At 33.2% G+C, this 103,235-nt stretch overlaps 3 protein-coding genes across 3 annotated transcripts; 1 reads left to right on the top strand and 2 right to left on the bottom strand.

Moving 5' to 3' along the window:
* Positions 1 to 52,159: 52,159 nt before the first annotated feature.
* LOC127736655 (uncharacterized) lies at positions 52,160 to 66,419 on the bottom strand. Its single transcript, XM_052247213.1, has 8 exons — positions 66,260 to 66,419; positions 65,608 to 65,711; positions 64,403 to 64,534; positions 63,038 to 63,214; positions 61,803 to 61,912; positions 60,285 to 60,402; positions 54,419 to 54,646; positions 52,160 to 52,421 (listed from the first exon to the last, which is right to left on the bottom strand). Exons 1-8 carry the CDS (start codon positions 66,343 to 66,345, stop codon positions 52,258 to 52,260), a joined length of 1,119 nt encoding a protein of 372 aa, XP_052103173.1. The 5' UTR covers positions 66,346 to 66,419; the 3' UTR covers positions 52,160 to 52,257.
* A 1,893-nt stretch (positions 66,420 to 68,312) lies between these two features.
* On the top strand, positions 68,313 to 88,022 carry LOC127736702 (alcohol dehydrogenase class-3-like). The gene is made up of 11 exons (XM_052247285.1): positions 68,313 to 68,379; positions 72,985 to 73,086; positions 74,503 to 74,641; positions 76,964 to 77,054; positions 77,671 to 77,803; positions 81,674 to 81,760; positions 82,849 to 82,978; positions 84,724 to 84,854; positions 85,518 to 85,653; positions 86,311 to 86,449; positions 87,766 to 88,022. Exons 1-11 carry the CDS (start codon positions 68,323 to 68,325, stop codon positions 87,815 to 87,817), a joined length of 1,197 nt encoding a protein of 398 aa, XP_052103245.1. The 5' UTR covers positions 68,313 to 68,322; the 3' UTR covers positions 87,818 to 88,022.
* Positions 88,023 to 90,856: 2,834 nt separating this feature from the next.
* Positions 90,857 to 100,245, bottom strand: LOC127736705 (protein THEM6-like). The gene is made up of 3 exons (XM_052247293.1): positions 100,094 to 100,245; positions 96,909 to 97,120; positions 90,857 to 91,308 (listed from the first exon to the last, which is right to left on the bottom strand). The coding sequence occupies exons 1-3, from the start codon at positions 100,137 to 100,139 to the stop codon at positions 91,078 to 91,080; spliced, it is 489 nt and encodes a 162-aa protein (XP_052103253.1). The 5' UTR covers positions 100,140 to 100,245; the 3' UTR covers positions 90,857 to 91,077.
* Between the last annotated feature and the right edge of the window lie 2,990 nt (positions 100,246 to 103,235).

Here is a 103,235-nt window from a genome sequence, read left to right as displayed (position 1 = left end):
TACAACATCACCAAGAAATAATTAAATCATGAACAAATTTTAGATATTTCGGATAACTGATATCCTTCATCAGTAAGATATAAAATGAATCTTATCTTGACATGTGGTAGTCACTGTAAACCTACAGATAAGCATCAGTACCTTTCTCCCCAAAGCTGTCACCCCAAACACTGTACAAAAAGTATCCCCTATAGTCAAGTTCTCAGAGTAAAGCGGATTTGCTCCTCTGAGGAGGCTGTCACTAAACGGTTACAGGAACTTCGCTGATTTTTTACCAAACGCAGTTATAAGAAATGGGACATAGATAAGGGATTTGCACGTGCTTACAATAACAGCCGCAATGACCTATTACAATACAAACAGAAGAGGCGCAGCAAAATAGTTCCATTTGTTTTAACATACAATCCCGCCTTTACTTACCTTTCACGTTTGATCCATACCAATTGGCAAACTATTGCCAAGCACCCTAAATTATCCAAGATCTTTACAAAACCTCCTGTCTTAGCTTTGCGGAGACCAGCAAGTCTGCAAGACTCATTTGTGAGAGCTGATGTCTCCTCCAATAAAAGCTGTTCAACTGCAGGATGGTGCAAGTCGTGTGGTAACAGACGATGTCTTACTTGCCAACAAATACTGAATACTCAACCATTTACTTACCACTCCACCGGGTCTGTGTACACTGCAATGTAACTTGCAAAACCCAGAATGTTGTATAACTTCAGTGTCGATGTGGCATGCAGTATGTTGGCGAGACAGAACAGCCATTCAACAAACGTATGAATGGTCATCAAAGTGACTACACCTGCAAGCCCGACCTCCCCATAAGTCGTCATTTGAGATCACCTGGGCACGCCCAAGCTGATCTCAAAAACCTTACCATCACTATCATAGACCACAACGAGGGTTGGTCAAGGGCCGACAGACTTGCTCGGGAATGGTTTCGGATACGAAAGCTTAGGACAGTTTCCCAAGAGGGCATAAATGAAAAAATAATAGAATGTGTCACTCAATTTCCCTATCATCACTTGTTTCCACTTCACATTAATCGTTGAACGAAGATGTCTTGTGAGAGGACCAACAAAAACTGTCCTCTCACAAGACATCTTCGTTCAACGAAACATTCTTTTGATAATGTTACTTTCCAAATCATAGAAGTCAACACCGAGTGGGACACCACGGCGAGAAGGAGAAGAGAAAATTTTTGGATCCACCAACTCCACACTTTAGAACCCGATGGTCTTAACGAAAAAGATGAGAAAAGATACAGGAAAGATAAAGAATAATTTAGTACACAGCATCGTCCTTTTTATCCTGTAATATTGGCCAATGGACGTTGCTAACTTCAACTACCATTTTTGAAAAAATCTTGAACTTCATCCAAATTATGTATTATTTTTAAGGCAGCTAAATTCAAGTGCAACATATACATTGAGCTGCAAAAGTTTCTTATCATCTACATCTGATTTCACCTGGATAGATGCACGCTTGATAAAGCTAGTTAGTCTAGCGAAATATTGCGTTTATTTTCATCATTTTGCAAATATTTTAAACATTCTTATATTTACATACTAAATAGTGTGTTAAAATTACATTGTTAGGCAATCTATATATATATATATATTTCTCTAATTCTTTGACAATTTATACCTTTCTGCACTCATTGTATAAAAAAATTTAATCAACGTGTGGTTGCCGGTGATCTCAGAAGATGATTGGATGAATTTAAGGGTCATAACCTTTATCAGCTCAAAATATGCTAACAGGTGTTAATGAAATTGACAACTTTGTGAAATGTGGAAGGCACTCGAAGGGGGTTTTGGTTTAACAAAAAATGAAAATGTATTTTTGAAACATTAGAGAAACAGATTCTTACGTACTTACTCGTGAATAATCGGATTTATCCAATCTCGATAGTTAAATTATAAATTTTAAAGTCCTCGCCAAGGCTCAGACTTTAAAATTAATAATTTAACTATCTCGATTGGATAAATCCGATAATCCACTGGTATCAATGTAAGAATCTATATAGATTCAGATTCAATATTTTATTAAAGTCTCACCACTTGTATAACATTATACATTCCAATATACATATAAAACATTGCGTATAACATAAAATATAAAAACATATATAAAACATATAGTATATTAAAACTAACAGTAAAATATCATTAGCTTAAATACTAAAACATATACAAGCGCCATTCTATTAAGAATTATGAGAGACTATTAAATGATTAATTATATACAATATTTAACATAATTTTAAAACTATATATATCTAAGATTTAAAATATATCATTAGCTATATACAAATAAGAAATTTGTTCTTCTACATAAAATATTAAAGCAGGTTTTAGCAACTACCTGACATAGTTCTTCATTTCTGAATAAAAATATAAACTTTTCGTCATTAGACACGTTATAAAATTGATCATTATGTTTTACTGCTTCACTATACAATATATTTCGAAGGTCTGCATATAAAGGACATAAAGTAAATACATGTTTTTCGTCTTCAATTTCATTTTTACACATAAAACAAGATCTTTCATTTATTGGTTTATTCTCATATCGTCCTGTTTCTATTTTAAGTGGAGCAACACCACACCTAAATTTTGCATAAGCACTTTTAAATTTAATAGACATATTTTGTTTTAAATATAACTCTGTACAATATTGTGATTTATATAGCTTATAAGTACGAAGCTTGTTACCATTACCCTGTGACAAAATTTTCGTTTGCCATTCTGCAATATATTTATTAAATAAAACGTTTTCAAGTTGTAGAACAATATTTTTATGCAGCACACTATCAATACTAGTATACAAATCAAAATTACAATCTTTAAGTTTTTTCATGACTCTATTACACCAGTTTTTCTTATTATTCACAGCATTTTTATGTGACCATTTGAAAACTTTATAATTTATTCTGTCATTGGTCATGACACTACATCTTGCCCAGTGCCTAAAGATACATGTCCATTGTTTTACACTAGGTGGTCTCCAGCCCATGTCCCCGTTAATAGCATCATTTGGCGTATACTTGCCAACACCCATAAAGAACCTGATAGCTCTGTTCTGGACAGCGTTTATACAAGAAAATGAACGAGTGCCCCAAATGGATGCACCGTAGCTTATGACTGACCAGACCAGAGTATCAAATAATGTTGTAAAGGTACTGTGCTGGAAACCACCATGTGCTTTACTTTTAACAATCAATAAACTTAGAGCTCGACTTGCCGACCTTGCTACAGCTTTAGCCATCTCATTATAATCGAGATATTCTGTCAACAGTAGACCCAGATATTGGTAACAAGATACTATTTGTACTGTATTATTATTTAACAAAAAATATTTAGATGTTTGTTGAACCGAAGGGTTCCTAAAATGGATAACTTTAGTTTTATCTAAGTTCACATTCATACAATTGGTAACACACCAACTACTTAATACATCTAATAGAGTCTGTAAATTATTTTCATTTTCAGCAATGAATACAATGTCATCAGCATATAAAAGTATACCAACTTTTTCACCATCAATGTCTACACCAATGTCTAGTGCTTTTATTACATCAATTAAACTATTAATAAAAATATTGAACATAACAGGCGATAATACACATCCTTGTTTTAAACCTGAATTAACGCTAAACCAGTCTGTCATATTACCATTAAGTTTAATACAACATTCTACATGTGAATATATAGCTTTCAATGTACATAAAAAATGTGTACTAATTCCTAAATCATCCAATTTAGTAAACAGTAATTTTCTACTAACAGTATCATACGCTTTTTTAAAATCTATGAAAGCTGTGAATGTTGATAACTTTTTCAGTTTTCTAGTTTCAATAATTGAAGTTAATGTACTTAGATGGTCAATGGTACTTCTACCTTTACGGAAGCCATTTTGCTCATCATGAATAATATCTCTTTGTTCTAACCAATACACTAATCTATCGTTTAGTACACTGCAATATAATTTATATGCACAGGGAGCTAAAGTTATGCCCCTGTATGATAAAGGATCTCGTGGATCTGAAGTTGAAGACTTAGGAATTGGTGTTATAATACTTTTACCCCATACAGAAGGAATTTTTCCATACTTGAAACATATATTAAATAACTTATGCAAAGTTAACATCAATGCATTATTTCTAAATAATTCTACTGACAACTGATCAATACCAGGTGACTTGCCATTTTTACTTTTAGCAACAGCATTTACTACTTCTTCAAACAATATTTCCCTATCTAAAAAATCATCTGGAATATTAATATTAACATTAGTGTCAATGGTCTGATTATTACAATTTAATAATTTATCAAAACAGTTTTTCCATTTATTTAACACAATGTTTGTATCTGTACTAGTTGTCCCATCGTCTAGTGTCACTTCCATCGGTATAGATTTCTGTCGTTCATTTCCAACGCCGACTTTACCAATCTTCTTCCAGAACTCTCGAGGATCCCGTTGTTGGTCATCTAGAAGTTGTTCCTGACTGTGGTACCAAAACTGTCGTTTAGCTTTCTGACTGCTTTTGTCGAATAATTTCCGTTTTTCTACAAATATATGGCGTAAATCCTTCTTATACATATAAGTCTAAATTGAAAACAACTTTCAAACCTATGATTGCGATATATATAAGTCTAAATTGAAAACAACGTTCAAACCTATGATTGCGTTGGATAAAAACCGCAATTTTTATACGTGTGCATGCAAAACAAATTTCTTGGTAGAGGGGTCTAAATACAGCACAAACAACATTTTCCAAAAGATCAAATGAGTGCAAAAGTATATTTTAACAAAACGCATTTGACTAGCAGGTCGACCAACTGATGTTCTTAAACCCTGCTGACTGCCATTGGCGATTGACAAATAAACGGATCACAAGATGTAACAAATTAGATCTTATTATTAATTTATTACCAAATAGAAAACAATAAACTTGCGGAAAAGATGGTATACCGCAAACATGAGGTGCAAAAATTTGTACACCATATCCGGATTTCGACAATTAATGTCTCCTCAGTGATGTTAGGAATCGAAACGGTATTTGGAAGGCCATATAATTTACCTCAATTTAGGATAGACTCTTAAATTTTGAAAGAGTCAAAATAGGATGAACGGATCATATAAACCCGAAGGCAAATATAATACAAGCCCAAACGAAAAAATATAAACAAGTATAAATTGAAAACAACGTTCAAACCTATGATTGCTTTGGATAAAAACCGCAATTTTTATACGTGTGCATGCAAAACAAATTTCTTGGTAGAGGGGTCTAAATACAGCACAAACAACATTTTCCAAAAGACCAAATGAGTGAAAAATGTATATTTTATATATATATATTATTTTCATTTTGTTGTTGTCTTTGTATTAGAAAAAGATTGGATACTGGATGGACGCTCACCAAACGTCTTACAGTGAAAAAAGTCATGGATTAAAATTAGAAGTGCAAAATAACCTTCTCGTATTTAAAAAAAAAACTGTATCATGTCACAATTTAAGACAAAGTAATCAGCGAATCACCAAAGCTGTTAACCACTAACTATAACATTCATTACTTTAAGTTCATCCTTTGACACTATTTGAATGTGTTTTGTCAAAACGGACCCCTTAAAAAAAAATATCATAGTGCAATACAATACAATACAATAAAATACAATACAAAAAGTTTATTTACGTCTCACCATTAATATTACAAAACATAACATTATATAAAATATTAATGCCTTTCTAAAACAATTAAGAGAGACGGGATTAAAAAAAGAATAATAATAAATATCAATGTACAGCTAAATTTTCAAAGTTCTTTAAAAATATATACAGTTAAGACAAAAAGTTTAACGATATAATACACGACGTCTTCTATCTAAAATACAATTTGTAGATTTTGGCAGTATTCATAATAAAACTATCACAGTCACTGACTGGAACAATAGACAATTTCTCCAGATTAGAAAAAAATAAAAAGTTGAATGTTCTGAGAAAATAATTCTAAAAAGTTCAGTTCGCAGGTCATCGTACAATAGACACTAACAATACATGTTCCTCAGTTTCAACAATGTTTATATACGACGGGTGCCACATATGGAGCAGGATCTGCTTACCCTTCCGGAGCACCTGGGATCACCCCTAGTTTTTTGTGGGGTTCGTGTTGCTCAGTCATTAATTTTCTATGTTGTGTATTATGTACTATTGTTTGTCTGTTTGTCTTTTCTTTTTTAGCCATGGCGTTGTCAGTTTATTTTCGACTTATGAGTTTGAATGTCCCTCTTTCGCCTCTCTTGTTTATACAAGTTTCACAAGTTCGTTGTTGCACGTGTAGTCTCTCAAATCTTCCAGTCTTTATGCGGATCGGTACTACACCACGATGAAACGTCGCGTATGCTCTTCTATTTGATGGAACTATAACTTTGTGCATGTATTCCTCGGTGTGTATTGAAGTTTTAAAAGCCCTATAGGTCCTCAACTTATTCCAATCGTTTCCATTTCATTGAGATAAAGTTTTATTTAGATTTTCTGGTCATTCGTCGTAAAATTTAGATAAAAGACTGTCATTGAGTACATTTTTAACTAAGGCTTTATCCACATTTTCGGCGTTATACAGGATTATCATGTCTGCTGATAAAAATTGTTGACGGATTCTATAGTTCCAGTTTTTACATTGACGTGCGTTCAAGCTACAAACTTCTGACCACTTGAAAATGTTATAGTTAAGTCTATCGCGGTCCATGTTATTGAGACTACACCACTGGTTATTTACCCTGTTCCATTGTTTTACGTTAGCTGGTATCCATTCTGAGTCACCGACTATACCTGTGTTTGGTGTGTATCGACCAACACCCATAAAAAGCGAATCGCTTTATTCTGAACCGCGTTAATACAGGAAATTTTTTTATTTATCTCCCCATACTGCAGCTCCATAGCTGATAGTGCTCCAAACTGTTTAATCGTATAGTTTGGAAAAAGTGCGAAACAGTAAACCTCCAAACGCTTTATGTTTCGAAATTAAAAGTCCTAAAACTCTGTTGGCGGCAGCTGCAACATGTTTAGTCATGATCTGGTACTCCAAATGTTCCGTCAATACAAGTCCAAGATAGGTATACTTATCGACTGTTTACAAAGTTATATTTCCACATTTAAAATTCTATGCAGATCTTGGTGAAGAAATCGGACGGAAATGTACGACATTTGACTTGTTTCCATTCACTATCATTTTATTTTTGACGCACCATATATTCAGTGAATCCAATAACATTTGAAGTTTGTTTTCATATTTTGCAAACAATAGAGACAAACACTTTTTTAACAGCTTCTTTTCGTCTATATCAGTTCATTAAGCCCAAATGGAAGTTAAAACAAATGACTTTTTAATTCTTTGACATTTTGAAATTATAAAAGGTAACTGTTAGAATTTCCGCCTATAAACTAAAATTTGTTTCAATGAATATGAAAAATTAACAGAACACTGAATTGGTTTCTACTTTACTGATTGATAACTTTCTTTTTCGATTTCCCTCGAAAAAAACCCAATATAAAATAAATAAAAGGTCAAATTCATTAGTCGGACTTGTGTTTCAATAGTACAAATCAATTTACAAAATCTTTCATAGTTTAATGATTCAAAATAACCTTGTGCTATCGGATCATAACAGGTTATACTAAAGGACTAAATTTTGCAACTTCTTAAAAAGGTATCATGCAATACTTGCAAATCTTTAGTTTTCTGTGATAATGCCAGACTGTTGTTTGTTTTTTTTTTCGTCGTTTTTATTTTTTGGCCATAGTGTTGTCGGTTTCGTTGACTTGTGAATTTTTATTTTTCTCTTTGGTATCTTCCACAGTTTAAAAAACACACTTTTTATTGCAATACACTTAACTGCGGCCAAGCTAAGCGAACGATCGTACGACATAATCAGTCAAGCAAACTTTGTTAGATCAACTCATTAAGGAACGATCGTTGTCATTAATTAGTCAATTCAAACCTTCGACCTCAAAAACACTTTCAAGCCCCGCCATAGCACACCTGTGAAAAAAGAACACGCGTACTATAACGATCGAAAGTTGAATGGACTGATCACCTACTGGATTCTGTACTTGATTATCTCATGGCAGTTCTAGCTTATAAACATGTGCATGTAAAATGTATTTATATTCTAATTTTGTGCAATAGTTCTAATAAGGTCCTTTGTTTTAATTTTTGATTTTTTTAACAAAGACTCTTAACGGTTATCACGGCGAAATTTGTTAAGTTACATCATTATCTGTTTGCAATGAAACCTGGGACATAAAATAATAGTATAACAAATGAAACCAAATTAGGACTCGATGCTGATGGATAGATGTAAATTAGACCGTAATTAACTACAAAAAAATCATATTACATAATACAGATATTACACGATTTTATAGTAAATAGGTTTGTGAAATAAACTGTTCACTATTCATATGTTGTCGTCAGTATATCACAGCCTCCTCCTCGACCCTTAAAAAAGGCTCACATATACTAAAACTTTTCTAAATATGAAACTACATAGAAATAGAAAAATGGAATCCCAATGACTAGTTATACATGACAACTTAAATTAACGTCACGTCATGTCATAATCCAGTAACGTTTTAAAGCAGGGAAGCTTGGGGTTTTAGGGATTCGACTTGGGATAGTGTGATTTTTTTTTCTGATTCAGTTTACTTGATTTTGAAAAAAAAATCCGAAAATTCTAAGTAAATTCAGAGCAGGTAACCATGCTTTGTTGAGAGAAAAATGGAGATGGCAAAACGTTGGCCGCAGTGAAAGTAAAACTCCGGCGATGTAGGTGATGAATGTATAATTATTTTTTTTGCTGTTCTCAGTTGAAAAACGAACATAAATTATATTGTAAATATTTACATAGAAGACCAAGTATCATGTCAATTAACTCAGTGTTTGGTAATGAAAAACAATCAGTTTAAAAAAAAAGTGTTTATCTATTAAATGTTTCAATAAAAAGGTGAGTTCCTCGTAAATGTATTTTGTCATCCTTAATTTCTTTACATTTCGTTTAACAGTTTATTTTACATGAATAATTTTGTACTTCATTTTAAATAAGCATACTACATGTATTTACCTTCAATTTTATTGCATTTTTATTAATATTGTTTGTTTCTCGGTAATCACATACTTAGTTTTTGGAGAATAAAACATCTTTCTATGTGTACTACCAGTATCCTACATCTGAATCCGCTAATGGATTTTTTTTTAAATTCTTCGTCTTAATAACATTAGGACTTAATTACGGCATATCAAAGAAATCTTATTTTACTATGTTTACTGCTTAGAAACATTAAAAGAAAATGTAGATTTTTCTTTTACTAATTCAATTTCAGTCATAATCAACTGTGTATCTATTTGCACAAAACAACACAGGTTCAAAAATGTTATGCAAAGCTTTATTCTTCCGTTAGGTTAATCTTTGTTTAAGATGGGATGTTATAGTGACGAGTGTTTTGAATTAAGGAGATCAGCTGAATATTTATCCTAATAAATAATTTTATAACGAACGAATATAATGTAATTTTATTATTTGAAGGGGCATTAGCTGTCAAATGCATGTTCACCGATTTGACTCAAATTTTCATATTAGATTTATATCAAACAAAAACGTATATCCAAATTACAAAAAAGTCTAAAATAAACAATTAAGAATGCAAGGATTCGATAATGTGTATCAATATTTCATGTGTAGTTTAGTCTAGACGATATCTAATTAATCATCGAGGTGACCTCCGACGACTGCCGACGGTCATATAACCCAATATAAACATGAATAGAGATATAAATAGAAAGCGAAAACGTGAAATTTGATTTTTTTTTAGCTCTGTTTGATTTCATATTATAGGTTAAAAACTATGTTAATCATCGTTTTTACTTGTATAAGAATGAGTTTTTGTGGATCGCATCAGTCAACCAAATGGTTTACCCTTGTTTCACTTTCAATGTTGACATTATTTTCCTTTTAATAGTTGAGCACGCCTAGTTAGTGCGTAATCGATCTCTAGCTATGGGTTTAAATTGAAGTTCACATGCATACGGATTCAATGAAGTCGAATTATTCACTTGCAAGTGAATAAGTCATCAGCGATGTTTCTTATCTTATTTTATCTAAATTGAACCAAACTGGCTGCTAAAAGCGAATTAGTATTTTACTTTTTTACTTTCATTAATGATTGAACAACAAAAAAAATCATATTTTATTTTTTTTTTATATCTCGTAGCTAATGCCCCTTTAGTTGTGCATTCATAATTAATACGGTTGATTGATCTAAATCTGACCGATGCTAATATACTAAATATTCATGTACACTGTGATGTTTATTGTTGTAATTATCAATTATGTCAATCAATTGTAACTGATTGTCAAGCCCTTTATGGGCCCTGTAATTTGGGAAATAAAAATATTCTATTCTATTCTGTGAAATCAAAAGACAAATTAACATCCAATCAAAATCAAAACAGTACTGTTATAGTGTTCCTTATAAACTACGATATTTCTCACAAATATTTATTTATTTTTTTAGTTCCACACATGCAGAAGCAAAATGTCCTCCAGTGTTACATTTCAACCCTTTTTACACAAACATGCCTTTAATTCATTGTATTTTCGTATTAACCATGATAGTACATTCCATAGAACTTCAACTGTGTTCATACACTTGCACAATACGATTATTGTTGTTTTATTTCTATATTTCGGTGAATGAATGGGACAATTTGTTTCGTTTGTGATACGTTATTTCTGAATGACCAAACGCTTAGCTACTGTATGTTCGTTTTGTAGCATAAAACAAAAGAGGAATATGCAACCCATCATGAATTATTATTATTATGAGTTCCTTATTACATTTAACTACGACATTGCCTGGACAATAACCTATGATATAATTGTATCCCGTCAGTGTGAAAGAAAATTAAAAGTGGTTCATGTATTTATCTGTATAAAAGAGGTACGTGTATTTATCCTTAAATTTTTCTTAATCCGGTACATGCTTATTGTGTTGTTGCATAAAGAACATCACTAAATAAAAACATATCACAAGAATAATATTTCGAACCCACTATTTGAAAGTCAGGCGACGATACAGCATTACATACACATTAATTTAATTATTTTTACTTTCGTAGTATCATCGTACATTCCATTGTCGGGTACCTGTGTCAATAAACGTGCACACTACGATTGTTGTTGTATTTGAATCTTTCGGCCAATGAAATGGGACGTTACAAGTTGTTTGTTTGTGATACGCCAGAAAGTTATTAATGAATTATCAAATACTAAAACTTGACTGCAGTTCAGTGAAAAACGCTCAAACTGACTAAAGTTTTAAAGTTGTTTGTATTACATTTAATAAATCACCTACAATATTACATTTGAGAAAATGACACTGCATTAAATAAAAAAAAAAACAATCAGCAGACAAAGAGGAATTGAATATGAATAGTACAGAGTTCCTCGATGGAGGATTGGTTTGGATCATTGACAGCGTAACTGCATTGTACCTTACTGTAAAGCCAGTAAGAAAAAAGAATCACGTCAGGTGACTCCGCTTTCAAGAATTGAACAGACGTAAATATTTACTTGAACAAATTGACATAGGTCTTGGGACAAAGACTGTGAACGGTACAATTTAGCCAATACATGTATTTAGAACAAATCCGGCTGACAAGTTCAATGCCCACTTTTTAACTAGCCTGGGATCCTGGCTAATCTGTCAGTATACGCGCAGCTAGATCGGGCCGGGATGCCAGGCTACTTTTTAACCTGAATTAATATAGGAGTATTTACAAAAGCAGTTTGGAATCCAACGAAGGAAAACTACTTATAAAGTTTCCTTTTCCGATACTGTAAAATACTTTGTTTTCACAAACATATCTGGAAACGACAATTATAGTGTTCATTTTTATTTAAAAGTAACGATAGTAGTTGTGAATAAGTTATGTAAGTTAACTTGGATTTCGACTTCCAGGGAAAATACTTTAATATCGGTGAAAAAATCAGTTAAAAGCGCATGAGATTAGCATAACGAGCTTCCCGATGAGAGCGGACGTGTACATTTTTGCAGAGAGAACCCGTCAACATCATTAAAATTGTTTTGTCAAATTGGTTTCATGGATAAATATTATTATCCTTACATCGTATATTTTATGTTTTGGATTATACTTGTTTCTTGAGGAGAGTTTCTGCAGATATTTTCAGGTTTGTTTGAGACATGTGGTCAGATGGGATTCATTAGTAGTTACACGTGGGAAACTATCAGACCAATCTATTTGATGTCTGATGGTTTTAGCTGTTCCCCTAATGGATCGGTTGTTTCATTCCGATATCCTTTATCGTAGAGGTTTTCGGTTTTCCTCTACCAGGAATACAGCTGGGCATTTAGCGGTATCGGTTTGGAATCCAAGTATGTCCTTACCGGTTTCCCATGGCATTTGTGCGGCATCCGGGGTGACCTTTTCTCTTATTATGTATATATATTTTGCACTTTTATTTTACACTTTTTATATTTTGAGGATGAGCGAATCAAGTGAGTGGGTGTGTTCGACTGTTTTATTGCATTGTATTTTTTCATGTTTTTGGGAAGGATAACTTTCTGGAAGTAAGTCCCATCACGGCCTGGCTGGGGAACTGGGTAGGCAAATGCTCTTATGATACAGTGTGCTAAATGTCCTCCTTTACACCAGAACTCAAGGTGGTGCTCCTAGTGAAAGGAGGCTGTACGTAGCATACATACATGCACACATTCATACAAGGTCGATGCCCCCGGTCTCGCTCCTCTTGGGGTTCATGCGATACCATCAAGTTTCAATTAATACCTTGGGTTGTCTTCTTTCACGATTTATGGGATTTTAACATCGGTAAACTACTGTTGCCTTAATTCACTTGACCAATGCTAACATGTTTTTTGTTGGTTTGAAGGGGTTAAACGCCACTTTCTGTGGCTTTATCGTGGCGTCTAGTTTTTATTTATGGGGGAAGTCGATGTACAGGGTGAGAACCATCAACCTTCGACAAGAAAACGTCAATCTTTGTCAATTAAGATAGGAATCGGACAAACTTTGCCACTAACGGGGTTCTAACTCATGGCAATGGCGATGTAAACTTATAAAGATTTCAGAAATTTAAAGTGTGACTACTCTTGTTCCAATTAGACTAGAACTGTTCTCTTGTTAAGAAATAATTTAACATGTCCTGTTACATACACAATAGGAACTCAAACGTCTTGCAAAAATGTATAAGAGCAAGTATATCGACCAAAAGGCGTTTGAAATAGTAGTGGAATTTCAATAAATATTAAACAAGTACATGTACAGTGTATCATAATGTTTATTTGATAAACATAACATCTCTTAAATTTTGAAGTATTAACTTTGATGTTTATGTTCCCTGTTATATCAGTTACATAAAAATTGTCCTTGACCCTGCCAATGAACAAAGAGAATACATTAAGCACATTTATACTAGATAGTACATTAAAACGACTCAACAAACACATAACTGTTTTGCGCTGAATTAAGAATATTACTGTCTTGTGCAGGTAAAAGTATGAAAAAATCAATATTCTGGTTAAAAATATTTTCCCAGTAACTTCAGTTACTTACTTTGTAAATTCTTTCACATCCCAATCGATGTTTGATAGTTTCCCATACATCATTTTGAATGGTTTTAGTTAGAACATACCATATGGAGATTATTTTTACAAAGTCGAATACCATCCTTACAGAGACACAGGACATTTAAGTGTCTTTCAACATTTATACCGCATTTTTCGTTTTTGATACTCTTCAAATTCGTTGTTTCGAGTTTTATGTAGACAAAATATTCATCTTGCGGACTTACTTATATGCCTTGTATGAGTTTTTACCTCCCATATGCAATGTGCAATGGCGTGGCTTATCTTAACTCTAACCTGACATCTTACTCTTTCGTCTATTAAATTATAAAATTAAACAAACGTCTTTAGAGAAGTCATTATAATAATCAATGCCACTTTCAAAGTCGAGGAGTGCACGCAACTTCGATACAATGGAGGCGTTATTCACACAAGCGGCAAGGTTTGAGGATTCAATTTGGCTTCAATGATAAAGACCGAATATGATCTTAAATGGGACTTTTTCAAAACAAAATGCTTCCTTTGTTTACTGGTCTTATTCATGGTCACATGTCTTAATCTTTGCCGCCCAAACGTCTATAACGACAACGGCCATCAAAACTGTCACAATTACTGCCACGCCAACACCAACCATACACATAGCAGAAAATCGGGAATCAGGAGCACTTGTTTTACTTCGTCTGTACGACGACAATGATTTTTTGTCTAAAATGAAGTTGGAGGGTATATTTTTTCCGTAGTAATTACTAGCACTAGTAATCTCTGTATTCTGATTAACAGTTATTCCCAGACTATTTTCATTCACGGAACAAGACAGAGAAGCAGCTCGTATATCTGTGTTATTATCTGTAAAAGTTGAATAAATAAAATTTTATTTTATATGAGACTACATTTTATTACAACTATTAATATTTAAAAAATACAAAATGTTTTACAAAGTAAAAATGAATAATAATGACAAAAAAGAATCTGCTGTTGCCTTTTATCGCTATTATTCTCTTTTTATCATCTGCGACAAATTGCAATTTTAAAGGTATCAATTGCTTCAGAATAAAAATTTATTTGCGCCAAATCACATGAATGAATACTTGCAATATATCCTGTTTTTTCATTCTAACATAATCAAGTCCTTAATTAAGATGATATCTTAAATACAATAGATTTAGGCAGATAACTGTAGTTTAGCGATGTTAAAACTTATAAATAGATTAAACAGATACAAAGCAAGACAACAAAAACAATAAACTGCGGGAATCGTTTGAAACTCCAAACAAGGAGCGAGACTGGTTGCATCGACAGGTTAAGGGGGCTCGCGGGTTCAAATTTTCGCGCCAACTGCGCAGGAAGTTGCGCATCGATATCGCAAGTCATCCTATTGTCGTAATTGTCAATAATAATTTATTTTGATTATTATAAATAATCTATTTGATTTAAATATATAACAAAAGAATGTTGTTATCGAAAACTGTAATTCTAGAATTTTACAAAAAAATTTATTGTTATTTTCATTGTTGTAAATGCACTTCCGTTTTGTGGTAATGGCATGTTCTTGCCGGCGTGAGAAGATAAACACAAGATAAATCACAATAATTGAACACGTGGGCTGCTTTTCATGAATACTGAAACAAAGATCGAAAATGTTAGAAAACGATCTTCATTTTAGTAGCTTATGAAGCAGTTTCACACTTGTTTTACACTAGAAAAGTACCCGGAAATATGCGTAAAATGTATGTAATATTTTGTAAACAAACAATGAACATAAATGTAAGTATTTTTTAAGTTTCTAGCGATGCGATCCTTCGTTTATTGAAGATATATAATTTTTACATCGTGTTCGAATGATCCCAGCACAAGAATGATTCACGACCGTGAAATCATTTGAAAGTTATTTTTTTAACGGAAATGGAAAAAAAAAGCAAAAAACAGGGACAAACATTAATGTGTTTTATAAATTATATAAAATTGAGAATGGAAACGGGGAAAATTACATGTCAGGACAGCAATCCAACCAAATAGGAGAAGATGACCTGTGGCCACTATGGGTATAATGGGTCTTCAACACAGCGAGAAAATCAGCCCCTGGAGGCAGGGTCCAGCTAGCCCCTAAACAAAAATGTATTGTCCAGGGAAAATGGACGTCACACTTAACGCCAAAACATATAAATGAACCAAAAATTAAAATACATACACGACTAAAAAAGACTAGAATTTCACGACTTGGGACAGGGACTGGTTGGAATAAGCAAAAACACAGCAATACCCACACTAAAATGAGTGATGCTCAATGTACAATGTACTTGTGGTAAATGTTATGACACATTATTTACAGACCACTTAGGGTCCAGTAGCCCTTTTCACAAAAAATCTTAAGTGTAAAATTAATCTTACGATAAAAATATCTAGTTGAATTGTTAAGAAATATTTTAGACTTACGATAAATTTTACTCTTAAGATTTTTTGTGAAAAGGGCTCCGGGAGTCGTTGCACATTACCATGGTTAATCTTACAACTAAGATCGATAGTATAATGTAATCCATGGTGTGTTGACTAAATCACCATTTATTTGCAACTTGGCAGTTGTGTTATATATAAAAAAGAAGATATGGTATGATTGCCAATGAGACAACTCTCCAAAAGACCAAAGGACCTTCAACAATGAGCAATGCCCATACCGCATATATAAAGTCAGCTATAAAAGGCCCCGGAGTGACAAATGTAAAACAATTCAAACGAGAAAACTAACGGCCTAATTTATGTACAAAAAATGAACCAATAACAAAAATGTGACACATCAACAAACGACAACCACTGAATAACAGGCTCCTGACTTGGGACAGGCACATACATACAGAATGTTGTCTACATCAGACACCATAAGTTAATTAATACTAATGACTATTTGATTTTTCGGGGAAAAAGGCAGGAGTTTCTATGGCAAACAGAATTTTCATTTACCCTGTTGTTAGTTTAGATTATTAGTCCCCTACTGACGAAGTCGAATGGGACTTTTGGTTTGCACTCTGTCAGTCTGTCTGTCTGTCCATCCATCAGTAACCCCACCACCCTCTTTTTCAAAAAATCTGGGTCCCTCCTGTAGATTATTCATGTAAAACTTGGCACATATCATACTGTGTTGATTATTTAATGATAACATGGATAAGGTGAGGTGCATACTGAACTATATATTTCAAACAATTTACTGTTGTATTAAAATTTTGTTCTCTTTTTTAAATTCTATGTCAAATGTCTTAATTAATAAAGTTATATCAGTATGTGTTTTGCTAGAACAGTACAGTTTTCATGGACAGAATTAAAAAGTTAGATAAATTCAAATCAGGCTATGCTTATAAATTAGTTGGAATTGAAAAAGGGGGGTACATGTAATAGTTCTTATAATTATTTTCACAGTGGCAAAATGTAAAAGGTTATTCAGGTTATTTCATTGATTCGTTACTTTTATAATTTCTTTATTACATACAAATGAATGTACATGTTTTGTATTTTTAACATATGGGAAGTGAACATCCATATTTTGAGTTAGAGCTGGTAGATATTCTATGATTTTAATATATATTTTTGCCTAAAAGTAGAACATTATATAAAAAAAAAGATGTGGTATGATATCCAATAAAACAAAAGAACTAATGACACAGAAATTAACAACAATAGGTCACTGCACCGCATTCGACAATGAGCAAAGTCCATACCACATAGTCAGCTTTAAAAGGCCTGTAAAAATTTAATTGAGAAAGTGCAAGTCTAGTATGTTTTTTTATATTTTCATTTACCAGGTATTGTCTGAAAGAAATGCAGGTAACAAAATGTTACAAATATGTTTCCAGGATTTTGAAAAAAGGGGCAAAAGGCTTCCCAAACTAGGCAACGGTTGAAGTGGGACATGTAAAAAGGCTATGAATTAACCATATATGTACCTCCCCTAAATCCACCTCTTTAAAATAATGAAATAATTTTATTTTCAAACTGAATAGACATTTTTTATAGACTTTGCATGACCTTAGACATGTTAGAGTAGGGAATTATAAAAGAGTTGACAAAGTAAATATACAATCTTTATTTTAAAAAGACAATACTGATATATCCATTTTAATCATGTAGCTTAGCCTGGGTAGTTTATTTTTTACATTAATTTATTTAACAATGTTAAATGCCCTAATATATTATGTAGCATGTATGTAAAGCAATTGAAGAATCATTCAGTGTATCAAGGATTCAAGATTTATTACAATTATTCAAAATTTTTAATTAATGTGTGCCTGAAAAATAAAAGATTATCAAAAGAAGGTGGCTTTACATGCATGATGCATGACATAAAAATGTTTTTTTTTTCTACCAATTTAAAATTTTTAAGGTTTTTTAATTCTTCAACATGAGTATAAAACGTGCTTGGCCATGTATAATTGAATAGAAAAAAAAATGACAGTGCAAGGGCTGTATAGCCAGTCAAAGTCGTTAAAAACTCCCATCATCATCATGATTGAAAAAAGTTATTTGGTCAATTTAGGCAATAACGCATATTTACACATAAAAATTAATACAGAAGCTATAGGAAATAGATTGTTTTTGCATATGTTAAGAAGTACAATGTATGCTAATGCAATATATTTTTCAATTTTTAGTGGAAAACTTGCTTGTAATGTTATTCCCAATTGTCATACACATGTTCATTGTATTTGGTGAACTTACTATCCTACCAAAGAAAATAAAGGTAGTATATGAAATGAAAAAGGCACACTTATCAAAATAATTTACTGTTGAGAACTTTATAAATCTCAAAAACACTGTTTTAGCATAAAAAACATGTGTGCACTTAAATTAATTGTAAGAGGGAGGAAAGGGGGGGGGGGGGGGGGGGGGGGGGGGTGACAGGTATTTGCATAACTGATTATACAGAACAGGATTTTTAAAAATTGGCACACTTTGAAAAGAAAATCATAAGGTTATATGAATAGAATAAACCTGTGAAATTGGCCTGCTACTAATCAAACCATGCAATTCAACACTTTTAAATTAGTTAATTTTTTGGGGGAATTTATTGAATCTTAATAAGTAATTTATGGGAACTGAAATTTGATCATAAATGAGTACTTTTGTCACAATAATGCATGTTGTTATTTATATTTATTTGAAAAAGTTACCAAGATTGGATTTTATTATGCCCTGCCACAAATGTGGATGGATTATATAGATTGATACTAGTATACCTTTGTCAGTTCATAAGTATGTACATCCCTTTCCAGTAAAGTTTTGCATTTATCTCTATTTCATAGAAACTAATGGTAATATATCAGTGATATTTTTTTCTCCACAGACATCTTGTATACTAGTAGTACTATACATTACTTGAGTCACTTTGACCTACATTTATTGCTTTTGTGTCTTTGGTTACCGTTAAGTCTTGTGTTTAGGTTCATTTCACAGAAACCTATTGTGATATATCATCACTACAGTATTCTTTTATGATACCACACAGGTCATCAACAATTTGATTACTGTGACCTACATTTAATGGCAAGACATCCTGTGTCTTATAGACACATTTTCTATTTAATACAAATCTAATAACACACTATTAAACCTGAAATGTTTTATGTATGTAATTTCAAAAGCATAAAACGGATAAATTGACAGATATAAAAAAGTATTATATGGCGGGTGTATCAGGTTCAACTATCTCATGTATTAATTTTTATACATAAACAAGTACTAGGAAATGAAAGAAGAATTTGTCTATGTCAAACTTAGATATGCTCCTGTAATAATTCCATTATACAACAAACATAGAAGCTGTCCTGTGTGCTATATTTGTCAGCATTGTGTTTAAAATTTCAAATATATATAAAAAGGTGGGATATACGGGGCATTATTGCCACTGAGAAAACTTGCCACCAGAGACCAAAAGAGATAGAAGTTAAGAGATACATGTATATGCCCCCCCCCCCCCTATGGCCTTTAACAATGAGCCAACTCCATACCGTTTGGCAAGCTATAAAACCAAATGACAAATGTAAGGCAATTCAAACATGTCAAAACAGCCTGATTTATGTACAGAACACCAACAAAATAAAAATACCTTGCAAAGTTTCATCAAAATTGAAATACTAATGTTAGAGGTCCCTGAGGTGGGATATTTATTGCAGATGGGGGATTGTCTTGTAAACTGAAAAATCAGTTTAAGTCAGGTGTCTGAGTGAGTCTCTAGGTTTCATAAAAAAGGCAAGTTTTATTACAATCAAGCAAGAGATACTAAAATTATAAACTGAAACCAGTGGTATTAAACAAGTGAACGGGCAGACAAACTAAGAACTATTTGCCTCAAGGATTCCACAGTCCATATAAATATGCAGGTTCTAAAAACAAACACACCCCTATTGTAATAGATACTGCCTGCTCATTTTTCAAATTGTTTGGTATTGAATTTGAACTGAAAATTAAAAAAAATCCCAAAAATTAGTGATTTTCCATTTTGACTGCTGGTTGCCATGGCAACCAATATGCAAACCAACTGTTTGGAAATGTTATATATATTATATATGGTCTTACATGTATAGAAGGTATAACAAGTTTTTATAACCAGGTCTTTCTATATCTGGTCTCAAAATTAGAAAAATGTGTAAAAGACAGAGTTATCTCCCTTTTTGAAATAATACTCATTATTTTTAATGATCTACATTTTTTGTCTTAACTAGACGGTGACTTGTTGATTTTATTTTTTATTATTTAAAAAGACTATTTAAGCAACAGAAAAAACACAAACATTAAAAAATCCTATATTAGGTTTCATGAGAAATTCTTCAAAAAAGATGGCTATGCATTCATTTCCCTATCATTTCTATAGTAATCTTGAATGAAAACCAATAAACTTGAACCCTTCAAAAAAATTTAACTAGACGGTGAACCCATTTTTTTATTTTTATTTTCCACTTAATATATGATAAATTTGATTTATAAAAAGTATTAGCCAAATCCTATATTAGATATTTATACCACCCAGCCACCTTAAGCGTCTCCTGCTAATGCCAGCATTACCCTGCATGCGAATCATACTCAGTCAAAATGTTGCAATCGAGAAAAAATACAATTACAGATCAAACGACTATTCTAGTATATAAAGATCTAAGAACGTGAAGTCATGCCGCTAGTGAGTTGAGACAAAGACACATCGTATCAACGATTTCGTCATGGTGAACGTAAACTTATGTAGTGTAGATTTCAGAAGTTTTTCCTCACAATTCTCAATTGAATATGGAATAAACAGGACTATCGTCGTTTACACGTAAAGAAGAGTGGCGGTATATATTGATTGTACCACTGCATCGAGTGTGCTACGATATTTATCCACTAAAGACAGTGAAATTTTAAAATTTAAAACGCGAGGCTCGTCGAGCATTTTAAATATTCAAAATTTAACTGCCGAAAGTGGAGAAATGTCATATTGCACGAGATTTGGTTGTAAAATCTGGTTCTCTATCGATTTTAAACGATGTGCAGACAAACTGAATCCCTCTTTTCCAATGATCTGTAAAGCGATGTGTTCTTTCTAAGCAACGTTATCAGGCATGGTCGCCTATTTTTGTGACGTCACAATAGGAAATTTGTACTGTACTTTCAGAGTGGCTATATAAAACTGAAGTCTGTGCTGGCATTCAAAGGTGGTGTTTAATAAATCAAATGCAAATACGCATACAAAATGTAAATATGCAAACACGCATAAAGAAACAATGTTATGTTCAACAATATGTCATATTAAAACTGAACACCACAATCACCAAGGCAACGCAATGCCAAGCACAGAAATCAGAAAAAAAATTGAGGACAAAAATATCATGGAAGTTTCTCAGTTGGAAAGTTTGCAAAAAAGTCCCATTTTGCTTGAGATGTAATAAAGTTTGTCAGTAGAGTGTTTGATGTAGCCCCTGTAGCAAGAGGAAGCCCAATTGCCTATTGTACAAATTTCCGAGTCTGTGCATCCAGCAGCTGATGCACAAGTTGCACCGCCTCTACGCAAGCTATGAAACGAGTATTGTGAAGTATCCATTCCGCAACGCACTAAGAGTTTGTGAATAATTTTGTCTATGTCTGACTTTGAAAAGGCACAGATCTTTCCCTTACTATCACTTAGACCAAAAGCAGGCAACATTTTTACCATTCTAGAATAAGCCAGTACCGGACATAGAACACAATCCTCAACTCTTTTAAGAGGAATCTGGTGAATACTTTTGTGTTTTTGACTAGTTTTTGACCACTGTATATCGATAATTAATCCTTCCACAGTAATTTGAATATCACCTCTGGTTAACTGCTCCTTAGGGTTAAACGTTGTCCTTGAATTGTAAGCGAATTGTGATTTTCTAAGCATAGCATAAAAGCTTATCATAATAACAGCCCACAACACAGCATCCTGTACACTTGTCATATCTAGGACTTCAAACATACGGTTCAGATGATATGGTTCAAATGGTAATTTTGTATTTGGAAAATTTGTATAAAGCTTGTCAATACCTGGCAAGGTTAGCCTGAGCGAAGGTGAATTAAATTCCTCAGGATCAAAATTTAACAGAATGGCCCAAGTTTTAACACCTGATAAGTAGTTTCTTACGGATCCACTACTCTTAAAATTATCTGACAAAAAACACACATATCCGCAGAGTGTCTCTTGATCAACAGGAAATGCTGATCTAAAAAACTTTTCACAAAACAAAAGGTATGTATTAAGCTGAGTCCTAAAATTTTTAAAAGTTCCCGGTCTGAAAGCTGCTTTTAAAACTGTTCTTGCTTTCCGACGAAGTGATAGCCATTCATCTGATCCGGTTTCTGAAATTAAATTGAAAAGTCTAACTTAAATAAGTTATCCGACACTTCAATATCTAACATATAATTGTCATCTAAAACAGTCGATAGTTTTGCATAAGGTTTTTCAAGTGATGTCCAACGCGACAATATATCTGCTGCTCGATTGTTTATTCCTTGAATATGAATCGCTTTGATCTGAATGTTATATTGAGCACAAATTAACCAAATGTTTCTTGCTATGCTAAGCAAGATTTTATCACGACATCTACCTGTATTAAGTAGAATAACTGAAGATGAATTGTCACAATGCAACACAATACGTTTATTTTGCAGTCTTTTACCCCACACTTTAAAACTGATCAGGACAGCCAGAAGTTCATATACACTAATATGGTGACATGACCAAGATGTATGATATCACAATGAAAGTACCCAGTGATGCAACTATTATAAAAAATACCACCTATTCCTGATAAAGTCGCATCAGTTTGTATTAATTGATCCGGTTTGGTCCAGATATGCTCTGGAATTGTGGTCTTTCCATTGAACCTTGTCATGAATTTTAAAAACCATTTCAAGTCTTTTTTGGCTTCGCCATTCAAATTAACGTGATGACCTTTGCGTGATACAGTTCTGAGTAAAGCAAGCAAGCGTGCAATGAATAACCTTGCAGATCTAATACAATCAGCTATGTAGGACAATTTTCCAATAATTGATTTAAGCTTTTTTCTTGTGATAGTTTTCTTAGTCAATAATTTCTCAATTACTCCTTTTATTTCACCTAATTTGTCTGTGGGAATAGAAATTGTCATGTTTACAGTGTCAAATTGTTTTCCAAGAAATATCATATTTGTGTCAGGTGCACAACACTTTTGCTCCGCGACTTTAAAACCAAGGTCATCAATTAAAGTTTTGAGAATGTGAAAACCATTCCCGGCAAATTCTGTCGTTTCGGCTGAACCTATATCGTCAATGTAATTAACACCATTGTAACCCATGTTTCTGTACATGTACATTATAGCATTTGTGGTCCATTGTGCTGCCATAGCCCCTGTACGCAAGCCGAAGGGAATTTTAGTGTCAAAGTATAACTTGTGATTCCAGATTAGTCCTAACAAATGATAATCATAAGGATCAACTGGTAACCAACGGTAACATCTCTTTATGTCCACTTTGTACAATAGACAGTTGGGACCCTTTTCGTTTATAAGCTGTACTAAGTGATCAGTGGCAGGGTAATGTAATGTGAATGGGTCACCCATGTAAGCATGTTTTGGTATCCCATCATTTACTGAAGTACCTATTGGAAAGGACAAATCCATAATAGTCCTTCTCTCTATCGTATCTTTTTTGGGAACAGAAGACAAAGGTGAGGTAACTAAAGGAACTTGAAAAGGATTGACCTTGAAAGGGCCAACTAGAGCATTATATGATAACTCTTTTTTGATATATTCATCTATGTGCTCACTAAAAAACAATGCAGACTTGTGATTTCTAACAATAGTCTCTGGACATTCATGTTTACTATAGCCAACAGGCCAACCAAATTCTAAAAATTCTACAATTTTATAGTCAAAATAACCATTTAACAATTTTCTACATATAGGAATGTTCATTGTTGAAGGAACAGGTATTTGTGATCCAAGATAATTTGGAACACCTGATTTAAAAACAATATCATGACGAACAACAGGATTTTGACACACCTGATTATTATTAATATCTTAATTAACATTATTTTCTACCTGTGTAAAGTCATTTTTAATATTTCTACATGTATGGTCTACACTATCAATAACAGTACTTTTAAAACATGTATCAACATTTGATCCGCTTTGATATTTTGAAGGTGTAATTAAAGGTTTTGGTCTTAAATCAATTTCATTATCAATTTTATCATGGCTATCAATAACATAACTATGTGTACAAGAATAGTCAGTTTGTGTTGATACATCAATAGTTTTAGCTGAAATACCACATACTTTTCCTAGTCATCTGTGTGCAGGAAAGTCATGTTGCCAATTTTGGACATAGCCGTCTGAACCTCGACCTCGACCTGAATTACCCTGGAACTGTTTTTGACTTTGACAATCTTTTGCAGCGTGATTCAATATAGTTTTTCGTTTAATCCAGCATGAACTACAGAAATGTTCCTCTGATAAACCAAGAGTATTTTTGTGTAATTCTTTTTTGCTGCATGAGCCTTTGTTGTAAGCTGAACAATAAAACCTTGGATGTGACTGATGCAAGCGACATGCTTTGCAAAAGTCAAAATTGTCATTCCATGAAGCACGACCAGTTTCTATTTCTCGAAGTACATCTTTGTGAAATGCAAGCACATCAGACCATATAAATTGTTCACTATAAAACATTAGCTGTGTCAGATGTTCAGCACGTTTGTCTCTATATTCGGCGGGTTCAATGTTATGTATAATGTAATTTTCTCCTCTGACAAGAGCAGTCATACTTAAGGACATGAATTCGATATCGTCACTCCCAGCAAACTCATGAGGCCATGCAATATGAAAAATAGCCTTATCACTAGATTTTCTAGATGAACCATATTTTGAAAGGTTTTTATTCTTTTTGAGTTTGAACTTGGGATAGTTAAGTGTTTTTAATGTTTGTGTGAAATGAATCTCACCTTCTGATTCTGTATCACTATCTGCATCGTCAGACATGAATAATTTGCTCACTAATCCTTTCTGTTTTTCTGTTATTTTCTGTTTCAAGTCTTCGTCTTTTCTCAAGGATTCTAAATCAATTTTGTTAGTTTGGTCATGTTTTTGTTTCAGGTTCAAATCCGTTTGCTTAAGTTTCTTTTTCAGAGTTTTGTTCTTTTCAACTAGTTCACGCAATTTAATTTCTTCTAAAAGTTTTTCATTCTCTTGCTCTAGAGCTGACAAAGTCTCGTCAAGGCTTTGTTTTGGGGTTTTGGCTACATTACCCGGAATGACTTCCAGCGCGCCATTTTCACTTCTAGCGGGGGTGGAAGAAAGATTTCTGAAGACATAGCATTAGCACCCTGTCCCTGATTACGTGTATCAAAAGCAAAGTCATACGAAATGTTATTTGGACATCGGATCCCCGTTGGTCCTCTATGATCAGCAACTTTGATCCCACAAAAGCTACAAATCCTTTGGGACATAAAAACGTGGTTTCTTTCAAAATTTAGATCAATATTAAGTGCTAAACTTATCTCTTTTAAGAAAGATCTAAAGTGGTGAATCTAAAACATGGAGTACGCCCCGAACAAATTAAACAAAATGACTAGCCATTTTTAACCAATTTAGAGGAAAGCAAAAAAAAATGAATTTTGACCAATGAAGAACTGAGATCAAACGAACCACACGTTGACCTAATAAAAATAATCAACGGGTCAGGAAAAGGGATAAATCAAATAAAATTAGAGAAAAAAGTATAACAAAAATATTGAACTCCAAAATAAATTCAAAAAGGGGAAGTCCAAAAAAACCGACAAAATCAAACGTTAGACTTTATAAACCAATTGAACGAATTGAAAACTACTGTCAGATTGTTGACTTGGTATATGGTGGTTCCGAAGAAAATGTGACAATAATTTGGATCCAGCAGCCGAAACTGTTTACACATTTAAGATGACTTTGTACAAAAAAAAAGATTTTACTGCAATCGCTAATAGAGACGAACAATGCATGACTAATTTTAGTGCACTTCTATTTTGTGAGACCAACATATCGCAATCGTTATTACTCGGCTATCCTTGCTGAGCCTACACTAAATATTATTATAGGCGTAGCGAGAATGGCCAAGTAGTTACGATTGCAAAATATCAATTAACTTAAATAGTCTGTAGCAAAAACGCAACATAAAGTCTATCTAGGAGATCATAAAAGATAACTTGGGGCTGCACAAAGTCTTTCAAACAATTTTCTTTTTGCCAATTACGTAATTAACCCTATTATTATAAATTTTATTGGCAAATGCAAAGCCAGCGGAAACAGCAAATTTATTCTCGCATAATGGGTGTAATCTTTCAATATTTTCAAATCTTTTGATTACATTTTTTTCTTTTTTTACCTAAAAACTTTTGATATCAATAGTTATATTTTATTTTTAATTGATTAAGAGGACTATTTTCATTTTCAACTTATTATGCTTTGCATGGGTAGCAGCCCATTTTTCCACCGGTTAAGAACCACTATTGCGTTTAAGGTGTATAGTAACAGAATCAATAATTGGCAAATTGAATACTACACAATGTCTTAAGTGAATTACCAAAACCCAATACAAAAGAGACAATCGTATGAACCAGAAAAAGTTTTACAACACCAATGTGTAATATAAAAAGCTGCACTTTATAGCTTGCCATCCAGTGTAAACAGCCGACCCTATCTTCATATGAAAAGTGAAGGTGGGGAAAAGTAAAATAACAAAAATACCGAACTCCAAGGAAAAACCAAAACGGAAAGTTCCTCATCAAATGGAAAATTAAAAGTTCAAACATGAATGGGAAACAACTGTCATATTCCTGACTTGGTACAGTCATTCCCGTATGTAGAAAATGTAGAATTAAACCTGGTTTGATAGCTAGCTAAACCTCTCACTTATATGACAGTCGAATAAAATTCCATTATATTGGAAACAAGGTTTGAGCAAAACAAATAGACAGCAACAGTAAAACTGTCAAAAATTGGGGTGCAGCAGTAAACACATGGTAAACATTGTGTTATAATCTTAATCACTATAACACAAACAACTATGTCAACAAAGAAGAACAAAATGGCATATAGACACTCAATAGACAAAGCACGTGAGCAAAACTATTTAATATGACCATAGCACAATAACACAATGGCTGGATGTATAAACACCGAGTTACGCTAAATAATATTACCAAAAAAGGACTAAACAGTAAAGGTTATAAATACACAAAGACAAATATAAAGAATACTATACCACGTAATTAAGATGATAAACAACGTCTTTACCTAGAATCTATACTTCAAGATCATCATGTATTATTTTTGAAGTTGATACGGAATATTTATCAACAGAAACTTGGTATCTTCCGATGAATTTGTTTTAGAAAAAAAAACGAAACGTTCTTTGACATAAATCCTGGTTCATCAACTTTCTGTTTAAACACTGGTGACGTTTTGAAATCTGAGTAGCAGTTGTAAGCTCTTGATTACCAAATGAGTTGGGAAATGCATATTCCATATGCAGGTGAAATTGATATATCGATGCTAAGGTATGGAAACTTGATAAAGTCATTGTTTTAATAAAAGTAAGATCATAATATATAAATATTTGCGTAGTAGTGTACTTTACTGTTGACACACGTTATAATTAGTATTTTGAAAACTAGTTGCACAACCATAGCATAAACGAGTTGTGACGCAAAAGGACGCAGTTTTGGCGCCAACAGATATCTACCCAACAATCATTCTAGTGACATAACTAATGGCTGTAATATAAAGCGAGCACCAAATTATGTCAAACGTTCAGATTATGACTTGAGTGCTTTGAAAAAATGATATTGATAATAAAAATATTAAGAAGGAGATAGACAAGAAGTGTAGAATACGCCATCACCAGTTGTTTGACCGCTATAGAGTATCTGTTTTACAGATGACGACGGATACGCTCCAATGGTCGTAACCACAATCAAATCCTCTTTTGCTCGAATATGAACAAGCGAATAATCACCGATGTTGTACTTACATGAGCAACACGACGGGTGCCACATGTGGAGGAGTATCAACCTTCTTGGGCCCCCTGGTCTTTAGTGGTGTTTGTGTTGCTCAGTCTTTAGTTGTCTTTTTTGTGGTTTGTGTACTGTTTGTCTTTTTGTCATTTTTCGTATTTTGCCATGGCGTTATCGGTTTGTTTTCGACTTATAAGTTTGAATATCCCTTTGGTATCTTCCGCCTCTATTTTGTATATATGTACACATCCACCAGAAAACAAACAAACAAACAAACATCAAAAGATCCAAATCATGATCGACGGCATTTTACAATGCATTAATATGTAAGTGATAAGGTACAAGATATTGAGATACGTAAGCATGTAAAGTTAGCAACAAACAAGAAAAATGAGAATACATGATATTTAAAAAGAATACATGATATCAACGTATTTACCTCCATAGTAGATTATCCATTCCCCCGTTGAGCCAAATCCAGTCATAATTCCTACCTCTGAAACTATGTACGAGTGAATCCATGACAATTCTTTAATTTTACCAACGCTTGTATTGAAACCTTTACCTATAGAAAATGACTCATTTGTCCAATGAATCCAAAATGGTCGGAATCCATAACAATTTAACAGCTCAGATACGGGATTGTCAATCAGCCTCGTACCATTATATGTGATAGAGACCTTTGTACCTTCGTAGCTTCCGATGACTATTACGTAAGTGCCATCTGGTGCTGATGTTTTCATTGACACAAAACTATCCGCACATGACCTAACCATAAATTTTAGTGCACTTTCCGTAACACTATTATATCCATAGTCCGATAAAAGTGTCAGATAATTCCAATAAGTCGAGAACGGTTCATTGCTACTGTCAATATTACCAGCATTTCCCGTTTCCACAAAAACAACATGAAGTCCTATTGCCAATTTCGTGTAAGAAAAAAACATCACACAACAAAGTGTAATAAAATGACACAAATGCATTTTGACCTTTTTCTGGTAAAAATTCGTTCTTCTTTACCTTAGAAAAACCAACATTTGTGGACGATGCTGGAAGACTACTAATATTAGTTCAACATCCGAACACTTGAAAGCATGCCTGTATCTAAACATCAATATTCACAAATGACACTCCATTGTTATGTACATAGATAGAAAAACAGCTAAAGAATCTAGAAACATATGTTTTTGTATCCAATGCAGAACGAATGATCCTCATTTACATATTTGAAATAAAAGGCATCTAGTTTTCTCTGAAACTTGTTAATCCAGAATGAGAATGTTACAAATTGCACTCACCAGACACGCAGGTAAGGTTACACAAGAATTGTATACATGCACTCTTTAGGATAGGTTATTCAAGAATGATCTAATACAATGTATTATGAAATAATATTGACAAAGACGTTTAATTGACTCCAGTTTTTAATCATGAAATTTACAATTGATCTGTACAAAAAAAAAGAAAAACAAAATTTTTAAATTGCCTTAAAATTGATTGGGTAGAATCTTCAAATTGCCCGAAAGTTGCTTGCGCAGAATTTTCAAATTATTTGAAAGTTGGTTTTACTTATTCTATGGATTTGTTTGATATGATGCCCTTCAAACACTTTGATCCTATACCCGTGGTGAATCAAAGCTATCGAAATTACAAATAGAAAGATTGAAAGAGTAGATTTAATAATTGAAAATTATATTATGCACCATATGGTGTGGACGAAAACTTGATATATCACTATTGCAGACAGTTGCATTTACTGTAACTCTTTAGAAAGATTAGTTTTTCTGTGAATAAAATGAACTAAATGTGAGTTAATAATGGTGGGTCCCTTAATTTGCATTACAATTTCGTTTAAATTGCAAAATTCATATTTTAATCAAACAATGTTCCCTGTTTTACTTGTTCATCTTTAGAACATAGATTCTTTTAATAAAGTGTATTAATTATCAGTGTAGGACATGGGATTAATAGATAAAGATTTGTAACTAACTAAGAAACTATTGAAAAGATTGTTGGAACATAGGTTTTCTACTATAGGTTTACTACTTCTCTACGGATTGGTTATTGATTTTGAAAATCAATTATCTAACACTGTAGATTAATAGTCGTAGAGTGGCATACAGGAATTTCCATTTCCATAACTTGATACAGGTATAAAGTTTCTATTCGAATTTCAAAAGGTTGAGAAAATCTCATTATTGAGCCAGATTCTTTTATCATTTTAATTTAAGCGGATGCTCTGATTTTTTGCATCTTCTCTTACCACGTCATTAATGATTTGATATGGATGGAAAAAAAACTTTCAAATGATGGTGCACTGAATTTTATTACATTAATTTTACATATTTTCCAGAAAAAAGGCTTCGAAGATGTACTTTTTCAACAGAAACAAATTAAGAATCTAATTTAATCAAAATGGAGGTTCATTTTTCCTTGTACCAAATATACTTCCTGTATTTAAATATACAAATAACTAATAATGTTAAAAACACAAAAATATACACCCGAAAAAAAGTATTGCATCATCCTGTTTTTCTCATTAACGAAAAGATTATAGCTTATTATTAGTTACACAGTGTACAAGTGACCTAATACGATATATACGGGGTTAGTAAATTCCATATGTTGTGAGAGCGAACCACACCTACCAACCCCATACTAAATATAAGGAGTCTCCACGTGGTCGCTTATATCCAATGATATTCCTAGAAATGTATAGAAGGTAAGATAGAATAGTATTTATAGCTCAAAAGTATATGAATTATGCAATTCTGTTATTGACATGACCAATGGCATACATAAAATAATCAGGTTGAAAAAATAACGAATATAATTAATACATTTTTTTGTTAAACAAGAAGATGTCTTGGTTTGTAAAAATTAAAAATGTTTAACTATGGGTGCTTAAAATTGAAATTCCAAGGGTGCAATTAACTTTTTAGGGAAACGAAAACATTTGCCAATGATAACAATAAACACAAATAAAAAACCGAGGGAAACGAGAACGTGTGCCAGTGGTAACAATTAACACAAATAAAAAAACCCAGAGTGAAACCATCGTTCTGGGGATGCCAACCGTCTTCTCATTCCATGGTTCGAACGTTAACTTTGTTGTTGTATCAGATTTTTCCCTTCCTATTGCAAATCCTGAGATAGTTCATCCACTGAGCATATCTGGGACATAATTGGTCTTCATGGAACGTGAGAGAGTATTACTAGTTCAGAATATTAGCTCAACCATAGCAGCAGGAATGAAAAACACTACCACAACAACAAATTCAACGTTTTATCAATGGGATGAGAAGACAATTAGTTTCGATGATTCGTGTGAACGGTGGTTTCACTCGGTTTTGTACGTTGTCGTGTTTATTGTAACCACTGACACATATTCTCGTTTTCAAAACAAAAGAAATTGTGCTCTTCAACTTTTCTATGTTTAAGCATCCAAAGTTAAATATTGTGCATTTTTAGTACCCGGGACATCCGTTTTCAGAACAAAAGAAATTGTGCTCTTCAACTTTTCTATTTGTAAGCATCCAAAGTTAAACATTGTGCATTTTGAGTACCCAGGACATCGTCTTGTTTGTCAACAAATGTAGTCAATTAAATTCGTTTATTTTTCTTCAGTTTTATTAATTTATTCATGCCTGTGGTGTGGTCAAATAACAAAATGGCCTTATTCATATACGTTCGGGCCAATAATAAATAATATAACTATAATATTTTGCTTTGGGAGAAAAATCAGGGTGGCGTGATACTTTTTTCCATGTGTATATAGTAGTTTGCTTAAGTTAAGAGTTTTGGCATTTTACTTATTGTTTTAAGCTAACCACTGATAAGTGTAACATACATTATTTATTAATTACAGATGATAACTGCACTGCTTTATCAAGTAAAATAATGACCTCACTTGAATATCTTTATATATACAGCTTTAATATCTTCTCTTTTCTTTTGAAATAAAATAGATCTAGTTAATCCCTTATTTTTTTATCTTTAAGACATAATTTTGAAGATCAAAAGCAATAGGTAAATTAACAAATCGATCATTTCTTCATAATATCAAACGTATAACATTATACATTTGTGTATTTTAATGAGGTAAAAAATTTTGTATTTTAGTTGTGCAATGAAGTGTCTGCTGAATAATGTAAGACTGTAATTAATAAGTAATTTGGTCTATACTATGATTGGCATTTAAGCAAACCTAACAACAACTGCACGATATGACGATATGACCGTTCGCTGTTTTTGTTTTTATAGATTGTCAGTTAAATCTACACCGCTTTTCACGTACAAGGGGTAGAGTTGGATGTATAACGTCAGTGTAGTGAATTATATTAGCAAACCTTATTTAGAGTTATGTAAACCTTTCTGTTAAGGACTCTGCTCAACACAGGCCTACGTACCATAGCCGATCTACAGTCAGAGTTGTGGAATACTGGCAGTCTGAGTAGACGTATATTGTGTATCACGATATGGTATTGGCAACAGTTGACGAAACAGCATACTTTTACCATACGACGGGTAAAACTGCAGCTCGAAGTCGAAGTAAGAGTCACGCTATCATACAATTCAGTGGGGGAAAATGCATGTCGTAAGTCGAAGTTGAAGTCAGTATGGTACCAGATGTAACATAACTATGCAGAAATAATCCATTTAGTTAATTACAGATAAAGTCAATCTAATAAAGTATTTAATGACACAAAAGAGAGTGGATCTGAGAAATAAATCCACACTGCTGAGAACTGTAAGATAGGAAGAGTCAAATATTAACACAGCTAAAATTAAATATAAAGATGATCAGACAAAGACAGAACATCACAGAACAAATACAATTGAATGTGCAAAACGGCTCTTTTAAGACAATCATTTTAAAAAATCATAACTATTTTAATAATTACAAAACAGCCGTGCGATATATTTTCCCCTCGTCTTTCATTTTCTAATTATTTAAAAAAATATATTACGTAGGTAGGCCGTGCTAGCACGTATACACAAGTTTCCCGAAATGTTTCTTTTTTGTCACTTCAAAAACTCATTAAAGCAAGTGTGTACGTTTCTCTGGCATTTCTTTCTTTCTTCTTTCAAAATGAACAATGAAGTAAGTTAAATAGATGAAACATGTATCCTTGGGATTTGGTATTCTGACACAATCTTCTTTAAAATTGATGAAATATGTGCTTATGGAAGCTATTCAGACAATAATAAATCGATCTATAAGAGGATATGATATCTGCAGATATTTATATAAGAGATTTTTTTCACAGAATAGTGAGTGTTATGTATCGTTATTTCTAGACGAAGGGTAAGAACAGTAGCAACTAAGAATACATGTAGAACCCGTCGACTGAACGTGCGGATTTTATTCATTTTTCAAAAAGTGATAATGATCCAGCAGCTCTGATCTGCAGTAGTTATAAGTAGTTCTGATCTGCAGTAGTTATAAGTAGTTCTGATCTGCAGTAGTTATAAGTAGTTCTGATCTGCGGTAGTTATAAGTAGTTCTGATCTGCGGTAGTTATAAGTAGTTCTGATCTGCAGTAGTTCTGATCTGCAGTAGTTATAAGTAGTTCTGATCTGCGGTAGTTATAAGTAGTTCTGATCTGCAGTAGTTATAAGTAGTTCTGATCTGCAGTAGTTATAAGTAGTTCTGATCTGCAGTAGTTATAAGTAGTTCTGATCTGCAGTAGTTATAAGTAGTTCTGATCTGCGGTAGTTATAAGTAGTTCTGATCTGCAGTAGTTATAAGTAGTTCTGATCTGCGGTAGTTATACATATCGTTCAAGGGAAACTTATACGTAGAAATTATTTCGAAGAAAATGTATGATTACGTATAATGAATTCAAATGTTATGCAAAATTTTCTTTGTTATCTTGGCAATACCATAAACTAGAGTATTATTTGTTTTTATTTTTTGATTGGTTTGTTGAATTTAATTTTGGACAATATTTTTTATTCATCTTATTCATTCTTACTGTTCTGAACTTCAAAAAGGACGAAAATGCCCAGAAGCATGTAATAGTACATATAACGTATAAAACGATCCAGATTTTACACAATACTTTCTCTGAGGAAATGTTTTAAATTGTGAACTATGTACGGTTTTAAACCCTATACAATGTATGCAATCTTTTAAAAAAAATAGCATATTTTGCGTCTGCAGATGCTGTCAAAATTTGGCGTGTGTAGTTTTTAATGTTTACCGTGAAAAAGATTATTTTAAGGATGAATAGCTTAAGACAATATTTTTAAGGTTATGTTAATATGTAACTTCTTTTAAACTAAATATGAATAAAATAAGATGCAGGGTCAACGTCAACAAGACAGCATCGTTGGTAGTTAGAAATAGACATGGAAAGATACGTCTTACTCATGGCAGTTACATTTTGAAATATGATTACTCAATAACATTGGGCTGTATATCAAAGATCTATGACTTCTTTTCTGACAAAATTACAGACCATAATTACAATTTTCATAATTTAGCTTCAACCTTATTTTCTGTAAAAATTAAGTATGTCACTAATTCAGTGTTCGCTGTCGTTTAGATCTGTATATATGCAGTGTGCTCAATTTTGGAGAACTGCCAATATTTTCTTTGACCTAGAGCACTTCGATCGATTAAAAATACTGTATTTGTCATAAATCAGAATAGAAATAATTCCTTGGCATATACCGAGGTAATTTAATTCTTCCCTATCGTTCGTGGTAAATATTTTGGCATAAAGACCCAACCCGTGTAAAATCATTATAAATTTTTTAAAAAAGCCCTATGAATTTACCTAACAGAAATATGGTTATTCCTGAACTTTTGCCATACGGCTGTTAAACCTAAGGTGAAGATGACCGTTACTCTACCACTAATTCAAGTATAAATACGCAGCCACATCCATTCGGATACTTTACTTTGATATAAAAATAAGGAGATTTGGTATGCTTGCAAATGAGACAACTATCCATCAAAGTTCAAATGAAGTGGATGTAAGCAATTAAAGGCAACCGTACGGCCTTCCACAATGAGATAAACCCATACCGTATAGTCGGCTATAAAAGGCCCCGACATGAAAAATATGAAACAATGCAATTGAGAAAACTAACGGCCTAATTTATAATAACAAAACAATTTACGAAAAACAAATATGACAGACATGAACCAACGACAACCACTGAACTACAGGCCCCTGACTTGGGACAGGCTATAAATAATGTGACGGGTTTAAACATGTTTGTGAACGCTCATCCCTCATCCCTAACAACAAAAAAGACACAAAGTACAGATCTGACAGCTAGTTCAAAGTCAATTAAACGTTGAAAGTACGTCAATGACTCTCTTGCAACAACTTTACAGTAGGTGTCACAAGGCAAACTTCTATACCTATACAAAAACTCTCGTATCTTGCAGTTGAAGTTCCCGTCCTGATCGACTCAGTTTATAGAACCTACCCATAGAATTTATTAATCATTTCATCTGATGGAGCTTGTACCTTATTTTTAACTTATTTTTATATTTTTTTTATTAGGAAATTCAAAACAAAATAAATCATTTAAATCATGCAAATACTGAAGTGCTTGCTGCTGGGCAAATGACAACCACATGTTGTGATAACCCCAAAAAACAGTTGTGCCGATTCACTAGTAGTGAAAAAATAAAATGACGTTCCATTCTAATCATCAAGCCTTAAGTTATAGTCTTGTATATTTTGACCACACAGCTATTCATATGAATGTTACAAGGAGGAAGAAGTATGAGTACTATCATACTTCATCTGTATACCATGAAACTTACTCCACATTCCTATAAGAATTAGATCAACCAAACAAAAAGATAACAGTTTGATATCCTTGGTAGATAAGGAAATGGAACATATTGAAATATAAATTGTTAAAAGAGGGAAAGAAACTCGTCATAGATAACAGGATTGAAATTTTGTATGCCAGACGTGCGTTTCGTCTACAAAAAACTCAAATCATAACAGACCATATAAAGTACGAAGATGAAGAGAATTCATGACCCAAAATAAAGTGACAATTCAACCCAAACGAAGTCAAAATGAATCCCTGTTTAACTAATCCATGAAAGTACAATTGTATAAGTCAAATCCTTTACTTTTATAATTGTACATCTTCCAAACATGGTCCGAGCCTTCGTTTTTGATGATTCAAAACAGAAAGTAAACACGAATCTTCTTTTCTAATAGGAACATATTTAAAAGAGCAGCGAAAAATGAAAACGAAGAAATTGAAAATTCCATTAATAAAGAAAATCGTATATTGAAGACATTATTTTTGGGTTAGGAAGTAGTCATTATTGATAGAAGGAACCTATGTTTAACAGGTGGGTAGGTAAGCTGCTCTCTAAAGACATTTAAAATATATGTTAAATATAGATAATAAGCAATTTAAAAAACGAAGCTAAAATGTTTTATAGCATAAAGGTTGATTGGAAGAGTATGTAAATATCTGTTTCATCAACATCTATTACACTTTCTTCATTAAGTAAACAATATTATTGATTAAGAGACGACGTGTCTGTGTCTAATCGCATTAAGGACAGACATGTTTCCCCGGTCTTTGATTTTCAGAAACAAGAACAGAGTCTATTCTATAACTTTACCGATTGTGTCCAATTCCCGATTGCGACATTTTGACTAGTGTGGATTTGCATGGCTGGTGATGCATACATAGCAAGTGACATTTACCCTGCCAACGCACACATTCTCGCTACTTATGAAATGCATGTGACTACTTCAGTTTGTGTTTGTTACCTTGCTTTGTACGTTTCTAACTGATCAGCTACTGATGCCTAAATTTAGTTTGACATCGCTATGCAAGACATATTATCAGTTCGTTGCTGTGACATTACATAAACAGATATACTGATATATAACAATATTCTAAAGTTTCATTTTATATTTATATTTTAAAAGGCAAAATATTATAGCATCAGACTGAATGATTTTAATACCTCTGAGTTATAACCAATTATATACAGAAGTTGTTTGATTACCAAGGAGACAATTATAGAGGAGTTTATCTTACTCACAAGGAATCTATTAAACCAAGAGTTCCAAGTGGTGAAGTTGAAACCATCCCTTCGTAAATTCGTCGCCATCACGAGTTTGTTGACCGTTATGGAATATCTATTTAACAGATGACGACGGATATGTTCCAATTGTCGTAACTACAATCCCGTCTCCTTTCCACGAATGTGACTTACCGAATTAGACATATCATCGGGTTTTTACTTATAAGAGTAACATGAAGGGTGCCATTTGTGGAGCAGGATCTGCTTAATCTTCCGGCGCACCTGAGATCACCCCCAGTTTTTGGTGGGGTTTGTGTTGCTCAGTCTTTGGTTTTCTATGTTGTTTTGTGTACTGTTGTATGTCTGTTTGTCTGTTTCTTTTTTAGCCATGGCGTTGTCAGTTTATTTTCGACTTATGAATTTGAATGTCCCTTTGGTATCCTTTGACTCTCTTATAGTTTGCTCCGTTTTGAAGGCCCCACAGTGACTTGAATGCGGATGATTAAAAATATGTACTTGCAACCTCACTTTAGACAATAGACACGGCCTATTGACGATTAGATGTTCAGAAACGACAATTCGTAAATATAACTCAACATGCAGACATCTTATACGTTCGGGTATTTCACATCCAATCTTTTATGGTAATATTCTTTACAAAGCACAAAAATCTCAGTATTCATCTCAAAAGCTAACAAAACCTTTAAACAGACTTATCAAGAAGGGATATAGTGACGATACTGTTGTCAGGTCATTAAAGATTGCATATTTTGGCTTAAATATTGATTCACTTATAGGGTCTTTGCATCGGAATTAAACAGATTTATTCTAAAACCAGTTGTTGACATGACACGGGTTATGTTCTTCTCATATATTTTATGACGGTATAATACTAAACCCCTAACAGGAGGGATTGTGCCTGATATTCATATGATGAAGACATAATCTTTCAATCAGTTTAATTGAGGTCTGGAGCTGGCATGTCAGTAACTGCTAGTAGCCTGTTGTTAATTATGTATTATTGTCATTTTGTTTATTTTCTTTTGTTTCCTATTCTGACATCGGACTCAGACCTCTCTTATACTGAGTTTTACTGTGCGTACTGTTGTGCGTTTGTTTTTTCTACATTGGCTAGAGGTATAGGGGGAGGGTTGAGATCTCAAAAAACATGTTTAACCCCGCCGCATTTTTGCGCCTGTCCCAAGTCAGGAGCCTCTGGCCTTTGTTAGTCTTGTATCATTTTTAATTTTAGTTTGCTGTGTATAATTTGGAGTTTAGTATGACGTCCATTATCACTGAACTAGTATACATATTTGTTTAGGGGCCAGCTGAAGGACGCCTCCGGGTGCGGGAGTTTCTCGCTGCATTGAAGACCCATTGGTGGCCTTCGGCTGTTGTCTGCTCTATAGTCGGGTTGTTGTCTCTTTGACACATTCCCCATTTCCATTCTCAATTTTAATTAACTATAACGAATATGTTAAAAACAGTCTTAAGACGATATTTAAAGGTGTCAGACCACCTGTTTAAAACCTCTATATAATCAACCAGCTTTCTAAATATTTTACCTTACGTTTAACTTCATAGAAAACAGGTATATTCTGAATTGTTCACGTATCATCTTTCTTTATGCCAATTTGCAACCAATGTTAAAAGTCTAGTCAGGAATCTGATTACAGTAGTTGTCGTCTGTTTATGTAGTTCATACGTGTTTCTCGTTTCTCGTTTTTATATAGATTAGACCGTTGGTTTTTCCGTTTGAATGGTTTTACACTAGTAATTTTTTGGGGCCCTTTATAGCTTGCTGTTCGGTGTGAGCCAATGCTCCGTGTTGAAGGCCGTACCTTGACCTATAATGGTTTACTTTTATAAATTGTAACTTGGATGGAGAGTTGTCTCATTGGCACTCATACCACATCTTCCTATGTCTATTGTAATGAAACACCACCGTTCGAAACTTAATTGCTACTAAAAATAGCCCTTGATTTTCTGGAAATCTTAAATAAGTATACTATGCAGCGCATTAATACTCAATTTTTAATGCAAAATCATGGACAAGTAAATTTTGCCTCAAAATAGACTACATATATTTCTCTTTCATCAAAAGTTTCATGTCTGCAAATTTGTTTGTCTGTTTAAATAAACATTGTTAGGGAAAGGCTACTTTTACATATGTTCAAAATTGAAGTGGGTGAATTGTTGGTCTGACACCCAAAATAACAACCAGGATTTTTTTTTATTAGTTTTGTCCTAATGGATAGGGGTGATTTGCATTTGATTCACTCACAAGGCCAACATCTTAAAGATGTCAAATTCTTCATGAGTTTGCATATAAAAAAGAGACTACATCATATACTAAAAGCTTTTTGCAACAAATTCACAAATATGGATAAAATCATATTGTTATTTACCATTGCATGTTGCTGTTGAGGGATTTTGAAGAAAACAAATTGCATATTTTTCATGTTTATGTAAGATTTAGCATCGAAGGGTGTCACAAACAACATGAAATATTATGTATTAGAAAGAAAATACACAGTTTTGGTTTTGGTGATGAATGTCCTACTAATACAGTTTTATTCAGAAGGGATATAATTACGATACTGTTGTCAGGTCATTAAAGATGGCATATTTTGGAATTAATATTGATTAACTCATAGGGTCTTTGCATCTGAAATAAACACATTTATTCTAAAACCAGTTGTTGGCATGATACGGTTATTTTCTTCTCATATATTTTATGATGGTATGATACTAAACCCCTAACGAGAGGGATTGTGCTTGATTTTCATATGATGAAGACATAATATTTCAATCGGTTTAATTGAGGTCTGGAGCTGGCATGTCAGTAACTGCTAGTAGTCCTTTATTAATTTATGTATCATTGTCATTTTGCTTAGTTTCTTTTGTTACCTTTTCTGACATCGGACTCGGACTTCTTTTAAACTAAGTTTTACTGTGCGTATTGATGTGTGTTTGTTTATTCTACATTGGCTAGAGGTATAGGGGAGGGTTGATATCTCACAAAACATGTTTAACCCCGCCACATTTTTGCGCCTGTCCCAAGTCAGGAGCCTCTGGCCTTTGTTAGTCTTGTATGTTTTTTTTATTTTAGTTCATTTATATGTTTCGGAGTTTAGTGTGACGTCCATTTTCACTGAACTAGTACACATTTTTTGTTTAGGGGCCAGCTGAAGCCCGCCTCCGGGTGCAGGCTTTTCTCGCTGTGTTGAAAACCCATTGGTGGCTTTTGGCTGTTTTCTGCTCTTTGGTCGGGTTGTTGTCTCATTGACATATTCCCCATTTCTATTCTAAATTTTATTAGTTAAAAACACATAATTTGCTATACAGTGTTAAAGTTGAGGGGTGAATCTTCAGGCATCTATTACTAAATCTGTTTTGAAATAAGCTTCAATATTGTTAGAACCTCAAAGTGCACCTATACAAACATTTATTCAAATAGAAAACTCTCAAAAAACACTTTTCCTCACATTTATACTTATTTATCAGATTTATAGCCTTAAAGAAATCACTGCATATACTCTAAGTTTTCTTTTACTGTACATTTTATACCCCCTCCCCAGTTTTTTAAAGAATTTGAAAACAATACTTTATTATTGCCAGCTTACCCTATTTGCATGTTTTCTGACATGAAATGCCTAGAATCTGTTTAAAACTGATAACAAATTGAAAGCATTTCAGAATACTGTAAATGTAATGTTTAGCAGTCAATCATTCCAACATTCAAGATTACTAGTATATAAAGTACTCAATCCTGCCTCTGTCTCCAGTCCACATCTTACTGTATGCCTATTTGTCAATGAAAGTTCATAATTTCTGCCTCAAATGGCCAGTTTAGAATTCTTGTCACAACAGTATCATCTCTAACCATATATCTGACATAATTTAGCTAATATATGAACTAGAAGTGTTAAAACAAAGCCATATTTGCAATAGTTGTATGTATGCAGATACAAGTCTGATGTATAAATTCACTTAAAATTTATAGAAATGACTGCTAACATCTGATTTTTGCATAACTTCCAAGCACTGTTATTGTTTTCTACATAAAGACCTTTAAAATCATAAAATCATAGCATTTATAAGTTAAATTATTTGTTTTATGAATCAGGGGGTAGGCAATTTTCTCTGTTTTTTGCCCCTGGGGCCTCAAATTTCCTCAATTATTTTGCTGTTTCTAGCAATATGAAATATTTAGTACATATTCAGGATAGAACACACTAATGTATATTTGTTGAGATATTTATGTATTTCTAGCTTGTATTTTTTATGCCGCAATGACAAAAAAACACATTTAGGTGTTACGGCTTACTTTTGGGTTATCGACAGGACAAAAACACCCCACCAATAATATTCAGGAAGGATCTATGAGTTTCAATGACTGCGAAGAGTAAAAATAAGCACTTCTCAACAATTTAACTAACAAATATGCATATATTAAGAATTTATTTTGCATTCAGGACTTTAAGTAAACTATGCATACTGTAAACTGTGAATTTATGCTGAGTCATCATAGTTAAGGCCCAGGATTTTCTCAATCTTCATGAAATATTTATAAAACTTCATATTTGAGTTAATTTCATTAAAATCTGTGAGATAAACCAAATTTGGATAATTCTGTATGTTCTCTTTTTTTCACCCAAAATAGGTTGCATTTCTGTAAATATTGACAATCCAATTTCCCATAGGAACTCCTTTTATGGCTAAAACTGTACCACTTTTACTATGAAGTTTTGAAAAAAATCATATCCTAGAATGGAAATTTCATATGCACTACTATTTTTTTCAAAGGTCAAAATATAGAGCTGTGCGGCATATTTTCAATGTTTATATGCCCCGAACTTCTATGAGTTTAAACTAACACTAAATTTCTTAACTACCCCTACCTTAACAGTAGGATTACCACAGATTTCAATATAAACAATATGCATATGTATATTTACTGGTAACATTCCCAAGTTATGTCTCTATGAGATGAAACATAGAGATCATAACTGGGATCCAGTTTGTAAACAAAATTTATTATCTATGAATATTCTATATCTCCCCAAAAGAGGCGTGGTTTGAGAAACAGCTGTATTTACAAAGTGCAACCTATAGCACTGTGATACTGTTAATTTTTTTTGAAAATGACCCTCGTGTTAAATAAAATCAGGAGAAATTTAGCCCACCTCTTTCATGTATAAAACATGATATAGCGGCACACAACTGGTTTACATTGGACATGTGTTAAGATACGCGTTACATCAATCAAACATATGAATCAGCAGATATATGTTGAAGCTCCCATGCCAACTTGAATATACATATTTGAAAACACAATTATTGCTTATTCACTAACTCAATTATTATGATTACGATCAGTTGTGCGAATTTTTATAGATAGTAAAGACCATAGCTATAACAACGGACACAAGTACTGCAACGCCAACACCACCCATAAAAACAGCAGAAATTCGAGAATAGGGAGCACATGTTGTACTTCTTTTGTACGATGATAAAGATGTTTTGTCAATCTTATCGTCTACACGGACATTGTTTCCGTTGTAACCGGTAGCACTCATACTGCCTGGAGTAGCAAATCCTGCATTACTTTGTTGCGAGGAACACTTTGTTGCAAAGAACAGGCCAAAGGACCAGCTCGTATATCTGTGTTATTGTCTGGAAAGGTAATGATAATAACATGTATTTTACATTTGAATAAATTCTTTGATGCATAAAACATTAAATACTAACGAGAAATGCATAACCAATTTTACTACGGGTAAAATTCTATAATTGTAAACAAAATTTCAAATGAGTAATGTAAATTCTACAATTAAACATGGATGACTATGAAATTCATGCACACTATTTTGTCATTTTTTTCAAAATAAAAAAAAAGGCTTCTCGAACATTTCTAAGTTTGAATTCTAATGATCCCTTTACAAAATCATGAAACATTCAAAAACTTAAACAATACAAGTTTCTCCGTGGTCGAACTCGATATAGTATTTCTTGTTTTTACCTCTCCAAGTAAATTTGTAATTTGTGATGTAGCTCTTTTCCGTCTTTTTAAACCAGTAAGATCGGGACCTTTACATGAGGAAAAGAGGAAATTCCTTCCTGTTCAGTTTACAAATAGAGGAATTGATGCAATCAACATCAGCAACGTTCTACATCACAAGGAGGTAACATCTAAAATTCCACTTTATTTTCAAAATCAGTCTGTTCCTATTGTATCCTACAGTTACACCAAAGCCATTGCACCCAAAGTATTTAACTATAAACAAGCATTGCAGGACCTTGATTTAGAACAATACCTAAAAAACCCTCTGACATGTGACTGTTCCCACTCGCCTTATATTTACAGTCCCTCTGGCCATGTTATTACTGGGGATCTAAACATAATTCAACATGAACATCTCCGAAAGGTGATATCTCATGGTCCTAAGTTTAGAGAACCCCGACACATCAATTGGAACCATAACTTCAAAATAATTATGGATTCCATTGAAGACTACGCCAGAGAATGGGCTAAACGAGAAGAAGTTGAGCTGGTCACTTTGTCAGAATGGGTCAAAACAATCAGGTCTCTGATAAAATGTAGCATTCATAAGTTAAAAAACTGTGTAAATGATCGACCAAAGTCCGTTTTCAGAGACAAAGAGGCTGTGAAATGTCTATTATCTCTCCAAGATAAGTATGTTGTTGTTCCTGCGGACAAAGCTTCAAATAATATTATCTTTGTATGTAAATCGTACTACTACGAGTGTCTTGTAAAAGAATTAGGAATAAATGAGCACTCAGGTAATCCCACATAAAAAAACATATCATTTGACAAGGATGAGATTTTGGCGAATCACAAGTCCTTCATGGCTTCAATGAACATTAAATTGAACAGCAAATCGGAGTTACCTTGTTTGTATTGGATACCTAAGCTTCACAAAATTCCGTACACACAACGGTACATCTGCATGTTCGACTAAAGAATTGTCCATTAGATTGACAAAAATTCTGTCCGCAGTGAAAGAGGGTCTTCAGAAATACTGTGAAACTGTTTACTCGTGTAGTGGTATTAACCATTTGTGGATTCCAAAAAAATACTCTAAAGAACTTCTGGATAATTTTTAATCTAGATCTTTTTATGAAATTATTTCTATCAAAAATTTTGATTTTTCAACCCTGTATACCACCATTCCCCATGTGAAATTGAAAAATCGTCTGAAAGAAATAATCCACAATGCTTTTCAACATAAAAATGGTAGCATATAAAGTTATTACTTTGGGATACCATGCGGCATATTTTGTTGATAGTGAATAAAAAGGTAAAACATGCTACACAGAGGAATAAGTGATCAGTATGCTAGAGTTTCTAATTGACAACATATTTGTTGAACTTGGAGGTAGACTTTTTCAAAAAATTGTCGGCATTCCTATGGGAACGAACTGTGCGTCTCTCCTTGTCGACTTCTTCTTATTTTCATATGAGTCGGAGTTTCTTCAGACACTTGTCAAAAACAAGAAGATAAAAGAAACCAGGTCATTTAATTTCACATTCAGATATATTGATGATGTTCTTTCCATTAACAATCCAAACTTTTCTGATTTGGTTCCATTAATATATCCCCCAGAACTAGAAATTAAAGAAACAACAGACACAGCTTCCTCCGCCTCATTTTTAGACTTATACCTCGAATTTGACATAAACGATCATCTCAGTACCAGAATCTATGACAAACGAGATGATTTTAATTTTGAAATTATCAATTTCCTCCACCTTAGTATCTATATACCAACTTCACCTGCATATGGGATATACATTTCCCAACTTATTCGGTATTCAAGAGCTTGCAGCTGCTACTCAGACTTTATAAAACGTCACCAGTGTCTGAGCAGAAAGTTGATGAACCAGGGGTATGTCAAAGAACGTCTCGTCCTTTTTCTAAAAAAGTTCATCGGAAGGTACCAAGACCTTGCTGATAAATATTCCGTATCAACTTCACAAATAATACACGATGGTCTTGAAGTATAGATTCTGGGTACTGACGTTGTTTATCATCTTAAAAACGTGTTATAGTATTCTTTTATTTGTCTTTTTGAATATTACTTTTACTGTTTAGTCTATTTTTGGTGTTATTCATTTGAAGTGGCTCGGTACTTATACATTCCGTCATTGTGTTATTGTGCTATGGTAAATTTTTGTATTCTTGTCTTTCATTTTTGCTTATATGCTTTGTCTATATGCCTTTTTGTGTTTATTTGTTACATATTTGTTTGTTTTCGTTGTGATTAAGATTATAACACAATGTTGACTGTTGTACCCCTATTTTGACATTTTACCTATTATGTCTGTTTGTTTTGTTCACACATCATTGTCAATATAATGAAATTTAATGCGACTGGCATACAAATGAGAGGTTTAGCTAGCTATAAAACCAGGTTTAAACCACCATTTTCTACATTAGAAAATGCCTGTACCAAGTCAGGAATATGACAGTTGTTATCCATTCGTTTGATGTGTTTGAGCTTTTGATTTGGCCTTTGATAAGGGACTTTCCGTTTTGAATTTTCCTCAGAGTTCGGTATTTTTGTGAATTTACTTTTTACATGTTTCCTTAACATATCTGTAATTAGGCGCTAAATGTTGCTGGTTTGCAACGAAATAGCCAATACAATATATATTTGTAAAATTTTGCATTTGAGAATGTACCGGTAGAATATATCCCCGCCACACCATAAGAATGACATCAATAAAGATATGCAATTTTTAAGGACATCAGAACGAGTCCTTATTAAGTTCCAAACGACTATGTGGCTTAAGGGAGGAATTCTAAAACAGGTGACTATTGTTTAACTTAAGAGGACAGCTAGTACGAATGAAATTGATGTATTTCATGTATGGAATACTTGTTCGACCTGCCACGTTATGTACCTATTTTCCAATCTATCAAGGACCATATGTCCTGAACTGTACAAGTGAAAATAGTCAATATTAAACTTGACTTTTATTTTGTCATCAGTAACAACATATTCAAATTCGCAAAGCGTGCGCTGATTATTTCATAAGTTATTGCATGGAAACGACATAAGTGCCATTTTACAATAAATAAATGACCATAGCTCCTGAATAGAAAATTTGTGAAAATCGTCAATATTAAACTTGACCCCCAATTTTTTCATCAATAACAACATATTAAATTTGAAAAGCATCGATTGTACGGTTCATAAATAGTTGCACTGATTCGACATGAGGTGTAATTTCCAATTTATTAATGACCATTTCTCCTGAACGGTATAAGTAAAAATCGTAATTATCGGTCTCAGTAGCCTATTGGTCTAATAAGTTCATCTGCTGTTTCACTCGAAAGATCTACGTCATTCGGTCTCTGGTGAATAGTTGTCTCATTGGCAAACAGACACATCTTATTTTTATAATTGACATTAAAAGATAAACAATATAAAAAAAAACAGGCGAATTTTCCAGCTCTGAATTATGAATGTTCAAATAAAGGCAACAGTAGTATACCGCTGTTCAATAGTCATAATTCGATTAAGCGAAAACAAATCCGGGTAACAAACTAAAACCGAGGGAAACACATCAACTATAAGAGAAAAACAACGGAACAACAGAAACACTAAACTGCAACAGAAGCAAATGCCAACATACATAGAAACGGACTGCTTGATAACAACTGCATTATTCCTGACTTGGTACAGGACATTTTAAGAAAAAATGGTGGGTTGAATCTGGTTTTATGGCTAGCCAAACCTCCCGCTTATATGGCAATGTTGAAAATATACCTTAACGAAAACACTAAAACGAATCTTGCGAAAAAACTAAATTTGTATTTGAGCATTTATGTGAAAATAATGTGGAGTTATTTGTTCTAACTATACTAATGTGTTCAGTCATAATGAGGTAAAGCTGATTTGCTCTTATTGACAAAACAAATTAAAAGGGAACTGATTAGATAATGATAAATCGAGAAAATAGTAAAAAATTATTACAGTGATATAAATACCAGCATTTTGCATGCCTGTACAGAAGTATTGATCAACTAGGCTGGTAATAGCCGCGGACACTAACAGTCCCCGGTAGAGATAAAGGTCAAGTGGTAGTAATTATATTAACGGTACTAATTTTACTACACTAGATACGTATTTCACCACTTTGTCTCTTCAGTGGTTCTCGGTGCCAAAGTATTTGGAAATTCAAATCCTAATGCAAAACTAGAGAGCAACTTTTTCCAAGATTTATATCAGCAAATGTCAGTAAAACAGTATTAAGGCAGTTAATAAAATTTCCATCTAGACAATAATCGGTTCATCAAATTCATCAAAAATCCGATGACCGACATGCGACACAATAACAGAGATATCAATTAAGATGACAGTAGTTTACCGATCTTCAAATCATTTAAATCAATTAGAAAGAGACAATTCAAGGTAACAATTAAAAACAAAAATCAAGGGAATATCTTGAACGCCAAAATGAGTCCGTATACGTCGACATGGTCAGCCTCTCATGTTATGCATGCATCACTCGAGATGCAAAATCACACTCAGTGAAAATTTTGCAATCGGGAATAGGACGCACTCGTTAAAATTACAGTTCGGACGACTTTACTAGTATATTCAACAATCTAAGACCGCGAAATCATGTCGCAAGTAAGTACAGACACCAAAACATCGTATCTGGCAACCAATTTGTGATGATGACCATAAAACTTATGCAGTACTGTTGGAGCTGTTTATGAGTAAGGAGCACTACCTGTTTATGAAGTCCGTACAGTTTGAACATGCACGGGCGTAAAGTATAAACTAGATGTGTAAACATGGGACCGAGGGTAAATTACTGCTAGGAAAAAAGGAAATGTTGACAATTGGAAAGTTGAAATCATCACGTTTGTCATAGATTCTTGTCTGAATTCGCCCATCTGTTTCAATATCGAGGAAAATATCAAGATATGAAGCAGACCTTCTACTCTCAATATCTATTCATCAAACTCAGAAAATTAAAAGAAATATTTTGGTCAACGGTAATGTTTTATGATTTATAACAAAATATAGTTTTATTTGTTTTGTCATTTACAAAACAAAGTTATCTGATTTATCTTCCTTGAAGTATATATAGATACTTGCCAGTTTAATATTACACCTCCGTGAGATTGTATGACAGATATTATCCTTAACATGACAAGAACGACAACACAAATAACTGTTTGATAGAGGAGTTTGTATAACCATCTTATAGGCTGCATGATACTGGGAAAACGTGGCGCTACAATCGTAATTGACAAAGATTGTCAGTTTCCGGCTGACGGTCCGTGGTTCTCTCCGGGCACTCAGGCTTTTTCCAATAATAAAACTGACTGCCACGATATATTGCTGAAAATTGCATTTAATACCAAAAAAGCAATCAATCATAAACTGGAAATAGTTACTGATAAATTAAATGTGTATTCCTTGTGGTCAGCCATCTATAATTAATTTAATAACGTAATGCTAGTTCAAAACTTGTGCAGTCATATTGTCATACTAAAATCTTTATAGCAAACCATTTAAAAAATCTATTTTATCAATTTCTCCACGGAAATCATCTTTATAAAAATAGCATGTACCTTATCCATTACTTAATGAAATTAAAGATGTCAATGACACAACCTGAGTAATATTATGCTGATACTAATTTGATGCCATATCTAATTATGTTCTCTGTTCGACAGCACGACATGAAATTGAAACCCAATGCTAAAAGAGATGTTTGTCATTTCGACATACATGTACAAGTTTCACTCCATTCGGAGGTTACAAGATTATTATTAAATATGGAGATGTGGTAAGATTGCCAATGAGAAAACTATCCCACAGAGTCCAAATGACGTGGATTTCAGCTTTCAACAATGTACAAAGCTCATACCGTATAGAGAGCTATGAAAGGCCCGACATGATAACGTGAAACAATTCAAACGAAAGGAACTAACTGTCTGATTTATGACAAAAGAATAAAAGACAAACAGATATAAAAGACAGCAACCAACGACAATCTATTAATTACAATTGCTGAATTTGGACAAGAACATACAGAATGTGGCGGGGTTAAACATGTGTGTGAGCGCTTACCCCCAACTTGGGACAATGGTGTAACAACACAACATAAGAATAAACTGTAAAGGTCAGTTGGAAATGGCCTGACACATCATATCGGCACGAAACACACAAAAAACTCACATTAAGACAAAAAACACAAAGTATCGATCTAAGAGTACTCGCAGTTACTGAACGCTAATTAAAAGCCAATAACAAGTAATAAATAAATCCTGTTCTCCCCGACTAAAGGTATCAATCAGTTTACAATCATTACATTACTGTTCATCAGTGAACTAACTTTAGGACAATAGCTCCACCACTACATTTTTTTTTATAAAAGTTTGTTATTTATATTATGGTATAATGGATTTAAACAATTTCGAACTGCACGATCACCAAATGCCGTAAATTATGTAGAGGCATGTAGGCAGTTACCTCCTATTGCGGGCCGGCAAAAAAAAGATATTTGATAGTTATCGTCTTGCCACCTGTTCCGACATTGTAGAAACACATATCTCGTACCCGTGAACTCTTAACATGTCAATCTGATTAAAATTCAGACCTATATTAACACGCGTGCTCGTACATATAGTATAACGAAATCAGAGAACTATATTTCAATTAGATTGTTAACATTTCAAATCAAAAACCTATTTTAAAATTTTATTTAGTATGCTTGCAGAAAACTGTTTCTGCATTCGTTTGAACAATCAGCAAAAATTTCCTGTCACATGGCATGTGTTGTTTATCAACACGAGGAGTATTCAAAACTTTCCACTTCTGAAGTATCAATTTTTGTATACTCGGTCGCACTGCCTAAATCTTGTCATTGTCACGAATATTCGGATTTTTATAAAATTTGTATGCATTTAAAAGTCGTTAAACTGCATCTGAATATCTAATATTGGTATATCATAGTATTTAATTATTTTAATTAGAACTAGTAAGAAAGTATAGAATGTTCATGTATGTAAAAAGCGACGAAAAAATGAATTTTTCGATTAAATAAGGATTGTTAAAATCTTTCAACATAAATTGTTATTGCTGTACACATTTCGTTTTAATAGTATGAAAATATTAGGAATCACCAGATTTGTTTTGTAGTCTTAGTCATTATAGTTTTAGGGATGTATGAAAAAACAGAAACAATTACGATATTTTTTTCATTCTGTATAACGAGACAACAATTGATTTACCCGAACCAAAGAAATTTTGTGGACATCATTTCGAGAAATTAAAATTCAATAAAATGTATTCTATCGATGCTTTTATGTACATTATATTAAAGTTCCTTTTCATAAATTTTAATTGAATGTATCTTATAAACACATGAATTGTACATATTTTACGTTTAAGATATTCAGATGTAGTTATACGATTTCCAAATGCGTTCAAAATTTCATAGAATTTTGAAATACCGCCCAATTGCATAGATCCTTCTCCTTAATTTTGAAATAAAAGAGGTTGCATTCGTAACTAAGTTCTTATAATATTTGGATAATAATGTTGTTCATAGAACTTTATTCTAAAAACAGTTATCTTGTGGAAACTCATGCCCAAGCTAGAACACTATAACTAGCTTTATCTTACCTCCTATACATTTCTAGGAATATGATTGGTTAAAAGCGTCCGCGTGGAGACCGTGTATATTCCATATTAGGTTAGTAGGGAGGCGGGGCTTATTTCAATACACGGTTAGTAGTGGTGCTACGTCCCGTTATAAAAACAAAACGGTACTGAGTAAAAATCTTAAAGGTTTCAACAAACGAAGAAATTGATGATTAAGATTGAAATAAATTCATAAAACACATTTAAAGCTAACAAGTTGTTATTGTTGGCATCTGTTTTTGTATGATTATTGGAAGTAGTTTCGTAATGCTAACGGTATTGAATTCAGACTTGCTCATTTTGATAGGTTACTATTCTAAATATCACACGTTAAGATAGTCGGTAAGATAAATTCGTTACATAGTGTGCTAGTGACGTAATACGGTATATATGGGGTCAGTAAATTCCATATGGGGATTCGAGCTTCGCTCTCACCCCATATTGAATTTACTGACCCCATATATACCGTATTAGGTCACTAGCACACTATGTAACTAATAATATCTTTTCTCGATATACGAGGAAAGGCAGAAGAAGCATTAAACATAGAGACAGAAGCTATCCCAAATAAGGAATAATAAACTTACAATGTTCATATCTTCACCAGAACTAAATTTTGATAACAATAATCAAAATTATCTGTTTTGTATAAAGTGATTTTTTTTTATTTTGAGGTTTAAAATGTTTCTATGAAACCAAGTTTAAATATCTCGTGAAAAGGCAAAAATGTAAGATAAAGCATGAAAACTGCTCAGCTCCTGGGGATTTTGGCGTCTCCCCAGATCCCTGCCTATTATTATGCCTCCTATTGAACAGGTTCTAATTTACGGTCCTGAATTCGGTACTCATCTAGTCAAGAATTGTAAGGGGAGACACCTCCTTATAATTTCCTTCCACTGATAGAGATTAAAAGCGATCTCTGCAAATAAATTAGTTTGACACTTACACCATGTTTTATGTCTGTCCAAAGTTTGACCTAATGTTTTTATCCATTATGGAAGTTGATGTTGATATCAGATTTTTGGCAGTTTATGTTATCATTACTTCACTACCTTTCTGGTCTATTTGTGAAGACATAGGTTTGCTTTCCTCAAGATGTCTCTTATTTGGTGTCGTTGGGTTGCAGTCAATCGTTTTCACAATTAGTACTTTCGTCAGAGCTGTGTATTTATTCGACCATTCACTACCTATTGAAAACCAGTAAAAATTGTATATGTGTCTATTCTCATATTTGGAAATTTCTTTCAAGATTTAAATGGTATGTATCCATCTTTTCAAGTTTTTTATGGAGGTCATTTACATGCATATTTTTAAAATCCTATAACATTTTAAAATAATAAACGATCCAAATTAAGGTTATTTTTATCTAATTTGCAGCCGTGTCTGTAATGCTGTTTTGTTGTAGTTTCGAAGATTCGTTTTTATCGTCTATTGGCAATACGGAAGTACAAGCACTGTCAGGAAAGCTCTCATTTTCTCTTCTAAGTTTGTTCTGTATTCGTTCAAATGTAAATTCTCTTACGAAATATGCTGGAATAAACAAAACATGTGTTAATTATTTATATTAAACCTAAGGAAATAACATATTGTAATCCTTTAAACAGTGAATCTCAGCAAAGAGCTGCTATTGAAGTTTGTTTGCCGTTATTGCAGATGATACAACAGGTGCTCTATTTAAAAAGATCTAACAACTAACATTGCTCGTAAGTTTTACTGAAATCTTCATGATTCCTTTAAATTTCACATGTTTTTTTTTCTTCAGAATGGCAACAGAGTTGTAGGTATACATGCTATCTCTTTCGTAAATATACCTGCTAAATAAGCAGAACGCAGTTTGAATTGGTGTGATGTTTTACTTCGTTTCTCGAATGTTTTCTTACAAGAATGGTTAATTGAATGTTCAAGTAAAAGAGCAATTTAGTTTATGCAAGTTACTTCTTCTCATCAGCTAGTGTTAATTAATTGATTAAGGCTTATAAACGTTAAGTGGCGAATAGTACATTCATTATAACATATAAAGGTTAAATGAATATACTGGGTTTGTTTTACAATTTATCAACATGTAGAATTCATTTTTTTTTTTACTTTTACGTGTTGGCTCACAAGTCAACAACAGTTCACAAGAAAATATTTCACTGTACCCGGAAAAAATAATATCACTCCCAGTCTTTGTCTATCGGAGAAGAAGTACCTGCCAGATTTGATGTATTTGATATTCAGACTTGGATTCAGAGTTCGGGGCCTCTATGCTAGGGGCGGTTACTCTACCATACTTTAATTTAATAATTGTTTTTGTGTTTCAGAACACATTTTGAGATTGCTTTGCGAACACATTTTTAGTTCCTGGGTTTTTTTCCCGTTCCTTTAATTTTATAATATTGGCTTATAAAGTAAAATAATTGTGATTCAAAAGCTGAATTTTGTTCGGCTTTATTCGGATAAAAAATCAGCATTGCATTATATTGAAAAATGAAGAATTGACAAAATATTGGGAAATGATATAAATTTCTACGTCCCCCAACCCCATTTTCAGCTCTATAACGATCGAGCATTAGAGTAAAGGTTAACTATATGATGTATTGTGTTTTGTTTGATGTTTGATGCAGGAAATCTTGTGGGAGTTTTACGTTATGGAACCTAGTTGGAAGTTTTGCCCCACACAATCTTTTATCTAACACTAACACAAAAACTGATCAAAGATATACTAAGCTTATAATTTGATAAGCCAGACGCGCGTTTCGTATTTTTCCGACTCATCAGTGGAGCTCGAATCAAAGCAGCTGGAAGGCAAAATCCAATAAAGAGCTGTATTGTATTATCTTTGAAACACGAAGCATTTAATATATGGACTTCCAGTAGGACAGATAACATTCACAACTTGTAAGCCTGGTGTGAGTTTTCTCATTGTTGAAGATCGTTCGGTTGCCTATAATTGCTTACATCCACTTCATTTCAACTTTAGTGGATAGTTGTCTCATTGGCAATCATACCAAATCTTAGTATTTTTGTACTGATATATTTTTACAACCACTGGGTCGTTGCCACTACTATTTTTACCTATTATGTCTGTTTGTTTTGTTCACACATTGTTGTCATTATAATGGAATTTTGTGCGACTGTCATACAAGTGAGAGGTTTAGCCAACTATAAAACCAGGTTTAATCCACCATTTTCTACATAAGGAAATGCCTGTACCAAGTCAGGAATATGACATGTTGTTTTCCATTCGTTTGATGTGTTTGAGCTTTTGATTTGGCCATTTGATAAGGGACTTTCCGTTTTGAAATTTCCTTGGAGTTCGGTATTTTCGTTATTTTACTTTTTTTTATCATATTGCCATCTGGGATTAAATTTAAAAAAAACAATCTTACCTGTGGGTCCCATGTGTTGTTCGGGGTAATCAATCTTACCTGTGGGTCCCATGTGTTGTTCGGGGTAATCAATCTTACCTGTGGGTCCCATGTGTTGTTCGGGGTAAACAATCTTACCTGTGGGTCCCATGTGTTGTTCGGGGTAAACAATCTTACCTGTCGGTCCCATGTGTTGTTCGGGGTGAGTTTTCTTCTTTTTCTCTTTGAACTTGATATATCCAAAGAATAAAACAGCTATAATGATTATGGCCAGTAAAACAGCAATGAGAGCTCCTATGATCGATGCTATTGTTGTTGTCTTATTTTCAATTGAAGAATCTCCATCAAATGCTGTGAAACAAATATAGTGATACAAACACATATGTATAAGGAATAAAACTAATGCATATAATTACTGATTTAAAATAGGTTTATGCATATGATTATCAAGATATAGTTTTTATTATTTTAAATTTGGTGAGGTTTTCGTGATTATTTTCTTCTTTAAACCTCAAGTCGACATGTATTTGCCGACTGTATTCTTATTAAAGTTCGTCCAGTCATGCACAGCAAGAGCTACATTTTACTGTCACTTTTTTGGATTTGTATGCCATAGAGGTAGTCGCCCATCAAGTACACATAATATAATGACTTAAGGACCACATCAAAAGTTCAATGTAGGATAAAAAAACTTAATTTAAATAGATTTTTCCTGGATCCCCCTCTCTTTTGTAACTTAATTTGAAAAATATTGATTAACCGGTATAGGCATATGCCTTGAAAGAATGTTTTGAAATGCATTTAAGCCTGCAATATCATGAGTGTTGTTTTATCAACAATGATTGATTGTTAGTTGCTTGCCATTCAGTGGAGGAGATGGAGAGTTGTCATGGCAAAATCAGTAAAGACTGCAGTGTACATGAAATTATCTCTGTAGTTTTAAATCTATATCCTATAGATACTTGTATAACATTTTTCATCCGTTCCCAGTAATTCTATATGGCTTTCAAATCTTGTGTTTATCTGTATCTGAGAAACAGGTCACTTTTTGAAATTTTCTGTTTTTAATGCTCTTCAACTTCATATTTGAGTTAGCCCTCAAACTGTTTTGATTAGAGTGTTGCTGCCTTCAAACTGTTTTGATTAGAGTGTTACTGCCTTCAAACTGTTTTGATATGAGTGTAACTGCCCTAAAACTGTTTTGATTAGAGTGTTGCTGCCTTCAAACTGTTTTGATTTGAGTGTTGCCGTTCAAACTGTTTTGATTTGAGTGTTGCTGCCTTCAAACTGTTTTGATTACAGTGTTACTGTCTTCAAACTTTTTTGATTAGAGTGTTACTGCCTTCAAACTGTTTTGATTAGAGTGTAACTGTCCTCAAACTGTTTTGATTAGAGTGTTGCTGCCTTCAAACTGTTTTGATTTGAGTGTTGCCGTTCAAACTGTTTTGATTTGAGTGTTGCTGCCTTCAAACTGTTTTGATTACAGTGTTACTGTCTTCAAACTGTTTTGATTAGAGTGTTACTACCTTCAAACTGTTTTGATTAGAGTGTTACTGCCTCCAAACTGTTTTGATTAGAGTGTTACTGCCCTCAAACTGTTTTGATTAGAGTGTTGCTGCCTTCAAACTGTTTTGATTAGAGTGTCACTGCCCTCAAACTGTTTTGATTAGAGTGTTGCTGCCTTCAAACTGTTTTGATTAGAGTGTTACTGCCTTCAAACTTTTTTGATATGAGTGTAAATGCCCTCAAACTGTTTTGATTAGAGTGTTGCTGCCTTCAAACTGTTTTGATTTGAGTGTTGCCGTTCAAACTGTTTTGATTTGAGTGTTGCTGCCTTCAAACTGTTTTGATTACAGTGTTACTGTCTTCAAACTTTTTTGATTAGAGTGTTACTGCCTTCAAACTGTTTTGATTAGAGTGTAACTGTCCTCAAACTGTTTTGATTAGAGTGTTGCTGCCTTCAAACTGTTTTGATTTGAGTGTTGCCGTTCAAACTGTTTTGATTTGAGTGTTGCTGCCTTCAAACTGTTTTGATTACAGTGTTACTGTCTTCAAACTTTTTTGATTAGAGTGTTACTGCCTTCAAACGTTACTGCCTTCAAACTGTTTTGATTAGAGTGTTACTGCCTCCAAACTGTTTTGATTAGAGTGTTACTGCCCTCAAACTGTTTTGATTAGAGTGTTGCTGCCTTCAAACTGTTTTGATTAGAGTGTTACTGCCCTCAAACTGTTTTGATTAGAGTGTTGCTGCCTTCAAACTGTTTTGATTAGAGTGTTACTGCCTTCAAACTATTTTGATTAGAGTGTTGCTGCCTTCAAACTGTTTTGATTAGAGTGTTACTGCCTTCAAACTGTTTTGATTAGAGTGTTGCTGCCTTCAAACTGTTTTGATTAGAGTGTTGCCGTTCAAACTGTTTTGATTAGAGTGTTACTGCCTTCAAACTGTTTTGATTACAGTGTTGCTGCCTTCAAACTGTTTTGATTACAGTGTGACTGTCTTCAAACTGTTTTGATTAGAGTGTTACTGCCTTCAAACGTTACTGCCTTCAAACTGTTTTGATTAGAGTGTTACTGCCTTCAAACTGTTTTGATTACAGTGTTGCTGCCTTCAAACTGTTTTGATTACAGTGTGACTGTCTTCAAACTGTTTTGATTAGAGTGTTACTGCCTTCAAACGTTACTGCCTTCAAACTGTTTTGATTAGAGTGTTACTGCCTCCAAACTGTTTTGATTAGAGTGTTACTGCCCTCAAACTGTTTTGATTTGAGTGTTGCTGCCTTCAAACTGTTTTGATTAGAGTGTTACTGCCTTCAAACTGTTTTGATTAGAGTGTTACTGCCTTCAAACTGTTTTGATTAGAGTGTTACTGCCTTCAAACTGTTTTGATTAGAGTGTTACTGCCCTCAAACTGTTATGATTAGAGTGTTGCTGCCTTCAAACTGATTTGATTTGAGTGTTGCTGCCTTCAAACTGTTTTGATTAGAGTGTTGCTGCCTTCAAACTGTTTTGATTAGAGTGTTACTGCCTTCAAACTGTTTTGATTACAGTGTTGCTGCCTTCAAACTGTTTTAATCAGAGTGTTACTGCCTTTAAACTGTTTTGATTACAGTGTTACTGATGAGTCTTATGTAGACGAAATGCGCATCTGGCGTACCAAATTATAAACCTGTTATTTTCGATGAGGTTTTCGTCCCACCCCCCAAAATGACTATCCTGTACGATTAATAACCTTTTATTTGAATGAAAAGTCCAAACACATTTAGGATCTAAACTTTGCATGTGTTTCTATAACCCAAAAAATCAATGTAGGATAATAACTCCCCCCCCCCCCCCCCCCCTCAAACTATGTGAATTAAGTTTGTTCTCCTACATTGATATTTTGATGTTGTCCCTTACATATATATAAAAATAACTTTTTATTCCATATCACTCCCAAAGTTATAGTACACAAAGTAAAGATGAATCAAAATACACTAAACCTATTAAGTGTCAATCTGCCTAAGAATCAGACAGTGGTGAAAACATGACAAACAAAAACCCATTTAAGTTTACATTTATGTAAGTTAAAATTGTATAATGGTGCACGAATATAGCATTTTGTTTCCTTTTCCTGTTCTGGTATTTCAAGATATAATTTTGTTGAATTGCACTAGAAATTAACAATTAAGAGAAACTAACTCAGTAATTTGCTAACATTCTAACCAAGGATTATCTAGAGATTTCCCGAATTACCAGACACGCAGAAACGAAAGACCTACCATTTCTAACTCAGGGTGAGGGTAGCTTCAAAATAGGAAGGTTAGGACGACGGGTTTATTTTCGGTCTTGTTTTGAAATTTTTCTAAATTGTCTGATTCTTACAAATACAGGCATTTAATTAGAACAATTGTAATGACTATCAAATTTAATTTAATACAATTAAGTGCATCATCATCTTTCTTTTAATCATATGTTTCACTTGTAGAGAGCACCACACCACAATTTGGCTCAATCTTAAATACACATTTTTGCAACTAGTTCCATGTGATTTTTAAAGTGATATAAATTATGAAATTTCATTACAATAAAGGAAAAGTATGTATATGGTTGAAGACTATATGTTGCCCTCTAGATGTCTTTTAGTAAATGTTGTTGTTAGGTTGCTGTCTCGTTGACGTATAATCACATCTCATATTAAGAGGTCAGTATTGAAAATGTCTTCAAAGATGAAAAAACTAAAAAATTAATTGACAGACCGTCTGTTATGCCATTTATCAAAAAAAGTTAATAAATTGAATTAGAAATTTAGATGCAATACTGACTCCTTCTCGAAATAACCAAAAAAGAGGAAATTAACAGTAGTCTATATATACTATATAAAAGGGGTAACTGAGGCATTAGGAGGTTTTATAAAATCTTCAATTAGTGCAGACCAACAGAACATAAACTTCATGTCAGGACTTCATTGTACAAACGTCAATTAAAGTTTGTTCAAAGTTATAGGTCACGAAAATCACATAAATATATGAAACAACGGAGACCATTTGAAAATAGTTCAATTTAAAAACACAGTAAATTAACATACTTACGACATGTATCTGTAATATATCAATTAGAATGTTATCAATACATTTTAGGAACATACAATGGTACAGGGGAAAACACCATGAATAATTGTAATTGCATAGGTACAGAACTAATGAAAAATGTTCACTTTTTTCCAATTAATACAATTTTATGTTTAAAAATATTCAAGTGGCAGGGACAAATAAGAATGTCAATTTAGAAGATGAAAAAATATCACATTGAAAATAATTGAATTTGTTCAAGTCTTATATTGAAATGTAAATATAAGCTTAGAAGAGAAAAAAAAACCCGACACATTATGTATAATTGTATATGTTAATGACGAACAATATAAAAATAACGTGTTTAGACAAATATACAACACTTTGTTTTTCCAAAACATTGAAATGGTAGGGCTTATTTCCGTATATCAATTTCATACTAGGACCAACTTTGAAACGTCACCTAAGTGTTCAGTTTCGCAGTTTCGTGTGTGCAGATTGAAACTTTATTCTCGAAAAACCTGATACATTTATTTACTGTTACAGTAATTGGCTTTGAACTAACTAACAATAACTGCGAGTACTCTTATATCGGTGAGTTGTGTCTATTGTTTCTATGTTGATTATTTTATTTTGTGCTTCGTATTGAGTTGAGACATTTGCAACTGATTTTTAGTTTGTTCTTATGTTGTGCTGTAACACCATTGTACTGGGTTAGAGGAGGTTGAGCGCTCACAAATATATTAAACCCCGCCACATTCTTCATGTGCCTGTCCTAAGTCAGGAAGGAGCCTGTAATTCAGTGGTTGTTGTTGGTCTATGTCTGTCATATTTGATTTTTGTAAATTGTTTTGTAGACATTGGGCTGTTAGTTTTCTCGTTTGATTGTTCCACTTTCTTCATGTCGGTGCCTTTGATTTATAGATCCTATACGGTATGGGTTTTTCTCGTCGTTGAAGGCCGTACGTTGACCTATAATTGCTTTTATTTTCGTCATTTGAACTGTTGTGGATAGTTGTTTCATTGGCAATCAGACTACATCTCCTTACCTTTATATTGATAGATTTTCAAACTTTTGAGTATTTCTTCAAACAGAAAAAAATCAAGACACGCAAATACTAAAATCTTAATGTTGTTGGAGGTATAGGTGTGTTTTGACTTTTACAGACAATTCCTTTCGGTTTAGGATGTTCATCGATGCGAAGTATGTTTGGGTTGTTGTCTCTTTGACATATTCCCCATTTCCATTCTCAATTTTATTAAACACTAAACATACTTCGCATCGATGAACATTAACGGTTACCAACAGTAATCTATTGCATCGAATACTATTTTGATTGTAAGATAATTGCTAAAAAGAAATCTTTAAGAATATTTCATATTTAATGTTCAAATTCCAACAGCTTTCGGCAACTGTACAATGTTCACCAACTGGGTGCAACAAGAAACGGGGAAACTTATATCATGAAATAATACTAGTCAGATCTCAAACTCACAATATGGCGTCAAAGATGCAAGCGCTCCACCAGTCGGCCTAACGGTGGGACTCTGTCCTTTATCACATTTACCTTTCTGTAGACTAACAGATAACGAAGACCCGGATGATGATATTGTCTGCAGAATAAAAGAATTTAGTTATTTACGTGTACTTCACTCACTGTATAGTTTATAATATCATTGTTGTTGTTTATAGTTATAGTGTTAGTTTCTATTTCATTTAAAACTTTATAAAATATAGAGTCGAACTAGAATTTTATCAAGATAGGTATGTTTTATTTCTTATTTCGTTTGTTTGTTTGTTAGTTACAAATGTATTTGTTTTTTTTGTTTTTTTTGTTTTTTTTTTGTTTTTTGTTGGTTTTTTTTTTTGTAATTATGCAACCAGTTTCAAAACTAATGACTAATGGCAGAGTTTACAAATAATGACGCCATTACAAGAAATATTATTAATTCCAATGGCTGAATATTTATTTTGGACTCGCAGATACCGTAGTTACTGGACTTTGAAAATTAATATGATATTCTTATTCAACGAATTTGTACGAGACTTTAAAGAAGACAAGTGTCGCCTGTCGTCTAAAAATACACAAGAAAATTTCAGTCACGTGAAATTTCACCTCAAACGAGCTTATACGTGAAACTCACGTGAATTGATTTCACGTGAGTTACTCTAATTTCGCGTGAAATTTCCAAAATTAAGTTATTCAAATAACATCTAAATTGTCAAATTTAATTAAAATCGTGAAAAATATCAGATTTGTTTTGTAAAGTTCATGTGAAGTTCACGTGAAAAATTTCATGGTAAATTTTAACGTGGGTTTCACGTATAAGCTCCTCTGAACTGAATTTAACGTGAAATTTTTCAAGTGAATGTCATGTGAGATTCATGTGAAATTCACGTGAGCAGAATTAGCCTGTGTAATATAAGCAAAAAGGTATGTTTAAATGTGAAAAAAAAACAAATCACTCATACAAAAATATAAGTAGGTGAACAACTTCGTGTCCTGTTCAAGAATACGTGCAAGAAGCTTTGTGGAATTCTTTCGAGCCGTTTTCAAGGAGATTTGGATTCAAAAACTGATATAAGAATGCAAAGATGGTTACATGTAAGTCAATGTTTTGGTATGGGAAAGTCAAAATAATCACTCAGATCAAACATTAAACTGGCAGGTGCACAACTTCCTGTACTTCGGATAAGTTTCGTCAAGCCGTTATCAAAGACTGGTCGACATATATATGTCGCTACAGATTCGCTATCATGCGACACAGCTAGTATACCAATGGCAATATGCAACTTATTGAAATATATATAGTTTTTTTTATTTTTATCTTCTCACAACGATATTGTCCTAGTCAATTAAGATTGTAGTCGAGCGCACCTGTCACGTGCGGGATTCGAACTCACAACCTCAGTGTTGACAGGCTAGTGATACATTAGTTCGACTACTTAGAAAACTCGGCCACCGAGGCGCCCTTATAGAAACGATACCATAAGTTCGAAGTAGATTACCTACCATGCATGTAAATCTGTAAAGGCTGACTGAATCAACTATTCCATTGTTAAACACCGTTAGATAAATAACATTCGATGATGCCACTGATGCCACACAAAACACTTCAGTATCTGAAAACATATTGATGCCATTATTGCTCATTAGAAACTGGTGAGTGTCTTGTTCCATTATTATAAATAGTGTCATTTTTTAAAAACAAAACATAGCCGATATATTACATGTAAATTCTGTGCTGGAACAAAGTGAACTTTACACGACTAGCCGAACGTAGTAGAACGTGTCTACCAAATTATTACATGACATATCAGTGAACATTTTTAAGGGAAGGTATACATATCAAATATATTGTACATTTCAAGCTATTGTTTATAGTTCATACATTTGATTGATTGATTTTCAGTTGTTTGCTAAACGTGCTGTGAAAAATATTTCATGCATAATCAGGACAAGTCATTTGTATTTTATCTTTACTGAACATATCTCGAATGCTTTTGCAGTTAAGCAGATCGTTAGTTTAATCGGTGTTGCATCGTTTAGTCTTTTATCATGTGCGTTTTAAGAAATTATATTTTTGAAACCCCTCTCTCCTTTAATCGAATTGTAAATTTATATGTGTTATATGAAAGATTTTTAGCTATCGAAAAATTGAAATATGGCAATAAATGCAGATTTGTAACAAACTTACGCTTAGATCAGACCTTATAGGTATTTTTTTCATCAGTATTTTGAGATACTAAACAGACAATACCGATAAGTAAAGGCATTGTATTACCGTGGATGAAACAAGAATACACGTGTTTTCGTGCTAAGCATACCCCCAATCGTAATCCAAAGTATTGAATAAAGGAAGTATGTGTCTGACAGGCACGAAATGTACATGTTCATTACAACTTATCACTGTTGATCTGCTGAACAAATATGAGGTGATTCTGTTCAGTAGTTTTTGATAAAGTGTGATGAATAATTTTCAGTTCGTTCAACATAATGAAAACTTCACAGAATCGGAAGTATAGGTATCTTATAGATCTGAAAAAAGTGCTCATACGTTACAAATATAAGTTACAACTCATCACTGTCAAACTGCTGACCAGAAACGAAGTAATTCATTTAATTATCTTGTACGAAAATTTGTATTGGACGAACGAACGGACAGAGTGATTGTAATATAGCCCCCGCTTTAAGATTGGGGCTATTTAATATAGCCCCCGCTTAAGGAGTGGTGGTTTAATAGTTACCAGAATATGCTATAATTGTAGCACACTGAGTGTAATTGAACTTCATTGTCGTTCTGTTCGTACAAACATCCCATTCTGATCCGGTTCCACAAGATGTTCCTGTGCCATTATCGTATGTGTAAAAGAAATTTCCAAGAAAAACCGAGGGACAATATTGTTTGGCATCTTGTTCATATCCTTCAAAACAAAATATGAAAATTAGACATTTAAGTGCAGAATTTTAAGATTTGTGTACGGGGATCATCACCTTTATTTTCAAATGAGCTGATACGGCAAAGCCATTTTTTCGCCCCTTGAATTTGAAAAAAAAGTATTTCAAATGTATCAAATAGCATTATTTGGGTGTTAAGGTGTTCTTCAGTACATTAGCCTCTATATATAGATATATAGAGATTTGATTATTTAAATAGTTGAATTTTTTCCCAGTAAATTGATTTCTTCAGACTTTTAAAAATTAGCAATTTGGGGAAAACTGTTAAAAATGCCATGATAACAATATTTTTTTTATGTTCTTTCAAACTTTTTCAATACTAGCAACAGCCTTACTCAAAAATGTAATTTTGTACCAATCAATTTTAAACGCATATGTGCATTTGAGTAAATATCTATTTGAGAAAGGCTGCTGCTCACATTTACCTGTTATGAGTATTTACTTATGCATGAAAAGGATAACAAAAATCCCAAAACACACCCCTACCTCCCACCCCTCCCAAAACACATACCTACCCCCCCCCCCCCCCCCCCCCCCAAGAAAATAGACGTACATAAAGGAAAGTACAATATTTATCATTTTGCATAGCGATAGACTGAATTAATAGGCATGGTCTATCATACATGTAATATATTTCCAGAAGAACATAATTATGTAAAGTATAAGGATAATCTGTGACTATTTTAACAGCAATAGTATTCTCATGAACCATAAAAGTATTCAACGTATTGACTACCAAATGTACATTAGAGCTACCCTTGGTAAAATGGCTACCAAGATCCAATGCATACGTTGTTTTTGAATATGTCTTCTTGTCTCGAAGAATTGGTTGCGGCACAAATATTTAAAGACTTTATGCATCTATATGGTTGTGGTCATTTTATGTGACGTCTACAAAAAAGGTTACGGAAATGAGATGACGACATTAAGAAAAATCATGGCAATTGTGATGCAACTGATTTAGACCTTTCAACCAAAAAATATTCAGCCAGAAATCTTGAAATTTTCTAACCTTGTCTTGAGAATTAATAGCATTTCCGACAATTAACTAAATATTGCTTTATCATAAAAATTGCTAATACGCTTGACAAGTTAATATACAAACGGTAACGAGTGCTAGTTAAATCGATAAGTTTAGAATATTTGTTACCAACCTTGTTTTACCATGACATTGTATTCTTCGTCGCCCAGTGATGAACTAGTCTGACAGATACTGTCAACATTACTGACAGCTGTGCCAGAACTTATAATGTATACACGCTCGTTGTTAGCATTGACTTCTTTGTCTGAAGGAAAGAATGTAGCAGTTTTCTTACAGCCAATACATTTGCAGATTCACACCATTCTCTTCAATGCCATGCAATGTTTTAGATTCACACTGAGCACACGGATTCTATTCTTAACTTTGGTCCTAAGCGTACCGTCGGAAGTTTTTTTCTAAGTTTCATGTCATGCGTACTGAGCTTGACATCGATATGGTTTAAACAGTTTACGGTACCTATATGAAAAGTACGGAGAGTCGTGAAGCTGTCAACCAGCAATAATGAAATATGCAAAGATCATCATGTTGTCTTCGGACGTTAAACAAGCACCAGTCAATCAACCAGTCAATGTGTCATGAATGATCAAAAATAAACCGGCGCATGCACCGTACAGGCATCTTTAAATAATAAATTATGAAAAATAAATTAATAAAATAGGAAACCAGCTTAATTCGTTTTAATTCACTTTAATACATTAAACAATCAATCCGTGATTATTTATTTACTTGGTTTTCTCTGAATAAAGTAACCATGCAAACACTTAATTTCTTCCCTAAACCAACATCTATGTTTTGAGATTATCTTATTGTCTTGTCTTGTTTTGTATCTGCTAACGTCTATGTCATTTGGTCTCAGATGGATAGTTGTCTTATTGCAATCATACCACGTCTACTTTATTTTAAATCACCCCTCCAAAACGACTGTGTTCTATTTCTACCGCTATTTGATTTGAAAGTGTGGTGCGGTTAAAACAAATCGGATCAATAAAATAAAAATGACACCCCTTTTCTCTGTTACTTATACGGTTGGCTTTTTTTTTCTTTGGGGGGGGGGGGGGGGGGGGGGGGGGGCGTTGGATTCTATATTATAATTGTTTTGTCGTAAATATGTGTTACGTCCATTCTTTTCCTTTGGTTAGTTTTTTTTGTATAATAAATTGCTTGATGCAGGCTTGTGTTTCGTTATTTGTGATTTTTGTTTTTAGAAATTAATAGAAAATAATAAAAACTTAATTTAAACCAATCGAAATAGAAACGTGCATGTTGTAATTTAAGATGAGATTCGTGTTAGTTGATGAGTTCAAATAGTACAATCACCTGACATCACATAATAAGAGAACGAGGATTCTGTTATTGTTGTCATTTTCATACATATATACACGTCCTGGTTACTTCCAAACAAGTACACTGTTGTTTTTCCTCTGAAAAAAGTCATAATCATGATAAGGACTAGGTATATATGTCGACGATATTGCAAACTTCGTATATAGACACGTATATTACGGTAAGTAGCATCCATACGTTTTGGAAGCATACTCAGAATTTTAGAACATAGAATAGACATTTTTACGAATTTAGCGTTTGAAAAAAGATAGCCGAAGTCCTCTGTAACTTTTGGAGAAATGGAGTCTTTAAATATTTTTCTTGCAAATCAAGAAAAATTAGCCTGAACATTACGTTTAAAGGATATAGTAAAAATTCTAATGTTTTCAAAACAAATTAATTGTTTTATGTTTTCTACATATGGCAAAATCATTAGATAACAGTTCACTTTCTCCCCAAATTGCACCGATTATATGTTTGATTTTACTCCTTTTGGTTGCTCTTACTTGACAGAGTACAGGGTGTCCTACAATAGAGTAGGTAACCTGTCGAAAAATTATATAATCCGGAATTAAAATTCGGTAAGATGAAAATAGTCTATTCTAAACATTAGATGTGTTTTAAGGTTTTTATTACAAAGACTTACTTTGAAATAATGAAATCATCAATAACACTGTGACACGTCCACTCGGTCACGCTACTTGAATATGATTGGACAACATATCCAGACATTTCATCACTTGTAAAACTTAAAAGTCCTCTTTCATTATCGTACCAGGAACTATTTCGTAAGGCGTAGGGATAATCACATCCTGTAGATAATATAACAATCTCGGTTATCATCAATACAGAATGTTGTACAGGACATTTTATTTCAGATTCTGACGGCAATAGAATCTATTACATATATCATGTGACAATTTATTCATTTTTTGTTTTATTTTTTATTTTTGTTTTTGTCTTTTTAATCTTTATATTTGTTGAGTAAGAAACTATGCGAAGAATGTTACAGAAATATAATAAAAAAAATATACGTAAAATACAGTAGAGAAAAAAAAAAAAACAATTATCGCTAATTAAGTACATTTGCATACAGTAAGATGTAATATACATTCTCACCAGCTTTTACATATGTAATGAATGTCAATAGTTCCAAGAAATAAATATCCATGTTCCATGTTGCCATCTTTTGTTACGTCCTGAAATTTTTGTTCAATATTATTTTGTTGGTAACGAGTTCTAAACCATGGTATGACGAGCCAGAGTGCTACAAACTTTATTTATAGTGTCAAAAACTGACCAATTAACTGAGTACTGAAAAGGTCATATAATTTCTTATTCGATTTTTTTTTCTAATTTGAAAACAATGTCTATTGTTCTAGCAATTGAATCTGGTAGTGTTATAATATCTGCAAACTTATTTTAGATAGATTCCCATATTTAAAATTGATGAAGGGACGTTATTTAAATCTTTTGGACTTGAAATTGGAGATTTAATTATTTGAAGACAAATTTAAGAAAGTTTTTCGCCGATCGTATGTGGTTTCTATACATGTTCAGCTATTTTGAACGAATTCAATTAGAATTGTTTTAGAAAGTAAAAGAGATAAATGCACTATTTTTTCGATTTTCAGTTATAGTTCAACCAGAGACATATATACATGTGTATATATGTCTCTGGTTCAACGATCCAAAGTTGAATGCAAAATTGTACCAAAATCTGTGACATTGACCATTTACTGTACCTTTACCTTAAATTCAACTATCTTTTCGATTGAAATGCAATACTGGAAAATTATTATTAAGGTATTTATAATCAATATCTATTGCCCCATACATATCCCTAAAAGATACTGGTAACAACTTTCTATGTACAAAATATTAAAGGAATACCCTGTTTTTATCTCGAAATTTTCTTAAATACTACTGTCGAGAGGTGGTGTATAGGAACAATCTTCCATACTTATGATGGTATACAGTATACTGGATCCTTCCTGTCAGTGTCAATCTGATATTGAGGATGTTCATCATTTCTTTTTCGTTTGCCCAAAACACATTACGTGTAGAGAAACTTGACTCAACAATCTTAATTGGCTTACCGAATACTTTGTTTGAGATATCTAACTGTTAACTTGCGGAAACTTTGAACTTTCGAATGAACAAATTCTTCCAATTTTCAAACATGTTCTTGATTTTATCATATTTCTAGTATCTTCATAAGTGTTATTGATACTGGCACGGACCATCATCAACATGAAAACCTAAGTCAAAGACATCATCACAGCTGAACAAAATGATTTTTCAATCTTTTCTTCCTCTTAGTTCGTAATATAATTTCGAATAAATTTCATCGTTTTACATGCATATCATTATTATATATACTCATATTGTATTATAGAGAAAACTTCATAAGTTTGATTTTCTACCCCAGGAATAGATTACCTTAGTTGAATTTGGCAATATCTTTCGGAATGTTTTCGTGTTTTATTTGGCCTTTTAATTTTTTTGATTCGAGCATCACTGATGAGTCTTTTGTAGACGAAACGCATGTCTGGCGTACAAAATCATAAGTCTGGTATCTTTGACGAGTTTCCTGCCTGTGTCTCATCCATTTTGCTTACATTCAGCAAATAAAACACAACGACATCACTGTTCTCGGTTTTACCTGGTCAATCTAAATTTATCATAACCTACTTACAAGGAGGTTATATGTGGGGCGTCATTTATCACAAGCATATCAGTACAATGGACGACACAGTAGGAAAGGTAAGATTTGGGTTTAAAATAATTGTGTCCGCAATTTTTATATGAATAAATGGAAATGTGGCTTATGCGCCACAAGACAACAACCGAACGACATGAATAGCCATAAAACATTTCATACACTGGCTATATCAGAGACATATATATACACAGAGATTGGCAACGCCGTGAAATCACGTTAAATAACGCGGCCCGGAACGAGAATCTCGCCAAGAATTACTCTAAAAATCGGGGACGAATAACCACCGATAGCTATATAACCAAGAAAAACAATCGGAAAACTTATCTCAGATCAAATAATTTCTTTTCTAAAAAGCTACTAGAAATCGTATGTATTTATTGAGTAAAAATATTTTCTGCTTTTCAGCATTTCTATTAATTTTAAAATTAAAATCTGATTATATAATACAAGAAACATTTCTGTACTTCATTTCTTCGCTAAAGTTTGCTTCTTAATTACACAGTGAAATTATGTCCAAGTCCAATTCTCCGGTAATTAATCCCTTATAGTTGTGACTGTGGATTCACAGGTGTGCGATTACGTAATTTATTGTCCTCCGATCACCTGAAATTTGCCGGAGGTGAAGTTCTAAATGGATTATGTAATAGTTATACACCGAGGGATAGGTGTGTCTGGATAAGAAACCCAGTCGGCGGGAGGCAGGAGGGGTTTCTTATCCAGACACGCCGTATCCCGAGGTGTATAACTAACTTACACCCCATTCTAAACCCTATATTTGTTAACATTGATTATTAAATAAAAAAAAAAAACGATAGCATGTTTATTGACAATATCAAACCATGATTTATAAGATATTTTTTTTTATTACATGAAACCCCACTAGTAACCTTTCTTTGGTTATATTCGTTCAGACTTTGACAAGTGAGTATATTTAACAAATGTCAAAGTTGTTTTGCATATTCCCGTTAAATCCTGTGCTAATATGGATCAGCAGGTCAAAGTTGACTGTTTCGTGTATTCTTATTACAAACAAAAAATACATCATGCTCCTTGTATGCAGTTGTCAATATGGACGAGTATAAGACGGACGACATTGTGTGGCAAGCGTTGGATTTGGTAGAAGAGACTTAAGATAAAGGCAATATTATAACCCAAATTACTTACCTGTATCAGTGTAATAAAGGTAATCATAACTGTATTTTATATCTTACGGTTTTATAACCTCCCCCCCCTTCTTCTCGAGAATAAACAAACATTCATGTTCGGACATACTAAGGAATAGGTGTGACCCGACTATCAGACACGCTCAACATACAAAGGTAAAGATTTAATATTTAGGAACTCCCTTTTTGGGGGCAAACAGGGGCTGATCCAGCTGGGGGTTCCCAACTCAAGAGAAAAAAGGGGGAGGGGTCCAACCATTCAAATGCATTGATCTTTTAAATAAAAGTCGGGTCTAAACCGCGGAACCCCCACCCCCAGATCGGCCAATGGGTAACCGGGAGGGGGGGGGGGGGGGTACCCGGGAGTTAGAATCCCCATTTTTTTAAAAGACCAATGCTTTAGAATAGAGACATATGACTGGGATAAAAAAAAATTACACTCAAGCAAAGGAGTATTTAAAGGATTATTTTTGTATTCAAAATAGATGCTTAATTTTTTTTTCGCTATTGGAATTTCCTAAAATGTGTTTTTTTAATATCTTGAAACAATTTGTAGTGAACACTATTAGTAATTTCTTATGTTCATGCTATTTGAAAAATAATCAATTTCTATTGTTACGAATAACAATGGACTTTGTTTGCGGGATGTAGAAGCAGGGGTTTCCAGAAACCCCGCTCGTCACACCCTGTGGTCAAAATCCTTTGTTATTCGTAACAATAGATCTATTCAATTTACACATGTTTCAGAAATAGAAACTATGAAGTATAACAATAGAACTGGGGTGTAACACTTGGAAATTGTTTTTACAACTAAACAAATGCTGACACATTAATATAACCCTGACCAGAACTTTATTTAAACAGAAGCACTGGGCAATACTATAAAGTATATAATCAGGAAAACAAATATAGTCAGTTAACATGTTAAGAAAAGAAGTAAAACAACTTTTTCATAAATAAAAAATATAGCCAGTAGAATTTTGTCAACTGTCCGATTTTGTCTCGTGGGAAACTGATTTTAGTGACTTTCCACTTTAATATTTGCTTGGTATTGTAGCCAACAGCAAGACTTTTTGCACCGTTAAAGATCAGTACAGTTTCGCTAGAGTTGATTAAAAAATATTTTCAAATTATTTGCTATTTAATAGAATGAAAGAACAAGCACTTACATTTTGATTTCAGTCTAAGTAGCTTCAGCATGATACAAATATAAGAAGTATTTGTTCTGTCTCTTATATTTCAGTTTAGATTAATAATTATCACGGCTCAAATCACAGTAATTTTATACGGTTCAAATCACAGTAATTTTATTCGGTAGTGTCGGATCCAAAAGGGGGGGGGGGGGGGGGGGGTGTCCGGGAGATGGACTCCTTTTTTTTGACGATCAATACTTTTGAATTGGGACATATGGTTGGAACCCCCTTTTAAAAAATGACTGGATCCTCCCCTGGATTCGGTCTTCAAATCCCATGGAAATAAGGAAAACATTACGACGATACTGCCATTATGATTGGTTGGGTCTTTTTATATTAAGATTAATGAAAAATGGGGCTGAACACTTGTTGATGTTGCACTGGTGTGAATTTCACATCGTTATTCTTTCTCAATTATTCCATGTATTTATATCTCACTGTTTTAATTTGATTATAATGTTTAATTTTTGATTGACCTAGAATTAAAGGATCATTTATGGAACCTTTGCATGAATTTCCTGAATGAACGTACATTATTAGTGTTGTCGAAATCAATTGTTGCTGCCATGAAATATTGAATATGGATCTGAATCTGTCATTATTTGTTGTTTTTTTTTTCGCTTTGTTTTTTTTTAAGACTTAATATCACCGACTCTGGTTTAAAACAGTTTGTATCATAAGTATAGTAAAATGCTCTGCTGAACTGTAGACTTTAATGTTTTGTTTCATAGACTACCGGAGTACTGCAACATTCTTATCTTTACTCTTTACTATCGGGAAGTGAAACTCGAGTTTGAAATTAGAAAGATTTGAAATTGTGCACAAGTTTTATCTGATCTTTTGTGGGTTTATGTTGTGTAGGGTAATTTTCGGTGCAGTGCTATGTGGGCTGTTATTTTCTTTTCATTTGTTATTTGTTTCCTCTGTTACACGACCTTGTAATTTTTGTATTGCCCCTTGACATCTCCTGCTTCTGTTTAAACCTTTACCACTAATATCTCATCTGGTTTTAATAAGATAGTGTCTCATTCCCTGAATTTGTTATACAGGAATTCATTTTAAGATCAGTTTTTTTATAAGCAAATAAACTGCTTAGGCTCTTCACACAACTTATTTTTAGAACGGAATGCATCAATAGGTACATACATGTACCAAGTCAGTGATATATAAATACACATTATGTGCTTTTGAACTCCACAAGAACTCTTAAACATACATAGATGTGTAAAGAATATTTTTGTTGTTGGGTTGTTGTCTCATTGACATATACCCCACATTTCTTTTTAGTCATAGCATCTGTGCCTTTTCAATTTATTGCAGAAAATATTTGCATACACATTTTTCAAAACACGAGAGGTGATTTAGTGATCACAGAATGAGGACATGTAAAACTGAAACAACACAACAGATATATACAAACAAGCACCATTGTAAAAGGACTGAAACAAACATAGATGATGACCAATATGAACCCGTAAAGACTAGTGTACCAGTACAGTGAACATTTCTTGCTTCTTATTCAACATCTTTTGTCATTTCATGTAAACAATCTGTTAGCGATATAAGCCGAAATGGGATATTAATTTACAGTGCAAAAAAATCTTAGTTTTTGAATTTTTGAAAAGATGTTGGAAAGTGTATTTATTTTACGCGCTTGATACAAAATGTGCTTTGGTCAACGCTTTTACATCCCAATAAAATTATAAAAAGAAACATTAAATTCTTAAATGAAAAATTATCTAGAAACATTTTATCGTGCTACTAGGATTAATCATTCCATAATGTTATATTAGTAAGTCCGCTCAGATCATTTTATCATGAATGAAAAGTAATGTTTGAACGGAAAGAGATATATTTCATTGTATTTTTTTTTTGGAATTACAAATAAAAATAACCGATGACAAATATTCCATATTTCTGACCACTAAAGTTTTATATGACTTTGTAGATAATTACTCTCAATCCCCAAAGTAAAATTAATCTATTATTTTTTGTTAAAGTTCTCTCGAAGAAAAAAATATCAAATAAACAAACAAACAAACAAACATATCTTACACCAGCAGCAAAGCTATCGTTCGTGTTGCAACATAATGTCAAAAGTCCAGAGTCGAAAAAAACTGAATGACGGATATGTAATAGCTTTCGCGCGGTCATTCAGTCCTTCCGGTAGTTTTACTCAACATGATCTGCTTGTCTTAATGAATGCCGTAATTGGTTACACTTTATTAGACTGTTAACGTTTTACAAAGACTAAAACAAAAAATAAATTTAATTTGTTTAAATTTTCCAGTCGATTACATGTAAGGCTGCGGTTGCTTGGGAATCAGGAAAACCTCTTTCCATAGAAACCATCGAAGTGGCGCCACCTAAAGCTAAAGAAGTTAGAGTAAAGGTAAACCTCGTATTTGATATGAATGTTGTAATTTGTGATTCATTATTTTTATCATTAATATTATTATGATAATGATTATTACTATCATTACTTCATTCATCACACATAATTTCATAAGCACATCCTATAAAACTTCAAATTTGAAAAAATAAATAAATATGTTTTATATACTTGAATGGCTAAGTTCTACTAAGAAAATCCTCATAAATGTACTGCTATTGAATTATTGTCTTCCCTTACCCTTATTCGGCGATATTTTTCCGTATGTAGTGACCTTAACTACGAGACCTCTCAAATTCACAGGTTAATAGGATGTAAATATTCACAAAAAATAACATCATTAATATAGCTGACAGTGGTTAGAAGTATTTGCTTCATGTTTTCGTACTTGCCTTTAAGGAGGTTAATTCATGAATGTTCTGCTTCATACGAGTACAATAACAAGTAACTAGCAGTGACGCATACTGAGGATCATACAGAATGGCTGTAAGACTGAGTACAATAACAAGTAACTAGCAGTGACGCAAACTTAGGATCATTTTCATACAGATTGGCTGTAAGACTGAGTACAATAACAAGTAACTAGCAGTGACGCATACTAAGGATCATTTTCATAGAGATTGGTTGTAAGACCGAGTACAATAACAAGTAACTAGCAGTGACGCATACTAAGGATCATTTTCATAAAGATTGGCTGTAAGACTGAGTACAATAACAAATAACTAGCAGTGAAGCATACTAAGAACCATTTTCATAGAGATTTACTGTAAGACTGAGTACAATAACAAGTAACTAGCAGTGACGCATACTAAGGATCATTTTCATAGAGAATGGCTGTAAGACTGAGTACAATAACAAGTAACTAGCAATGACGCATACTAAGGACCATTTTCATAGAGATTGGCTGTAAGACTGAGTACAATAACAAGTAACTAGCAGTGACGCATACTAAGGATCATTTTCATAGAGATTGGCTGTAAGACTGAGTACAATAACAAGTAACAAGCAGTGACGCATACTAAGGATCATTTTCATAGAGATTGGCTGTAAGACTGAGTACAATAACAAGAACCTAGCAGTGACGCATACAAAGGATCATTTTCATGGAGATTGGCTGTAAGACCGAGTACAATAACAAGTAACTAGCAGTGACGCATACTAATGATCATTTTCATGGAGATTGGCTGTAAGACTGAGTACAATAACAAGTAACTAGCAGTGACAAAGGATCATTTTCATAGAGATTGGCTGTAAAACTATCAATCCACCTAAGTCATCAAACAATTTGTCGAACAAAAAGTCCTGCAGCGTAATGTAAGCTTTAGTTTTCTCGACCTAGATGATCCTAGACTCGAAAACAAGTATTTATTTGAATAATATTCAGAATGAGATGTAGATTGTCGAGGCATTTTTCAGGTTCTATATTCAGGAGTATGTCACAGTGACCTAAGTATACTGAATGGGTCTGTTAGGGGAAGGTTCCCTATTATTCTTGGACATGAAGGATCGGGGATAGTGGAAAGTGTAGGCGAAGGAGTAACGGACTTTCAAGCAGGTAAGCTGGACATAACGATTATACAAGGTTAGATATCGTGGTGTAGGCGAAGGAGTAACGGACTTTCAAGCAGGTAAGCTGGACATAACGATTATACAAGGTTAGATATCGTGGTGTAGGCGAAGGAGTAACGGACTTTCAAGCAGGTAAGCTGTACATAACGATTATACAAGGTTAGATATCGTGGTGTAGGCGAAGGAGTAACGGACTTTCAAGCAGGTAAGCTGTACATAACGATTATACAAGGTTAGATATCGTGGTGTAGGCGAAGGAGTAACGGACTTTCAAGCAGGTAAGCTGGACATAACGATTATACAGGGTTAGATATCGTGGTGTAGGCGAAGAAGTAACGGACTTTCAAGCAGGTAAGCTGGACATAACGATTATACAAGGTTATAAATATCGTGGGTTAGGCGAAGGAGTAACGGACTTTCAAGCAGGTAAGCTGGACATAACGATTATACAAGGTTATAGATATCGTGGGTTAGGCGAAGGAGTAACGGACTTTCAAGCAGGTAAGCTGGACATAACGTTTATAAAAGGTTAGATATCGTGGTGTAGGCGAAGGAGTAACGGACTTTCAAGCAGGTAAGCTGTACATAACGATTATACAAGGTTAGATATCGTGGGTTAGTGAAAGGTATAGGAGTAACAGATAATGAAGAATTCAAAGTGCATAAATTACTAAAATATACAGGACCAAATCTTAATTAATAGAATAAAGCAGGATCAAGTGTAAATGCAGAAGTCCATCACTAGGAAGACGTTAAGATTACCATACTAGTTATATTTCCAGTTGTACTTCTTGCGCGGAGGTTTAAATGTTTTTTACCCGTCTGTCCATCTGTAAGTCCGTTCGTCATCACTTTGTTGTCTCAAGTTAATTTCGACTTGGATTTGTTCAATAATCAGACAAATTTAAAATTGGGGACATCTTTTTCGGAAAAGGGACCTATAAAATATCCCATATCGCTCATTGTCGCCGGGATAGCACCTTAATTTTTTATTTGATCCTCTTCAAAATTGAATGAAAGGTTCCACTTATATTTACCTTTGATGAGTTTGATAATCAGATACATCTGAAATGGGAGACTATTTTTGATAGGGTAATAAAATCCTACATCAATACGTTTCGCCATGACATGACCCTCATTTTTTTTTATCATAACCTCTTAAAATTTGTTTGAAGATATCCATCCATTAATGCTGTAACTTGGATATCTAAATGTTTGAGTTAGATACCTAGAAAAAACTGAAATGGGGGACCATTATCTTGGGAGGGAACTTGTAATAATATCCCATGTAAATAAGAGGGTGCTTGGGGGTATGAACTTGCTCACTAAAGGTCCGTTCATTATTGTTCTTACAACTTAAAAATCGATAAGATACAGATCTGTTTAGTAAACTTTTCAAGTATTGTTAAAGGTGCACTGTGAACGACAGGTATATAATGTCAATGACATTGAGATATACAGACTGGTTACGTGCAGCCGTGTGCCTCTTTTTAACAAAAAATCTGACGACACAAATGTGCATACGTCACACTGAAATGTTCATGACTTTCTTTAGAATGTTTGTTAAAACATTTGCAGAATCTTAATCTAATTAAATTAAGGGATTGAAAAATTGTGATGGGAAAAATAAGTCTAAACAGCAGCAGAAAGTCGGGAAAAGCCTTTGGGGAACGGGTCTTTGTAACAATGAGCAATATGCATTAATCAGCTATACCTCAGCTATACCAAGTTTTCGACAATAAATATCAAAAACTAAAAACAAACAAACAAACAAAAAGTTAGCCCCAAAGTTCATGCATTGCCAATATAAGGAGATTATATGTTTGATTCGTTTTTTACGCTTGTTTAGAAATGCGAACAATATCTTTGAATGGTTTCGTAATTTAGAATAAATGAAATTTCTAGCGTAACAATTCCAGAAAAGATATGAATGGGTGAGTCTAACTGATTAAGAAAAAAGAGGTATGATATGACACTATTCACAGGTGGATCGCATAATAAATGACATTTCCATTTTCCATTTTCTGGGAACGTAATTGAGGTTGAAACAGTAACTTGGCATATAATTTGAACTGTTCACATCATAATGAATATGTGTACTAAGTTTCATGTTGGTGCGATCACAACTTCATGGTCAACTTCCTATACCGAAATCTTGAAACTCATACCGGATTAACGACTGAACGGACGCACATACCAGAAACTATAATAACATAGCGCTCTCATTCTATTATTGTAGGTGGCGCATACAAATACATGTAGAATTGAAAACAATTATGCATGATTCCTATGTTAAAATACATTGCAGGAGATCATGTAATACCTCTTTATATGCCGCAGTGTAATGCATGCAGAAGTTGTAAGAGTGGAAAGACAAACATATGTGAAGAATTTCTAGGGTAAGATGATCCGTTATACATATTCAATTTTTCTTGAGACTCCTGCACCAACAATGACATGGGGAAAGACTTTTTGTTTCACGCTTTTTAATGAAATTTCGTATTGTTCCACTCGTCCTGAACATGCATGAAATATTTGCCACTGGACATTGAGCAACCAACAATCAATCAATCGTATTGTTCTTCTTTTTATTTTCGCTCGTTGCCATTCTGGTTTCGATTTTTTCCATTTACTTGTCTTTTCTTCTTCTTATTCAGTTGATAATTTTGCATAAACGTCATCGTACTATATAGTTGTTGCATTTCGCGTTTGCATTACTTTTAGCATTCAATCATTCTAAATGAATTTACCTATTACGGAGAATAACATATAAAAGATGTATGATAAATGTTTAAATATGTGTAAAAAGATATTCTTAGAAATAGAATCAGAATCACTGTCCTACTTATTGACCCTACTAAATAGGATACAATGTACCCTTTATTAAATGATATTAGTATTTAGATGACAGGTCTTCCTTTATGACAGAACGCAACAGTAAACAATTGTGTTAACTTTCAAACGATGATTCTTCCTGTTAATCATACATGTACATACGTCATTTTGTCCCCCCAGAAAAACCCATGCATTCGGATTAATGACTGATGGTACCCCTCGTTTTACTTGTGACGGGAAACCAGTCTATCACTTCATGGCTTGTAGTGCTTTCAGTCAGTATGTTGTACTGCCACACATGTGTGTTTGTAAGGTATATATGCTAAAATATCTAATTGACAAAACAGGAATCCACAAAGATATTGGTCAGTATAAAAAAAATCCAACTCCTCCTAGAAAAAAAGACGTTCAAACAAATATAGACAACAACGAAAAACACATTGTCAAGATATCCTGGCCTGATACAGGGACAACATTTGAAAACCAGTTTATCCTTCCATTTGCCTTCTTAAACGGCTGTAGGACAAGTAAATCTCAGTGGTAATAAAGAGCTATACAGTATAGTTGTGTTCATGACAAATATGTTGGCCGGGACAGTATGTATCAGATGATTCCTGTTTGTCCCCGAATACAAAAAAAAAAAAAAAAAATTATTTGAAATATTGATCATAGTATTGCTTCCAACCATTTGAAATATTTCTTAATAAAGCTTTTAGAAGATACAGTGAATTATTATAGGTATGGAATGAGTTTCACAAAGAAACTTACGACTAAAATTTATCGTAAGTCTTACACAATTCAGTATACTTACGATTAACATTAGGCGTAAGATTTTTTGTGAAACTCGATCCTGGCGTATATTATATCAAATGCAATGGACATATAGGTTGCCACTAAACATGTACATTTTAAATGTTATATACCATGGGTATGAATACAGATTAAGATCATATATCGTATTCCTTATGTATTACACGTATTCATAACTTAACAATTTACTTAAAACTGGTGAAATAACTGACAGCGTTTTATAGAAATTACATACACTTAAATATGAATAAAAGGAATGTGGAATATACATCAATGAGACAGCAAACCAACAACACAAATAACTGGAAAGATATTTAGATTCAAGATACAATATTCAATACTAGTAATCGAAAAGTGTCTATCAAAATATCAAACTTAGAATTGCAAATACCAGTTTTCATTAAATCCTTTAGGTGGAATCATAATGTCACAATGACTCCCTACACTTATATCAAAATATGTTAAATAAAATTGAGAATGGAAATGGGGAATGTGTCAAAGAGACGACAACCCTACCATAGAGCAGACAACAGCCGAAGGCCACCAATGGGTCTTCAATGCAGCGAGAAACTCCCGCACCCGGAGGCGTCCTTCAGCTGGCCCCAAAACAAATATGTATACTAGTTCAGTGATAATGGACGTCATACTAAACTCCAAATTATACACAGGAAACTAAAATTAAAAATGATACAAGACTAACAAAGGCCAGAGGCTCCTGACTTGGGACAGGCGCAAAAATGCGGTGGGGTTAAACATGTTTTTTGAGATCTCAACCCTCCCCCTATACCTCTAGCCAATGTAGAAAAAACAAACGCACAACGGTACGCACAGTAAAACTCAGTATAAGAGAAGTCCGAGTCCGTTTTGACCAATCTATGATATCTGTCTTTCTAGTGTTAAAGTTTTGACCGATCTATGATATCTATATCCGTTTTGTAAACGTTTTGACCAATCTATGACATCTGTCTTCCTAGTGTAAAAGTGTTGAACGATCTATGATATCTGTATCCGTTTTGTATATGTTTTGACCAATCTATGATATCTGTCTCCCTAGTGTAAAAGTTTTGACTGATCTGGGATATCCATCTCCCTAGTGCAAAAGTTTTGAACAATCGATGATATCTATCTGTCTTCCTTTGGTAAAAGTTTTGATTAACCTGTGATATCTGTATCCCTGTTGTTAAAGTTTTGACCAATCTATAATAGCTTTATCGCTCTTGTGAAAGTTTTGACCAACCTATAATATCTATATCTGTTTTGAAAAAGTTATGACCAATCAATGATATATGTTTCCCTTTTGGAAAAAAATTGTGCAATCTATAATATCTGTCTCCTTGTTGTAAAATTTTGAACAACTTATGATATCTGTATCCCTGTTGTAAAAGTTTTACGAACTATGATATCTGTCCCTCTTTTGAAAACGTTTTAACCAATCCATGATATCTATATTCGTTTTGTAAAACAGATGACCAATCTATGATATCTGTTTCCCTGTTGTTAATATTTTGACCGATCTATGACATTGTCTCTCTGTTATAACAGTTTTGATCGATCTATGATCAATGTTTCACTGTTGTGAAGGTTGTAATCGATCGATGATATCTATAGTCTTGTTGTAAACATTTTGACCAACTTTGATATCTATATCAGTTTTTTTAAGTTTTGACCAATCTTAGATATTTATATCCGTGTTGTAAAATTTTTACCAATCTTTGATATTTGTATCCGTTTTGTAAAATTTTGACCAATCTTTGATATATGTATCCATGTTGTAAAAGTTATGACCAATCTATGATATCTTTATCCGTTTTGTAAAAGTTGTTACTGATCTATGATATATGAAGCCATGTGGTAAAAGTTTTGACTAATCATGATTTCGGACTCCCTATTTAAAATGTTTGACCAACCTATGATATCTGTATCCCTGTTGTAAAATTTTGATCAATGTATGATATCTGTTTCCGTTAAGTTAAAGTTTTGAACAATCTATGATATCTGTATCCCTGTTGTAAAATTCTGATCAATGTATGATATCTGTTTCCGTTAAATAAAAGTTTTGCACAACCTATGATATCTGTATCCCTGTTGTAAAATTTTGATCAATGTATGATATCTGTTTCCGTTAAGTAAAAGTTTTGAACAACCTATGATATCTGTATCCCTGTTGTAAAATTTTGATCAATGTATGATATCTGTTTCCGTTAAGTAAAAGTTTAGAACAACCTATGATATCTGTTTCCGTTAAGTAAAAGTTTTGAACAACCTATGATATCTGTTTCCGTTAAGTAAAAGTTTGACCAACCTATGATATCTGTATCCCTGTTGTAAAGTTTTGATCAATGTATGATATCTGTTTCCGTTAAGTAAAGGTTTTGAACAAACTATGATATCTGTATCCCTGTTGTAAAATGTTGATCAATGTTTGATATCTGTTTCCGTTAAGTAAAAGTTTTGAACAACCTACGATATCTGTATCCCTGTTGTAAAATTTTGATCAATGTATGATATCTGTTTTTGTTAAGTAAAAGTTTTGAACAACCTATGATATCTGTATCCCTGTTGTAAAATTTTGATCAATGTATGATATCTGTTTCCGTTAGGTAAAAGTTTTGAACAACCTATGATATCTGTATCCCTGTTGTAAAATTTTGATCAATGTATGATATCTGTTTCCGTTAAGTAAAAGTTTTGAACAACCTATGATATCTGTATCTCTGTTGTAAAATTTTGATCAATGTATGATATCTGTTTCCGTTAAGTAAAAGTTGTGAACAACCTATGATTTCTGTATCCCTGTTGTAAAATTTTGATCAATGTATGATATCTGTTTCCGTTAAGTAAAAGTTGTGAACAACCTATGATATCTGTATCCCTGTTGTAAAATTTTGATCAATGTATGATATCTGTTTCCGTTAAGTAAAAGTTGTGAACAACCTATGATATCTGTATCCCTGTTGGTAAAGTTTTGACTAATTTATAATATTTGTATCCCGGATGTAAAAGTTTGGACCAATCTATGATATTTGTATCCCGGATGCCAAAGTTTGGATCAATCTATGACATCTGTTTCGCTGTTTTTAAGTTTTGACCAACATTTGTAATTGTATCCCTTTTGTGATATCTTGTTATAAAAGTTTTGACCAATCTATGATATCTGTATTTCTTTTGTAAAGTTCAAAACCATATTGTTGTATCCGTATTCCTGTTGTTTAAATTTTGAACAATCTTCGATTTCGATATTCCTGTTGTAAATTAAATAAAACGCGCTTTCAATGCCGACTCTATTTCATGGGACATGCGTTGTTATCCGAACAGATAATTAGCTTCCATAAAGCAATTTTAAGATTTCACATGCTACTTTTGTCGATTTTAGATTGACAATACTGCCCCTTTGGAAAAAGTTTGTTTGCTTGGATGTGGAATAGCTACAGGTTATGGGGCCGCACTAAACACAGCTAAGGTAAGTTTGGTCAGTGGCCAAGGCTATCATACAGCATCGCCTTTCTTGGTTGATAACCATGTAAGAGGATCTGGATGGGGTTTACAGAAGAGAGAATAATGGGCCAATACTACAGATAAAGGGCCAATTAAATAAAGAATAGAGAATAATGAGGTGCTAAAATATAAAGAATAGAGAAAAATGGCTTAAAAAGTACATAAATAAATAAAAGAATACAGAATTGAAGGACGCCACATCCAGACCTTCATGTCATGTAGGGGGTATATGTATGCATCAGGACATATTCCATATTGGTGTAAAATGATGTACATGTCTCAATCTTCTTACACATACTAATTTGTCTATAATTCATGAAAAAATGTATGCTTTCATAATAGTGATTATGTAGGATTAGACAATATACAATAAATGCTTTTAAATTGCATAGCAATATCATTTGCACGTTTTGAAATCTAGCAGGAAGTAATGATTTAGGCACGTTAATCAGTGTTTCAGTCGTCTGATTGGAGGGAAAACATCTTTGTATTGTGCTACCTTAAATGAGGCAAGGAATATGTAAATAACTTACAAAAAATGAAAGATTTAGTGTACCACAAGTGAAGCAGAAGATGCTGAATTATGTTTCACTACCGATATTACCCCCAATTTTAGATTGAGTCCTGTTGCTTAAATTATGTTTTGTATTTAATTCCAATACTTGTAGTGTTTTCATGTTTCATATATGGATGTTATTTGAGTGCTTTCCTTATGCCATGGAGATACCTGTTTTTCTTCGACTCATTAATCTAATTCTTTTTTTCGTAATAGCATCCCCCTTTTTATTTATTCTTGTCTGCTTTTATATTTAAAGTATAAGGGGACAAATTGGATAAAATGGATAACAAGACAGATTGTGTAAATGTTACCATATACGTTCTATGATGGTTTTTTTGCCATTTACGCTTCGTCGATCAACAAAGCTAATAGTGTTTGTTTATCTGCACCCTAATGTTCGAAGTACATTATAAGTATCCGGGCCTTTTTGGTTTGTAAGTAAACATAGGTCTATCAAACAGCTGACAAAAATATTCTACTGATTGCTTTTTAAGGTAGAGTCAGGTTCTACGTGTGCAGTATGGGGACTCGGACCAATTGGTTTATCTGCAGTAATGGGATGTAAGAAGGCTGGAGCTTCACGTATTATAGGAGTTGATATCAACCCGGAAAAGTTCGAATTAGGTGTGTATGTTTTAATTTGTCTTTTTTCAATTTAAAACGGGTTGCTTAAGTAAGAATTTTTAGATGCATAAACAATGTAAGATGTATGGATAACCTAAAATTAGATTCTTATCATAAAGCAGTGCAAGAAATAAATACAAAATAAAACATTTAAAAAAAACACGGAAATAACAGCAATCCATGGATTTGAAATCATAAAATTACCGAAATCAGAATATTTGCTTCAGTTTTATGTCTCTTTTCCTAAAGTGTTTTGAAATACTGAGCAAAATTCATAAACATATAGATGAAAGTTTAAAAAAGAAGTAAACAAACGCCTTAACTGTCGTGTCATTCACAGCGATTTTTTATTTATTTTTTTGGGGGGGGGGGATCGAATGTAAAAATTTTTTGGTCAAAATAGTTATGCTGCGTTATAAGGGGATGCGAAGTCATTGAAAAATCACTACTGTGTTTAAATTTAAATCTGGTTTGAAATTTGAATGTTTTTCAGGTTAACAAGAATAGTGTTATTTATATGAAATACCCTGCACATTGTTTGTTATATAAAAGAGAGTAAAGGCATATGTTTAAATTGTTAGAAAACCTAGATGTCCGATATGATGTTTGTTTAAAAAAACAAATCTTGTATGACTTTTTTTAATATCCACATCTGGTGCACACCACCCATAGAGTAGGTAATTTCACAGTAACTCTGATGGCTGTTTTTGCTTGCTGATAAAATGAATGTTAATAATTAGGAAAGAGGTTTCGTCGAGCATATGATGTCAGAGCAGTTAAATAACGTTGTCTGCAAGGACACATTATGTAATTTGGTCATGAAGTAGACTGAAGAAATATCAAGTTCTTCATCTTTGGTTGAAATTCCAAAGGAACATATATCCGATTTATGATGGCTTATGATATCCTCTTTTTTAAGTACTTTGGGTTTCCAAGTGAATTGTCAACACCGAATTCTTTGATTAATACTTTAATACATTATGTTTAAAACCAAAACGATATTGTTCGAGGCTTTGTCTGCGAGAACAAAAAGCAGAAACGATATTGTTCGAGGCATTGTATGCGAGAACAACATCATTCTTGTCAAGTAGGTAGGACAAGTGCTTAGCAACATTTGGGTCTTTGAAAATGTATTTGATACGAGTGTTCATATAGCTCCATTAAGGTTTTTTTTATCACGATTTGTATCAACGACGTCACAGTCTAACCCCACTCGGAAGGAGAATCAGCGTCTTCTTTTTCACGGTTTTCATTTGTCTTGCATCCATAAAATATTTTAATATTTGTTTTTCCAATTTATGGATTTTGGATAATTTTTTTTGTAACTTACGCATTCCGTAGAGCGATTTTACCATCAATATTAAGGTGACCAGTTTTAAAGTGGTCAGTTGAATTATATATGAACAAAGAACTTTCAAAGAAGGTGCAATACAGGAATGCTCAATTGCATGGTTTAGACTTAAAGTCGTCAATATTATGATTCTGCAACACCAGTTTGTAGTTGAAAAAACTGGTCGCAATTGGTGTGGTCTACATTTGTAGGTATAATAAATGAATGGTAGACTGATCTAAGAAGTAAGGTGATATTTTAGATTTCACTGATTTATTTTGAAGGATATTGCCTAAATGGGTAGCACCAAGACCTAATAAATAAATTTAACAATATGCTATTGCGAGATAAATATACAAGAGAAACAAAACCTAAAACCTTTTTTTATTTGTGTTATGTATTTTCTGCGTTCAAGGTAAAAAGTTTGGTTTGACAGAAGGAATAAATCCCAAGGATTATGATAAACCAATACAGGAAGTGTTGATGGGAATGACAAACGGTGGTGTTGACTATACATTCGAATGTATTGGCAACGTTAATGCTATGGTGAGTCCAACAACAATCTTTGATACATTTGAAGTAAAAACTACATATCAATGTATGCCACTTGCTATATATATTGGTTTTTATTTTTTACCGATGGTTTTTGATCACCAAGTCACCATCCGTCAAACTAGAAACAACATATTGGTGATCTTTCTTATTTCTGTTTTATGACATTCAGTAAATTAACTTGAAGCTAACGTTCACGAACATTTACGGAAATAACAATCACAATTTGCATATTAAAAATTCACTTCAAAATTTTCTAATACTGAAACCAGTTTTAATATGACTAAGGTGATCTGTTCCCAGGAAAAAATCGGCCATACCTAAAATGCCTTTTTAGTGATGTGTATTTGTATTAACTTGTCAACATTATAACGATATTATATTGACAGACTGTAAATGTCATAAATAACTATCAGACAATGTATGTATTCTTGTAAGTTAATATCTAGTATGAAATCTGGTATTGAATAGATTCTTTTCACAAGGCAATATACTGCGAACGAATATGTTCTGTGACTGTGCATAACATATTATACTTTTCTGAAAAAGAATTCAAACCAAACATGAACTCCGTCGCAGTGAATCAATGTGGGATTAAAAAAAACTTCGGCAAAATCTTCTACTCTGTTGAATGTACTGCTATGTTTATTATTTCAGAGAGCAGCTTTTGATTCATGCCACAAAGGATGGGGCAAAACTATTGTACTAGGAATTGCTCCCACAGCTGAAGAATTTTCAACAAATCCTTTTTCATTTACTTTGGGTAAACACATACTGGGATCAGTTTATGGAGGTACGTTTAATTACATAGTTTAATTACAATTAAAATACTGTCATATATGATAAACTGTGTTGCTAGACGATTGTTGTTTAAGCAATCTTTTTGATAGACTATGATACATAATAACTTAATATCATCAAAGACACATAATCAAATATTAAAATCTTTTATAAGTCATTCACTTTAAAAAAAAAATCAGTCGAGGTTTGTGGTTAAAAAGTATAAACCAAAGGACAAACAACACCATGACCAAAAGAGCGACGAAAAGAAAAATAACAGTCCCTTGAACACATGACATCAAACATTGGGTAACGGATTGCAGGATCAAAATTAAAGTTGTTTTATTTGCAAATTTTCAATCTTGAATGTGATTTTCTCTCTACAAAAGTGCTTCATTGTAAGGACAATAAATGAGGTTTTTTGTCCGAATAGCCAGTTAATAATCGTTTTATTATACAGAAAGTACTTCCAGTAAATAGTTTTTAAACTAATAATCGTTAAATAGTCTTTTTATAGGAAAATGTTTGCTTCCAGTGTTGGGCTGTTTTCTGCTCTTTGGTCAGGTTGTTGTCTCTTTGACACATTCCCCATTTCCATTCTCAATTTTATTCATGACAAGTGAATAGTTTTTAAAACTATTAACCGGTTATATTATGTTAATTGTTATAGAATGGAAAGGGAAGGATGATGTACCAAAGTTAATAGAAGGATACAATAAGAAGGAAATACTGCTAGATGAATTCATTACACATACAATGGCATTGGAGAGAGTAAATGAGGCGTTTGACCTCATGCGTGAAGGAAAAAGGTGAGCACCACACAAATTCTTGAATAGAAAATGTTTCAAAAACATTGCATAAAGTCCAAGCTGAGATTATTATAACACAAGTATTCTTAGGTCCAAGACAGAGAAAAAGAGGAACAAGCTGAGATTATTATAACACAAGTAATCTTAGGTCCAAGACAGAGAAAAAGAAGAACGATATAAAGTATCGCAAAAATCATTTTAAAAAAGAAGATCAGCACACACTGACACTTTTGCCTCCAATTTTTTTAGCCTCACAAGTAGCTTCAGAAATACTATTGTTGCAGCACTAAAATAAATGTCATGTCATTAGTTATTTATATAGTATCACATTATTCAGTGTGACACAGTCAAATAGGCTCTTATGTTTGTCATGTTTAATTTTCATTTGCATATGACATATATAATAGTGTTTTGTACTAGTATATTACACAAATAAGTACATACTGAGTTAAATATAATAATTATGAGAAACAATTAACAGTGTGACAGTGAATATCACAATCAACAGAAACTGTAAGTCAAATTAATTTATTTCAGTGACAGGTAATTTATTTACCTAATGAAGGGTATTCCAGAAACACGTGTGCCTAACTATACCGCTAACCCGAGGATGGGGAGGGGGCTTGAAAACAGATCAAGTTTGAATTTGGGTGGTGTCACTTTTACCGTTCTAGAGTTATGCCCCTTTACAAATCCATTCTCTAACTTTAGTTTGCCTCAACCAAATGTTATGAAACTTATACACAATGCTTATTACCACAAAAAAACAGATCAAGTTTGAATTTGGGTGGTGTCACTTTTACCGTTCTAGAGTTATGCCCCTTTACAAATGGAAAAATTGCTGAATTTTTCGTTTCCGTTCTCTAACTTTAGTTTGCCTCAACCAAATGTTATGAAACTTATACACATATGCTTATTACCACAAAACTCAGATCAAGTACAAATTTGGGTAGCATCACTTTTACCCTTCTTGAGTTATGTACTTTATATGCAAGCTGGGGCATCATCTGTGTCCCATGGACACATTCCCCATTTATTTTAACCAATTTTAGCATTTCTTTGTATTGTGGTTTTGGTTTTGCAGCTATATAGCTTCATTAACTTGGTACTTCATGAGGTAGAGCTAGGTCAAATCACTATATCACTATTATCTTTGTGTTTACAGTTTTCAGAAATACGTTGCAAATTTCTTACGCAGATTGATTTAATTCTGTTTCATATGAATGCTTAAAACCATGGATGAACCTGACTAGTACAAACGCATTCCTGATTTGAAGATTGATCTCCCTTGACATATATTTAATTTTCTATTTCAGTCTTCGAACAGTTATAAATCTGTGGCCTGATACTAACAGTGCAGAAAAGTGAACTGTGAATTACATTTATATAACCTTTATCGTTATTATAATTTTCATGTACAGAAATTATTGATACTTAATTTTGTTTCAAATTTGAGTACAAATATTTATAAAATATATAGATAGATTTATGCTTTTTGTTTCGAATTCACGAAGCAATTGTCTTGTGCAATATATTTTGAAAAATAAACAGGATCTCTTTAATATGATTATAACTATACTTTAGTCTTATTTCTGTGCCCAACTGCACGTACTATCTAGTATTTTACTCATCTCTAAAAATGTTATAAGCCTATGGGTTAACGTTTTAATGAATTTTCAACAGCTTCTGTAAACTACATCTATTCAAATAAAAATATAACACTTTGTATATCTGTGTACAGTGAATATCTCCTGCCATGCATGCACCACATATCACATCCTGTTGTGTTTAAACCAGTAACATGAGAACACAGATTGACGTACTGGTAGTGTACACGTGGGATCTGTAGCGGAGTTTATAAATGTCCCCATGCAGTGAGTAGGGTAATTGAGCTATAACGATCAATAAACTCATGATGGCGAGTCGACAGTAGAACATTTTTGTAAGCCTCTTCAGTAGCTGTCGTATGTCGTTTTTGTGAGCCTCTTCAGTAGCTGTCGTATGTCGTTTTTGTGAACCTCTTCAGTAGCTATCGTATGTCGTGTCTTCATGTATTTCATTACTTTGATTGATTGATTGGTTGTTGTTTGATTTAAATTCAGTGGCAAATATTTCATGCATGTTCAGGACAAGAGCATTTTATTATAACAATGAATACGGTATGCAAGGTCGGAATCGGCGAATGAGAATATTAATGGAGGGCAGGAAATTTACACTGTCACTGGACAATAAGGGTATGTTTGATAGGGACCGAAAATTTACCATGCAACAGGTCATCTACAGACCCCTCAGAGTTGTTACAAGGGCCTTTATACCTGTTGGAGGCGTGGCACTCTCTATACACGAGGTATCTGATTAAACGCCCCCATTCCAATCCTACATGACTGCGTTTTTATACATCCCGCACAGCCAAAAAACGAAATACATTTAGACAATACATACGACAACTACTGACGAGGTTCTTGACTTTGATCCTACCGAGCTTTGGCGAGACATATTGTAAAGACACCTTTATGTTTCCCTCCAGATGTCATGGAGTACTTTTTGACGTTGGGCTGTGGTCTCATTTGAGTCGTTTATGTGTTTTACTTAGTAATCCATTTGGAAACAAAATGAAGCCAACTGATGTAGACTGACGATATCAAATCAATCAAAATAAAAATAAATCTCTGATTTCGTTGTCCTCATATGACGGAACACGCGAGTTCCGATAGATTTGAATTTCATTGAATTGGATATCAAATCTCCAATATCTCCACTAAAGTAATTTATCTTTTTCACCGTTAAGCCCAATATCACAATTTCATACACCTACTGTACTATATAGTCTTAATTTTTTTTATGTCCAATTCGCAACGAGAAGTGTATTTGGAAGATTAAGGAAATTCATGGAGTAAATATAAAAATAAGAAGATGTGGTATGATTTCCAATGAGACAACTCTCGACAAGAGACCAAATGACACAAAAATTAACAGACATTAAAAATAAAGCTCTTTTTTGAAAATCTATGTTTACACAAGTTTTTGTGCTATAAATTAGGCAAAATTTTCCATCCCGAATCAGTCAGATCTTCAACGAAACAAAACCAATACCATGTTTGGATCCCCGTAACACTTTGCTGCTTTGGAGAACATCCTTCAGTGCCATAAAGATTAGTCACTTCTCCATTGAAGATATTTGTCAATTGTCGAGAAGGTGTAAACAATCAAAATGCATTGATTGGTTAAGAACATTCTTAAACTAAGAATACAACTACACAAGTGAAACTTTCATAAATGGTGATAGAAACACATGCTCCGGATAATTGCATCAATGTTAATACACATTTTCCATACGCAGAGGTTGCTAGAATGTTTATAAAAATAGAAAATTCACCATGGGAAAATTTAAGTCTTTTCTCTTTTCCAAAAGTAATTATCATAAGTTATCATCCTATAATATCCATAAAAACAAATCTACAAAATCCGACACAGGTCCAGACATAGTATTTTAATCATAACAAAAAAATGTCTTAATTAATCATAAACCTATCAGGATTTTGTTAATAGACAGGGAAGCTACTGGACCAAGACCTCGTTATGTGAAAGTAGAAGTAATCTTTTCAATTGAAGCCATTATGCTATGATCGATAGTTACGGAATATCTGAATATAACAGACGACCACAATAACGTTCTATTTATTTTAGCCACCGTCTAATCTTCCTTTCCTCGCTGTTGACGTTTGCCAAAAATAAAGCCAACAACAGCAATGTTTACTTGTAAGCAATAACTAAATGGGTGCCACGATTAAAGTCGGATCTGATTATCTCTTCGGAACACCGCAGTTAACTCTCGTTATGTAGGGTTCTTATTGCTCAATTTTTAGCTTTCCCTGTAGTCTTATCTTTTTACTTGCGTCGCCGAAGGCAGGTCTATTAACCGCTCGATTCTGTCCATCCGTCCAAAAGACCATATGTAGACAATTGTTGTCAAAGTTTTCTTTTTATATTTGGTCTGCAGCTTGATAATGATTTATTGTGTGTATGTAACTTTTACGTGTGCTGTGCAGCCACTTCCTGTTTGCTGGTAGTTTGAAATTTTGCAACACTCATTGTACAAGGAAAATTTTCGTCAAAGTTGTTTTGTCTTCAATGAAAGGGAATACTCAGTTATGCTTCAGTATAAAACATACAACCTCATGATCAGTTTCATATAGTGACGCAGGTCCAGATCCGGTATTGGTCTTAATTCTAATTTTGGCCACGTGTATCCTTTAACTAATGATTTGTAGCGACGTGTTTCCATTTTGGCAGATATTAACTGATAATCATTGATGAAATTATTTTTTCACATACCTAATTATAGGTCAATAAAGTCTCTTTGGAACATTCTATTAACCATAGTTCGGAATATAACAACATATAGTGTAGATTTTTCTTTTTATCAAAATTAAGAAAATTAAATGAACATAGCTTTTTTTGTAACAATAACATTGAAATGATTTGTTAATCATAATTTACCATTTACATGTTCGAATTATAAACAGTTTTAATTCATAAAATTATAAGAACAATTAAGTAGCTTGAATTATCAAATGTCTGCAAATTTCACGAATTAAAATAAAAATACAACTATGGTTAAACCAGCATCAACTTGATTGTCGAAGTCTTTCGCTCGAAAGCTGCCATGACTCTAACAAACATTTTAGTTCCTCTGTCAAAACTGGTTCCCTCTGTTCTCCAGTAAGTTTCTCTATGAGCAAGGCAGGAGAGCAGCCTATCATTGTTTGTTTGACTATATTTACAGCACATACAAAGTCGTCCCTTGTCCTGATGAACTGTTGTTCTAAGTAGAAAGACCTGTCGTCCCAGTACACTAACTGAAATAGAATTAAACGTCCAACACTAATATCACTGCATAATCTTTTACTTCAACAAGAAGTAAAACAACCCCCTCCCCTCGAAGAATATTAATTAAGATTTCAGTCAGCCTGAACCCATTTTTAACTTCAGATAAGAACAAAAATAAAAATACCAAAAGAACATCTCTACCAAGTCGGTTTATTTGACTAAGTTTCTTTGAGAATCTGTTAACATTAATCCTATGCTGTAAGAACGAGCACGGGGATTGTCGAATTCTTTTAAAAATATAAAAAATTTAATAACTATACGTTAATGTCTATCAGGCAAAGCTTTCTAATGTCTATTCCGGACTACTTGATCTGTCTAACTCTTGTTTATTTTCTGCAACACTTTTTATCGTTCTAAAGGAACAGGCTGATTTTGAATGTAAATAAATTTATTCGGTATTACTGCAATTACATGAAGTAGGTGTATTTTCACTGATATTAACATCTTTACACAATTGGCTATAATAAAACACAAATTTCAGGGTAGATTTCTTGTAAATATAACAAATAAGAGGGAGCTCAGTATTATCAAAATATCCCGGAATTTGTTCTTTAACAGAATGGTCGTTAAAAATACCGGCAATATTTACAAAATCAAAACCTTTATTGACATACTTTATTTTAATAAACTGTTTTTTATGATCTTCAGGGCGATCAATTTTGGGAAACAGTTTAGAATAACAATATGCCATTATAATTTGAACGATTTCATACTTAGGACTGCTATATGAAATAGTGTTGCAATCCTCTAAAATTTTATTTAACTTATTAACCGGTAATGAACAGAGCTTTGTTAACAGATAATGTCTGCCGTTGTTTTTTGAAATAGAAATTAGGTCCGAAATATTGGTATGATTGGTCCGAAATTTTCTTTGATTGCGATTTTTTCTACGACCATGAGAACGGTTTTTACGAACAGTTTTAGAAACTATATCCAAAATGTTAACAGAATCGGTTCTTGATATATTACCAATTCCCATGATATTATCATTAAGACCGAGAGGGTAGACTGTCTGTAATTTTTTAATCCAATTTAATTCAATTATTTTCCGCGATCGTACAAACTTTGAATGAGATTCACCAGGCTGCTTATTTACTACTTCTAAAGGTTGAACTGCTAAATATTTAATAGGATGATTGTGCTTCTTAAGGTGTTGATAAATGATACTTTTGAATTTATTGGGTCTTTTAAAACGATACAGATGTTCTTGAGTGCGTTTAGATAAATATCGTCCAGTTTCACCTACGTACTGAATACCGCATCCCGGTTTGTTTCATGTGAGTAAATAAATTATACTGTTTGTTTTTCAAGTTATATCAGTTTCAAAATTTAAAGAAAATGTGCGACCATTAAACGTGGACCTTACCGTATTGTTGGTGGAAAGACGGGGACATGTAAGTCATTTTTTGGCATGACACTTATCGATAGAAGGGTAACCACGATTTTTACATCGCGATGACCGTAAGGTCATTTCGATGTATTGCTATCGCCTAAATTTCCATTATGCAAATTAGTTTTGGGTTTTCAACCGATCTATAAAAATTATAGATCCGCGGTCATTACAAGTGAAAAAAGTGCATTTTTATACCTGCGATTCCGTTCTCCGTTCGTACGATGTTTCAACAAAATATAGAATCATTTCAGTTGTTGAGTTAGTACTGAAAATTTGACTGAATTATCTCTTATTAAATACGGTTTTATATGTTTAATTGGTGTTTACGAAAGAGGTCAGGTGCTCTTTTTCATTCATAAAATTATCGTTCATTCATAAATTTATCGTAAAATCAAAATCACTACACAGGTCACACAGGTTATACGTAGTGTCAAATAATTACCTGTAATCTAAAAATAGACAATCTTAACTGACTCCCCTTACTAATGAAATGGACCTGAAATTTATTTCACATGTTTTCGAAATATTGAAGATAATAATAATAATAATAATAGTAAAATTCTTTATTTAACGAAGGTAACACATTTAACAAGATCATTTTTCGCAATGTTTCCTGAAAATTAATAAATATCAAAGCAACATAGAGCTGTTCGTTCTTGTTCGTATAATGACGATTTAATGTCATGTTTGTCTGTGATGACCCCCTTTTCGGGATTGCATCAGAATTATAGTTATCTCGTATCGCATGAGGATGACACATATCAACTTAGCAATTATGTTCGGGACTTAGTTTTAAAAAATGATGTCAAAGTAACATTATGAAAATATTTTTAGTAAGCTGATATTATGTTTTACATATTTATGTCTTGAAAGATATTTTATTTCTGTCCCGTTTTTCAAAATTTGCGTCTGGAAAGTTGAAATGTTTTAACTGAATGGTTAATTTAAATTAATTATGAAAATTGTTAAAATTAAATCAATAAAGGAAATTATTGCCCAGTTACAAACACTACCAGGGGATAATCCATAATGATTTCTTTTTGAGTAATATGTTTCAGCACATGTATAATTAACCCCAACTTAACCTGGTAAACTTGTTGTCTCCTTGTGAAATATAAAACATATTAAAAATGATTTCCTGCTAAAGTCTTTTATTGATATAAAGTTAAAATCTTCTTGCTTTTCACTAGACAACACTCCTGTCCTGTCAGGTTTAATTCTTATATATGTGGATGAAAAATAAAAGTCCCCAAAACATAAACATGGCAGCAATTGCTTTTACAGCCTTTAAGGCTTTGATTTTTTTACAGAAGAGTGTCCACTTACACTGCACTATAATAATAGTAGAATGGAATGATATACAAATAGATGAAAATTATATATACATGCAACCGTAATATTAATATAATATATAACAACAAACTAGTGTATTCTCTGGGACTATTATTATATTAGTATAATAGTCCAAGGTATACTGATTTGTATCACTACAATATAATAGTTATTACGATGAGGTTGAATTACCCGTCATTTATTCATCATCCAAGCACGAACTTGTATCAGAAAAAAATATCTCTGTAAATTAACCTCAGTTTCAGGTATAGAGATGTGATCTGTTTCTGTGACATGTGCTTTTGACCATCCACAAGAACCTGCGGTCATCCGATGTTCAGTACTTCAGTACTTTGATTATTGTTAAAAATGTTAGCGATGGTAGTATTTTTAGATAATCGATTTTGAAGATTGAGACGTGTAGATACCCTTTGAACGAGTTTAGTATTTAATATTTTTCTATTTCTAAGCTTCATATTTGTTTTTTGTTTGTGAATTATATTAGAAAGGAGCAAAGACTGGCGTCCAGAATATGAACAAGCATACAATGAATTAAATTATGTAAAAATGATAAATCTGTCCGGCTAAAGATGTCAAACGCTATCCGTATTAATTACCCGAAAAAGAAAGGGTATATCAGGGTAGTGACTGACGTCTGACTAAATAGTAGAATGGGGCTGAATATTGAAATACTACTTTTTGATAAATATTCCTAAAGTAATGAACTAGAGAAGTTCTCGCTCGGACACACACTCCATAATCTAGTATATTATAAGAGCATAAACCTGAAGCACGGGGAGGCACTCTACTGTCTCCACACGGCACTAAAGACAAACTCTGTAAAATATAAAATTGAGAATGGAAATGGGGAATGTGTCAAAGAGACAACAACCCGACCATAGAACAGACAACAGCAGAAGGTCACCAACACCAACAGGTCTTGACTGTGTGATTTGTGTGACAAAATGAGTGACTGTGATTTGTGTGACAAAGTGAGTCTGACTGTGAGATTTGTGTGTCAAAATGAGTCGTACTGGGTGATTTGTGTAACAAAATGAGTCTGTGATTTGTGTGACAAAATAAGTCTGACTGTGTGATTTGTGTGACAGAATGAGTCTTACTGTGTGATTTGTGTGACAAAATGAGTCTGACTGTGATTTGTGTGACAAAATGAGTCTTGACTGTGTGATTTGTGTAACAAAATGAGTCTTGGCTGTGTGATCTGTGTGATAAAAGCAGTCTTGACTGTGAGATTTGTGTGACAAAATGAGTCTGACTGTGTGATTTGAGTGACAAAATGAGTCTTGACTGTGTGATTTGTGTGACAGAATGAGTCTTACTGTGTGATTTGTGTGACAAAATGAGTCTGACTGTGATGTGTGTGATAAAATGAGTCTAAATGTGTGATTAGTGTGACAAAATGAGTCTGACTGTGTGATTTGTGTGACAAAATTAGTCTGACTGTGCGATTTGTGCGACAAAATGAGTCTGACTGTGTGATTTGTGTGATAAAATGAGTCTGACTGTGATGTGTGTGATAAAATGAGTCTAAATGTGTGATTAGTGTGACAAAATGAGTCTGACTGTGTGATTTGTGTGACAAAGTGTGTCTGACGGTGAGATTTGTGTGATAAAATGAGTCTGACTGTGATGTGTGTGATAAAATGAGTCTAAATGTGTGATTAGTGTGACAAAATGAGTCTGACTGTGTGATTTGTGTGACAAAATTAGTCTGACTGTGCGATTTGTGCGACAAAATGAGTCTGACTGAGTGATTTGTGCGACAAAATGAGTCGGACTGTGTGATTTTTGTGACAAAACGAGTCTGACTGCGTGATTTGTATGACAAAATGAGTCTGACTGTGTGATTTGTGTGACAAAATGAGTATGACTGTGTGATTTGTGTGACAAAATGAGTGACTGTGTGATTTTTGTGACAAAATGAGTCTGTGTGATTTGAGTGACAAAATGAGTCTGACAGTGTGATTTGTGTGACAGTATGAGTGAATGTGTGATTTGTGTGACAAAATGAGTCTTGACTGTGTGATTTGTGTAACAAATGAGTCCGACGGTGTGATTTGTGTAACAAATGAGTCTAACTGTGTGATTTGTGTGACAAAATGAGTCGAACTGTGTGATTTGTGTGACAAAACGAGTCGAACTGTGTGATTTGAGTGACAAAATGAGTCTGACTGTGTGATTTGTGTGACAAAATCAGTCTGACTGTGTGATTTGTGTGACAAAATGAGTCTTGACTGTGTGATTTGTGTGACAAAATGAGTCTTGACTGTTTAATTTGTGTAACAAAATGAGTCGGACTGGGTGATTTGTGTAACAAAATGAGTCGGACTGGGTGATTTGTGTAACAAAATGAGTCTGACTGTTTGATTTGTGTGACAAAATGAGTCTGACTGTTTGATATGTGGAACATAATGAGTCGGACTGTGTGAATTGTGTAAAAAAATGAGTCTGTCTGTGATTTGTGTGACAAAATGAGTCTGACTGTTTGATTTGTGTGACAAAATGAGTCTGACTGTTTGATTTGTGGAACAAAATGAGTCTGACTGTGTGATTTGTGCGACAGTATGAGTGAATGTGTGATTTGTGTGACAAAATGAGTCTGACTGTTTGATTTGTGTAACAAAATGAGCCTGACTGTGTGATTTGTGTGACAGTATGAGTGACTGTGTGATTTGTGTGACAGTATGAGTCGGACTGTGTGATTTGTCCTATCATAAAGAACAGGCACCTTCTGAAAAATTTCCCTAAAGTGCAAAGGATGTGACAATGTGATTTTGTTCTGATGTATTTTTCCTTTATCTGTTCCTATTCGCACTATCATACCTTTGTTTTGATCTTATAAATATCGAAGAGTTGTAGAGATCGTCTGTATCTGATATTATTCCCAGCATTTGACATCTTTGCTCCCAATTTCTGCCCCATTTGCCATGCTTTACTCTCTATCCAAAATTTAAACCTAGCAAAGTCACAGTCTCGTAGATATCTAGCATTATTCATATGTATCATAAAATCAAGATCCGTTGTGAAACATATCCCTAGAAAAAAAGAAAGACAACAAAAATTCAAATTGTAATCTTTAAATTTTATGGTAACAATAAGAGAATCATTAAATTAAAAAAATATTAAATGGCTTTGTTTGCAATCTAATTCAAATTTAACCTTATTATCAGAGAGAGAGAGAGTAATAGATCTTATTCTTATATCCCTTAAAATGAACAAGAAATATGTACTTAAAAGTGTCGCGTCTGCTATACTGATTTGATTGAAATGTATGTTGAAACTCTTAAGGTCTTACCAGAGGTATCACATCAATTCAGCATACTCATGGACCGTGTAATCAGTTCAAAGTCAGACAATCTCATTAAAGTACAGATCCGGTGTCCACTATTTGCTAAAGTAAGAAAAACGTGCAGACATGATCTGTATTTGAATCAGTTTGAAAGGCAGAAGAATCCACGCCAGACGAATATGAACAACATACAATCATTTTAAAGACCAAATAAATTTGACCAATAGAGTAACAATTAACTCTAAATTAGTTAAGGAAAAAGCTTACAAAATGATACACAATCGCAAACATGATTACTGTTGCAGTTCAGAATCGAAACACACCAGAAAATATAAACAGATTGGAACAACTGCAAATAAGATCAAACAATCAACAAATAAGATCAAACAATCAACAAATAAGATCAAACAATCAACAAATAAGATACAAATAACTTCAACTCAACAAAGAAACGTCAGTTAAATTTTCATTATTTGCCAAACAATCAGAGATTGCAATGAACTACCATTCGAAATTTCATACCAAAATTCCACTGACAACTTTAAGGATGTTCTTCAAACACTCTTCTGTCATCTTAACTTAATGTATGTATTGTTTGTTGTCTTAGTATAAAAATACAAGAAAATTTTAAAAGTCGACTAAAAATTGTCAAGTTTTTAAATAATTTAAGGTGATGATGATGGGAGTTTTTAACGACCTTGACTGGCTATACAGCCCTCGCACGGTCGGTAATTTAAGGTGGCTCGGGTGTCTTCCTTCATTTTGGATTTCGAAGTAGCAGATAACGTTGGTCTAGATATTTCATGAAATGTGCAAATTTTGAGAGTAGTATGTAATTTATGTAAAAGACTTTTGATGTAAATATAGAAAATTGTGTGTGTTTTATCATAATTACGGCTGTAATTTCTCAAAAACACTTTATTTGTGTTTGATTAGATTTTTTTCATCTTTGCCAAATAAGGGGAGATAACTCAGATAAAGTAATTTTTACAATAGAAAGTGTTGTGAATTTACCTATTTTGATATGTAGCAAGAAATCAAGTTCGGTGACCCCATTTTTTCTTTTTCTTATCTGAAAGCATCTTATAAGAGCTATCTTCTCATATTTTATCTGAAAGTTCTATCAAGTAGTTTTCTTTTTATCACACAAAATTTGATTTTCTATGCATAATCTATACAAAATCTGACAATTTTGCACAACCTCTAGTGTGAAAAAAAGTTCGGTGACCCATACTTTTTATCATATTTTTGAAAAACGCATGATAAAAACTTCATTTTGGCAAATTATCAAAAAATTCTATCAATTTTGATTAAGAATCCCCAGCCACCTTAAGCACAACATTTTTATTTATATTTATAAAATTATTTACTTTTAAAGAAAGACCGAATATACGCATTAGTTGGTGACAAACTGTGACCATCATGGCAAAAAACGACACAAAACACAACATTGAAAACTATATACTGAGCAACCTCACACAGGCATGCATCAATTAGTTACTTGGTTTCCGTATCTAAAGAAGACAATATTACTTAAGAGTATATGAGTAACAGACTTTTTTACGAAAATATATTAAACGCTGCCCAATGAATCATCAAAATGGACTCTGTCAAACGGAAATTTACACCCAACAGTCATTCTCTACACTGAATATAGTTGACCAATTACTTCAAGTAAATATCTGTGAAACAGACCTAAAATGATAACTTGGACCAACAAAGCACAAACACGAGGTCGATGTCATTCTATACACTAAATGTAATGTTCTTAGAGCACGTATGGAATTTGACAGACATAATAAAGAAAAATAATTATAAATATAAGCGTTGACAACTGAACCGTGAAAGTGAGGGAGAAAGTTCAGATGTACCCTGTAATTTGGGCATATACACCTTACAATCGTTCTCCAACGTATAATTGGAAAATGACCATTGTTATATTATAGTTCGTTTCTGTGTGTGTTACATTTTAATGTTGTGTTTTTGTTGTGTCGTTGTTCTCCTCTTATATTTGATGGGTTTCCCTCAGTTTTAGTTTGTAACCCGGATTTGTTTTTATCTCTATCGATTTATGAGTTTCGAACAGCGGTATACTACTGTTGCCTTTATTTACAATCCGACAGAAGAATATGTTAAATTGTGTGTACGTATGCTATGTATAAGATTTATTTTGCAGATTGTAATGATGACCTCTGTAGTTTTTGAAATGACATTTAAAGCAAACTTTACAAGTTACAGTGAAATGTGAGTGTGTAGTCGGGGACAATCATTTGTGAAAAGAGACAATGGTTTTACATATGTTTAAAAATTATCTGAGAAAATTATTAACTCTTAAGTAACTCCCCCAGATAATTTCGTGCTGCTACCATACCGTTTAGCGAGCAGTAAAAGGCCTAGTCCAAATAATTATGAAGTCTTGAAAGGCTTTTTTCTTTTTCTTTGACGCGTCACAGAAAAAAAAAATAGCCTTTCAAGACTTCATAATTATTTGGACCATAAAAGGTACCGACATGAAAAAGCTGAATAAATCAATCGAGAAAACTAACGGCCTAATTTGTTAGTGTAAACAATTTATGTAAAACATATATGACAGCCACTGAATTACAGAACCATTTTAAATATTTATGATTAACTGTAGTCGGAGTTTATCATCAGTGAAGAATTTCTATCGGCACCGTAATAACTATTTGGATTATCTCCCGTTTAAAACTCAACTTACCATAAAAAATGCTTTCTTCAAATAATGAAGTCGACTTAGTAAGCATGTAATAGGAACATGTGAATCCGAATCGAATGAAATACCATACGTCAAAAAATACGAAACAGATACAGCTGATCAACTAAAGTAACCACATGATTAGCGGCTTTCCTTCTGTGTGAAAATAGAGAAATCACCATATTTAAAATTCCGGTCAGATTAATAAGGCCACACACAACTGGATTAGTGTTGCACACAACCTTCAATTTTCTAATTTGATTTTCTATCTTTCTTCTTTTCTTTTCTTTTTCCTTATTCTTTAAATAAAATTGAGAATGGAAATGGGGAATGTATCAAAGAGACAACAACCCGACCATAGAACAGACAACAGCAGAAGGTCACCAACAGGTCTTCAATGCAGCGAGAAATTCCCGCACCCGGAGGCGTCCTTCAGCTGGCCCCTAAACAAATATATATACTAGTTCAGTGATAATGAACGCCATACTAAACTCCAAATTGTACACAAGAAACTAAAATTAAAAATAATACAAGACTAACAAAGGCTAGAGGCTCCTGACTTGGGACAGGCGCAAAAATGCGGCGGGGTTAAACATGTTTATGAGATCTCAACCCTCCCCTTATACCTCTAGCCAATGTAGAAAAGTAAACGCATAACAATACGCACATTAAAATTCAGTTCAAGAGAAGTCCGAGTCTGATGTCAGAAGATGTAACCAAAGAAAATTAACAAAATGACAATAATACATAAATAACAACAGACTACTAGCAGTTAACTGACATGCCAGCTCCAGACTTCAATTAAACTGATTGAAAGATTATGTCTTCATCATATGAATATCAGGCACAATCCTTCCCGTTAGGGGTTTAGTATCATACCATCATAACATATATGAGAAGAACATAACCCGTGTCATGCCAACAACTGGTTTTTAAATAAAATTAATGTGTTTAGTGCCGATGCAAAGACCCTATAAGTGAATCAATATTAACGCCAAAATATGCAATCTTTAATGACCTGACAACAGTATCGTAACTATATCCCTTCTTAATAAGTCTATTTAAAGGTTTTGTTAGCTTCAGAGGTGAATACTGACATTTTTGTGCTTTATAAAGAATATTTCCATAAAAAATTGGATGTGAAATACCTGAACGTATAAGAAGTCTGCATGTTGAGCTATATTTACGAATGATGTCCTTATACCGATGATAAAATTTAGTAAATGTTTTGACTAGTTTGTGATATCGAAAACCCTGGTGTAATAATTTTTCAGTAATACATAAATTTCTCTCGTTAAAATCTAAAACATTGTTACATACACGAGCGAATCGTACAAGTTGAGATATATAAACACCGTAAGATGGTGACAAGGGAACGTCACCATCTAAAAATGGATAATTAACGATAGGAAATGAAAAATCATCTCTTTTATCATATATTTTAGTATTAAGCTTTCCGTTAATGATATAGATATCAAGATCGAGGAAAGGGCAGTGGTCATTGTTAGTATTAGCTTTATTTAAAGTAAGTTCAACAGGATAAATTTCTTTAGTATACATACTGAAGTCGTCATTATTGAGAGCCAAAATATCATCCAAATATCTAAAAGTATTATTAAATTTGTGTATCAGATGTTGTTTCGATGGGTCTTTGCTGATTTTTGTCATAAATTGTAACTCATAGCAATACAAAAAAAGGTCCGCAATAAGTATGTGTGTGTGTGTGTGTGTCAAAAAGTACAAAATATGGCTTCTTTCGTAGTTTGGCTGGGAAACATAAAATATTCTCTAGTCTTTATAATCTTAATCTTTAAAAATGGATAATGTATATGTCTTAGATATTACTCCTACGACAAGGATGTACACAGCTAGTCAAATAGTGATGACGTTTGTGAAGGCGTCTATTTAAAAAATATAAATAGTTGAACAAGACGTCCTAACTTTTTGGACTAATTAATTTTTCACTTATATCTAAATCCTTGCTCAGAGAATCTTAGGGTATTGATCCCCGGTTTTATTTTCTGTTTTGCAGAATTTTTCAATATTTCTAATTATATTAAATATAGTATATCTTAACTTCTGAATAACCTGAGTTCTCCCTAGTCCTTCGTTTTCTATGTAGCTTTTTTGTGGACTTGTCAGTTTGTCTTTTCGTCGTTTTTCACTTTTTTGCCATAGTGTTGTCATTTTTGTCGAGCCTTCGACTTTGGTCGAAAAAGCGAGACATAGCGATCCTACATTCCGTCGTCGTCGTCGTCGGCGGCGGCGGCGTCGTCCACAAATATTCACTCTGTGGTTAAAGTTTTTGAAATTTTAATAACTTTCTTAAACTATCCTGGATTTCTACCAAACTTGGACAGAAGCTTGTTTATGATCATAAGATAGTATCCAGAAGTAAATTTGTTAAAAAAAAAATCCGTTTTTTCCGCATCTTACTTATATATGGACTTAGTTTTTCTGCCAGGAAACAATACATTCACTCTGCGGTTAAAGTTTTTAAAATTTCAATAACTTTCTTAAACTATCCTGGATTTGTACCAAACTTGGACAGAAGCTTGTTTATGATTAAAAGATAGTATCTAGAAGGAAATTTTGTTAAAATTTTGTACCTGTTTATCCGTATTTTACTTATAAATGGACTTAGTTTTTTCTTCCAGTTAACATTAAATACAGTCTGCAGTTAAAGTTTTTAAAACATTTATTAGATTCATAAACTATCCTGGATTTATACCAAACTTTGACAGAAGCTTCTTACAATCGAAAGATAGTATCTAAAGGAATATTTTTATTGATTTTTTTCCTCATTTTTGTTGAGCCTGCGATTAACAGCAAAAGTAGGCGAGACACTGGGTTCCGTGGAACCCTTACGATTTTTTTCTTCGATTTATGAGTTTTGAATGTTCCCTTGTTATCTTCTGCCTCTCTTATACTTTAAGGTTTCTACAGATATTCCATAACGGCCAACAAACTCGTGATAGCGCCCATAAAAATTTTCGAAGTGGTAACTTCAACTTTTGGAACCCTTGGATAAACTGCTTCCTTGTAAATAGCAAACCTCTTTCAGGGATTTTTCTTTGTATGTCTATGAATCAGCAACCCTCCAAACAAATCAGTTTAAAGAAAAAAACAAAACAATTAAAGAGAA

This window comes from Mytilus californianus, unplaced genomic scaffold, assembly GCF_021869535.1.
Source record: "Mytilus californianus isolate M0D057914Y unplaced genomic scaffold, xbMytCali1.0.p SCAF_35, whole genome shotgun sequence".
Lineage (NCBI taxonomy): Eukaryota > Metazoa > Mollusca > Bivalvia > Mytilida > Mytilidae > Mytilus > Mytilus californianus.
Note: the sequence above shows the minus strand (reverse complement) of the source record. Positions and strands in the feature narration are given on the sequence as shown.

Bases quoted from the DNA above. Each gene is read 5' to 3' on its own strand.
- LOC127736655 (XM_052247213.1), bottom strand. From the start codon at position 66,345: ATGTCTGGATATGTTGTCCAATCATATTCAAGTAGCGTGACCGAGTGG. The intron at 61,913-63,037 runs GTAACTATTAAA...ATATGTTTTCAG, and splicing joins TACAATTATAGCATATTCTG to ATACTGAAGTGTTTTGTGTG. The intron at 52,422-54,418 runs GTAAGATTGTTT...TGTTTATTCCAG, and splicing joins ACAACACATGGGACCGACAG to CATATTTCGTAAGAGAATTT.
- LOC127736702 (XM_052247285.1), top strand. From the start codon at position 68,323: ATGTGGGGCGTCATTTATCACAAGCATATCAGTACAATGGACGACACA. The intron at 77,804-81,673 runs GTATATATGCTA...TGTCGATTTTAG, and splicing joins CACACATGTGTGTTTGTAAG to ATTGACAATACTGCCCCTTT. The intron at 85,654-86,310 runs GTACGTTTAATT...TAATTGTTATAG, and splicing joins ACTGGGATCAGTTTATGGAG to AATGGAAAGGGAAGGATGAT.
- LOC127736705 (XM_052247293.1), bottom strand. From the start codon at position 100,139: ATGCTTACTAAGTCGACTTCATTATTTGAAGAAAGCATTTTTTATG. The intron at 97,121-100,093 runs GTAAGTTGAGTT...CTTTTTTTCTAG, and splicing joins TGAAGAAAGCATTTTTTATG to GGATATGTTTCACAACGGAT. The intron at 91,309-96,908 runs GTATGATAGTGC...ATTCTATTTCAG, and splicing joins TTTATAAGATCAAAACAAAG to TTAGTGTACTGGGACGACAG.